This window comes from Varanus komodoensis, unplaced genomic scaffold (assembly GCF_004798865.1).
Source record: "Varanus komodoensis strain SLA01 unplaced genomic scaffold, ASM479886v1 scaffold20_1, whole genome shotgun sequence".
NCBI lineage: Eukaryota > Metazoa > Chordata > Lepidosauria > Squamata > Varanidae > Varanus > Varanus komodoensis.
The window spans coordinates 5480733-5624911 of record NW_025335587.1 but is presented as its reverse complement, the minus strand read 5'-3'; the positions used below and the strand labels follow the sequence as shown (position 1 = coordinate 5624911).

Genomic DNA, 144179 nt, shown 5'->3' with positions numbered 1-144179 from the left:
TGGGCCACCTCTCCAAGGATGTTGATTGCTTCTGACAGTATTTTCCATACTGTTTGCTAGGAATCTACAGCCCAAACCTTTGTGGTGTGGCATTTTAGTAAAAGACTTGCTACCTTTCAAACACAGAATCTGCACATAGACAAAAATATATTGGAGCAGGAAGGTTGCTCAGCATTGCCACTTTTCAGTTTCTACGCAGCGCTTCTCCACATGAGGGTTTTCCTGAGGCCACTTCTGCTGCCTTCATTGCATCCTCCACACAGGTTCCCCCTGCCCCTAAAGGTTTGCATTTTTCTGCCTTTCTGTATCTCCTATAGCACTAGAAGGTGGTGTTGTGGTGTGGCTGCACTAGGGCAGGTTTGCAGCTTTTCATGAGGCTTTTGTTCCGGCATGTTGTGGTTTAAAATTTCATACCAGACTTTCCTTGCTCCAAAGGAAGGAAGGAAACCACTCAAAAGATTGGAACACACAAGAAAGGCTCTGGATGACCTCATGAAAAGGCCCTACACACTTCCACAAGTGCACAATAAATGCCTTATGTAGGGAAGCCCATAGACTTCACAAGGAAATCTTAAATGTGTGAGACGCAACGTCCTGAGCCATTGCAAATTTTGTTTTGCTGTGTGAGACAGACCCCACTTGAACGAAAGGAGAGGGAGACTCTAAGCAGCTTCATGCACTGTATGTTGCCTTTGTTGAAAATGCATGCAAAAGTACTTTATGATGTGTGTGAAAGTTCCTTTCTACACAAAATGCAGTAGCTGCCACGGCTGTGCCCAGATTTGTTCATGCCATGTGGTATCTCTAAAAGTATCATTATTTTTTTCTTTTTTTAATTGAAAGGAACCATTTGGATATTCTGCTACAGGAACCAAAAATGTACTGCTAATGTAAGTCCACTAACATCCGGGCCTATCACTTGACTTCAAAATGGTAAGTTTAATGGACATATATTATTGTGCAGGCATAAGGTTGTATTCTTTGCTGTAAATAGACAAAGTATCATGCAGATCCGGAAAGAAGCTGGTAGAAAACTAGTGAGAGGTCATCGCATCGGGTAAATACTCTTAAATTTGTTCAGGTGTCCGAAGCAAAGAAAACTCCACTAGAGCCCCCATGGCATTGTTGAGAAAGAACCAGTTTGAAGAATGAGAAGCAGCAGTAAGAGTTATCCATTCCTCTGCATCTCTGTTTCTGGTATAATTTCTAAAGTAGGTGCAGAATGATCTCACTGTGGTAAAACCTATTTTCGTTTCAGAAGTCAAATCAGAAGCAGGGATTCCAGAGCTTGGGTAAGTTACACTCTGAATGAAAACCGATTTCTTTTGACGATCTATATCAGCTCTTAGAATTGCTTGCAAGCAAACTTCATAACGGCTTCAGATGTGTGAGGAATTAGGATTTCAATACTTTTCTCAGGAAAAAGTTCTAAACCTGGAGTGGTTATTCAGGTTTGGCCAGCTTTTCCTGTTTGGTCCAAACATAACTCTTAACTTTATTAACTGTGCTTCATCAGCCACAAATGGGTTTCTACAATCCCTATCATCCCCAATCAGCAGGCCACTGGTCATGATGAGTGAGGAAACTGCAAATGCTAGTGCTGGCTAGGAATGATGGGAGTTGTAGGCACCGTTTTGAAGAAGGCTGGCAGACTCATTTAAAATAGTCTGGGTATGAATAGAAGAGATTTTACCTTCAGTGATAAAGTAAGGCCATAATTGGCTTCCTCACTTTGATTGGAATTTGATTGGAATTAGAATTTCCAAGGGTGGGGTGGGGAGGGGACCCGGCATTTCTTGAATTTGAAAAAAACACACCTTTTATCTATCATGTTTGCTAGAATAATTTCCCAGCTCTGCTGCTGCTTCAGTGCTATTTTCCCCTTCTTGATGCCGTGTAATTTCCCTCAGCAGATATACAGGAGGACATCACAACACCGGTCGAGCAAATGACACACTGCAGCTCATAAACTTGTTATTTAATCCATGCCAAGCTGTGCTGACTACAGAGGAAATGCTGAATATTCAACACCTAGCTGGAGGTCTTTGTGTCATAACCAATGCAGTATAGGCTATGTGAAAGTTAAGCAACCTCTCATTACCTAAAAACAAACCATGAGTTATACAGGAGCTGTTTATAGCCCATGCTCACCAGGTTCAAATGACACAACAGCCATGAGCAGAGGTTGCAAATGTAACATGACAGCTGCACATGTTCAGTGCATGCTGCAGTCTCGCCATAGGTTCAATAACTTATGCTGGGCTGTTGTTTCATATGAACAAGCACAATGTCTGTAAATATGCAAATCAAATCAATTGAAAGTGAGGTTAGTGCTCTCCGAATCAGGTATACCAGTGAACCCGAACACTCAGCAATTACCCAGCGAACGTGACAGCATGACAAAGCAAACCAAGGTTTGACTATGTGGTGAAGCCACCAAGGGAGAGGAGAGCCAATTCTGGAAGCACCTCTTCATGGTGCACAGAGAAATGCTTTCTCTCCCATTTAATGCAATCAAAAATTACCAAGAGAAGATGTTTTTCAATGCTGCCAAAAACGTTTGCAAAAAATCCAGTTTGGAATCCAGATTGGAGTTGGGGTCCAACTCTAAAATGAGAATGTTTTGTTTGGTTCTGCTTCTGAATAAGAAGGGACACAAGAGTCCTGCTGGATTGGACCAAACCAAAGAAGGCCTATCTAACGCAGCATACTCATCCCCACAATCGCCAAGCAGATGCTAATGACCAAGCAAGCACCTCCGACCTCCCTAGCAACTGGTGTACCCAGGCATAGCCCTTCTGATGTGGAGGTCAATATATACCCATCATCATGCACAGACACGACAAAGCTGTTTAATTCCTTTTTCCATTTCATTTCATGACATTCCATTTCATGTATTACATTTCTGTACCAACCAACAGCTAAAGCTCTCTGGGCAGTTTCAAAGATTAAAACTTTCAAAATAGTTTACACCAAGTACAAAAATCAATTATATTCAAATGTATAAAAAGACAGCTCACACAGAAAGACACGTATACCTTATCCATTTTGAACAACCCACAATCAGAAAAATCCAGGACATAATTAAAAGCACCTGAGAGAAGCGGAAGGTCTTAGCGTGGAACTGAAAAGATAATGATGTTGGCACCAGGCAAGGCTTATCATTCCATAATTAGGGAGCTATCCCTTCGAAAGCCCTTTCCTCAATACCACTGGCCAGTCCTCCCTTGGAGAAGGCACCTGGAGGATGGATGGCCTTAGATGATGATGGCTTATGCCATGAGCTCATTTTAAATCTGTCTAATGTGGTGGCCAGTGCCACATTCTATGGACCCAAATGCCACAGTTTCTCTAGCATCATGTGCAGTAGATCATTGTGAGTGATTCTTTTCTCATTCCCCTACCTTTTTACCTCATTAGTTGACCCCAGTTCATAATTTTGCACAGAAATGTAGGCCAGGGTGTACTAAACAAAGGTTAAGCTCACTGTTTACTAAAGTTAAGCAGTTAAACCTTAATAAATATCATATCCAATACATTAATAAATATCTTTATTTATTTAATAAATATCTTAATATTTATTAAATATTTTAATAAATATCTTAATAAAATAATAAATATTTAATAAATATCTAAATAAATATCTTAATAAATAAACCGTAATAAATATCATATCCAATACGTATGTTGTTACGTGTTTTCTGACTATAGTGCGAATTACTCTGAAACAGATTGCAGATCTCAAAATAACATGACCAGATGTAGCTGCACATCTGGAAATGTCTCAGTAGTTAGATCTGAATTCCTAACAATGACATGGTGGCTTAAGGCAGCTTCTGCAATCTTAGACTCTCCAACAGTGTTGGTCTACAACTTGCAGACCCTCAAGCTGGAAGCCTGTAGTCTCACACATCTGGAGGATGCCACTTTGGGGAAATCTGGCCTAAAAGGATAATGTGTGTTACAAATTCTGGAACTGGGAAATTGCGTGTGAGAAGCTACCAGAAAGAAGCCACTTTCTCACTTAATGGCAAATTCAGATTCTTACCATAGTAGACCAGACTGATAGTAGATACAACTAAATAGAAAGAATTCACTACCTGGGTTGAAGACAGGTATTGGTACATGTTTTGGTACATGTTTGGTACCAGATTGGTACATGTTTTGGCTTTAATGTACAGTGAGCAGCAACCAGTTCATTTATCTGTATATACAGTCAAGCTTTTTCCTTACCACACAAAGCACAATAAATAATAGAAATACTACTAGGCACATCTTAAATCAGATTTCAGAAGCTGGAAACTAAATCCACAAGAACTTGCAAGACACCCTAGGAGTCTATCTTATCCAGTGCATTGATATGAGTTCTAACATACACTTTAAAAAAGATGTTGCGGGGGGGGGGGGCGGTGGAGCAAGACCTGGAACAAGGATCCTCATAGATCTCTGCCTGTCCATTCCTGCATCAACCGAATTACTAAATGTTCCTGCTCTATACTTTCTTTGACTTGGCAATACATTCCCCTCCCCTTTTAATGGTCAAATCCTACATATTTCCAAGAATATTGCTCAAAGACAAATGTGCAGGATTGTCAACTAAAAATACAACAATAGGTTTAATCTGGAGAAAATTAGCCTCATGGCATTGGATGAAATTCACAGGAATTCCTCAGAACCATGAAAAATAAAACAACACTTCATTAAATGTTAACAAACAACAACGACTGAAGCCAGAGTTCTGGGATCTTTTTAGAAATTGAGCCCATGGTTTGCTATTAAATCCTATGATTTCTTTCCCTGAGCCCCACTATTGTCCAAGTTTAGGATCTAAGTCAGGAATGCCAAGCCTTAGGCCTCTGGGCTAAACCTGAGGTCCCAGTCTGACCCTCATGGTTCTCCTTGTGGCCATGTCCCTTCCCCTGCCCCCAACCATTTCTCCCAACTGCTGATTCGGTGGTTTCCCAGTTTTTGCATTGTTTATCTCCCATTTTACGAAGTTGAAAGGCCCTTCCTCAGGCTTAACTACCAGCAGTAAGAGAGTTAAGGTAAAATATGCTTATATTCTGGCCCACCTCATTTCCTTTATTCCTGACCCAAAGCCACCTTAGCCACACACACAACTGCAAATCAGCTCCCAAGAGCTTCTTTGAAATTCAGCCTTCATGGAGAAGGAGGCTTAATACCCCTGACATGGATCCTCAGAGCTATCTACCCTCAGAAGTTCAGTGTTTCTTCCACTAAACCCTAATATAGTGAAGTATTTTAAAAATCAGGGTCAGCTTAGCCTAATAAGCTTGGCTTAATTTGTTGAGCTCTCCTACTGATATGCACTAAAATTAACATGATATGGCATTTTGCTAGAGGACAATGAGATGTAAATCCTTTTAAGAATATAGCTAGGAGAAAATAATAGCAGACCTGTGAGAAGCAGATAGTTTCTGTAATTGCATAATTAAGGAGGTAATGCAAGAGATATGGGATGTCAGCAGATCCCAGGAAAAAGCAGGCCTGGCAAAGGAGGCCCAGCCACATAAAGTAAATTGCTCCTAATTGACATTCTGAGCCATTTGGGACAGACATAACTGTAGGTTGTGCTAGTTCAGGTGCCCATGAAGTTTACAGACTGGCAGCAACCAAACTACACTTCCATTTAGCTGTAGCAGGATGCAGTCAGTCACTTCCTATATCTGCTTTTAGTGGCACTGGCAGAATGTTCACTAAGGAAGAAACAAGCTTTTGAGTCTGGTGCACCAGTGACTGCCTACAAACAGGAGAAAGAGCATCTTTCCCATCGGAAACAATAAGGACAGCAAGCCTGCATACAACTGGGTTAGAAGACAAGGCTTGTGTTCTTTGCCAGAAACCTACCACCTCGACTTTAAGTCCCCTGTAGCCAGTCCTTACTTCTTTTCCTAGCAAAGTTTAGGCTAGCAAATTTGGACCTTCAGGCATGGGGTGATGCAGGGGAGGATACTGGGCTGGGGCTTGGAATCGAAAGAGTATAAGTGGATGTAACAGTCAGTGCCAGCCTTGTTCTTTCTGCTGGGCATGGTGGCTCTTTCACTGAAATGTCTAGAGAGGGGTTCAGCTCCAGTCTGGACAAGGGCTACACACAACCACTCCACATTTTCAACCCAACTAATTTATTATGTCTGTTGGCGGGGAGGGGGTGTGAACACATAACTGATTTAATGGTATCAATACTTCGCAACACAGCAACTTATTTATCAAAACAACATTTCAAGTCAAGTTTTTAAAAGCCAAGTAACATTAGAACCATGTGTTCTAATTGTATACACACACATCAGCTAATTCTTTGGTCATGAAAATAAGAAGACTATGCAAAATTAATAAAGACCATTTCTCAGCTTTTTGCCCAGTAGTGTTTTGGTTATACTTCAGAAATGAAGCAAAATTCATAAGTGGCGGAAGAGAATCAGAACAGCCATCATTTGGGTTTTCACAAAAGGCCATGTTCCAGGATGCTTTTCCAATTTCTCAAAATTCAAAAAACACCTGAAAATGTCTGCTGAGTTAAAAAAAATAAATAAAAATGGATGTTTCATTTGCTGCTCAGTGTGGCCTAGCTGTTGCCGTCCTGAGCTGGGGCCTGAGCTCGATAATGGACTGAATGAGGGTCAACAAGCTCAGGCTCAATCCAGACAAGACTGAGGTGCTACTAGCAGTGGGATCATCTGGCAGGTTGGAGGGGCACTACCTTGTCCTAGATGGGGTCACACCCCCTTAAGGGATAGGGTCTGCAGTTTGGGGGTGCTCCTGGACTCAGGTTTGAACCTCTTGCATCAGCCCTGCACACTATTCCAATCCACCTCCACCACCCTCAGGAGACAATTCAACTGATTAGAAAAAGCCTCCATTCTTACAAATGGGGCTTTTTTTTTACTAAGCCCAGTTTCCATACAAAGGGAGACTCCTGGTGAGAAGGAAGGAGAAAAAAGAGAGGAGGAGGAGAAATTGCATAGAGGAGCAAGAGAAAGAGATAAATTGATGGTAGGAAGAAAATGGCTAGCACTAGCCTGCCCACTTTGGGTTTTGATGTTACCTGTTACTAATTCTGGCCCATAAACAGTTCATGCAAGATTTTCTGTGATGCAATGCAGCTGTAGAAATGGGTTTTCTTCATCACTGAAAATCAGATCCATTTTCATCTATTGCTTCCTCCGAACACAAACAAGGGTTTGTCCTGTATTATAAAGCCAGGGAATTAATCTTATGCGCTGACTTCAGTAACAGTACATGTAGTCTCACTTCTACAACAAGCAAATGCAGAAGTGTCATCCTGACTGATCTTTACACAATGCAGTATGTTCTGCTGCTAATTTTGTAAAATGATGTCGCTGGAGAATAAGCATGAAACAAAATTTACTGTGAAACTGTCTCCAAGACTGGTCTCAAAACTGCTCTGCCCTAGTCGTCTGTTTGCATTCCCCCAAACCTCTCCCCACTATGTATCTACTCATGAACTAGAGATGTATGAATTTTGTTAACTGTGTTTGCCTGTGTTTATCACGTGTCTTTCACTCTGTCATCCACTCATTGACAAAATCAGTTTTTCTGTATGAGAGTGTTGTTCATTTACAGATGCACACTTGCACTATTAGAATTCACAATTAGAACTTTTGTGCAAATGCCCTTAAATGTAAAAAGAAAAAAAAAATGATCTGCAAGTCCATGGAACTCATACAACTTGGAAAAAGCTGGTCTGCTGCAGAATCCACAGTTTGGACTCATAGAAATCTGAAAGTATTTTTTATTTATGTTTCATTTTTGGTAATAACAGGAAACAGAAAGAAAAACAGAAGCTTCAAAAGAAAAAGTTACCAAGGGACCACATGCTAAAATTTCTTATACAGCTAGATGCAAGAAGTTCCATAGAGAATCAGAGATAGACTTATAAGTATAATTTTACATAATACATAGTGATAGATAATGCTCAATTAGATTAGGAAGCAGCCAAATAAAACTAATAATTTCATATATGACATTGCTTTTACATAGACAGCAAGTAAGTTACGGTTCACCCCAGAGCATAACCTGAAATCAAGTTTGAATTAGAGATAATTTTCCCTCTTTTCTCTCTCACCTGCTCATCTGCTCTTCTCCTCCACTCCCCACTCACTCCCTCTTGTCCTCCTCTTCCTCCCTTCCTTATTTCAGAATACAATGATGCCCAAAGATTCCATTTTTTTCTCTCAGTTACAAAGAAAATAAATATTGATAAGATCTCAGGTTGTAACGAAATTCATTAACTAGATTTTCTTTTTACGAGTTATTAAAAGATGTTTCTCTGAATGTATTTTAATCCAAGGTGGATCTCTCCAATATCCTTAAATAGTACAAAAGAATGTGGAAACATTTACAAATGTTTTAGACTAGTTTGTCATTCAACTCAGAATGAAATGCCTGCTGGTAGTGGAGATGACAGAGCAAGTGAAAAAGAAAATCACAGTATCTGTATTTTTTTTTTCCCTCATATAACGCCCACAAACTTTGCTCAGATTCCTAATTCAGGGTTTGTATATTATTCTATCCAATTCTTGCACATTTCAGAATACATTCTGGAGTGTGATTAAGCTGCTAACCATGCAGTCAGATTCCTTTTCCTGAAAAAAAACCCCCTCAAACTCAATGTCCAAGTAGTAATTTCCATGCAATAAGTCTGCTGAAAGCCAACTTTGGGATCTAGGTTACACATGAAGTATGAAAAATAGAAATATAATTGGTGTGGTCCATTGGTGATATTGCTATGTCTGGGCTATTCTGTACAGCCCTCTGTGTCCATTGGCCCCAATTCCTCAGCTTTACAGAGAATGATTTTCAAGGCAAAATTACTCTGTGCAGGGAAGGCTACAATGCCCCTCCCACTCCCTGCAACAACAACAACAATTCTGGTATAGCAAGTTTGCTGGTGGAGAGGAAGAAATCTTTTCCATTACTTTGGGATAATCTGGGTCAAGCTACAAATTAATTTATGCTATTTGAGATGAGTTGGATGGAAAATTATGAGGAGATTTTAAGAAATTCTAGTCATTATTTCTAAATGTTCACAGATAGCTATAACTCAGCATACACAGACTATATGCAGGTGTGTGTTTGATGGATTTAGGCCCTGAATCTTTTAAGTGCCTCACACCACCTGAGTCAGTTGCTTAAAGGAGGCTTTCCCTACAGCTCACTCACAGCATCTCTTTCAGACTTACATTAATCTGTATCCATATTAAGGTAGGACCAAATTCTCTGAGTGAAATTAACACCTGTCTCTTGGAATGCCATCCTATGCTTTTTCACTACAATGTGTTCAATGAGACATACTCAGGTGAGTATTTCATTTATTCATTTGTTCGCTTATTTTTAAAAAATTATATTCCATTCCCTCAGCACATTGCTCTTGGGATGTTTGCAGATAGCTTAACCTTAAAGGAGCATAACAATAAGCAAAACATATATAAGGATGCAAGCAAAATAAACTAAATAACTTTAACACAGAATAGATAACAACATATAAAACCATTGCAACCAATCATTATAACAAAAACCAATTTAAAAACCTATCTCAATCAACAATTAAAATAACAGGAGAATAAAATGGTTTTGACCTGATGCCAGGTGCACCTCCCAGGGGAATTGATTCAATAAATGGGGTGCCGCTACTAAAAGGGTCCTTTTCCTCACTGCCACCTTCCTGGCTTCCTTTAAAGGTGGCTCTTGGAGAAGGACCTCTTTGGAAGATCTTAGGGTCTGGGTAGGTATATAAGGGAAGAGGTGTTCCTTAAGATAGCCAGGTCCTAAGTAGTTTAGGGCTTTTATGTTAACGTGAGCACCTTAACATACGGTCTTATGTGAAGCAGGCCTGGACCTCAGTTGGTAGCCAGTGTAATCAACAGAGAACAGGGCTTATGTGTTCATATCGCCTGTCCCAGTCAACCAATGGTCGACCCTGTTATGCACCAGCTGAAGTTTCCAGACCATTTTTGAGGGCAGCCCCATGCATAACACATTGCAGTACTCCAAGTGTGAGGTTACCAGTGCGTGGATCACCATTGCTGGTAGAGAGGAGGCACCCCCAAAATGTGTTGGACTATAGAAGCCATCACCCCCATCCAGCATAGCCCTTGCTTGGGGTGATGGGCATTGTAGTCTAGCACATCTGGAATCTGTGAAGGTTGAGGAAAGCTCACGTATGCGACTTAGTCTCAGCAAACGTGCTTCCCTCAAGGGTTAAAAGACTACACAGAGATTTTTGAAATAGTCAAGGCTGTTGTGCTACTTTTAGAGAACATGACCAGCAAAACAAGAGCAAGTCTAAGTTTGTAGCCTTGGATGATATGTGAACTAAGGAGCATCTCCAGATTAGAAAGAGTGGTGTCACCAGAAAGAGCAACAAGGACATCAGATTTAAAGTTAAGAGGGAAAGAGATACCTAATCAGTTATACAATGTTGAGAGACTTGAGTTGTTCCAGTTTTGTGTGTTAAATCCCTTTTGTACGTTATCCATTAGCGCCATCTGGTGGAACTAGGCAAGAGTTAGAAATACAAAGTTTTGTTCCTTGAAACCCCAAAAGAAAAACATATTACCTAGAGTTTTAGAATTCATGAATCACCTGATTCAGGGAAGTGGGTGAGCAATAGCATCCTAATGAGTAATTCCTTTAAACCCATTTCCTTTGATCAAGGCAGGCAACCTCATTTATTTAAAAGCACAAATTTAAGCACTCAGACCTTGAGCAAAACACACCTGTCCTCTTACTCTGGAATTCATGGTATGGAGGAAGAACAGCTACCACATTGAACATGTACTCAGCCTGAAAGCAAAGGAGTAACATGCAAAGCATCTTAGTTCTTCATTATAGACACACATCTACAGTATTGTCTTCCTTGGGACTTTTCCTCAAAACCAACTATTTCCATGAAGTATTTAAGTGTTTATATGTATAAATTAATGCTTGTTTAAAAAAATTAGTAAGTAAATAAAGGTCAGCATGATTTGACACATGTCTATGCAATCTGGTACATGCCTATAACTTACTCTACAGGTAAGTCCCACTGAGTTCAACAGGGTTTTATTGCAAGGTAACAGGATATAGGACTGCAGCCTTAGTTCAAATCCCCAGCTGAAACCAGTTCATTAAATATGAGTTACATTATGTGCATCCTATGTTATTCTTGCATCCGTTGTGCCTTCAAGAAAAGCATAAAAACATGCATACTTTCCACTATGATATTATTCATTCAGAACCAAACTCAGTTAACTTTTTTAAAGCTAAATCTGATTTCTGCAATTGCCACTAAAACACAGTGATGTTACTCTATTAAAATGAGGAACATCAAAATGCAACATTTTGACTGCGACAGATTGCACTTAGGTTATTTAGCTTCAAAGTACAAAGCAGCAGACTCTGTTGCCACAAGCTGGGGTGTCAGACCTGAAGCAAGTCTAAAATTCAGTGAAGTTATACAAGTTGTTACCAATGTGCCTCCACTAGGATGCCATAAAGGGTGAAAATCCTTCACCTACTGAATTCTTGTGTACTGACTTATTATGAAAGACACAGCAGAGAGAAAATTTAATGACAATTTTCAAGTTAAACAACATATTTCCCCTTGCTGGGTCTATCTCATAATAGGGAGCACTGCATCGCAATGCTCTGCTCCTACTTGGATGGCCATCTCCAAAAGATGGTCCTGGGGACACTGCTCAGTCTCTTGAACTCTCCAGCATGTGGTCCCTCAGGGCCTGGTCAGGGCCCCCACAGTTTTTAATATCTGTATGGAACCGAGTGAGGTCAGTGTTTGGAAAACACTGGCACCAGTATGCCGATGACACCCAGCTCTATTTCTCTTTCTCATCTTCAGCTGGTGAGGCTGTGGATGTGCTCAACTGGCTGTAACTGGATGAGGGCTCACAAAACGAATCTCAATCCAGACAAGATGTTCTTGGTGGGTGATTCTTCTGCCTAGTTAAAGGGGATTCAACCTCTCCTGGATGGTGCCACACTCCCCCAGAAGGAGCAGGTGCGTAGCTTAGGAGTTTTCCTTCAGTTACCTTTGGAACTTGAGGTGCAGGTGGCTTCAGAGACATGGAGTGCCTCCTACTATCTTCAGTTGTTGGCCTAGCTGTGCCCCATCGGGACACAGATAACCTAGTTTCCATAATCCACCTTCTGAGAAGTTCTGCTTTTATGTGAGGTTGCCCAGACTATACAATCAGGTTCTGGCGCTTGCCTCTAGTCGCACCTACAAGTGAGGCTCAGTGGGTACAACAAGAAGAGCTTTTTCAGTGGCAGCCCCCCAGGTATGGAATAAGCTCCCCTCTGAAACCCATTTGGCACCAACTTTAATAGTGTTTCAGTGCCTGGTTAGGCCCATACCCTATGACAGTGCATATAGTTAGTTTTATAATATATTAGGGCATTATGTCAACTGTTGAACAAGTCTTTTGATCTAATTTGTACAAGCTATTGTAGCTTTTAAATTTTATTTTAAATTTGGGTTTTAAACTTTGTATTGTATTTTTATGTTTTATTATTACTATGCATTTTATTTTATATTTTATTTTATCTACTACTGTAAACCCCTCGGAAGGTTTTGGCTATTGGGCATAATAGAAATTCCACATATATTTATTTATTGGATTTATTTGTTTTTCAATTTGTGTGCTGCACACTGATCCAGAAGGATTCTCTGGTTCTGTCATCCTCAGATGTTCTCTCCTGATTATTAAAATTCAGGACCATACAACATTCAATGTAATAAAACCTTGACTGGTTCTCCAGATGTTTCCTTTTTCCTTTAAAACAGAGTTGGGAGTTTTTAGTAGTAGGGATGTATTATCATTTTCTTGGCTCCATCTCCATAACCTGAGCCTGAAAGTCTTTACGCAGTTTCCTGGGACTAAGTTCCACTAAACCCAAGGGGACTTACTTTTGAGCTGACATGTAGAGAGTGCGCTGTAATGTGTCTTACCTTCCAAAACTACTAATAATTCTATGGGGAAAAACAAATTACATCCCTTTGTATCTCCCCTGATAGAAGTTCTGGAAGGCAAAGCAGTTTAAACTAGTCAACAGAGCCACCGAAAGGATACACACACACCCAGGCTGCTACCCTAGTCAACCTCAGAGCTCCTTGGTATGTTTCAAATTAAACATAAATAAAGCAGAGCAAAACTTCAGAGATCCAGTTATGGGTTTCCCACACCATGGGTGGCTTAGTCCTGGGCTAGGTCCCTCTTATGATTATTTTTGTTACCCAAATGCATGCAGTACTTTCCAGCATTTTTTTAAACTCCAAACATTGAGCTTATCTGTTAAAACAAAGCAGCAGCTCATCCTAGAGATCTGTGAGGTCCAGAAGAGGGCAGTAGTGTACCCAGTAAGAAAACACATGTGTTACCTTTAACTCCCATTCATTCTATGAAGAAACAGACCTTCATTTCAGATCCATGCTGCTTGTGCCTATTCGATGATGGAAACTATTAAACTAAATAAATAAACTATTTGGTGAAATTAGCAGTGACTTCTGAAGAGAAATGAACTTCAGCACATTATCTCAATAGCTCTTACAACAGATCGATAACAATAATATTATCATTGTTGTTGCAATATTGCAAATGAGGGTGTGAGGAGACTAAGAAAAATGAGCTTGCCAAGGAGACACAGGCAAGCTTTGAAATGGGAACTCCATGGAGCTTCCTTGTTCACCATCATTTAGGGTGCAAGCTGACACATACAAAAACCCTTCCAGATGTGGTGGACTACCAGTTCCATCATCCCTTACCAGATATTGATTTGGAGTGATGGGGGTATGGTTCAACACATCTGGAAGGTGGGTAAGGTTGCTGAAGAAGCTTACTGAAGACACACTTGTGGTGGCACTGGTCAGAAATGCCTTTCACTGGCCCAGGATGGTACACCAGCTGCAGTCCTGCCTAGAGAGGTCTGGCCTTGCCTCCATTATCCATGAACTAGTAGCATCTGCACTGAACTTCTGCAATGCCCTGTGCATGAGGCTGCCATTAACAACAATTCAGAAACATGGCCACCCAAGTGCTACTGTCAGGAGCTGAGCTCTGGTGGCACCTGTCTTGCACCAGCTGCATTTCTTGCCAGTGCATTTCCAAGCTGAATTTCTACACTGGTTTTGATTTTTAAATCATTTTAATCATTTGAGTCCAAGTTAATTGGAGGAGTTCCTTCACTCTTATCAGCCTGCTCACAATTTAAGGTTAACAATAGAGGCCCTTCTTTCTTGTACTCCTTTGGGATGAATTTCCACCTAGGATCCATCATGTGTCATCATTGTAGGCCTTTAGGAAAGCCCTGAAGACTAGTTTATATTCCTTGCTTTTGTATTTCAGTTTTGGTACTTTGTTCTGATAGTTCTTAGCTGCTAGTACATACCAGATTTTAGTATTTTCTGGAAATTATGTTAATTCTATTATTTTGCGAGCTTTTGTTAATTTTCCATGTTTATTATCATATTGGATTTAATGTGTAATATTGTAAGAGTTGAAGGAGGTCATCTAGGCCATTGAATTCAACTCACTGCTCAGTGTAGGAATCTAGCTTAAAACATCCCTGACAGATAGCTTTCCAGTCTCTTCTTAAATACTTCCAGTGAGGGAGCCCATCATCCCCCTGGAAAGTCCTCCCTATTGTCTGATTGCTTTCACCATAAGAACTATTTCTTCATGTGCATAAAATCTGCCTTCTGGTAACTTAAACCCATTACTTCAAGTCCTACAGGTTGAAGCCATTTTCTGTAATGACAACTCTTTATATACTATAAGTCACCTCAACAGCAACAACTGTGTCAGCCTAGTATCAGATATTGTCCAGAAAAATGGCAATACCTCATATGGCACAAAGGAAGATTTAGCAGTTATTAAAATAAATCCATGTATCCATATTTTCAGTTTGGCAAAAGCCTATGAGCAGGTAAAGTCCTATTTATTTATTTATTTAAAATATTTATATCCTGTATGGCTTACAAGAACCAAACAATCAATCCATAGTCAAAACAACAATTAATAATAATTAAAAATGTACATGAATCACCTTCTACTACTATCAATTAAAACAAAGAATGGAATAGAACAGGTTTCTCGGAAAATATTACATTCTGGGAAGAAACAGGATTGATAGAACTCAGGAAATTGTTGTTGAACAGGTTAAATATCCCCTTCAAATTAAAAAAGCCCTGCAGCAAACCCCACTTCTATTTCTTGAATACTAGCAAGTGAGTGATATTGTTTACCAGTTCATTCAGAAATATGGCTCCCTGAGCTAGTCTCTGAATTTGAAATATTGACCCATTCCAGTAACTCACAGGAAATGTTGAGTGGAATTTACACAGAGATTGTTAAAATGCAATAATCTAAAAAAATCAATAACAGGTAAAGTACAGGGCAAAACTCTCTGAGACATCAGCAGAGATGGGGGAATGGGGATGAATTAAGGTGCAATATATGTTTCAATCTTAAGGATATGTTTTTCAAGGTGATTTGTAGGTAGTGCCTGACTCTTCTGAAACTTAATAGGACCTCTGCCAGTTTGAGTAATAAGCACTGGAGATGTGGCTCAGTAAAAGCAGCTGTGATTCATATGCTTTGGTCATGCCAAAAATCATATGTTATAGATAGGATGGGATATAATATACTGTACCATCAGACCCATTGGTGGATTTAGTCTGTTAAATTAAGGGAAATGAATTTGAAAAGTTGTGGTCCTATTAATAGCCACTCACTTGACAAGTGTTTATAAATGGAAGAAAACCCTCCATCACATGGATTAACAGGTTATGGGATATGGTGCATAGGATCAGATTGTCTGGGGAAAAGAACCTATGGCCCCTAGACAGCCTATGTTGGAGCGGGGACTCTGCCCCACACTTATTTCCCTTGTCTAGAAAACTTTATTTGCAAGGTTTCAAATGACTGTGCAGCCTACATAGAAATGGTGAACTCACAATATTATCCTTTCCCCATGTGCTTCATGATCCATAGATTAAGAGCAGTAATAATCTAACAACTATAGTATGTACTTAGGATTACTACACACAGGAGTTGTTGCAAAATTTAGGCTTAAATGTGGAATGTGAAGTCAAATGGGCCTTAGGAAGTCTGAGCAACAACAAAGCTAGTGGAGGTGACAGTATTCCAGCTGAGCTATTCAAAATCTTAAAAGACGATGCAGTAAAAGTGCTACACTCAATATGTCAGCAAATTTGGAAAACTCAACGGTGGCCTTAGGATTGGAAAAGGTCAGTTTACATTCCTATCCCAAAGAAGGGCAATGCCAAAGAATGTTCAAACTACCGCACCATTGCACTCATTTCACACGCTAGCAAAGTTATGCTCAAAATCCTACAAGCTAGGCTCCAGCAGTATGTGGACCGAGAACTACCAGAAGTACAGGCAGGATTTCGAAGAGGGAGAGGAACTAGAGATCAAATTGCCAACATGCGCTGGATCATGGAGAAAGCTAGCAAGTTCCAGAAAAACGTCTACTTCTGCTTCATTGACTATGCTAAAGCCTTTGATTGTGTGGATCACAACAAACTGTGGTAAGTTCTTAAAGAGATGGGAGTACCAGACCATCTTATTTGTCTCTTGAGGAACCTATATGCGGGTCAAGAAGCAACAGTGAGAACTGGACACGGAACCACTGGTTGGTTCAAAATTGAGAAAGGAGTTCGGCAATACTGTATACTGTCGCCCTGCCTATTTAACTTATATGTAGAGCACATCATGAGAAAGGCGGGCCTAGATGAATCACCAGTTAAAATTAAGATTGCTGGGAGAAATATCAACAACCTCAGATATGCAGATAATAACATTCTAATGGCAGAAAGTGAAGAGGAACTAAAGAGCCTCTTGATGCGGGTGAAGGAGGAGAGTGCAAAAATTGACTTGAAACTCAACATTAAGAAAACTAACATTAAGAAAACTAATGGCATCCGGTCCTCTCACTTCCTGGCAAATAGATGGAGAAGAAATGTAGGTAGCGACAGATTTTATTTTCTTGGGCTCGAAGATCACCTCAGACTGGGACTGCAGCCAAGAAATTAAAAGATGCTTGCTCCTTGAGAGGAAAGCTATGGCAAATCTAGACAGCATACTAAAAAGCAGAGACATCACCCTGCCAACAAAAGTGCGTACAGTCAAGGCTATGGTTTTCCCAGTTGCAATATATGGCTGTGCAAGCTGGACCATAAGGAAGGCTGAACGCTGAAGGATTGAGGCCTTTGAATTGAGGTGCTGGCGGAGACTCCTGCAAGTTCCTTGGACAGCAAGGCGATCAAACCGGTCAGTCCTAGAGGAGATCAACCCTGACTGCTCTTTAGAAGGCCAGATCTGAAGATGAAACTCAAATACTTTGGCCACCTAATGAGAAGGAAGGACTCACTTGAGAAGAGCCTAATGCTGGGAACAATTGATGGCAAAAGAAGAAAGGAACAGCAGAGGATGAGGTGGCTGGTTGGAGTTACTGAAGCAGTTGGTGTGAGCTTGGGTGGACTCCAGGGGATGGTGGAGGACAGGAAGGCCTGGAGGAATGTTGTCCATGGGGTCGCAATGGGTCGGACACAACTTCACAACTAACAACAACACAGGAGTAATCCCCATATTTAAGACTAGGGAAAGCAATACTGAAGCTAACTGCAGTATTGGTATTATACAGTTTGCTGTGGCACGTAGTGATTCCCAGAAACAGACCTCCTTGTCTCAGGAGATAAGTGATCTCCTGCTACATTGGATCATTTGTATTTTGCCTATTTACAACATTTATTAGGTCTGACTGATCAGTAATTCTGCATGTTTATGTTTGAAGAGAGATCACACTCCATACCCAGTTTTCTTGATCAGGTGAAAATGAAGCTATGCACTTAATCTGACACCCATGTGAAAGTACAGCTGCTAACTTGGGGCATAGCTTTCCAAATACCACAGGCTACATACTTGAAATCATGTATAAAGCCCTGTTTCTGAGCCACAAACCACTTCTGATTCAGCAGGGCTGCTACAGAAGCAGACTATTCCGTCCGTTTGGTGAGCTGAGATTCCTCCAGCAATGGTGGCACATTGAACAGTAGCTTCACTGATAAATCAGCAGCTGTTGATCTATCTAGTGCAATGAAGATTTATTGCACTCTGGCAGTATATTATGTCCTGCTTCTGCACAAGCCTCATGAGTGTTGTCATCTTGTTTTGATTTCCATGACAGAAACTCTGTGTCTTTCTTTACCAGTGGAATGACAGGCAGGATTGAAGAAAAAGTTTGACCCAAGGACATGAACGTGAGTGGCACAGAAGCAGGCTGAGGAGTTTCACACATTTGCTGATTTCACACATAACAGCAAGCCATTCTCGAACTCCACAGGCATGGCTTGTCATTATGTGTGAATTCAGCATCCATGATAGGTTCGGTTTCTGTGAACCCATGCGAAGAAACAATAGTTTCTTATAAGGTTTCCACAGTTCAGCATGGCTTGTCATTGTGTGTGTTTCCAGTTACAATGCTTCTACCTGCTTCCAAATTTCCACCAGTGAGTTTGGCAGCTAGAGCAGCCACCGCAGGTGCTCCAGCCTCCCTTTTTTGCTATCCTGTTCTGTTCAGCATCTGCAGAGGCAGCTGCAGCCATCCTCTGAGTGGCTGCTTCACTCCACTGTTTCCCTCTGTTTGCAAGCTGCCTTCCAGATGCCCAGTTGCCACTTTGGCATAGCAGCGGCAGAGGGCCATCTCACCACCCTTTGAAATGGCTGTATGGGCATTCTGCTCAGCAAGCCCACACTCTCCTTTTGTGAAGGCAGCCTTACACAAGAGGAGCACACAGGCTATGCACGGGCATCACTATCGAGGCAAAGTCCTATACCACCTAAGGTGTTGGGACTAGAAAGGGTGTGTAAACTAAACAGGCTAAGACATTTAGTGGCTTGACGTAAAGGACAAAATGGCACTCTGCTCCTCATTCCATGTACAGAAGCATACTATACTGAGCAACTTTCCAGGTTCTTAAAGCATCCAGTGCATCAGCTCATGACACAAGCATTCATACACACACACATTTGGAGTGATGGTGTACACCAGGGTGGTATTGTGGTTAAGAGTGCAGGACTGGGACTCGGGCAACCTGGGTTCTAGTCCCTAGAACTATGGAGAAAACTGGGTGACAGTCACAGACTTTCAGCCCAACCTAGCTCACAGGGTCATTGTTGAGAGCAGGGGTCCTCAAACTTTTTCAGCAGGGGGCCAGTTGAAAGGTGTCGGTGATGGGTGCAGGCTGCCGAGGCAATGCGGGTGGAAGGCATGGGCCAGGGCAGGAGGTGCACAGAGATCGTTTTCTCTGAGCGAATCCAAAACGATCCCCACATGAGCAAGCCGCTGCTGCGCCCATGCGCACAGGGCAAGTCCAAACGTCAATGGTGGGCTGGATAAATGGGCATGGCAGGCCGGATCTGGCCTGCGGGCCATAGATTGAGGACCCATGGTTGGGAGCATTAGAAGGATGTAAGCCACTTTGAGTTCATAAGAAAAAAGCAAGATATAAGTTGCTCTAATTGTAGATTTTGATATGATTAATTTTAATGACTGTTTACTTTTGGGGTTATGCGTATATGTTGTATTATTTCATTTTGGTTTTATTGAATTTTGATAGGTTTTTTTACAATTTTATTGTTATTGGTTTTGATTGTGTATTGTCATGTGTGTTTTGTATTGTTTATGTGACAATGGATTTTAGTGATATAAGCTGCCCAGAGAGCCTATGGCTACTGGGGCACCATACAAATCAAATAAATTAATAAATAAAAATCAAACACTAAATATTAGAAATTATTTACATTTCACTAAAGTTAGCAAAAATCATTCCACTAAAGGGTGCCTCTAAGGATACACTGGATGCCTTTCTATAACCACTGAGCAAAAGCCTTCTCCAACATCCTGCACAGTTAGTTATTTCTATTAAGCCCTGCCCTTCCATGCAAAGAGCTCAGGGGAGCTAAAAACCCATATAAGATCAATACAACACATAAGCACTGTTAAAATGATAATTTTTACAACACAAATACAGCATTAAAACTATCACTTTAACAACAGAAAACAGATGAAATATTCACACAGCTTATTTAAATCAATACAACTTTAACTGGTACCTGAATGATAATGGCATGGGGGACAACAGACTCTCTGCCACAGAAGACTCTACCACTGAGATTACCATGTTATATGTGGTAGTCTTGAAGACCATGTTCCTCAATGACACTGCAATAAAGCCTCTCTATATGAGCTTAAATCCTCAGTTGGTTGGTAGTGGAGAAGGTGGTCCTTCAGGTACCCAGGTCCTGAGCTATTTAGGCAGCAGAGAGAGGCTGTTCCAATGTCAGTAGGACAATGTATCCAGTCCAGATTATACTCTGAACTTTTAAGGAATTCTTACTGGTGCTGATCCTATCTTTGGGATAGACAATCATATTCAGCACCATGGATAGCATCTTTAAAGGTCAGACTAGATGAGTGGAGATACTGCCCCACTGATACTGGATCCACCAGCCTCCACTGCATGGGGTGGGGAGCCTTCAGGTCTCCAGGCAGGGGTGGGGAAACCACAGGTCCTCCTGAAGTCCTAATCCATCCCTCCTAGGATCTCCAAATGGTCATGATCCCTTCCCCCAACCACAACTCATTTGCCATTTGATTTTTGCACATCTTCTCCAAAATCTAAGACTTAGTTACTGGCTGTATTGTATGGTAAAATATGCTGGAATTGTCCCCCGTCCCCATTTTTGGTCCATCTTTTGCCTTTTCCTCTGTCCCTTTGCATTTATTCCCTCCAGCCACAGGAATGTGGTCTCCTGAGAGATTCTCTGAAATTCAGCTTGGCCACCAGGATGAAAGAAGTTCCCCACTGCTGGTTTAGGGCTTTGTGCAGCTTAATAATGAGTGAAACTTCCTCTCACAGATTAAAGCTCCACCATTTCATTTTTAGAGTCCAAACCATGACCACAGTGTTGCAAGAGAAGTGCAACCAGGTTACACACATTCTGTACCCCTCCACACAATGCTTCTTCCTCATTTTTCAATCATTCAGCAACTCTTCACAAAAAAACAGGTGCTTTGCTTTTACGGTTTTTTGCCACCCTCTTACCACTTTCCCATTCATTGAGACTCCTTGAGGGAGGGGGCCCATGGAGGGGTGTTTTCCAAAGCCCCCAAGTACCTGAAGTCAGCACTGGGCCTAACTCTTCATATAAGGTTCAGTCTGCTACTATGTGGGGGCTGTTAAATGTAGATTTGGGGGGGGGGAGATTAGCAAAGGCTCAATCAAACCTTTGCTGTGATAAAACTATGAGATTTTGCAGTTTAGTTTGCACATTAGTTTCAGGTGCTGAAATTAGAAGCTATATGAAACACTAGTATCTTGCAGGTAGCTTTTCTTGCTCTTTTCCCTCCCTCTTCAAACTTCCATTGCAAGCACATTCCCAGCAACAGGCACATAAACTACCAAACAGGAAAATACAGAAAAAACAATGAGCAAACTATAAAAGGAAATGTGGCCAGGGTTCAGATAGTTTAAAAGGCATGTTACACCTTTTTCTCCTCCTAAGGAAATGAGTTCTAAGATTTCCTAGTCACCACAAACCTACTGAGCTCAGAAGGAAGAGGCAAGCTTGAATTAAACTGCATAATTTCATTAGAATCTGGTGGCAGCTGGTAAAACTCTGAGGTAGAGAATAGAGGTTGAAACTGTGAGATCTAGTGAAAAGAAGCAATGCGCTTTGATTGGAACTGATGTTACTCTCTATCTATACATAGCAACTATCTCTTTTGTGTATTTTTACTTAACAATAAGCATAGGACCCAGTCCAGATTTTTAAAGGACTCACCCTCCACCCTAGAGTTTTGTTGTTGTTGTTGTTTTAAGGAAAATACCCTAGCTGCTAGGAGCAGATTTAAAGTCATGTCTATTCTGGTTCACAGTAACCATCACAGAGAATACTACTGATATTTCTTAGCATAAACCCATCAAACATGAACCTTATGTGCATAGGTGGCTGGGGTTCTAATTGGCCATGACTTCCTGGTGTGTATATTGAAAGTTATGCTCTGTCCTTCACAATTATATTAGGAAATACCTGTGTAACACCTGTGAGCCACAGCAAACTTTACATTACTGTGTAAAGTAGCTTTTACTGGCTTAAAGTAATGTGTTTTAGTAGTCTTTCCATGTGGCACCTACAAAAAGTATGGCACTGCATAGTAATCTTGAAGATACTCCTTTCTGTTCCTTTCTGTGCTGCTTTTCCATCCTTCCCCTCCAAAGGTGAGCCAGCATTTCATCACTACCAAGTATACTCAGCCTTTTTTTTTAAGTATTTAGTACTTCTGCAAACCTTGGTTTTTCTTCAAGCCTGATCATACCTCCTTCCTGTGAATGGATATTGCTGTTTGGGCTACATAAGCATTAGAGTTCAGCTTTGAAGAGTAATGCTATGAATCACACTGTGAGGTCCACCTGGCACCAACCTTGTCATCCAGGTTAAAGAGCCCTCCAATGCAATGTATTTTAAAACAGAAGGCTATTCAAGGGGATGAGGGGCCTATCCCTACCAATGGCCTTAAAGGCATACCCTCATCATGTTGTTTTAGCTGTTTTCAGATTGGTTTTAATTTTTGCATTTTGAAAAAAAAACCTCTAGCATTTTGTTTTATTGTTTTATGGACTGTTGTGAACTGCCCAGAGACCTTCAGCTATTGGACAGTATAAAAAGAAAATATTTTCCATGTTTTTTTTAAAAAAGTTTAACCTACCTTTTCTCTTACCTAATTTCATTTGTGTGATTTTGAACACTGAATTCAGCACTTCCCTTCAGTAGTTCAATTCCCTTTCTCTCTTTTTTATTTACAGCTGAGGAGCAAATCCTGAAAAGGAACTATACTTCCATGGCCTGTAATAATATTACTACATTAATGCAGATATTTATATGTTAGTTCCTTGTTTTAAATACTTTCACCTGAAATATATCACAATCTTTAACCATTTTAAAGCTCCAGCACCACAACAGCCAGCTAACATTTGCTGAAAATACTTTCAGATAAAATATGAAAATATTGTAAGGAAATAGCAAATGTTTCAAATAGGCTGATAATTATTACATAATGCACCCTCTCTGCAAATGTGTGTATATAAAATATGCCAAAATCCTAGGGCATTTTGCTGCTCTCAAATTCTGGCTGAAACTTGTAACTGGTGCAACTCTAACAATTCATATAAACTTCTAGTCTTACAAAAGCTATTATAGTTGACTCAGTCACAGCCTATTTTTAGGCTGGCTAGCTGCCAAAATCCCACAAGTTCTTAAAGTCTTCCATTGATAGTCTAAAGGTTACAGGATGGTCCAGAAACGTTCACTTACTGCAGCTTGTTTCTGCCTTTTTACCCTTGGAGAGGTCCAGCTACTTCTATAGTTCCGTGGCACACATTAATTCAACTGATGCAACTTTACCAGCACAAAAACAGGGGAAGGACTGCCTGTGAATTTCTGTGTCATGAATGTTGACACAAGTGGCATCCTCTACTCCATGTGCAATGTTTACCTATGCAGTACAACAAAACTACTTGTTTTCTGCATAGGCACAATTCAATAGATTCCTTGCTAAACATACCTAGAAACTAAATGAGCCCATATGCTTTTTTTGTCCTTGCAGACATAGCCTGAAGTTTTAAAACATCCATGTTTGTCTTGGAGCACAACAGGCTTGGGACCATACAGTCAAATTCAGAGCCCTATTATACTTCTAATTTTTTGCCCTGAATACAGCTGTCATAATCAACACAACTGCTTTGTCTTCTGCTAGTCCAGCTCCAGCTCCTGGCTAATCTGCAAGAAGGGGACAAAAGGAAAAAGATGAATTATTGGCAAGTGCCACACAAATACAGAGCATTTTTCTTTTGTTCTCCTAGCCTAGCAACCTTACTAGTTAGTGCTTCTGAACGAAAGACAACTGAGACCACAGATTCATCTGACACTCTATTTGACTAGGCCTGCCAGATCCCAGATTTGACAGATGTGCTGGGATGATTTGGGAATGAGGTCATGTCCCTGCACAAAGCTAAAGGCACTAAGCAGCATCAGGAAATTATGGAATTCCTGTGTGTACTTCACAAGTGTTTACTTATGCATAATTGTCTGTGCTTCCAAATATTAGGATTTCAAGTTTTGCTTTGGTGAAGGCTGGCTAGAGGCAGGGGCAGGCAGCTGGCCAGGGAATAGTTCAGGCTGCTGGAGCGTCCCTTCCACTTGAAGCCAGGCAGAGCATAGAAGGATTTGCTGACAGGGCTTGTGCTGCTGCTCAGAATTATTGCAATCTGCCTGTGTATGCTAAACAAACTTCAGCTACTTGTGCCTTCAGTTCATGTCATTTGAGGTTATGGTTTGTATATCTATTCAAAACTTCAACCTATGTTGTGAAACAATTTGGAAACTGTACAGCAGTGTGAATAAACATTCCTTTTAACCTGACCTCACTTGCCTTGCATCTGAACTGCACCTTTTCTGTACATGTGTACATAGACCCAACTGTCTACATACAATTAGGTCCTGTTTAGGCCTATGTTCAAGGCTAATTTTTGTTCACACTGCTTGTATTGAGCCTTTTCAAAAAGCTCTTTTCTGCAGAAAACCATCTGCACACAAGATGGCAGATAAAATATGGAGATAGTTTTGTGTCCAAGTATCCTTTCAGGTGCTCAGTGATTGTGAAAAGCAGGGTGGGGGGTTGGTTGAGCAGAATAGCCCATCCCCAACATCCCTACCCCTTCAGATCTTCATGTATGCACCGCAAAGCACGGAGGGAGGTTTCAATGTGCCTAGTTCTGTTCAGACCTTTGCATTAAATATGTGAAACTCTGAAGCTCCCACAGTGATGGAAATTATGGGGACAGAGTTTGCACATGCAGCTTCAGCTGTTTACCTTAAATGCTTATGCTTGGAGGTAATTGTTTGGGTACACTTTTTTAGAAAAGTGCCAAAGTTACATAAATAGATTGCAATAATTTTCAGATACAGATGGATGCAATATTGCACATGTGAACATATACACAGCTAATTGAGCGTAATATGAAGCACAATGACTCATAACAATCATGCATGTTTTCATGCATTAAATATATGCCAGTCTGTTTTAATGCTGTGGCATGTAGTATTCCATATATGTGCGCACTGAAAGCTAACAGAGCATGGTAATATACAGTGGCTTATATGCAAAAATGATTGCTATGTTGGTTTACAAATCATTTACATTTGATGTTTTTATGGCAAAGTAGATGATTGCTATGATTTACTGTACTTTACCATACTCAATTGGCTGCACATGTGCACACATGTGCTATAGTATATTGTATTGTATGTCTATATATTTGAAAATTATATTGGTGTATATCTACAAATAGGGTAAATTTTGTGCCTTCATAAGAAAGTGCATGACTTATGAATTTATACCATGCTCAGTTCATATGTGCATATATATGCAATATCACATGACTCATATCTGAGAATTATCAACATGTACAAATGGTCTAAAGCCAGTGAATTTATGAAAATATGGACAATTGTTTGGAACCATTGCTGCAAAAACACTCAAATAGAGGGGATATAGCAGCATGCAAATATAATTATGCTAACCTTCACAATAATCAATGGTGGGAATGGAAAGTTAAAAACAGGAGAGAGAAGTGGAGAACAACTGGAGAAGAAATGATAAAATGCCACAATACCTCTTTTGTACCTCTTTAAAGAGGAATGCCTGATTGGGATGGAGAACAACGGAAGTAAGGGATAACTGAGATACATCACAAATTATTATTATTATTATTATTATTATTATTATTATTATTATTATTATTATTGAAACATCAAACTGATCTCAGCACTAAGAGTAAGAGGGCACATGAAAAGAATTTGCTTAAAATCCAAAATTGCTAAGGATCAGTAAATTTTGGTGTATTTCGACTTTTGAGAGTCATATATTGTAAACAATACTAAGCAGCAACTTCTGAGCACAATTCCAGAACTGCTCACCAATCAAGTACAGTTCATTCACACAAGGAATATGTGTCAGACAAATCCAGAAATGTTATTCTATATAAAGATTTAGATTTAGAATGTGTGTACATTATTATTATTATTATTATTATTATTATTATTATTATTATAACATTTCTATGCCGCCCCTTGCCGAAGCCTCGGGGCGGCTTACAACACGATAAAATACAATGAAATACAATAGCACATAATAAATTTCCATTAAATACAAAGTACAAAAAATGCATTGGTTTACAAATATAAGATTAAAATTATCAGTATAACTTAAGTAAATAAAAATATAGGAGGAGAAAGAGAAGGAAGAAGAAGTTGCCCTGGCCAGATCATATGTTTTAACAATTAAAATGATGTTTAAATAAAAAGGTCTTTACCTGGCGCCGAAAAACCAGTAACGACGGTGCCAGGCGGACCTCTTTGGGGAGTGAATTCCATAGGTTGGGTGCCACCGCAGAGAAAGCCCTCCTCTGAGTACTTACTCTCCTAATTTCTTTCGTGGAGGGTTCCCGGAGAAGGGACTCTCCCGCAGATCTCAAAGGGCGGTCGGGCATAATCAGACATAAGCGCTCGTTCAGGTAGCCAGGACCCAAGCTGTTTAGGGCTTTATAGGTCATAATCAACACCTTGAATTGGGCCCGGGCTTCAATGGGAAGCCAGTGAAGCTGACGGAGGACTGGAGTCATGTGAGCATAACGCCCCGTCCCCATCAGCAACCTGGCAGCTCTATTTTGCACCAATTGAAGTGTTCGGACTGTCTTCAGGGGAAGCCCCACGTAAAGCGCGTTACAGAAGTCTAGGCGGGAAGTCACCAGCGCGTGTGTCACCGTTGCCAGGCAGTCGTACTCCAGGTAGGGGCGCAGCTGATTAATCAGCCGAAGCTGAAGGAAGGCGTTCCTCGCCACCGCTGTCACCTGAGCTTCCAAAGAAAGCTCTAGGTCGAGGAGTACTCCTAGGCTGCGGACCTTATCCCTAAGAGGGATTGTTGCACCATTCAGGACCAGGTCAAATCCACCCTCTCCGAAACCCGATCCGCCAACCAACAGGACCTCCGTCTTGTCTGGGTTGAGTTTCAGTTTATTTGCCCTCATCCATTCCCTTACCTCGGCCAAGCACCGGTTCAGCGCAGCCACTGCCTCACCTGGATTAGTGGAAAACGAGAGGTAAAGCTGGGTATCATCAGCGTATTGATGATTCCGCAGCCCACACCTCCTGATGACCTCTCCCAGCGGTTTCATATAGATGTTAAATAGCAGAGGGGATAGAATGGAGCCCTGTGGTACTCCATGGCATAGCTGCCATGACGTAGAGACATGGTCCCCCAGCACTACCTTCTGGAATCGACCGTTGAGATAGGAGCGGAACCACTGCAGAGCAGTGCCTCCAACCCCCAATCCCACAAGTCTATCCAGAAGGATACCATGGTCGATGGTATCGAAAGCCGCCGAGAGGTCCAGAAGAACCAACAGGGATGCACTCCCCCTGTCCTTCTCCCTGCACAGGTCATCGTACAGGGCGACCAAGGCAGATTCAGTACTGTACCCGGGTCTGAAGCCGGACTGAAAAGGATCCAGATAATCAGTTTCATCCAAGAGTGCTTGGAGTTGTCCCGCCACCACTCGCTCCAACACCTTGCCCAGAAACGGGATGTTGGCCACAGGTCTATAGTTAGTGGCCATCTCTGGATCCAGTGACGCTTTCTTCAGGACCGGTTGTATTACCGCCTCCTTTAAAGGGGCAGGCACTCGACCCTCCCTCAGAGAAGCGTTAACCACTTCCAAGATCCAGGTCCCAATCCCGTGCTTGGAGTTATTTATTAACCAAGATGGGCAAGGATCCAATAGGCAAGTGGTGGGACGTACTCGTCCAAGCACCTTGTCCACATCATCAGGCCGCAATAATTGAAATTCTTCCAATAATTTTGGACCAGACGGTAGCATTGGTGACTCCTCAGAGATCTCCGATTCATTAGTGGAGTCCAGCTCGTGACGAATCTGAGCGATTTTCTCCCTGAAATGCCTGGCAAAGTCGTCACAGCGGGCCTTTGAGGGTGGCATCGGATCTTCCTTAGGACCCAGGCGAACCAGGCCTTGCACCACTCGAAAAAGCTCCGCCGGACGGCATAGTGAGGAGGCAATGGAAGCGGAAAAAAACTTCTTTTTCGCCGCCTTCACCGCCACAGCATAGGCCCGATAGTGGGCTCTCAAGTGTGTTCGGTCAGATTCATTCCATGACTTCCTCCACCTACGCTCTAGCCGTCTCCCAACTCGCTTCATCGCCCGCAATTCAGGTGTATACCAAGGGGAAGAGCAGACTCTGCCCAGTGGGAGAGGACGCTTGGGAGCGATCGTGTCCACAGCCCTGGTCATCTCCCCATTCCACAGTTCTACCAGAGCCTCGACAGGAGCACCAGTCTTGTCAGCCGGAAACTCCCCCAGGGCCTTCAGGAATCCATCCGGATCCATCCAGCTCCGGGGGCGGGCATGTGTGTGTGTGTTTACCTTTAACAACAAGCAGCACCTTAAGCAAAATGTAAATCTATGTAGCTTAATAGAATGAAGAAGCAGTAATGGGGAAGTAGCACCACTTGGATTTCTGCCTTTCATGTACCTCTTAGAAGCTGATGAAATATAAGATTCTGTGATGTGATCACCTGCATTCAGGGTACAATCAAGTGGGTTGCACCCTTGATGCTCCTGTGCCCCAGACTCCGGGACTTCCAAGCTGTCTGCAGAGTGGAAGGTGCAACCAGGATAATATTTGCCTCCCCACACCTCCTGTTCTGCATTTTCATTAGATGACCTGTTTATACTGCAGTGCTACCAAGGGAAAGGGAAGCAGATCGCAGAGGATCCAGGATTCCTTGTATCTTGGCTTCTGCAATCTTCTCTCCCAGCGGTCTGCTGGAGCACCTCCCTTATCTCCTCTCTGAGGTTGTTTCCAGCCTTGGAGAGGTGGGTCAGCACGACTGCAAGGGTTGGAAGGCAGTGATTGGAGCACAGATTCCTAGCTCCAAGGTCAGAGGTGTCTCTATCATCAAATCTGGGAATGTGAAGCATCCTGGGCTCCCACCCATGTCTAGGGGCCGCAGGATTGCCCTCTTACTTGATCTGAAGCCCACCTTTATGCCAAGAGCAAGCACTCAAGAAGTTGCACACGCAGCACAAGAATTTGCATTCCAAATTGCTTTTTAAGAAAACTCCACTGCCAAGGCTTTATTTCCTAAAACAAAACAAGATAGGATATGTACCTATACTTTCAAGTGAGACAGCTTGAAGAGAATACAATTTGCTCTGTGCTTTATCTGCAGCACTGGTACAGAGAGACCTAATTCTTCTGAATATGTGAGATTCCATTTGGGTTCCCCAAAAGGAGGATAGAAGTGATCCGCACGATAACACAACTTTATTCTCCATGGCAGGAACACTGGGTTCCTCTCTTCTAAGCATCGTCTGGCAGCATTCCAGGAAACAGCGGGAGGATGAAGAGAGACGTGCCGTTGATACTGGGGACAGGCAGACAGGCGAGACAAAAAGCTACCGGAGAGAAGGAAGGCTCCTTTCCAAGTCCCCCTCTGTACTTCTGGGGGGGACTGTACTTCTAAGTCCACCTCAGTCAATTATGTCCAAGTAGGTTTACCGGGGATTACTGAAGTACAGCCCTATCCTAACCAAGTTTATTAGAGAGCAATAGTAATCCTGTACATGTGTACCCAAAGGTAAGCCCACCAAATGCAGAGAATTACTCCAAGGTGAGCGAGAGTAAGGCAGTAGTATAAATCCCACTAACTCTCAGGTTTCTCAGCAACGCTGGCTAGGCACCCTTTTAAAAAACTGCATTAAAATTGAAGGGACGGCGGGTGCAGGACGACTTAGGGTCACGGCGTGAGAACGCGCACCAACATTCTCTGTCATCAGTACAGCGTTGTTAAACACTAGTTAAGCATCTCGGCGCGCGCATGCGTAGTAGCGCCTCTTCCCAAAGCCGCTTTTGTGGGGTTCCACCGCCTGCCGCCTCTGGAGTTCCCATGACGACCACATCCGCTCTCCCGCCCTATATCCCCATGTGTCCTTAATATTGGGCGGTGGCCTCGCCGCCGCCTCTCCCCCGGCACGTGATAACGGCGCCTTTTCCTCATTATCCGTGCTTCAGCCTGTCGCTTCCGGGTGGGTGTGGGGCTTGCTGTTTCTCCTGCCCTGAGGCGGAGCGGTGGGGGGGTGGAGTGGGAGGAGGAGGCTGCCAGCAACATGGCGCCGCGCAGAGCGAGTGGTAGTAACGGAAACTCCAGCGGAGACAGCCTCTGAACCGGAGCCGAGAGAGACGCCATGGAGAGCGAGGAGGAACAGCACATGACCACGCTGCTGTGCATGGGCTTCTCGGATGCGGCCGCCATCCGCAGGGCCCTCCGCCTAGCCAAGAACGACATTAACGAGGCCGTGGCGCTGCTCACCAACGAGCGGCCCGGCCTGCACTACGAGCCCATGGACAGTGGCGGCGGCCAGGGCGGCGGAGGGGGCGGCGGCAGTGGCGGAGGCTTGGGAGCGCCCCAGCAGAGCGGCGGCTCTCGCAGCGGAGGGGACGGCGATGGCTCCAGTAGTGGCGGCGGCGGCGGCGGCGGCGGGGGTAACACGGTCTTTGACCCGCCACCTGCCTACCATGAGGTGGTGGAGAACGAGGTAACGGTGCCGGGCGGAAGCGGGGAGGCCAGGCAAGCGAAAGGAAAGGTTGTGTGGGTGTAGCACTCCCTTCTGCCTTGTCGGCTTTAAGCATTCGGGATCCCCCCTCTGAAATAAGCCGTAATGTGTGCGTGAAGGACTCCTCAACTGTGACTCTGGATTTGTCCTTACCTGATTCTTGCAGTGCTGTATTGGGAGCAAGACATGTTTAGGTACTGCCATAAAATCCCTTTTTAGGGAGCCATTGGGATAGCAGACAAGGAGGCTTCTGCAGCGCTTCTCCCACAAGGCAGTTGCCGTTTTCTTTCCAGGTTTATTCACACGTTAATGGGCATCCTAGGATGAATAAATCCATTTACACACTCAGTTTGGGTCCTGAGTGCTGTTGTTTGTGGATTTGAGTTCAGCTGCCACCACCACAAGGTTTTGATGAATGCTTTTGTTTTGTTTTGTTTTTTATAAGAGTTTTTATAGGATGACTTTGCAGCATCAAACAGAACTTGGTTATTAATCTCACATGTTGTGGTTTGACAAGAGGGGAAAAAAAGCATGAACTGCTGCTGGGCTGGACTAGTAGCAGTGCATGGTTGTGCCAGATAATGTTCATGTGTGTGCATCCATACTCGTGTGCGTGCACATACACCCCATATAAATGGTCTGTTTTATGTGGTGCTAATACTGGGTTCTTGATTTGTAAGCATTGTTTTGTAATTATAACACCTCGCTGAAAAGGATGCCTAAATACATAGTATTTCTATAAGGTGTGATGGTTTTCTTCTAATACTTTTAATTTTAGCTTCAGATTTTACATAAAACCTGGATTAAAAATGGAGCATAATATAGCAAGAATATAGAGAACTATTTATTTATTTATTGCAATTGTATGCCACCATGTAACCAGAAGGCTCTCTGGGCAGCTCACATCACAATCATAACAGTACAGAAAAATAGATAATAATTGCTAAAACCATTATACGTAATACAGTTAAAAATACTGTTTGAAATACAACAGGAGGATAAGCACAGTATAATCAACAAGACAATAAAACAATAAACCAGCAGTAAGACCAATAAATCATAATCTAAAAACAAACACTAAATAAAGTCTTAACTTGGCACCAAAATCAAGATAATGTGGATGTCAGTCACACCTCCTTCAGAAGGGAATTCCAAAGGTGAGGTGCAACAACAGAGAAGGCCCTTTTCCCCACTATATTTTACTATATGGCCTAACTATATGGTAGTCTACTCAAACCAAATTTTTGCAGTGCTCATATTGCCATTGTTTTTGTTAGTAAACTGAGAGTAATATGTTCTTCATTTGAAATCAAAACTTATGGTTTTAAGAATCCTGATAGTAGTCTATTTTTAGTGATGTGTCCAGAAAAATAACATGGTTCCCTTGAGTATAATCTTATCCCTATACCTCAGATGAATCTAGAACTCTTGTGCTTTTTTGTTTTCTTTGTTTTGTAAAAAAAAAAAAAAAAACAGAACAAAACAAAACCAAAACTGAACACTTGTCTATTTAAGTTTAGAGAAATGTTTGGTCTCCTGCACTAAATTAAACAGCTTCAAAGATATTAGACTGATTAAACCAAAGTATTATTTGTGTACCCATGTACTTGTTATTTCTGACAGCTCTCTTACCTTTAAAAAAAAACTTTGGCCATTTAGAAAAAAGTAATCTGGAAGGAATAGTGACCAGGCCAGTGACCTTCCGTAGAGGGCTGTTCCCTATTCCAGGCTCCCTATCTGAAAAGGCCATATATGTAGTACCCACCTGCTTTGTGATTTGTGGTAGAGAGACCTGGCAAAGGAACTTGGACACAGAACATACTTCTCAGTTCCACAGAGCCTCCTGGGGTTTTTCCATGGTGAGACATGGACCCTTGGCTGCCCCACTATACAAATCTCCCTCTACCTCAAGAGGGATTCTCTGCTGTTATCTCCCTTTTAGATCAGGGATAGAAGTGGGGGTGCAGGCAGCAGAGAACTCTGCTGGCACTGGAAGACTGATTGCTGCTTCTAGCACTGACTGAGGCTTTCTTCTGTCCCTTTGGGGATGGCAAGAGGCATACAAAGAAGGTGCCTGACTCAGCCAGAGCCAGAAGGAGCTGGTATTCCCACTGTTGCTCATCCCAAGGTTTATGTTCCACTTGCCATCTCTCTAACAGTTCAATACTATGAATGTTTAGTAAGAGAAAAGTCAACTTGAATCTGTCCCAATCAGGTTGCAGTCTATATTCTATCAACACCACCACACTAGACCATATGTCTTGTCTTTATCCTTGTCTGAATATGAGAGTACCTCACATCTGTCAGATTTCCTGTGCTGAGTAAGAAGAGTCTAGTGAAAAATCAGAAAAGCCATGTATAAATATCAGGGAGGTATCTATATTGGATGAACTGCAAGTATAAGTGAATTCACATGTGGGAGAAGAGGTATTAAATGTTTCTCGATAGAAGCCTCATAAAAATGTGTATGGGAAATATGTATAGTGGGCCAGTTTGCACATTCAAACAAAACACTGTGGCTTAAAGAAGATAAAATTGGTTTGAATCTCTGGTGAATTGGTTGGTTCCCTCTCAAGCAAGCCATCCTCCCCAGTTTGGATGACTTGACAAGCCACATCCAGGTGGGTAATTAAGGTAATAATGCCTGACATTTGTTGGAGATTAAAATAAGTCACCATGACTTCTTTTGATAGTGCAGTACTGATCTATATTGGGAACAGGAATATTGAATTTTGCAGCATTACATACAAATATTGCAATAATGTATGCAATTGATAACCTTTCCTGAATTAGATGGGTTCTGGACCAGGAAAGGGAATTTGAGCACATCCTTGGAGCACCTTTGCCATCAGTTGGTTAAATGCAACTCACTCCCTGCTACACTTGCCTGAAAGAAGAGGTAAACCAGACATCGACCAAAACTAGCGTCCTCCCCACCACAAAACCCAAAGCTGATACATTACCCACCACTCTTTCCTCAGTAAAGGAGTTGCAAGTGCCTCTGTCATGCAACTTGTGATGCTCCAGGGTTTTTTTCCCCTGCAACTCCTGTTATTCCTCAGTTGACTATATTGGCTAGAGCTGATGGGAGTTGTAAGCCAAAACATCTGGAAAGCCACAGTTTCCGCTTCACTGATCCAAGTCGTTAGAGAAAGGCAGGAAAGGCAATTGTCCCATTGTGGGCCCCAGATGTGAGCTCATTCCAATTTGTCATCTGCTGAAAGAACAGTAAGTTATATGCTGCATTATATTCTAGGCTAGGTAATCATTCAGAATTATAAAACTTAGCAGTTAATTAATTTAATAGGATTTATGTATTGATTCAATTTATTTTCTTATTTACTTACTAGTTTCATATCCCACCTTTTTTCCTTTAAAGAACTCAATGCAGCATACATCATTCTCTTCCTGCTGCTCTCACTCTTATCCCCACAGCAACGAACCTGTGAAGTAGGTTGAGCTGAGACTCTGTGGCTGGCCCAAAATCATGCAGATATCTCCATGGCTAAGTGGGGCTTTAAAACCCAACCCTTATAAATGCTTTTATTTGGAATGTCCCTCTATTAGGACTCTAGAAGTAATATTGCAATATCAGTCATTTTAGCATACAAATATTGGTATATCCATCGGCAGTCAAATATATACCCATCTATTAGCTTTAGATAGTTGAATGATAGCTTGAAAAATAAGCAGAATAACATGCTTGGCATATAAACATTAATCTAACTTACCATAGTACTGTCATCACTGGCACAGAGCAGGGTTTCTTCTTGGCTTGTCTGTGTATGAGATCTTTCCTAGTTTTTTTCCTAATTTAACTAGAGAAAATGACAACTGAACCATTATTACCTGAAAGTTCACTAAACGTAAGAATCTTTAGTCATGCCCCCTGCTTAAATTGAGGGTTTTAATTATGTTTAGAAGTTGCAGACAGCCTGCAACAAATTTGGGATAACAAATCCCAAAGTCTGAATTCAACTTCTATATATGCTATTATGCTATTACCATCATAAACAGAACTTTTCCCCTCACTTCACTGCTTGCTGGATAGTGCAGACACTGCTGTACTTTTATCTGACATCTTTTCATCTGCCAGTTATTGCACTATCATTTTTGTATCCACACAGGAATTGGTACTATAGCGTATATAGATTAGGACCACATAGCTTACAAATATTTGCCTGTTCATTTTTGATATGCAGTGCAGTGTCTAAGCTTTGTAGGAGATTTGAGCTACATAGGAAATGGGATCATACAACATTTTGAAGCTTACTTTAAATACAGTCATTGGCGCTGGGAAAGGGTAGTGGCTCTTTCCCCCTGCTATTTGTTCCTGTGTGGAAAATATACAGATACCTGACTGTTTAGCTCCAAGAGAAGCAGACAGAATTGCCCTATTTTGACATTCACTGCATGATTTGCTAAGCCTCTGTAACCTCTGTTGGTCACATGCAAATTGGCATGTTATTGTTAGTCGTGAAGTCGTGTCCGACCCATCGCGACCCCATGGACAACAGTTCTCCAGCCCTTCCTGTCCTCCACCATCCCCTGGAGTCCACTTAAGTTCACACCAACTGCTTCAGTGACTCCATCTAGCTACCTCATCCTCTGCTGTCCCCTTCTTCTTTTGCCATCTATTGTTCCCAGCATTAGACTCTTCTCCAAGGAGTCCTTCCTTCTCATTAGGTGGCCAAAGTATTTGAGTTTCATCTTCAGATCTGGCCTTCTAAAGACCAGTCAGGGTTGATCTCCTGTAGGACTGATCGGTTTGATCTCATTGCGGTCCAAGGGACTCGCAGCACAATTCAAAGACTTCAATCCTTTGGTGCTCAGCCTTCCTTGTGGTCCAGCTTTCACAGCCATACATTGCAACTGGGAAAACCACAGCCTTGACTATATGCGCTTTTGTTGGCAGGGTGATGTCTCTGCTTTTTAGTATGCTTTCTAGATTTGCCATAGCTTTCTCCCCAGAAGCAAGCGTCTTTTAATTTCTTGGCTGCAGTCCTTGTTTGCGGTGATCTTGGAGCCCAGGAAAATAAAATCTGTCACTGCCTGCATTTCTTTGCCAGGAAGTGAGAGGACTGGATGCCATGATCATAGTTGTCTTAATGTTGAGTTTCAATGCAAATTGGCATACCTATGAGCAAAGACATGAAGTAGCATACTTTAAATTAATTTTCTGTATTGTCAAGAACATTAACTTTTTTCCCCCCTCTTAACATATTTTTAAGATCTGGTGTGGAGGTCCTTCTCTGTGAGCCCTCCTTGAGGAGGGTGGCTACCTGAAGAAGGGCCTTCTCAGCGGTGGCACCCTGGCTATGGAATGTGCTTCCCTGAGAGGTTTGCCTGGCACCAACTCTGTATTTTTGGTGCCAGGCTAAAACCTTTTTATTCAACCATTATTTTAAATCTGATTTGGTTTTAATGTGGGGTTTATTTATTGGGTGCTATGCTTCATTTTATTCTGTTTTTATTGTAAGACCATTCCGAGACTGTGGTTGTTGGATGGTGTACAAAAGTTTTAACTAAATAAATAAATATTCTAATTCTGTGGTTTTTTTTTTTTTTTGCAATGCCCAGATCAGCTGCTATAAGATTTCTTCATCTGGCCCTCCCACTTTTATCATTCTGGATGATTAGTACTTGAGTGTAGCAGAACAGTTTAATGTAACATATTCACTACTAAATCATGTGCTGTATTTTTTCTGGGTATTCATGGATGTACAATTGAAGTTGGGGATGTTGCTCATACAGGTTTTATATTTAAGAGCATTGCATAATTTCACAGCACATTATGAAACACTGTTAATGCTTATTCCATGTAAAGCAATTAATATTTTAAGATGCAGTGCTTTTAGAGCACTATTTTTTAACTTATAGAAGGTGATTCTGCTTTCTAAGTGAACATTTTCATTGTTTTAGCTAGAGATAAACTATCTAAATCACTGCAAATTTGTAGCTAAATCACTTTAGTTACAATGTGATATACTTCATACTAGAAGATAATACTTGTTTGTTTGCTTTGTGCAGCTTAGTGCTACAACCTGAAATACAAAACTGTTAAGTTGCTGCTGTTAAGATTGATACAGTAGAACTATAGCAAAAGATTGATACATTGGACTTTCTTCAGTATATACTCAGTGTTAACCCTCCCTCTCTCTCCCCTTTTCACTCACACGCTCTCATTGTCTCAGTCCTTCTCTTTCCCATACACACAAATACTTTTTGTTACTTGTAATAGCTCCAAGATTAGCTGAGCTAGCTTTAGATAGTTACTTCTGGAGAAATTGGGATGGGGGAGCAACATTTTGGAGAGAGGTTTGGGGGTAAGCAGGTCACTGTGGAATATGGTATTCCCTCCCCTGAGTAGCTTTCCTAGGGCATTCCTTCAAAGCAAAGCCAGGACTTGGCTTTTAATCCAAATGGAGTAAGAGTATGAGAGTTGCTAATCCTTGCTTCTCTTGCTATTAAAACTCATTTTTGTCCTAAACTTAGAAACCTTCACTGACACCTCTAGTTTTAACCTAAATTACCAAGGTCCCATAATGTGTCACATGGTCCATTGACTCTTTCAGTAGAATTTTAAGTAAGACATATGCTCCTAATTGCTTATACTGGTCATGTGTTTTTGCTAGTTCTCATTGATGGTGTTTTTTTGTGATGGGAAATATAGGCAAAATGTTATCACTTTACAGTGTGATATACTTCTTACTAGAAGATAATACTTGTCTGTATTCACTTGTGCAGCTTAGTGCTACATTCTGAAATACATTCTTTTATGATGGTGGTGCTAAGAATTGATACAGTAATTGATGCATTGGACTTCTTTCAGTGTATTCCAAGTGTTAACTTTCAGCTTTAAAGTATTTCAAAGTTCCAGTAAAATCTGTTGCTGAACTAAATTCCAGATGAAGATTAAAACATAATACGATAGAAATGTTTTATCATTTGTAGTAGTGGAAGGTCGTTTATGCATGAAACAAATAGCAACTCAGCTGGGCAGGAAGTGTTTTTCTGATAACATTCAGCAGAGACATTTTCTGGTCATCTTCCCAGTCAGAAGTTCTATTCAATGACAGCTGCTTAATAAGGAAGTGAAATGGCAAAGGAGAATGGGGCTAAACAGAAAAAGCCAGTAGTAGAAGTTAATTTGAGCAAAAGCATTTGAATGCTTTTGAATAAAAACAGTGGTCTTTTATAATAAAAAGCCTGGGAGGCTTTTTTTGTAGCTTTAAGTTGAAAAAACGTATTTGTAGCAAATAAAAAAAAATGGAGAAAGGCGAGATTGAAAAGGAGAATGAAGGGCTGAGAAGTACAAATATGTTCAGCTTCTAATGAGCTCCTGATTTAGGTGTCAAAACTCTTCTCTCATTTATCTCATGGATGCCTTCTTTACTTTACTCATTATCAAAAATTTATGGATAAATCTTTCAAGGTTAGTTTTAACTAGCAAACAATTTACATTTGTGGAAAGAAACAACAGAAATTGCAACTAATTCATGTGTAACTGTAATTGATTGATTAAACAACCCATGGGGTTTTGTGCATGAATGGGAAATAGTACTTTCACATTTTCTCAGCAACTCTCAGCCAGGTCTTGCTTGGCTTCTGAGTATAACATGGAAATCCAAATCACCAGTTTGTTAGGGGTAAACAACTCATTGTTTAACCCATGGCTTGTTTTGAATAAACTGCAGTTAATATGGATTCTCACATATCAACTAAGCCACCCTTCAAATAAACCATGATGAATTGGTTGCATCCAGAGCAATCTAAGGTATGCCCAGTAGTCATGTTGGGGCTTGTTTTTGATCCCCTTCAGTCCTCTAGCCAGCTCTGACACATATCTCAAGAGGCATTACAGCAAAATCTGTCTTGTCCCCCTTCCTGCTTCGATTGCTGCAGCTTCTCATTTCCTGGGTTTTTTTCCTGAGTGCCTCAAAAATGTGCAATTGAGATCATAATTTTAAGTGTTCATTGGTCTGTTGTGACTGCACACTTGCAACTGTGTCATATGTGTATTCTTGGTCTGTTTCAGCTTCTAAAGGGAGCATGGAAATGGAAAATGTGATGTAAAGGAAATTGACAACAGAGGGTGGCATTAAGTTAATTTGTTTACAGGTGTGAAAGCAGTAACACTAAGAGAAAGGACAGACCCAATAGCTTAAATCAAAAGTTAAGAAGTAAGAAGGGGAGTGAAAGGAATAAGTGCACCAAAAGTGTTTGTGGGGAACAATACCCACAAATGTGCAAATTTTCTACTTACTTCCCAGTTCAAAGAAATGCATGTATATTCTCAGCAGGTTTTAAAAACCCCCTAGAAGGATGGTAGAAGAGGACAGAAAAAGTGACTTGCAATATTTACAACTCTGTGATCAGCCAACAGCAGCAATTCTTATACCACTGCTGTGGAGCTCACTCTTGCCATCCCATTTGACTGACTGCTTTAGTGCTTTTTGTCCTTAAATTGTCAGGAAACCACTGAATAACTGCAGTGGTAACTGATCTGATCTGATCTGAAAGGTGGATGCAAAAAGTAGAAGTTAATATCCCCTCCCCCCTTTCTGGAGTAGCTGGTAACTCGGAAGTTTTGAAAAGGTAGACGCTCTGAGAAGTGCCATTTCAACATTAAAGGGGAAAGGATCACATTGTCAAGAGGCACATTTTGTTATCTCCCAGTTGCCCATTTACTAATTTTGTTCCTTCCCCCGCCACCATTTCCAGTGCTTTTGACTTGGACTACCTGGTCCCTCCATTCTTACTGTTACTTGTTCCCACCATTCTCTCACATGGAATATGCAATCCCTTTTTCTCAATTTCCTTTTACCTACTCTACTTTGCTGCTCACTTTTACAGCTGAGACAGATAGTTTACTTTCACTTGTTATCTGAGTGGACGAGGTAGCTACTAGATGCTCACTTGCTTTTCTCAGTTCTTAGTTCATTTTCTTGAAATTGTTACCAGCCAAATCTCTTCTGAGCTGAACATCCAAGTCTACAGGTGGTGACTATGCTCCCTCCTTCACCTCAGACAGTTCCGGTAGAAGGGTTTCCTCAATCTTATTTCCCAGTTCATTCAAGAGACGCCCAGAATTAGTGAGAGAGTGCATAACGAATAGTAGTGTTACATGCTAGCTGCAAATTTCTCTTCCAGAGTTGGTGGAGACACCAATTGTTGCTAGGCCTAGTTTGCTAAGCAAGATGTGTGAGAAGAGTATGTTTTCCTGCTTTTGCCAAGCAGCTCTGTAGCAGTTTATGACAAATCATAATAAAGTCATTCTACCAGTTTTGAACAACACAACAAATAATTATGCATAAGAATAACCCTGCTTCTTAGTATATTTTGTTCATGAAAATACTAGCTACCACATCAGAAACACTCTGGTTCAGATGACATGACAACCCACCATGGCTGGCTGGCTGGCTGGCTGGCTGGCTGGCTGGCTGACCAACCATGCTGGGTTATCATATCATATCAAAACCCTGCCATTCTGCATATGAACCTTGCATCAAGAACATAAACAGGACTAATCTTTCTATAGAACAGAGCATAGCTTGTAGGACTGAGCTACCAAACACCTACAGTTTCAGAAATAGCTCCTGATCTCCATGTGCCTATGTACTATGCCAAGCTGTTGACAGGCTGGCACAGCTGCTTATCTTTTACCACTATCTGTTTTTGAACTTTAGGTTGTGGTACCCACTAGAAAGGGTAGAGGTTCAGAAATAAGTGGGTAGGGTAGGTAACAGATTGGATAACAGGATTGCAAATACAGGTTTATTGTGAATCTAAAGTGTTGATTCTCACTTGGCTTCCAAAGCACTTTCCAGAATTGCCCTTTGAGTTGGGTTTATGGTTAATCTCAAACAAGAGGTGATTCTCTTCCTCTTTGCTAATGACTGTTTCAGAATTAGAATTATTGTTATATGTTGCATTTATACCCCGTTTTTCTATCTTATAAGAAAACCAAGGTGGCTTACAAATTTTTACTCCTTTTCACTTTATTCTCACAGCAACAACCCTGTTAGACTGACCCAAAGCCACCCAGTAGTGTCCTGGCTGAGTGGGACTGGAACTTAGATCTCCAGAGTCCCAGTCCAGCTCTGTTAACTACCACACTACACTGGCTCTCAACATTTATAACTTTCAGTAACATATTTACTGAACTGCAGAGAACTGATTCAGGAGTTATTTCCTGATTACTGTCTTTCTTGAGGGTTAAGCAATAACTGTGTGATACCTTTTGGCCTTCTGTTGAGAACTGGCCTTGTTTGCAATGCAGCCACCGTGGATGATCTTGTTCGTAGACCTGATGCAGTGATGGTGCTGGCAAATCAGAAGTCATTAGATATATACGGAGTACCACAGCAGATGAAATATGTATCTGGGATATGATGGAGCAGTTGAACTTGATGCTGCTGAGAGGGCAGACGAATGGCTGCTTTTGCACAGTAAACAATGTTGTTTTCCCTCAGAGAAAACTGCTCTTTTAGAGAAGCTCTGACATGCTTAAAATGGCACTTTCTCACATCATAATTCAAACCCCCCAAAATTACTTCTAGTATACTGCTGATACAATTCATCTTTAAGAATCCTGTTATTATAGAAACTGTATATCTTGGTAGGATCATATCCTTTATGTAGCATATGATACACAATATGAAGACATCCAAGAGTTGTACTTCATCTATTTATAACCATTGGTTTAAGAGAGAAGACACATTGAGAAGTGAATTAAGCAGTTATTTGAGTAATAAAAAAGCTTTGCCATTGAAAACTAGCTTTGCGTTTGAGTAAAAATAAGACAGGAGTTCAAATTTTTGCTGCTCTCTTATATTTTTGTCGTCTTTATCTGTCATTATACTGTATCTCTTGATACTTTCCAATGTAGCTCTATAATCACAGGGAAGCTTATATTATTTGAAATCGCCTCTAGCCAGTTCAGCATTGATGCTACCCTGAGAAAATAGTTTCCTGTTCTATAGTTCTTAATGTGTGCTCTTGGAGAGAGGAAGCATTAATTTATAAATGTGCAGTTGTTTTTAATACAGAGATAGTATTTGTTAGACCGGGAAATGAAAGCAATAAATGAGACATTCGAATAGTACTGGGAAAATAGAAACTGTGACTGATTTTGAAACTTGTCCAAATATACACACTGTTCAAAAATAGCTTGCTCAGAGACTAGCCAGTGTACAGCAAGTCATAGTTTTAGTCTTCTTCTGGTAGCTTTGCGTTTCTGAGAGTTTTGTTAAATCTATGCTTGGCACTACTTTGCATCCTGTTGGCATCTTTTAAAAAGGCAAATCTTAAGCTGAACACTTACCACCCATCTTGATCATGGAAAAGGACTTCATAGTCTTCATTGCTCTGAGCAGTAGTGAACGCCTTAGATCCAGGATGCTCAAACTTTCTGTCCATAAGAAAAAATGGATAATGCAACTTTACATGAATTTTAAGAAATGATGTTTATTTCCAGATTTGCTTTTGTCTTGGTTAGGAATAAGCAAATTAAAGGAAGCAGAGGGTGGGGAGGGGCTGGTAAAATGATAAGAAGCTATATGGTGAGGAAGTGACACAAATGACCTCACTGTCATACTATAAATAATCAGTGAAATGGGCAGTCCATGCAGGCTACAATTAGTTGGAAGTGGATAAGCTTCAAAATGTGAAGATCTAGGCAAATTCAAAGGAAAATCAGAACAATTTTATATTAGGAAATATTTTTGTATAGAATGATGAATATATAAAGACATGATTATATAAAGACCTATGCAGTTTTCATTCCCCAAAGATTATTTATAAAAATGATGTAATAGAAATATTTTATACTTTCCAGGAAGACTAGAAATGTAAAATATCTGGAAATTGTGAAGCCTTGCAGGGAAATAGCTTATCTTTCTTAAGACATGCAGCATAGCAGTTTCTTCCATTCTTTATTAAAATTATGTGCATCCTGCCTCACCCTGTTGTTCTTCATACATTTTTGGTCTTCAGGTACAACCAAAATAGCCAATAATCATGAATGCTAGGAATTCAAAACATCAGGAGGGCACTAGGTTGGGGAAGGCTAATCTAATGTATACTTTATTAAGAGGCATTCAGGCATGCTCCAGTGATCAGTGCTACTCATCGTATTATCTGAAGGAAATGTGCAATCTTGAGAGTTAGGTTTTTGTTCTGTTTATGAACTTGTTCTGTTTAGATGCTATAGCAGTGAGTGAATGGAGTTTTAAAACACATGTATGAAATGAACATTATTGGTTATCCTGCCACTTTTACCACATTCAGCAAGAACACCTGTGGGGTTAATCCCACCTATATTTCTTTAGGAGCTGGGGCTGTGGGGGGGGGGGGAGTTGTTGTTGTTAGTCACGAAGTCGTGTCCGACCCATCGCAACCCAATGGACAACATTCTCCCAGGCCTTCCTATCTTCCACTATCCCCCGGAGTCCACTCCAGCTCATGCCAACTGCTTCAGTGACACCATCTAGCCACCTCATCCTTTGCCGTGCCCTTCTTTTGCCGTCAATTGTTCCCAGCATTAGGCTCTTCTCCAGGGAGTCATTCTTTCTCGTTAGGTGGCCAAAGTATTTGAGTTTTATCTTCACTATCTGGCCTTCTAAAGAGCAGTCAGGGTTGATCTCCTCTAGCACTGACCGGTTTGATCGCCTTGCGGTCCAAGGGACTCGCAGGAGTCTCCTCCAGCACCACAATTCAAAGACCTCAATCCTTTTGCACTCAGCCTTCCTTATGGTCCAGCTTTCACAGCCATGCATTGCAACTGGGAAAGCCATAGCCTTGACTATACGCACTTTTGTTGGCAGGGTGATGTCTCTGCTTTTTAGTATGCTGTCTAGATTTGCCATAGCTTTCCTCCCAAGGAGCAAGCGTCTTTTAATTTCTTGGCTGCAGTCCCCATCTGTGGTGAACTTGGAGCCCAGGAAAATAAAATCTGTCACTACCTCCATTTCTTCCCCATCTATTTGCCAGGAAGTGAGAGGACTGGATGCCATATTCTTAGTTTTCTTAATGTTGAGTTTCAAGCCAACTTTCACGCTCTCCTCCTTCAGCCGCATCAAGAAACTCTTTAGTTCCTCTTCACTTTCTGCCATGAGAGTGGTATCATCTGCATATCTGAGGTTGTTGATATTTCTCCCAGCAATCTTAATTCCAACTGGTGATTCATCTAGCTCCGCCTTTCTCATGATGTGCTCTGCATATAAGTTAAATAGACAGGGCAACAATATACAGTCTTGCCGAACTCCTTTCTCAATTTTAAACCAATCAGTGGTTCCGTGTCCAGTTCTCACTGTTTCTTCTTGACCCACATACAGGTTTCTCAAGAGACAAATAAGATGGTCCGGTACTCCCATCTCTTTAGGAACTTGCCACAATTTGTTGTGATCCACACAATCAAAGGCTTTAGCATAGTCAATGAAGCAGAAGTAGATGTTTTTCTGGAACTCGCTAGCTTTCTCCATGATCCAGCGTATGTTGGCAATTTGATCTCTAGTTCCTCTCCCTCTTTGAAACCCTGCCTGTATTTCTGGTAGTTCTCAGTCCACATACTGCTGGAGCCTAGCTTGTAGGATTTTGAGCATCACTGTGCTAGCATATGAAATGAGTGCAATGGTGCGGTAGTTTGAACATTCTTTGGCATTGCCCTTCTTTGGGATCGGAGTGTAAACTGACCTTTTCCAATCCTGTGGCCACTGTTGAGTTTTCCAAATTTGCTGGCATATTGAGTGTAGCACTTTTACTGCATCGTCTTTTAGGATTTTGAATAGCTCAGCTGGAATACGGTTGCCTCCAATAGCTTTGTTGTTGCTCAGACTTCCTAAGGCCCATTTGACTTCACATTCCAGGATGTCTGGCTCGAGGTCAGTGACCACCCCATCGTGGTTATCAGGGACATTAAGCTCTTTCTTGTATAGTTCTTCTGTGTAATCTTGACACCTCTTCTTAATCTCTTCTGCCTCTGTTAGGTCCCTGCCATTTTGGTCCTTTATCATGCCCATCTTTGCATGATATGTTTCCTTCATATCTCCAATTTTCTTGAAGAGATCTCTGGTCCTCCCTATTCTATTGTTTACTTCTATTTCTTTGCACTGTTCATTTAAGAAGGCATTCTTGTCTCTTCTAGCTGTTCTCTGGAATTCTGCATTCAATTGGGTGTATTTTTCTCTTTCTCCCTTGCCTTTCGCTTCCCTTCTTTCCTCAGCTGGTTGTAAAGCTTCCTCAGACAGCCATTTTGCCTTCTTGCATTTCTTTTTCTTTGGGATGGTTTTAGTTGCTGCCTCTTGTAAAATGTTGCGAACCAGGTTCTCCAGGCACTCTGTCTATCAGATCTAATTCCTTAAATTTATTTGTCACCTCTACCGTGTATTCATCAGGGATATGATTTAGGTCATACCTGAGTGGCCTAGTGCTTTTCCCTACTTTCTTCAACTTAAGCCTAAATTTTGCAACCAGAAGCTCATGATCTGAGCCACAGTCAGCTCCTGGTCTAGTTTTTACTGACTGTATAGAGCTTCTCCATCTTTGGCTGCAGAGCACATAGTCAATCTGATTTCTGTGTTGACCGTCTGGTGATGTCCATCTGTAGAGTCGTCTCTTGGGTTGTTAGAAAAGAGTGTTTGCTATGACCATCATATTCTCTTGACAAACTTCTACCAGCATGTGCCCTGCTTCATTTTGTACTCCAAGGCCAAACTTGCCTGTTAATCTGGTTATCTTTTGGCTTCCTACTTTAGCATTCCAATCCCCCATGATGATAAGGACATCATTTTTCAGAGTTAATTCTAGAAGGTGTTGTAGGCCTTCATAGAACTGGTCAACTTCAGCCTCTTCAGCACCAGTGGTTGGGGCATAGACTTGGACTATTGTGATGTTGAATGGTTTGCTTGGATTCGAACTGAGATCATTCTGTCATTTTGGAGATTGTATCCCAGTACTGCTTTTCCTACTCTTTTATTGACTATGAAGGCTACTCCATTTCTTCTGAGGGATTCTTGCCCGCAGTTGTATACCTGATGGTCATCTGAATTAAATTCACCCATTCCTGTCCATTTTAGTTCACTGATTCCTAAGATGTCGATGTTCAGTCTTGTCATCTCATGTTTGACCACATCCAGCTTGCCTTGATTCATGGATCTTTGCAGCATCGGACTCTCCTTTCACCACCAGATACATCAGCAACTGAGTGTCCTTTTGGCTTTGACCCAGTCGCTTCATTCTTTCTGGCGCTACTAGTACTAGCCCTCCGCTCTTCCCCAGTAGCATATTGGACACCTTCCGACCTGAGGGGCTCATCTTCCGACGTCATATCTTTTTGCCTTTTGGTACTGTCCATGGGGTTTTAATGGCAAAGATACTGGAGTGGGTTGCCATTTCCTTCTCCAGTGGATCACGTTTTGTCAGAGCTCTCTGCTATGACCTGTCCATCTTGGGTGACCCTGCACGGCTTAGCTCATAGCTTCATTGAGCTACGCAAGCCCCTTCGCCACGACAAAGCAGTGATCGGGGGCGGGGGGAGACTGAGGCTTAATAAAGCTATCAGACCATACTTTTGGGGGATGCTTCCTTAGCTATAAAGCCTTTAAAAGCTGCAACAAAAATAAAAAGGATAACTCAGTAGTCTGCCCTCAGTGGCATAAGCATAGAACTGCCACCACTACTAGAGACAAACTTTCAGAATGAACAAAAATAAGTGATTTATTGAGGGATTATTTTGTTTTTATTTTTGCAGAAGAAAATAAAACGTGACTTTTTAAATAATATTTTGAGATCACTTAAAACTGCTTAAAATAAACATGTTTGGTTACCATGCCTAATAAGAGAGTTGTTGTTCTGCCCTGGCTGAATAAATAATCAGTAGGTTTTCCTTCAAACCAGATTACCCAATACTCTATCCTACCAATTCTCACTAAGAGGAACAGATATACATTCTAGTCTTCCTCCCTGCAGGTATTCCTGCTTCTTCTGGTTTCTACAATGATTCGGATGTTTGAGGGGCAATTTTCAAAAAGTAGCTTGCTACTCAGACATAAAATAGGAAACTAAAATGTATTATAAATAGCATTGCTTTGGTAGATGTTATGGGTTTTGAAAATCCCAGAATGCTCAGTGTTACGGGACTGGTTTTTCGGCGCCAGGTAAAGACCTTTTTATTTAAACATCATTTCAATTGTTAAAACATATGATCTGGCCAGGGCAACTTCTTCTTCCTTCTCTTTCTCCTCCTATATTTTTATTTTATACTGATAATTTTAATTTTATTTTTGTAAATCAATGTATTCTTTGTATTTTTATATTTAATGGTAATTTATTATGTACTATTGTATTTCAATGTATTTTATCATGTTGTAAGCCGCCCCGAGGTTTCGGCAAGGGCCGGCATAGAAATGCTATAATAATAATAAAATAATAATACCTGCAACATCTACCAAAACAAATCAAGTCTGCACTCTCTAGCACCATTTTTAATGAGCCTGTACTGAAATCTGGCCTAACAAAAGTTTTGTTACTTTTCTAATAGTGAATGGAACAGTTCTGTGGAGAACTTAAAAAGCAACCATTTTTGGTGGCATTTTTATTGGTCCTAATAAAGGTATTGCTTGATTGTGAGGCTTGGATTCTTCTCTCCCCACCACCGCCCCCACTACTCAGACTATGGATGTTTTATTTTTGGACAACCTCAGCTGTTTTTGTGTTTATGTGCCTTGCCTGTTCTGGGCCTGACTGAATTCTAGTTTGTACTCCATCTATGGCTAAAATGTGTGTTTTTTGCTAGCTTCTTCTCTTCTTTTGATTTATTTTCATAAAAATAAATAAGAATATGCCTTTTCTCCCATCTGAGGAGGGAGGGCCCATGAAAACAAAAGACTGGATGAAGGCAGTTCACCATTTTATTTGTGTCTCTCCCATTCCTTTAGGGCATATCAAATTATCTAGTACTCCCTTGGGCTTCTTTACCCATTGCATCAGAAAAGCACTTGGTTACCTACACTTAAACAAGAACATTAGTTCAAAATCAGAGACTATTGTCATTACTATAGTTAAGTTGGATGTGGTTGCCTTATTCCTGTCCAGACACAGTAGCGGTATCTGCAAGGCTCTCAGAGTAGAAAGAAACCTTCAGCAAATCAGGAACTGCAGACGGTCCTCTGCTTTCATTCCTTTCCTACCTGATACGTGGCATGCTTGATATGTGCCGTGGGCATATCTGGCAATTTGAAAAAATGAGTTAGACACCACCACAAAATGGCTGGTGTGGGATATGTGGCAAAGGCCATGTTGTCTACCCAAAAGACTGAGCATAAGGCAGAGGTTCTAAGCTCCAACATACTAAATCATTTCTTGAACCCACACTTTTCTGCATGAACAGAAAAACTGTTTCACAGTGATCTTTTTTGCTGATAAGAAAGTGGGTGCCCCTCACCCCCCAGTGTGTGCCATTAAAAATGTGGCATACATCATGCCCACATGAACCACATTGCCTATCCCTGTGCTGCCATTGTATATGTCCTTCTGGTACATGTTGTAACTTCTGGCAAATTTTGCCTTTGTAGCATTGTCATGAAGCATGAATCATGCAACAAAGCGAAGCAGACTTAAATATGTGTGTTCATGTTTGAGAGCTGATTTGTATTTGGAATATCTCATATTCAAGTATGGGTCTATCATATTGCTTCTCCTTGTCAATTAAAACAACTGAGAATGACTTCAAATTAGTTCTTCTCTCAACAGAAGAATGATGAAAATGGGAACTGCTCTGGAGAAGGCATTGAATTCCCTACAACCAATCTTTATGAACTGGAGAGCAGAGTATTAACAGATCATTGGTCCATCCCATATAAACGAGAAGAGTCTCTTGGCAAGTGCTTAATTGCATCCACTTATCTTGCAAGACTGGGTAAGTTGCCAGAAAAAGAGTTTAAAGTGGAATCATAACATTTTTGGCTGTTTTTCTGCTAACGTGAATCATAGTAATTTGATATCTTGTCAGTAGAAAAAGATAAAAACTGCCTTAACTAATTCAGATATGTGCTGCTAGCAATTTTTTTAATTTTGCACATCCTTTTTCTTCTGAGCAATAACTTGGATCTCATGATGTTGGTAGAGTGCTATGCATTTTTCAGTTGATGTTTCTCCCTTTTTAATCACCAGGGGAAATATTTTTACTTAATCACTGCCTAGGATTGCTAAGAAGCAAAAGTTCATAATTGATAAATTTAGTCTGAGATGGAAATACTTGAGGTACAGTTGCAATGTGTACTGTTTATGGCGGAAACACTGTTTGGCAATGTTCTATAAAAATGTTGCACCTTTGGAAGAGTTGGTATAAACCTAAATTAATAACTTGGTTGTGATTCAGTTGGGAGCAGAACAAAATTGGCTTCTGCTATGTTTCCTTGGAGCCAGGTACCTTTATTGCATCACAAGAAAAGAAAGTAGCTATCTTTTGTCCACTGAAGGCTTATAGGAATGAAAGTGTATGGCAACATGCATGTTGCCAAGGGAAGTGTGACTTTGCTGAAGTTCAGCTTTGTACAGCACCATGTCTGCCCTGAAAATTCCCCCACCCCTGCTGCACACATGTGCACATCCGCATTTTTAATGAGATCTATGTTGGCAAAGGCTGCGGTTGCTAAATGACAAAGAGAACAAATACTTGTTTGTTGACATAAGTACTTCCCTTTAGTACACTTGCATCAGAGCAAATGCAAATTATTATGAGGTGTACTTTTTAAAATTTGCTAACCCATGTGGAATAAGCTATGAATGGAACACAAGTGAAAAGACACATTTTCATGGAAAAGTGGGGTACAAATACAATGCATTAAGTTTTGAGAATCATTTTTCTTAATGTGGGAGCAGAGCAGTGCAGCTGTTTTCCTGAAGCACAATGCAAAAGTGTGCTGTTTTGCTAGTCTGCATTATTTATATGCTAAGCTCCCTCTTGTTTAGGCAGCATATATCCATCATGGCAAAACTGGAAAAATGTCAGCACATGACATCATAGAACTTTCTGCACTGAATTACAGGGATAAGCCTTATTAATAAGTGTTCAGATTGCCTACCTACATACATGTACGTTTGCTATTTCATAGGATTTTACAAGCTGTGTAAAATGACTAAACCATAGGAAGTGCATTTGGTTTCCATTCAATTCTCATGGATGCTGACTTAGCTCACCATCTTTTGTTTAGAGTGTGTTTTTGTACTGGTACCAAGACCAAATATAGGTAGTCTGTATTCTTTACTCAAACATGACCACATCCTTTCTCTAGGATAAAAAAATTGATTAGTTTTTAAGTTGAGGACCCAATCTTGTATTCTTACATTTTTCTTTCACTTTACCTAGCCACCCACCTCAAACTTCCATCAGAATGTTTTAGATGAACAGGATTTGTACAGGTGATAACTGCATGCCCTTTCAAATATAGAAGCCAATTCCAAAGGAAAATAAATTCCCTCCGGTTTACATACATGTGTGTGCCTCACCTCCCTTGTTAACTGAGGACTAAATGAAAAGCTTGTAACATCATGATGTTCTGAACCATTGTTTGGTTGAATCATATGTCCAGCAGACACTGTTTATCCCTTAGCTTTTACCCAAGCATCTTGTTTCCTGTATTTGCCAGTTTAAGAGATGTTCTTATCACCTGATGCCAGTCTAGTCATCCACACACTTCTATCACACATACTAGTAACTATCTTACTTGGGTCACCCTTTTGTATTACTGTCTATTACTGTTGCACTATATCATCTGGTAAGTTCTGCCTGCAGCCTTTGGCGGGAGATCCAGTGAGCTATTTGGCTTATGCAGGAGATCTACATTACTTTCATGGAATTGCTGGTATTCCTACAAATAGCAGTCTGCAGTGTTTTATAGTAAGCTATTTTTGAAAAGCATATATCAAAAGCCGCTATGCCTATGGTTCTCTGGATCCTGGTCTTTTGCAGCAGCAACTCACCCCTTCCCCTTTGACCATAATATATATGGACCAGAATTACTTACTGTTACAGGCCACTATGGCCAGGTTCTCCTGCCACCAAGTTTATATTCTTTTCGGCGCCAGGTGGAAACCTTTTTATTTGAATGATATTTTAAAAACCATTGATTTTAAAGGGTAACAGTCGCTTCTTTGATCTAATTTTATCTGTTTGTATTCTTATTGATATCCATCATTCCTATTTATTGTTCTTGTTTATGGACTGTTTGATTCTTAAATGATTTTAATGTTGTAAGCCATCTGAGACGTCGTAAAGGATGGCATATAAATGTTTAAAATAAATAAATAAAATAATTACCTCTGGAGGATTTCAGCTTGTGTCATACTAATCCAAGTGGCAGGATATGGACAGTACTCAACCCTAAATCAAGCCATACTTTTTTGAACATGTTCTTATTCTCAAGCAACCTATTCTGCCTAACATAACAAGCATAACAAACAATTCAGACAATATAACAAGCTATGGCAACTGCGAGCCAGGGCCTATATATTGACAATGACAGCCACCACACACTACAGTGCTCCAAGAATTAATTAACTCTCAGTATCTTGTGAAAAACATACTGGCCCTGGAAATTTAGAAAGTAGTGTTGGTTCTTTGTTGACTTTTAGAAATATAATATCCTTGTTTCCCATTATGTCTTTGGAGTCTTTCATTCTTAAAACAACTTGCGTTCAGAAGTGGTATCACTGTGGACCAGCCATCTGACAAACTAGCTGATTTGGCTGGCCCCATGAATTTCAGTCCACTGGAAGCAAAAACCTTGCAGGATCTTAACTTTTTTCTTTATCTCTTCCCTCAAAATAAGGTCTTTCAGATTCTGATGAAAACTGCAGGAGATTTATGGATAGATGTATGCCTGAAGCTTTTAAAAAGGTAAGTGCAAGAGTAAACTATAGGGTAAACTTTTGTGGACAGGTCTGGTATGTGAGTCAAACATCCAGTTAACATATAGTGGGAAATCATTGGCTAATTAACCACCATTTGCTATTCATGAGGAAGATGGCATGAACAAGCATGCTGTTCACCTTCTATCAACAACTGATGAGTGTCAGTATCATAGATTGTAAGCATGATCTGCTAGCAGTTAATCCAGCAACAAATTATGGATTAGCTGCTGGGTTATCTAGACCTGAAACAACCCAGTGCCCCAACTTACATGTCATATTTAGCAACTTGCAGCTCACAACTAAGTTGAGATTAAAATTTAAAGTGACTGATGCACAGCAGCATGCAATTGCTTTCTGCTAGTCATGCATGAGTTTATTAACTCACAGTAATTAATTGAACTAGCATAAAATGGTTTGCTTTATTGTGACAGTTGCTTCAGATGTTTAACAAACAAGTTAGGTTAAGTATTTAAATAGAACTGAATGAACAGTCATGGGGGAGCAAAGCAAGCACACTGCTTGGTAGGAGTTTCTAGTCTCCTTTGACTTTCCACATTTTGTTGTGTTATGAGCTTATATTGAAAAGGATGTAATTGGCTTAGTTGCCACTTAATATACACAAGATACTCACCACTGAGAGGACACAAAATATTTTTACTGTAGCATAAAAGTGAATATTTCTGCAATTACTGTAATGAAAAGTGAAAATTTACAAAAGCCCAGATTTACAGGATAAGAATTGCATTTCTTCTGTGTATTTCACACATGCAGGGATGTTACAGTTTGTAAAATAGCCAGCTGAGCTTGTGAAAAGGGTGCCAGAAGTTAGAACAAGAATGAAGCTATTCCTCTAGCCACTGAAAAAGCTGTGCATACCCCTTCTAGTATTGAAATTTGAGGGGTTTTTTTCTGAACATGGTTTGGCTAATAAAAGATAGCTGCTTCAAACATTTATTTAAATATTGTCCATAGACAGTTGCCAGTTGTTCTTGACAGGTTTCAGAGATGACATCAAAAATTAACTGTTTCTAAGTGGGAAGCGATAGTATTTCAGTGCCATAGGCTAGTGAAAAGGTACTCTTCTGTAGATTTATGCCAGCATTTTATTATATAGATACTATGTTCCTTTTGCAGCTGTTGACATCAAGTGCTGTTCACAAATGGGGTACTGAAATCCATGAGGGAATCTACAACATGTTGATGCTACTAGTCGATTTAGTTGCTGAGAGAGTGAAGCAAGATCCTATTCCCGTTGGTCTTCTGGCTGTACTTACAATGGTATTGTGACAACTTGTTCTGCCTCAAGTTGTTCAGCATGAAAGTCTTGGAACTCAGTATCTGTTCCTAGTAAATGCACATATTTTAAATGAAATTGCTTTGTTACATCCTTTTACATGGTGTAAAACTTTCCCCTGTATATTATATGCTGTAGAATGTAAGTGCGAAGGTGCTATTCCACTCATGTCCCATAGGCACCTGGTTGGCCACTGTGTGAGCAGATGTTCCAACATGGCTCGTGTTATATAATTATATCCAACCATGAGATATAGCTTCCAGTATAGTGAACAGGATTAAAGTTACAAAAAGTTCAAATTTTCACTTATTTCACTCTGTATTATTAGAAAGTGACAATATATACTTGTGGAATCTTGGTTTGGTTTCTTCTTTAGAATTGTGTGATGATCTCCGAGGAAGTTTTTAGTTGCCTTGAAAGAGGGAAAACCACATTAGTCATAGGCAAAAGGGCTGTTATTTTTTTGTTCTTTTTGGAACAGCATTTTTTTTCAAATTATGAGAATAATTGATCATGAGGTGGTTCAACTCTAACCATATGTGTGTTTTTGCCATGGCATTCGTTTTTTGACATAGGCTCTGAATCCTGACAATGAGTATCACTTCAAGAACCGAATGAAAGTATGTCAAAGAAACTGGGCAGAAATATTTGGAGAGGGCAATATGTATGCTGTTTCACCTACTTCTACTTTCCAGAAGGTAAATATAAACATGCTTCTTTTTAGAAATGATACATACTTTTGTTACATTTTATTGTCTGTATCATGTGCATCCCCTGAAATAAACATCTACAAATTTTTCTATTTGGCATATCTTAACAGAGCTTTTGCCCTTTCTAGTGACTGGCAGTTTCTTGTTTCTGCTACCTTGGCTATAATAACCTCTCATTAATTATCAACAAAGGCCCAGTGTTCATACCCAAGTCTTAGTGGCAACCACACTGCAGCAGTACCACCCTAAGACGCCTTCAGTTTCAGTTACCGTATGAACGTAAATCTCTTTTGAACTGGGTACTGGCATAGAAGAAGTAATATAATTTCCGTTGCTGTTTCTCTAGCTAAATTGGGTTTCATTCATGGATCTTTCAAACTTTTCATTTCCTTGGGTTTGTTTATACCTCTAATACTGCCTCTGAATTTCAGAGCAAGAATCACTAGGGTACAGTTGCTTTTGAGTCAGCAACCTCAATGTTTCATATTGTCATAATACATTATAGTTTACAATGAAAAATATTAGTAAGTGGATAATGCTAATGCGAACACCCAGACTGCCCTTTCTGGACAATTATTGGCAAAGAATATTTGGTTTGCATTGCAATACCACTCATATATGAGGTAATATGGAGCCCTAAATGAAATAGGCAGTTAAAATGTCAATATTTTGCAGAATTATCTTGGAAGCCCATTACCAATTTGTGAATTTCTTAATTGTTTAGGAACCTCATGGATGGTTAGTCGACTTAGTGAATAGGGTAAGTTAATGTAAAAATAGTATTCATTGCTTATTTTTAGCCATCTGTATATGTGTGCCATTGTACAGACTCTTAAAGCAAAATTAATGGACTTCTAAGTAAACGTGTGCAAAATAAGCCATATTTTTATTATTATTAATATTATATTGCTTGATCCATTTCAGTCAGAATTCAGACCTGGATTCGGAATGGAATCTGCCTTGGTCGTCCTGTGGGATGACCTATGCTGGGAGAGAGACAGGAGAAGTGCAACCTTATTGGTTCTCTTGGACCTCTCAGAGGCTTTTGATACCATCGACCATGGTATCTTCTGGACAGGCCAGTCAAGTTGGGAATAGGGGACACTGCTTTGCACTGTTTCCACTCCTACTTGACTGGCCATATCCAAAAGGTGGCGCTGGGGAATTATTGCTCTGCGCCAGGGCATCTATGCCATGGAGTTCTGCAAAATTCTATTTTATCCCCTATGCTCTTTAACATCTACATGAAGCCACTGGGTGATGACACTCAGCTCTACCTTTCTTTTTCATTAGACACAAGTATCACAGTGGATGTCCTGAATCAGGGCCTGGCCTCCATAATGGATTGGATAAGGCCTAATAAACTGAAGCTTAATCTAGATAAGACAAAGATACTGTTGGTGGAGAGTCTGTCTGTTCAGATGGATGATATCTTGCCTGTTCTGGATGGGCTGCACTCCCCTAAAGAACAGGGTTCGCAGTTTGGGGGTGCTTCTGGATCCTGAATTATCTCTGGAATTCCAGGTGAAGGACTGGCAGATGCACTCATATAAAGTCAGTCCTCTACCATCTTCACTGGCTCCCAGCTGAGGTCCAGGCCCAATTCAATGAGTTAACACTGATGTTTAATGCCCTAAACAGCTTGTGGCCAGGGTATCTAAAGGAGGACCTCTTCCTGTTAGAACCTACCCAGCACCTTAGATCTGCATCTGAGGCCCTTCTGAAGGAACCCCCTTCTCAGGAAATAAGGAGGGTGGTAACATGAAGAAGGGCCTTTTCTGCAGTTGCACCCCACCTTTAGAATGAGCTCCCCCAAGAGATTCGCCTGATGTCCTCCTTACAGTCTTTTAGGCGCCAGGTGAAAACCTTTTTATTTTGATACTATTTTAATTGTTAACTTGTAGCATTTTAACCATGGGAATGTCATTGTTATGGTGCATTTTATATTGTTTTTAATGTTTTTTATTTGTAATTGTTGTTTTATATTTTAATCTCCATTTTATTATGTTTTACATTTTATTTTGTATTTTTTGCTGTAACCTGCCCAGGGAGCCTTGTGGCTAATGGGGCAGGTTAGAAAAGTTCTCTTACCAAAAGGTGCTTACAATCTAGAGTAAACAGGGGGAGAGAAAGGGTTGGAAGGCAGAATATAAACAAATGCAGTTACATGTACTTAAGGTATGTTTAAGACAGGAGTGACAATTAAGGAGTTAGATAAAACTCTTGTAAGGAATATGGGTTTGAGGAGGGATTTGAAGTGAAGGGAGGTAAAGGGTGGCAAAAGAGACCAAATGGAGTTGTAAGAGAAAGCCGTGATTGTCAGGCACTGCAAGATGGTAGAATCATAAGATGGTGGTCACATGAAGAGGAATGGGCCAGAATTTGTGCTGGAATGTAAAATGGGAAAGGAAGCAAATGAAAATATTTGAGGAGAGGCATCCTTTGAGCAACAGGAGAAGTGAATGATTCTGATGGCAAAGTAAGCAAGCTTTGCCACTGTATTTGGGAACACAACTAGAATTCTATGCCAAATCTACCAAATCTATGCTCAGAATATAATAAAAGTGTGTCTGCTCATGTTCATACATGCAAAATTTATTCTTATCATAAATTTTATTTGGGATGTGTCTGAGGTTTCTTAGTGAAAAGCATGCTAATTCCTTGTTTGGTGGGGGAGATAAGGCTTTTAAAGGGAAAGCTGTGTACTGAAGCAACACTGTTAGCATTTATCCTTTTCTTATGTTATATTAGTTGTTTTGGCTTTCTCCTTGATCTAAAATCTTTAGACTTGGATTCCAGTTGATGGAAATGCTCACATACTCATGCCCATTTCTGAGGTGTGTTGGATGGTTTTTATAACTCATGGTTCAAAGAAGTCTTATTTGTTACATGCTTGTATATCTAACATTTTTCAACTTTCTGACAATTTTATTTTGGGTTAGTTTGCAGAATTGGGTGGATTTTCTGCAATCCAGTCTAAACTTCATTCAGAAGATATAGAACTTGGGGTAAGTTAAAATTCTTCTCTATTTTGTTCAAGTTTAATGGTAGTATATTGTACATGAGTACTCTGAGCTTTCTGTTGCAGAACTGAAGTAACACATGCATCTTGACATGTGCTGAATGAAACAAATACCATTTCTAATCATGTTGCTTTAACTTTCAGTTGACAGCATGAAAAGCACTGCTCATTTGCATTACCTGTGAATGGTACCTGCTGCTCCAGTGGTCAAATGAGAATATTGTTTGTTGTGCCTTGTTTGTTAATGTATTAGTTTCTTTCACTGGATACCATTCTCCTCTGGCATGTTTCTTACACACCAGAGTCAAATTCAGGCACTTTTATGTGTGGTCTATCTGGCCTATGTTCTTAAATACCTTCTCTTTCTACTAGGCAGTCTCTTCCTTGGTTCAGCCTTTGGGGGTTTGTGCAGAGTATCTCAACTCCTCAGTAGTACAGGTAATGAACATCTCTTTTTGATAAGTTATTTTTGGACACATAAATGTAGTCATTTGGTATAACTTTTTTAAAATACTGCAGTTAGGGACTTGTGTCAAACCTGTGCTATTCATAAAAAATGGTTATGTTTAACAGGAATAGCATCACCTGGTTTGCATGAGGATAACATAAGGTAATTTAATGAACACCATTATGACATACAATTTGCATTGGGTAGTATCTGTTTGCATTGGGTAGTATCTAAAGGCTACATGAGTAAAAAGTCTTTCTTCCCCACCACCACTTCTGAAAAACGTATTTTAATAGCCTTCAAAACAGTGTGGGCAATTTTGATAGATGCTTCAGTGGGAGAGGACATTTGCCCCCAAATGGGTAATAGAAGTTTGCTCCCACTGTTTGATTTTGGGTGCTTTTTTATTCCAAGGCCTTCTAGCCATCTGGGGATGCACTTCAGGGTTCTAACCAGATATGGAGGCAGGGTTTGGTTGGTTGCATTAAGAGCTTTTAACTTAAGCAGCCTCTGAATAAAACCCATTGCAATACATATTCATTTGTTTTGTTTTGTCTTCAGATACCCTAACAACAAATTGGCTTGCATCTGTTTTTGTTGTACATAGTTTGTATTAAGTATTGGAATACTAGCATAAGATTCCAGCAGTCTCATATATGAGTTGAAACCCCTTCAACTCATGTTGATTTTTGCTTTCTTATTCTAGTCTTTTGTGCCACATTGAATCCCACACAGGAAAGTTCCCTGACCTTCATAAGGGGTGCAGGGAGGAAAGCAATTCTATGTGTGGGAAATCCATTGCATTGGGAAATAAAGTGTTCTCTTTAATATATAGAATGACTATATTTTGGGGTTTTTTTACAGCCCATGTTGGATCCAGTAATTCATAGTATGATTAAATATGTGCAGAATGTTGAGGAGAAGGACCTGAAAGACAAGGTAGAACCCTTTCTTTCTTTCTTTCTTTCTTTCTTTCTTTCTTTCTTTCTTTCTTTCCGAAATGTGACAAAGAATTTTTCTTCCACAGATATTTCTTTTGCCAGTTATGTTGCTCCCATACTAATAATGTATGTAGTTAATTAATGCCTGGTGATGTGTTTATGCTGAAACACAACAAAAGTTTAATGTTAGGAAACTTTGCCTTTAATGAGAATAGTTGCAATGTGTCTAGTACATTTTTTTCGTTTTTGTACTTTGTTCAGTTTTTGACTGATTCACAAAGGTGCAAATCTCCATTCCACATTCAGATTTTTATAGCTATATAGTTGTTTGCTAATCTGATATAAAAGAAGATATATCTTTATTTCTTGTGTATGTCCACAAAGGTGGGAATTCTTATTTCTCATAATGTATATCCACAAATATGGAGTTTCATTGCCATTTATTTTATCTAGATTAGTGATAAAACTGCACATTTTTCTAAAGTAGTAGATAACTTATTGCTAAGTATAATGAGTGTAAGGGTACAGACCCTGTTAAGACAGTCCACTGCTAGAGTCCTATGGGTCTGGATGGATTCCTGAGGACTCTGAGGGATTTTCCAGTTGATAAAGCTGGCTGATTTGTGGAATGGAGAAATGACCAGGGCAATTGACACAATCGCTCCTAAGCATCCTCTCCCATCATGTAGAGCCTGCTTGGTGCCATGGTAGATGCCTGAACTGCAGACAGTGAAGCAGGCTGGGAGATGACTAGAGCAGAGGTGAAGGAAATCTCATGACGAATCTGACCAAGCACATCTTAGAGCTCATTATTGAGCCTATGCTGTGACAGTGAGGACAGTGAAGAAGGAATTCTTCTTGCATCCTCACAGTTCTGTCCAGCTGAGCTTTTTTGGGTGGTGCAGGGCCTATTACACTCTGGGCCCAAAAAGGACTTTATCAATACCATCAATAGCTCACTGTGTCCCTGCTGGTTCTCCTGGATCTCTCAGTGGCTTTTGATACCATCTGTCATGGTATCCTTCTGGATAGGCTGGCCAGACTGGGGGTCAGAGGCACTGCTTTGCAGTGGTTCCACTCCTACCTGGCTGACCGGGTCCAGAAGATGGTGCTGGGGGATTAAGCTCTATGCCACGGCAACTTTGCCTTGGAGTTCTGCAGGGATCCATTTTATCCCCCATGCTTTTCAACATATACACGAAACCACTGGGAGAGGTCATCCAGAGGTTTGCTGGTGAGTCATCAGTATGCTGATGACACGCAGCTCTACTGCTCATTTACATCTAGTCCAGGTGAGGCAGGAATGGGTTGGATGAGGGCCAATAAATTGAGGCTTAATCCAGACAAGACAGAGGTCCTGTTGGTGGCAGTTCAACCTTTCAGGTGAATGATATCAGCCCTGTTCTGGATAGGGTTGCACTCCCCCTAAAGGAGTGCAGAGCTGTCTCAGGAATCTCAGGTGGCAGCAGTGGAGAGGAGTGCTTTTTTCCAGCTTTGGCTGATTTAGCAACTGCACCCTTACCTGGATGAGCAATGCCTAGCAACGATGACCCATGCCCTGGTAACTTCCCAAATAGATTATTGTAACACTATATGAGGGGCTGCCCTTAAAGATGGTCTGTATACTTCAGTTGGTTCAGAATAGAGCTGCTGAGATATTTACGGGGACTGGCAAGTATTCACATATAATGCCAGTCCTTTACCACTTACACTGGCTGCCAATTGAAGTCTGGGCCCAATTTAAGGTGCTGGTGATGACCTATAAAGCCAAAAGGGGTTGGGTCCTGGATACCTGAAGGAGCGCCTCCTTCCCTATATGCTCTGCCTTGAGATCTGAGGTGGAGGTCCTTCTTCGGAAACCCTCCTTGAATGAGATTAGGAAGGGTGGTTACCCAGAGGAGGGCCTTCTCTGCAGTGGTGCTCCAGTTATGGAATACACTCCCCAGAAAAGTTTACCTGGCACCAACGCTTTTTTCGGCACTGAATGAAAACCTTTTTATTTTCCCGTTATTTTAATGTTTAATTGGTTTTAATGTGGTTTTCTATTATTGTATTACTGGATGCTGTGCCATTTTATCTGTTGCTTGTTGTAAACCATCCTGAGACACCAGTAGATGGACAGTCTATAAATAAATAAATATCTGAAAAGCTACTTATGCTTGCTGGAAAATATAGCTCAAGCTTTACTCCAGTGCTACCCTGTTTTCACTAAGGCTTACTTTCTGTATGGATTTACCTGGGTGTTACTCATGTTGAACTTAGTTGGACTTATTTCTCAGAAGATGTGTATAAAATTGCACTGTTAGTTTCAAGGATGAGAGCAGAATCATGTGTGCCTTCCCTCTTAGAATTCATCACTGTTATATCTATGATATATTCATATTTCATATCTTTCACAGAGGCTAGTCAGTATTCCTGAACTCTTGTCTGCTATCAAACTACTTTGTATGCGTTTCCAGCCTGACTTGGTAACAGTAGTGGATGATCTGCGATTAGACATCCTGTTGCGTATGTTGAAATCGCCACACTTCAGTGCAAAAATGAATTCTCTCAAGGAAGTAAGTTCACTATGCTAAAAATTTCCTAATTAAATATGTTCATGCTTCATGGGACACTAATAAATGGAATTGTGTATGAGATGCTGGCAATCACTCATCAATAACCTTAAAACTGCCAGACATGCTTAACACTGTCTATACGATTGGAATCCATTCATTGTTACTAATGAATTAATGAAATGAAAAATTCTCCATGGAAAAATAAAGCAGTGGAAAATCTTCCACACATGCCTCTTACTATATAAGCATCTGATGTTTTGTTTATTTTTAGGTAACAAAACTTATTGAAGACAGCACTGTATCCAAATCGGTTAAAAATGCAATAGATACAGATCGATTATTAAACTGGCTAGTGGAAAACTCTGTCCTGTCAATTGCATTAGAAGGTAAATATGCAAATAAAATGACTTTCTTGTCTTCGTCTGAACACTTAAGAGAAGTGATGCTATAGCTGTATCAGACATAATGCATAATGTAGGAATGAGTGTTACAAGAGCATAGCATTCTGTTTGCACAGTAATCAACCAGCTACTGATGGGAAACCCATAAGCGGGGTATGAATGCAGTAGTATTCTAAGCAACTGGTACACAGAGGTGTGTTGGCCTTGATACAAGTGGTAGCATATAGCCATCATTGTATTCCTTATCCTCCATGAATTTGTCTAATCCCTATTTAAAGCCATCCAAACTGGTGTCCATCATAATGTCTTGTGGCAATAACCTCTTAGTTTATGTATGCCTTAAAGAAGTATTTCCTTTTGTCTGTCATGAATTTCCCTATCAGCATATAGTATTATGAGAGGAAGAAAAATTACTTCCTGTCCACTTTCTGTACACTGGGCTTAATTTTATACATCCATCATTATCTCTATTTACTCACCTTTCTTCTGAACTAAACAGCTTGAGATGTTGTAACCTTTTACCATGAGTTTCTCATGTGCAATCCTTCCACTCTCACACAACTGCAGAGAAAATCAGTGGCTTTCATTTTAGCTTTGCAAGAGTTGAATACATTGTCTGAACCCTAAACTGGTTAATTGTAACTGTGATTCATTAAAACAAGTCAGCTTGCTGTATTGTAATTTTGCAGTTGACTTGTTTCAACTAATCCACAATTTGACTGTCCAAGTTATTTATTTATTTAAAGCTTTTATAGACCATCCATCTACTGGTGTCTTGGGGCAGTTTACCACAAGCTGTCACAGCAAGCTCCTGTTAATCTAAAATAGAAACAAACACTTCCAACCCCCTTTTTTGTGGGTATACTGAGCATGGAAACTATCTGAGCCCCAGCCTTGCTGAGACCCAGTCTTGTGACTGTAATCCATATTTCAGCATTGCATCTAAACCGAAGGTGTTTATGAAGTGTTTTCCATGGTTATGCTTGGCAAAATGAGCTGAGCATGGGAGACCACAGCAGTGCCAGTCACTCCAGAGTACCACTTGGACACTTGGTGAAGTGACACTATTACTGGCAGTGGCTTGAGTGAGCTTGTTAAAAACAGCAAGGAGTTTTTGCATTTCCTTGCCAGGTGGGAAACTCACCACAGCCTTGGACCATGGGGTCAGTCTCCTAGGTATGGGTGGTATGACAAACCATTGTGGGACCAAGAACCTGGAGAGCAAACAATAGATTGTCAGGGTGGCTTGCTGGGTAGAACACCCACCCTTTGGGAACCAGTATTATTATTATTATTATTATTATTATTATTATTATTATTATTATTATTACATTTCTATGCCGCCCCTTGCCGAAGCCTCGGGGCGGCTTACAACACAATAAAATACATTGAAATACAATAGAACATAATAAATTACCATTAAATACAAAAATACAAAAAATAGACTGAGTTACAAACATAATAATATAAAATTAAAATTATCAGTATAAAATAAGTAAATAAATAATATAGGAGGAGAAAAGAGAAGGAAGAAGAAGTTGCCCTGGCCAGATCATATGTTTTAACAATTAAAATGATGTTTAAATAAAAAGGTCTTTACCTGGCGCCGAAAAACCAGTAATGACGGTGCCAGGCGGACCTCTTTGGGGAGTGAATTCCATAGGTTGGGCGCCACCGCAGAGAAAGCCCTCCTCCGAGTACTTACTCTCCTAATTTCTTTCATGGAGGGTTCCCGGAGAAGGGACTCTCCCGCAGATCTCAAAGGGCGGTCGGGCATATACGGACGTAAGTGTTCGTTCAGGTAGCTAGGACCCAAGCCATTTAGGGCTTTATAGGTCATAATCAACACCTTGAATTGGGCCCGGGCTTCAATGGGAAGCCAGTGAAGCTGACGGAGGACTGGAGTGAGCATGTGAGCATAACGCCCCGTCCCCGTCAGCAACCTGGCAGCTCTATTTTGCACCAATTGAAGTGTTCGGACCGTCTTCAAAAACCCTTTATATGACCCATTACAGGATGCTGTGTCATGTGAACTCAGCCTACACATCTGCATTGAATCAGATGAAACAGTATGCTAGAAAATTGAATTCTTAATCTTCTTGTACCTCTTCTCTCTCTCTCTCTCTCTCTCTCTCTCTCTCTCTCTCTCTCTCTGTGTGTGTGTGTGTGTGTGTTTGTGTGTGCGCGCATGCGCGCGCACTAAGGCTTGTGTCTTTTGTTACTGCCCAGTGAAGACTTGGTAACACTTTTCCTGGCTAAGCTCACTGTGTTTCATATTTCTTCTGCCAGGTAACATAGATCAAGCACAATACTGTGACCGTATAAAGGGAATCATTGAGCTATTGGGCAGCAAATTATCATTAGATGAGCTGACAAAAATTTGGCGAATACAGGTAAGGATTTACAGCTATTAGCCTCAAATTAAAGCTCCTGTAGCATAACTCTGCATACTGAAATACATCTTGTAGTAAACAGGGTTCTACAATATGACTTCATGGGAGGCTGGAGGTGTTTGACAGACAGAATATTGAGGTAAGAGGGATGGAGAGTCTGTTGAATGGCACAGTGTTAGGGAAGTAGCAGTTGATATTTGTAAGTTAAGAGTAGTTAATGCAAGGATAAGTAACCTGCAGCATCATCACAATTTAATGTGGTTTATGACCAATCTACAAAAGCAGTGTGTCTCTTGTCCAACAGCTTGCACTGGGAATGAGAGGGGAGGGGAGACAGACAGACAGAAAGTCTTCAGTCCTGCCAACCATAAGCATGCAGGTCCTAATATTACCCTGAAGAACTGTGACCCTCAACAGAGAATAATTTGCTCACCTCAAATTGGTGGGGCTGAGACCAGGGTAGAGGGTGGATAGGGTCCTTGATTTAGGAATAAATGTAGATAGGAAATGGGATGACCTGTTTCTGAGTAGAAAGAGTAAAACAAGAAACAGTTCATATACTGTTAAGTACTGCCTCACTCTCCAATAAATATAACTTGTCACATATTTCTTTTCCAGTCTCTCATGAATAAAGTCTGTTCATTTGTTAATTCTGGTCTGTCTCCTATGGAATTCTTGCTGTAAGGGTTTGAACACCCAACCCAGAGTAAAGTATTCTCAATAAAACTTTGGCAGAATATAAAAATCTACCATTTAGGCAAATTTTCAGCAAATAATCCTATATCTGACCCAACAATAATTGTCCATGGAATGTGGAGTGTTTTTCTCTGCAAGATTATGTTAAATAAAAATGTGCAATCTCTGTTTGTGCCATTGAACTAAGTCTCAGTTAGTTCAATAGTGAGTATAGGATTATATAGTACTAGTATACAGTTAAAAGGAAACTAGAAGACTATCTAAACTTCCTACCCAAAAAAAAAGACCCAACACCACCTTCGTGCTTCCATCAATTCAATAATACAAGTGTGTCACAAACAGAGTGGAGTTTGCTATAAGATGTGTGCTGTGCTTACCAGCCTTCATATAAAACTTTGAAGATATCTGTCTTGTTACTTTTCAAAGACTAATAAGGTCTTGTTTATGCCCTACTGACCAAGTATCCAAGGCAAGCAGGTTTCCAAGAAGATATACAATATTTTCAGACAGTCTGGAGTCTGTACAAATATTGTATAACTAAGATAATGAATAGTGCTTTGATCACAATTGGCAAGGCCCTGAAAAAAATTAAGAAAAAGGCTTTTATGGAAGTTGAAACACTTCTAGAGATGAAAGGTCTTGTCGTCTTAACTGAATTCTGTTGCATTTTTCAAAGTGTCTTGCCATGCTAGACTTAGTTCATACTTGTTTATCTTTGTTTGAATGGATTTTTTTTAGTCCATTCACACACATATTTTCTTACATTAACTATTGGATAAACAGGTTCAAGATGTGAGACCTCTAATGTCTCATTCTTTGGTGCATTAATCTTCAGGTTTCTGCTAATGCTGAAATGCTAATAGTTTTAAAGAAGTAATTTTTGTTCTGATTCTGCATAGGTGTTTAAGCCTGTGTGTTCTGTTCATTCCATCTCACTTTAATTTAGTATCTGTAGATAAAGAGGTCAAGTTCTGCCATATACTAAATGCGCTGGGAGATTATAATATTTCTTTGTAGCAGTTAATGATTATCTGAAAGCTTAAAATGCTCTTTGAAAGTTTGTGCTGAAGGCAGTGTGCAAGAATGAAATCAGCACAAGAACAATCCCTCTTTATTTTGCAATAGCTTTATGGACTCTTCAGAATATCTGTACGGTGTATGAAGTATGCAGCAGCTTGCAGCATGATGACAAAGCTCTTTATTCCTGGCATGGTTGCAATAACTTGGTGCATTTTAGTTGTTTCTTTGAGCACAGTCATCAAGCTAGCAAACCTGTGAAATATTCTTGAAAAAAAATCTTAAATATGTGTATTTCACACTTTATAAATGTTCTTGCAGTCCATTGTTTTCCAGTACTCTTAAGTTACTGGCCATCTAAGATGACAAAGCCAAGTTATGCTTGCACCGCCATAGTCTGACAATAGAGAGATAGAACTCGTGTTGTAGGTTGGGGTGATGGCAGGTTTTTGGCTGAGGAAGGTTGAAGTCCATGGCTTTAGGCTCACTCTTTCCATCTAATCAGATGTCTTCTGTGGTCCAAGGTGTTGTCAATAGATCGATATTTCATATGCTTATAACTAAGAATATGTATTATTTTAGAATTATTTTAATTTGATTAGATCTTACCATGATGATTTGGAAGGTCAGTGTCTGAAACACTATAATAATTGCATTATTTTTAACATGATGGTTTCAAATACTGTGCTAGCCAGCATTAATATAATGGCATTACAGAAAGATTCTCGGTAAGGCAACCAATCTCTGACATAGCCTGAGCATTTATTTCCAAAATTTTGCTTTCCGTACCACTCTGAGGTTCTCAAAATGACTATCCTCTTCAAACATTATTCAGTGGTAACCCTGTTATGAAACTTGGCTCCAGCCTCTGCATTTCTCCTAGTTCTTCAGTTTCCAGAATGCTAAAAGTCTGGAACTAAAAGTATTCCTGAATAAATAATCATTATATTGACTCTTCCCTTAACACTTAAATGCAAAACCTCTCACAAAATGCAAATACTCTTCCTGTTCAAAACCTAAAAGTAAAATTGCAAAGTCATTCAGTGGCTATGATTTTTTTCCCAATCATTTGTTTGGGGCTGCTAATTCATTACTTTTTGCTCTGAGATCAGAAGAGTTTTATAACTTCTTGATGCATATGATTCTAAGAATATTTAATCAGAATTCCCTATGCACAGTATGGCTTACTCCAGGATAAGAGTGCACAAGATTTCAGCCTTTTTAAATGTATTTTTTATCTTTCTAAATAGGCTTTTAATAGCTGTCTCCTTAACATTGTGTTCATTAACTCTTTCTTCTGTTCTTTAAAGTCAGGGCAACCATCCACTGTGATAGAGAACATCCACAGTATTATTGCTGCAGCTGCTGTAAAGTTCAGTTCAGACCAGCTTAGTCATCTCTTTGTCCTTATTCAGAAGGTGAGATTCCTATTCACATAAATCTGTTGTGGCAGCAAAAACATGAAATCTAAAGTTGAGCCTGGAGTGTGCAATGTGGTCAGCCAAACCATGGCTCAATCTCTGTACAATTAATGTTGTGTTTAGGAATATGTAACATACCACATAACGTGAATACAAAATTAGTTTCATTCATTAAATTGTGGGGTATTGGATTCTAATAGTACAGAACAGGTTAGGTAACATGTCAAAGTAAGCCCTGCTTTAACTTGTATTATAATTATAGTATAATTTAATATATTAAATGATTATGTTTTAATCATTATAATGGCCCTACCTCTTGTCTCTCTGACAAGATTTACTTACTTGAATCCGTTAAAAGTTTTATAGTGATAGTTCAGATTCTTAGTCCTGAATAGGTCTATTAGATCCAAATTTCACTGGATATATTTATCCTGTATTGAATAATTTTGTTAATATTCCAGTTCACAGTAGGCTGGCCCATGTTTATTTGAATTCTGATCTTTAAAATTGTGTTAGATATACTGAGCTATCAAGTGTGTTGAAATTAAAAAATCATAATTTTCTTCATAATTCAAGAACGTTTTCAGAATCAGTTGAGAATTCTATTGTTGGAATTAAATCTAACTATATGTTACATTTCCAATTTTTTTGCACTCTGAAATCTGTATTTGACTAAATTAATTGATGGCAAACTGCAATGATCTGCTATGGCTTTGCATTGATTCAGGTATTTTTCTTTTGTAGAGCTGGGAATCCGAGAGTGATAGAGTGAGACAGAAACTATTAAGCTTGATAGGACGTATTGGCCGGGAAGCACGTGTAGAAACGACCACTGGAAAGGCATGAGTAATACATTCCTTTGTTAAGACTGTATAGATGACAGCTTGTCTAATGAGTGATGTTAATTTTTCCTTTGTGTTTCTTTGTAGGTTCTTGAGGTTCTCTGGGATTTGGCTCATCTTCCAATATTGGCTAGCAGTTTGATTCAACAGGCCTTGGAAGAGCATTTGACAATCCTCAGTGATGCATACGCAGTGAAGGAAGCAATAAAAAGAACCTACATCATCAAGTGCATTGAAGATATTAAAAGGGTTAGTTTTTCTTGTTTCTAGAATGTAAAATTTCTCCCAGCCACCACCCAATAGTATGTTCTCTTACTGTTGCATTTAGATATAGCTGAAAAGAAGACTTAAAACCATAAAATACAATGACATAGTAAAACATACTATAAAACTGAATGTTTTAAAAACAGAATACAACCAAAATAGGAACCAAGATAAAAGTCAGCAGCAGGGCAAAGATTTAAATTGGGATAATTTTTAAAACTGAATAGCTGAAAAACCTAGAAATAAAAATGGTGTTCACCTGGCATTGAAAAGGGCACAGTGTAGGTGCACGTGTGCCTCTTTGTGGAAGATATGCCACAAGGGGGATGCTGCAACTGAAAAGGCTTTTTCCTTGGTAGCCACCCACCTCACTTCATTTGGCATGGACACCCAAGAAGGGTTTCTTGACAATCTTAGAGTATGGACAGGTGTACATGGAAGGTTGATGATTCTTCAGAGATACAAATTTTATCCTCAAAGGAATTACAAATAGCCTATCATCACAGACTGATCCTCATATGTATATTCTAGGCTGTGCAGCTGCTCCTGAAGATTATATGTTCTATTGTTAAGGAATCTCTGTTCTCATACACACCACACACTCTACACAGTCATGATTATTTTAAAAAGAGAATTTCTCATTAAAACTTCTCCCATGAGCAAGACTATATGGTTGTAAGGTTGTGTTTTAGGGTATTCTATTTCTGTATTTTCTGAGCTTTGGACAGTAAAGTCCAAAGTATCTTTTTATCTTTATTTTTTTAAAGAACTAGCCTGAAGAGAGAAAGTCCTTGCTATTGGGAGAAAAGTTATTAAACTATCAAAGATGTTACAGGCTCTGCATTACTATTGAATTCTTTAATTCAGCTGTCAGAGAACTGTGGCCCTTGAGATATTATTGGACTCAAGTTTCCATAATCCCTAACCGTTAGCCATGTTGAACGAAAATCAGAAAAGGAACATTTAGAATATTAGGATTATAAACAAAATTGCCAGATATAGACTGTTTTGCAGAGGTGTGGAGTTGGGGAGAGAATGCAGTCATGATTGACATTCTTTAGAACAAATAAACACAGACAACATTTATTCTATATTAGAGCTGATCAGTGTCCCCATCCTGATGCTTGCCATACATGTTGGACTATAACTTCTATCATCCCCCGATTGCATGACTGTCTATTGAGGTCCAACATATCTAGGACCCCTAAGGTTAGGAAAGGGTGAAATAAGTATTGAACAGCTGAATTAGCAACACTGGACATTCTTAGTATGGGACAGTTCTATTTAAGATTGAAACATTTATATTGTCTTTAGCATCCTGCAGACATAAGGGCTTTTTGCATTTGTGGAAACTTTGGTCCAGCAAATCTTTTCTGCTGGGATAATGGGGGAAGAGCTGGTTTTTTGTTTTTGTTTTTTGTTTTTTTGCCAATTCCTTCTTCCCCTGCTGTCTTCTGTGTCTCCCAAATCTATTCTAGAGGCTTTTATATGTTTGAAATAGTGTGGGAGGTAGTGCTGGGTAAGAAGGGTAACTAGCAAAATTCTCCTTTCTTCTTTCTTACTGTTCAGGAAGTGCTTCCTTGGATGGCAGAAAAAACTGGATCCAATCTATATAGTAACTTTTAAAAAATCTGTCTTTGTCATCACCTACTAGGTTAAAAATCTCTTTCAAAAGATAATTACTTATTATGGGGAAAAGATCTAACAGGAGTATCAAGTTAAAACTTTCAATTGGTAATACATATAAATTCACTTGATAGCTAAGTTACTGAGCAAGTATACATCACGTAAGTACCCAAAGGCATTAACATGGACTGAGACTGGTTCAGTTAGAACCCTCCACAGTGAACCACACTGCATTAAGAAGTTATATTTACTAACAACTTTGCGCAATATAGAATTTCAAGTAAATAAAAAGAGCAGGATGATGGTTCCAGTTTTGTATACTTGCCCTAGTCAATATCAGGAAGTACTTAGCTAGAGATTATCTGTGTCAGGGGTGGGCAGAACATATATCTTGAAGTTGAAGTTTTGGACTTCTACTCTTAGCATTTCTACCTTCACGATGCTAGTAAGAACTTTTGGAAATGGAAATCCAAAATATCTGGATATACTTTGTCCCCACTCCTGAAGCAAAAGGCAGTAGTTTTTAATCTGGAGCAGTCTGTCTTTGCTTTGCTGGCAGAAGATATAATGTTAAAAACGGGGAGCATAGCTCCCACTAGAAACTTGGCTGTGAGATTGACATAATGGTATAAGGTAGTTTGGGGTGATCCCAGAATATCAAATTTAGCAGGACAAAGGCAAGCTTGTCCTAGTTAAGAAATACTTATTTTTAACAGTCATGCATATAATCAATGGCTAATACCTGTATACTACTCTACCTGGCTGTCCACAATACCTTCCTTGGAGCTTTCACTCCAAGAATGTTCACTCCTTTGCCTGAAACATGTTAATTCAATATGACTTCCAAGTCTGTAATTACAAGGGGTTAATTTTAATTAAAGGGAGGGAAGCAAAAGTAGGATGCTGTACTAGGATGCTCATGTTTTGGTTCTATTTTTTAATAAGTTTTAGGTGCACCCTCTTTCTCCAAAGGTGCCTAGCTTGCTCCATTTCCTGCGTGATTCTAGTTTGGAGCCACACCAGGTTTTATTGGAAAGCAGGAAGTTAGTGCATACAAGGGTAGGAGAGAATATGTAATTCCCATGCAGGTTCCCAACAGCTATGAGGGGCGTTCAATGTATTCTTGGTATCAGCATGAAGAAAAAGGACTAATAAATTGAAATAATTTTTATTTTTCAATGTAATCCCCCATAACTTCAATACACTTATTACATCTAGAAATTAACTTTTCAATTCCCTGTAAAAAATACCCTTCCTCCTTGTCTAAAAAATGTGTGTTAATTGCCACCTTGAGCTCTTCATAGTCTGAAAATCACTTTCCACAAAGATCTTTTTTTAAATTCGGGAATAGGTAGTACTCACTGGGGGCCAGGTCCGGGCTATACAGTGGGTGGTTTATTTCTTCGAAACCACAGTCTTGCACAACAGCCTTCGAAACACGCACCGTGTGAACAGGCACGTTGTCGTGAAGAAGCAACACACCTGCGGTCAGTTTTCCCCGCCTTTTTTCTTTATTTGCGTTTCTTCAATTACGCAGAGTGGTTGCGTAAGATGCTGCGTGTATGGTTTCACCTTTTTTTGTGTACTCGATCAATAAAATTCCCTTTGAGTCCCAAAACACTGAGGCCGTGATTTTTCCAGCCGATGGAGTGACTTTGAATTTCTTCGCAGGGTCAGCACCTTTTTTTATGCCACTGCATGGACTCCTGCTTACCTTCAGGTCATAGTGATGCACCCAAGTGATCTTTCAATACAAGTTTCTCAATTTTTTTCACATTTTCTTTCATAGTGGCAGTAATCGACCTGCCCGAGCAAGGGTCATCTTCACTGCTTTCTCTGCCCCTTTTAAATTCACTTGACCACTTTTGAACAGTAGATAATGGAGGTGCAGAGTCCTGTTAAATGGCCACCATCTCTTTGTGAATGATTTTTTGACTTTTTCCTTGTTTTGTAAGGAACTTAATCACAGCGCGGTGCTCGATTTTCTTCAGCGTTGTCCCATCAGTCATTGTGGTCGTCTTTCACTGAGGATTACTAGGGAACTAATGATCACACTTATTTGAAATTTTGCATGTATACCCTCAGATAGTGTCATTAGCTAATGAAATAATTAAATTACCCACATCAATAGCAAATCAACCCGATACCGAGAATACATTGAACGCCCCTCATATACCATAGTTTTATAAATAATTCTGGATATTAACCATACTTGACCAAGTTTTCAATTATTTGACCACATAATATCAAGTTAGTGGTCATCATAGTCTGTTCTTTAGGTTTATCAGTGGTAGCAAAATTATCTTAATTCTTCTACATAGAGAAAAGGCTCAAGAAAGAATTAAGGAATAGCAAGGTACAAACTACAGAAGTTCTCTAGATTTGGGAATATAGCTCTGAGAATGTATTTCGTGCAGTCTTTCTTAATATATGTGTGTGCGTGCGTAAATATATATATATAAATATATATTCTCTTTTTTAATTAGTCATCACAGCATAATAATCCTCAGTTTGTGTGGGTAGTACCAGCTTTACGTCAGCTCCATGAAATCACACGTTCATTTATAAAACAAACCTACCAAAAACAAGATAAGGTAAGAGCATTTTCGAGACAAGATTACATAAAGTTTGGCCTACTATAAGCAAGAGAGTGAAGGGGTTGCAACGGGAAAGTAAGAAATATTGAATGATGATATATTTGTAAGTTTCTTGGGAGGGAAGAACTTTGCAGGAAAAGAGGGGGGAAATATAATTTCAGATTCTTTATGCATATATATCAACCAAAGTGATTAACAACAATAATAAAATATAAATGCTTTAATTAGAAATATTAACAAAATAGAATAGGAGATAAAACCATTCAATAGCAGTAAAATAATTGAAATACCAAAGCAGTGGCCAGTTGAAAAGGGTATTTTTAGGCATTTTATTTATCTAAATAAAGAGGTCTTTGCCTAGCAGCAGAAGGACATCAGGTAAGGTACTAAGTGTGCCTTCCTGTTTGTTTATAATTATTTCAGTATTGGAATTTTTGCTATAAATAGTTCTCTGTATAAGTGTAACATAAATTGAGGAGAATTGAACAAAATTATGCCAACTTCATATTAATATGTTTGTGTCATTCCTATCCAAACTCTTTCTATAAAGCAGTTTTACATTAAAAGCAAATAGTTTGTGCTGTGCTAACCAAAGTGGCAGTCTCAATATGTATTTTAAATGCTTAGTACTTTGTGCCTGAAGTCTAGGGGAGAATGTTAAAAATGATAAATTTCTCTTCAAGTATTAGAAGCCTAATTGTACAATGTTCTGCTTAACACACCTTTTCCAATATTTTTGCCAAGAGCATCATTCAGGATTTGAAGAAAAATTTTGAGATAGTGAAATTGGTGACTGGAAGCTTAATAGCCTGTCATAGATTGGCTGCATCAGTGGCAGGTCCTGGAGGCCTATGTGGAGCAACATTAGTGGATGGTCGATACACATATAGGGAGGTAAGTAAAATTACGCTAATAAAAACTAGCAAATTGGGAAAGCCCGAAATAAAAACAAGCATTCAGCAAAATTGGTGACCTGAAGATGGAGAATATAAAATGTTATAAATTTTAAATCACTACTTCAAAAATGTTAAGGTGGAATGTAATAATTTTTTCTCTTTCTAGTACTTAGAGGCCCACCTCAAATTTCTGGCATTTTTCCTTCAAGAAGCAACACTCTACTTAGGGTGGAATCGTGCTCGGGAAATCTGGGAATGCCTTGTAACAGGCCAAGATGTTTGTGAGCTAGATCGGGAGGTGAGATCCTGAAAACATGACTGAAAACTCCATGTAGGGTTTTTGTGAATTACTTTTGCTATTGTATGGTCTCAAAATACTGCAGCAGTAATGCAGCATGGGATCATTTGGTTTTTCCAGAGACAAGTATTGATCAGACTGTCATCTTACTGCATAAAAAAAGAAAGAAATGTATAAAAATTAAAACTTTTATAATGATAACTTCTGTGAACAATAATCAAAGCAATAAATACTATCTTAAATGAATATTTTACTGATACTAGATTTCCCTTGAATTATTGCATTTACTGAACAAATTGTGATGAACTTTTAACATAGAATATGAACAGTAACACGCACTTTGTTCACAGATGTGTTTTGAATGGTTTACAAAAGGACAGCATGATCTTGAGAGTGATGTTCAGCAGCAACTTTTTAAAGAAAAAATTCTTAAATTGGAATCTTATGAAATCACTATGAATGGTATGTGAGTATTTTTGCTTATCCAGACTTTAGAAGTCATTCTGGTTGTTTCTCAAATATGAAAGGGGGCTTTTCAGTTCCCTAGCAGCACCCCCATATAAAACTCATAAAAGGAGTCAGGAGAATTTGCTGGATGAAATGGGCTGTGGTATAGAGGTGGTGAAAGAGGAAGAAGGGAGAAAGACCTGAAATTGGCAGATGTCTCCAGCCAGTCTTCGGTTTTTCCCCCTTCCAAGTTCTCTCATGTTACAGCCCTCACCATTCACAGGTGTTCCGCATGCTGAGAGAGGTATGTGGCTGATGACTACCAGTGAAGGATGGGAGAGGAAAGTCTTCCTTGTGTGGACCTAACCCAATGTGAACAGGTTTTGAAATTAATTAACTCAGGATGATTCTTCCATTGTCCTAAATGCATTTGTCTTATATAAACAATATTGCTGATGTTTGTTTAAATGAAAATACCACAATGTCCTAAAATATTAATTTTCAAAAACAGGTTTTGGTTTGTTTAAGACCTTTTTTGAAAATGTGAACCTCTGTGATCATCGATTAAAACGGCAAGGAACCCAATTGGTAAGCAGCTTTCTGTGTCATTGTGCACTTCTCTGGGCCCATCAGTGATGCCTTGTAAGGTAGTTCTGAGAATAGAAATGGGACAATACCTGTGTGTTAGATCTTTGGAAGATGAGTATATACTATTAATATAAACAATAGATGGACAGCTGCTGATTAAGGTGATCTAATGCTAATGTGAATAATACAGATTTATTCCACTTATATAGTCAAACAAAAATAAGGACTATTACAGGTTTCAACATTTCATTGACTGTATTTAAGTTAAAGCACACCCTCAAAGCATTTGGCCAGAACAAAAAGTTGGCTTAACAACAACTACTTTTTCATCCTGGGATGGTAGACAATTTGACCATTGCTCTGTTGCCTCCATCTTGTTGGGAAATCCAGGGGTCAGTTTGGGGCTAGTTGTCTGACTTAGTCCCATGAGGGATACTCAGTCTGCAGCTGGTTTATTCCAGAAACTATGTATATACACTAAATTTTAATACTAACATTTAGTTAAAGACATGCCATTCAAAATCCTCTAATAACATAGAAAAGACAGGTGACATGGTAAGAGAGTCATGCTAATTAAAAGTTAAGAGAATTCTGCTGAACCTGCTATGTAGGGAAGAAAGTATGTTCAGCATGGATGCCTTAGTTTTAACTTGTGCATTGACCTTGACATTGATGCATTGTAGGGAGTTCAGCTAGGCTTTTCCTTAAAACCATGACTTCCCTTCCTGATTATATAAATAGTGATATGGCACAAAAGGGGTGGGAAGAATCTCCCTGGAAGCAACCAATAAAACTGGAAGGTTCCTTACTTGGGCTCTAAATTTCTATAATGAGAAATCATCTATAAGAGCCATGGATACAAATTAGCTTCAGGATTAACTTTAGTATGGAGAGTATCAGCTCCAGGGATTAGGTCAAGTCATCATGGCATGATGCTACTTTGTGGTCACAAGCCAGCAGTTTTCAGCAGAATCCTGTCTCCCATACTTCAGTAGCTTCCATGTAGCCTGAAATGCCTGATCCTGCCTCATTTCAGAAGCTAAGTAGGGTCAGGTCTGGTTGAATTCTGGATGGGTGACTTAAATGTTGTGAACCGCTCAGAGAGCTTTGGCTATGGGCAGTATAAAAATGTTTGTTGTTATTATTGTTGTTGTTGTTGTTGTTATTAATAATAATAATATTCCAGAAGTGAAAAGAAAATGCTTAAACCTGTTATAAGAGGAATGGAAGATCAAGGCAGATCATAGGGCAAGAGTTAAAGCAAAATCAGGAAGTTTCTCTGTCCAGAAGATGGGGCTGTTTGCCTGTTTCCTTTACCCTTGGCAAAGAAGGGTCATCCAATAGGTTAAGGTGTCTACTTCTCCATCAGAGAAGAAAATTCTCTGCAAAATCTTATTTCAGTAGATGTTGTATTGTAGTATTGTATATGTAATCCAGAAGCTAAGTCTTTTTTCTTTTTTGTATAGCATGTAGAAAAATTGGAACTAATAGGAATGGATTTTATTTGGAAAATTGCAATGGAGTCACCTGATGAAGAAATAGCTAATGAAGCTATCCAGCTGATAATAAACTATAGTTACATTAATCTAAATCCTAGATTGAAAAAGGTAATTTTGAATTATTTTGGCATAAAGCTGTGATGGTCAAATGAGAAATGGGCTGCATTCAGATTATTCAACAATGGTTTTGGAAGGCTGGGATGAAGCAACCAGAGCCTCAGGACTTGCACAGTCATCTTACCCTTTGCTTTTCCTTTGCTTGCAAAGAACGGCAGTTAGAAACTTCAACTTTAGTTTGCAGTTAGCTTTAGTTTGCTGTTTAATCCAGATACAGCAAGTTGCCACTAGAAGTGGATACCTCTGATCTCATCTCTTTGCAAAGGAGGGAGTGTTCTAGTGGAAGGCTCACTTTTTCTCATTAAAGAAATAGCACACCGTGGTTGTGTTGTTGATGAAGATGTACCAATGTATTTTTTATCTGTTTATTGTGTGCTTTTCTACCGAACAATGGCAGAAAGGGGAGTCATTTATTGAGTTACAGGGTAGGAAAATGAAGCTTACTGAGCGACATGATGAACTCATGTGCTCTCTCACTTGCTCAAGCTTACACAGGCTTTAAATAAATAATTGATGTGCAATGGTAGTTCTGTTTTTTTACATATACTTAAATTGTGAAAGGTTTGTCTTTTAATTTACTAATTTGTATTTGTTTCAGGATTCTGTGTCACTCCATAAGAAATTCATTGCTGATTGTTACACAAGATTAGAAGTAAGAATCCATAAATAAAGCTTTCTTTTTACATTTCCCCCATTATTTAATAATAGTATAATTTCCACATGTTCTGCCTTGCATTATACAAAAGCTAATTTTCTAAATATTGATAAATTGAAGGTTCATAGAAGTGCGTTCAAAATAGAAATGTATCTGCCTCTTGTACTATTCAGTCTTGCAGCTTCTTTGTGTATTCCTAGTGTAGCTCTTCGTGCTGAACAAATTCTTTACCATTACCTTCATGGACTTCACTCTTATCCAAAAATTCTATGAAATACTTTTCATAGTATTACAGAAATATTGCATAGTATACTTTTCAAAGTAATGCAGAAATGCTTTTCATTCTAGGCAGCCAGTTCTGCACTTGGTGGTCCAACTTTGACACATGCTGTTACCAGAGCTACCAAGATGCTAACAGCAACTGCAATGCCTACTGTAGCAACTTCAGTGCAATCTCCATACAGGTACACTTAAGGTTCAGAATAAATGATGTTATTTACATTGGTTTGTTCTAGATAATTCTCCTAGCTACATTTAAGAAGGTTGGGAATGGACCAAGAGCTTGCATTTCCATATCCACTTTTCCCCTGCTGATACCTTAGTATAACATGCATGTGAAAATTATATGTTGATTCTAACCATCAAATGATGGTATCTGAGTCCATTTCAAACTGTCCTCTTGGAATTTAGCAGTAACCATGATCTGCTGATTTATATATCATGGCAAGCTGTTGTTAAAAATTAGGAGAATGAAATGAGGAGGGAAGTCTGCAAGCACATAGCATATTCCTGATCCTCCAAATACTGTCTGAACCTGGATCTATGATGAGACACAACTGGTATTAGAACTGCTTGTACTGAAGTGTCACTAGTGCCACAATGTCATTATACATAAGCACTTTACAAAGGATCTGTTTTTGCAGCCCATTTCTCTGCACAAATTACTATTTTTGGTTTTATACATACCTTGTAATAGAATTTACTGCTAAACGGTTTGTTAGACTAAAGTGATTAAACTCTGGTTGCAAGAAGGTGGGTTTGAGTAAGCACATTTTTTGAGATCTGTTCAATGTATGGCATCCTCTAATAAGAGAAGAATTGTGACACTTTTATTAATCTCTAGATGAGCAGCTTCAGGCAGGTGTTGTTCCTATCGTAAAATAAATATGGAAAGCATGTAACCTTTTACAAACAGTAAATAATTTGTAATGTGCTATATATGTGTGCTTACAGCAAATAGCTGATTATAGTAGGTAAAAGCATTGGTAATAAAACTTCAGAAAGGTTAAGCTGAGGTATCATGTAAGTGGCAGGAGAATGCAGTACAGCTATATCTAACAAGTTGATGTCAGAAATCTTAATGTTCCTGGTATGTGATTTTTTTTTTTTTTTACTGCTGATTATTGTCTTATCCCATTTGTGCTTTTTTGTTTCCTTTTGTGATTTCAATTTGTAAGCGCTCTTTGTTGTTTCATGTTAATATAAATGGGCAGGATATAAACATTGGATGAACAGTTGAAATGACCTAGGCATACATCTAAGTGCAAAAGTGGAACTTCCATATTTTCTTAATGAACCATTACTTGTTATCGCATTACCCCTGAGAAGGAGGAGGGAAAACTGCTCCACCTAAAGAACTGTAGTAACCTACAATGTTGACTTGTTCTTGATCCTTTTCTCAAACCTACTTCCCCTTGTAATTAAACCTTTAGTATTTGACATTCTCTTTTCTGCATTAACACTAGTGGTGAACATTAACATTGAAGTAGTGATACAGTGCATTACCAACTTTATTCTGGGATAAAGTGATCCCCAGATATCGAAAACCTGGGGAGATCTGGAGTAAGGTTCCTGTTCATACCTCTCCATTTCTCTGGCTGGGCAAAATTAGTGTAGAAGTTCATATTAAGGGGAATGTGTATTTTCTGATGAAAAAGGGAGTCCCTACATCACTTCCTCCTTCCCAGCTCCATCTTGTTGCTGCTAGTATGTAGCTACTTAAACTACGCATTAGTGATATGTGTAGAATCTGGTTTGGGGGTGGGCATCTGTTGAATTTCCTCAACTGCCCAGACTCCAAACCTAAATCTGTCTTGCACTAAGAGTGTGCATGAGTATTCAGCAGGAAGCAAGTCTGGAGACTAGTTTACATGCATGCCTGTTGTGCAAAGAGTTTGTGCAAAGGAGCTGCTAATATTCCCGAGTGTTTGCAGACTTGATCTTGGCTTGGCTTGCTTCTTGGCTAGGGCCAAGCACTCCAGCAAGCACAAGAGAAGCAGATTCCAGCCTGATTTGCACATCTCTATATAGTATAATCAGACTCTCACATTTTCTTTTCTGTGCCTGCCTTCACTGGCTAGGCAGAGCAAGTTGACATATATAGGCTCATCATGCATTGTCTTGCTTTCTTTTCACAGCCTCTTAATGGGGAAAGGAGATAGCATGGTGTGGCTGTGTTCAGCACAAGTCACATTTCTCTTAATTTGTAGTTTTGACTCAGTATGGTATATAGGCAGGAAAAACAAACTCCTTGGTTTTTGTCTCCATGGAACTGAATTTCATGGCCTACATACTCTTTAATGGTAAGGAGTTTATTTAGGCCTGCACCAAAAGAGGTCCACAGGGATAGTGCTGGTGGCTTTACTAAACTGAAGACCTCATCAAAATCTGTTACTTATTTTCACTGTATTTTCCAGGTCAACAAAACTTGTAATTATTGAGAGACTGCTCTTACTGGCAGAACGCTACGTCATCACTATAGAGGTAAATATATATATATAATACAGTCACGCTGAAAGCTATACTCCTTCAGCTTGAGCTAATGGGTCATCCAGTAAATAAAATGCTGAGTTTGTATTTGATACTAGGATTCAGTTCCATGTTTGCCCAAGGCAAGTCAGCATCCCTTAGCCTCTGCACCTGTTTATAAAGGAAAAATGCTTAGAAATATGGAGAGTGAGAGCAGAGATGCCAGAAAACAGCATAAAAAGAGAAATTATCTCTCTGTATCTACAAAGATAGCCGTGGCAGCCCACCATCACCTACCTGCATGGAAATATAGGTGTCACTCCAATCTCAAAGAAAACTAGTCCAGGAATTTTAATCTTTCAATGTCCCTTAAGATCAACATAGTTACGTCTTTATATAACTCTGAGATGCAACCATGGTTGAAATTGTGCATACAGTTCTGGTCACCATAACTCAAAAAGAATATTGTAGAGCTGGAAAGAGCAAAAAAAATGACCTACTAGAGGTACTAGAACACCTCTCCTATGAGGAATGTTAAAAGTTTCAGGTGTTTTACCTTTGAAAATAGTCAATTAAGAGGAAACATTACAGAATTCTCGAAATGTGTGCATAGTTCTCCAAGGAGTCACAACAGAGAGAAGGAAGTACTACTTTACACACTGCATAGTAAAATAGATGATTTTAAAAGAGGGGGCTGAGGCTATCAGTGGCACCTATCCTTAATGACCTTATGTTGCCACTAGCATACCTTTTGCTGGGGAACACAAAGGGTGCAGTTGTGCTCACGTCCTGCTTGTGAGCATCTTCTAAGCATCTGGTTGGCCACTGTGTAGCAGAATTAACTAAGAAGAACTAGCCCTTTGATCTGACTCTGGAGGGCTGTTATGTTTTTTGTTTTTCACCCAGCCTTCCAGAGCATCTTGTCAAGGGGCTGCAGGGTAGGAATCAGTAAGGTTTATTGCTCCCTCTTCTTCCACCAACATGAACAGAATTTCACTAGGTGGAGGGCCAGATCAAATGCTAGTTTTGTCAACATGGTTGCAAAGGCAAAGCATTGTTGAATTGTACATGCTGTATAAATAATAATGATTCCTTATGACAGTTAAAACACAAACCAGATTAGGCCAGTGTGAGTTGTTCTTACAGTTTTTAATCGCATACCTCAAAGATCACTTTATTGTTGTTTCTATAGGACCTTTACTCTGTTCCTCGTACTATTCTACCTCATGGAGCCTCCTTTCATGGACATCTTTTAACCCTTAATATAACATATGAGTCTACCAAAGATACTTTTACAGTAGAGGTATGGTTTGCATATTGTTCTTGCATGATCTTGATAGTATTGCTTTGTATTTGAAAAATTTTAATTGGAAAGTAGAGTATGGAGCAAAGGAGAGAGTAATAGTATATGCTGAACACTGGAATTTGGGAAATGGCCGAGGGCAGTGGAGCTTGGGAGATGACCCACCTAGTGTACTTCCCCCATACATGTTAAGGGTCAGTTTCTAAGTAATATTCATTATCTGAATGGAGAGCATAAACAAAACAATCTAACTTGACTTTATTTTTACAGGCTCATAGCAATGAAACCATAGGAAGTGTCAGATGGAAGATAGCAAAGCTGTTAAATGCTCCTGTGGACAACATACAGATATTTGCAAATGATAGTTTGGTATGTTAGGGCTATTTCAACCATATTCCAAATTTGTATAGTCTGCTAAGCCTAAGAGAAAATATTTGTATTTCAGTTAACAGTGAATAAAGATCAAAAGCTGCTTCATCAATTAGGCTTCTCTGATGAGCAAACACTTACTGTAAAGGCATCAGGGAGTGGAACCCCCTCAGCAAGCTCTGCCGATTCCTCCACGAGCTCCGGCAACAGTAGTAGTGTCTTCAGTTCATCATATGCAATGGAACAGGTAGTGCATGAATTGCTAAAATGTGAATTTTATTAAGTTTTTCATTAATTAAGTTTTCATAGTGCTATCAACCAGAATTCATTTCTTTTATCATTCGGAGGTGCTTTCCATTGTCTTCAATTTATGCTTAACCTGCATAGGCCATTTCCAAACACGCCAATCTTCACAAAATCAAGTTGACTGAGTTAAGGTTTTCTGAGCCATGACCTATGTGGTTTACTTTCTAAGGTTGTTCTGTATAGTCCTCATTTATCAGTATGCAATATCTATGGAAGCTTTAGTTGATGAAATACATGTTTTGTGTATCTCCTTTCTTACCATCAAAAAGATGCAAATCCATCAACAGATAAATGGTCTCTCCATTAGGGCAAATTGGAAATGTGTTCCCTCATATCTTAAACCTTCCTTAGGTTTGCATGACATGACAAACCACAATGATTTCTTGCACAGTATGGTGTGCTGTGTGTTCTGACCATACCCTGTTGTGGTATTTTGCATGATACATTTCATTTTTAGAAACAATGAGAAGAAGCAATGGTCTACTTGATTGTTTCCATGCTTCAGCATTATTATTATTATTATTATTATTATTATTATTATTATTATAACATTTCTATGCCGCCCCTTGCCGAAACCTCGGGGCGGCTTACAACATGATAAAATACATTGAAATACAATAGTACATAATAAATTACCATTAAATATAACAATACAAAAAATACATTGATTTACAAATACAAAATTAAAATTATCAGTATAAAATAAAAATATAGGAGGAGAAAGAGAAGGAAGAAGAAGTTGCCCAGGCCAGATCATATGTTTTAACAATTGAAATGATGTTTAAATAAAAAGGTCTTTACCTGGCGCCGAAAAACCAGTAACGACGGTGCCAGGCGGACCTCTTTGGGGAGTGAATTCCATAGGTTGGGCGCCACCGCAGAGAAAGCCCTCCTCCGGGTACTTACTCTCCTAATTTCTTTCATGGAGGGTTCCCGGAGAAGGGACTCTCCCGCAGATCTCAAAGGGCGGTCGGGCATATACGGACGTAAGCGCTCGTGCAGGTAGCCAGGACCCAAGCCGTTTAGGGCTTTGTAGGTCATAATCAACACCTTGAATTGGGCCCGGGCTTCAATGGGAAGCCAGTGAAGCTGATGGAGGACTGGAGTCATGTGAGCATAACGCCCCGTCCCCGTCAGCAACCTGGCAGCTCTATTTTGCACCAATTGAAGTGTTCGGACTGTCTTCAGGGGAAGCCCCACGTAAAGCGCGTTACAGAAGTCTAGGCGGGAAGTCACCAGCGCGTGTGTCACCGTCGCCAGGCAGTCGTATTCCAGGTAGGGGCGCAGCTGATTAATCAGCCGAAGCTGAAGGAAGGCGTTCCTCGCTACCGCTGTCACCTGAGCTTCCAAAGAAAGCATGGTTTCTGTAATCATCTGAACCTACTGCAAAAGCTGCTCTAGCCATCCATCATGGGATTCAATTTTAGTTGTGGCTGATAGGACACATGCCAGCAGTGGGAGGACTGAGTGAGAATGGTGAAAACTATGTTAGTGCACAAACCACTTAATTTTCAATCAGGTACACCCAGGCAAAAAAATAAAGTAAAATCATGCACCATGGAAACCACACAGGAGTTGCTTGTCATGACATGTGAACCCAGCCCTCTGGAAGCTGAAAAATCAGTCAGAAAAGCTGAGGAGATTTGCTTCGGTGTACAGTCCCTGAAACCCTTCCAGTTGAATTTCCCCCAGCCTAATTGAGATGCAAAGTAAACCTGTTGGAAAAGGCTAACACCTTATTGTCCTCAATAACTTATTTGCTGGTTGTTTGGGACTGAGTATATTGCTCAAACTGTAATCAGAAATGCAAAACGTAGATTTTTTTCTCCATCTCCTAGAACTATTCAACACAATTTCACAATAACCCTGCAGAATTGCAAGTGCTCATGAGGGGATAAACAGGAGTTAGTTTTAAAAGTGCTGTCCCGTTTTGGCAAGTAGCTGACATCCATTGGTGTGGTTTCAAATGCATGTTGCTTGCTTTTAAACACTGAGAACCCTCCAAAATTGCTTCAATGGACTAATTCCATGTTCTTAATTTTCAGGAAAAATCTCTCCCTGGAGTAGTAATGGCTCTCGTGTGTAATGTGTTTGACATGCTTTACCAGCTTGCTAATTTAGAGGAACCAAGGTAAGTTGCACTGTTGGCTTACTGTAGATATACTGCAGAGTTTAAATGATTGCATGCTTGTAAAACATTTACAAGTTTACAGAAACTCCAGTTCAGTAGAAATTGATTGCATGTCTTTTGTACTTATCAGGATTACCTTGAGAGTTAGGAGGCTTCTCTTGTTGATTCCTACTGACCCAGCTATTCAAGAATCTCTTGATCAGCTAGATTCTCTTGGACGGAAGGTACCCATTTTTCTGCTAACTATAAATATAAAAATTATAGTAGCCATTGCAATTAAAATAAATACTATGACAATTAGGTAGGGCGTTAAGTAACTTTGCTGACTTTGAATTAGTGCCAAGTAAAGTAGGTTGCAGGCAATACAAACAGCTGCAGAATCACTAGCTATCATGGAAGTAACTGGCTAAGTTTAATTTGAGTAAAATGGCATGATAGTTTTGAAAAGTGAGTATTTCTCTTGCTTGGCACACATGCCTGCCTTCTAGGGATTCCCACAGCATGGCTAATGTGCTTACTTTCACTAGGACAGCAAACTATTGCAGGGTTAGCACAATCATGTATTAGCTTGCATGCTTCAACCCTAAAAATGCTACAGAATCTATTACCTTTAATGTACTTCCATTTAAGCCACAGGCTCATTTATCCCTCATCTTAACACTGTTAGCCAAGTTGCCCATGCAGGATAGTAGAAAGCAGGCACTGCATCCTAAGTATTTCCACAAAGCTAGCAAATTTCGTACACAATAAGCTGAGGTAGAGAAGGCATTTGGATCATCAGAATTTAGTTCTAAAATGTGTGATACATATTGCCAAAGAATGCTAGTTTGAAAGAGAAGTTAACTAATGTTGTTTCGGCTCTGAAAAAGAATGGCCATGTCAGCAGTCCTTAAAAACTTATTTGAAAGTTTGGTGTGATATAGTGCAACCTTGTATACTTGATAATTTCTTGAGTTAGGAAGTTCGGGACTCTGATGGCTGGTTCTAGCAATCATATAGCAGAATAAGTATACATCAGAACAACCTACTAGTCATATATCTCTATGCTTGCTTTTTTCTCAGAAAACGTTGCTGTCTGAATCAAATTCTCAGTCTTCAAAATCCCCATCACTTTCTACAAAACATCAACACCAAACTAGTGCTACTTCAATACTTGAAAGTCTGTTTAGGTCTTTTGCTCCAGGGATGTCTACATTTAGAGTACTTTACAATCTTGAGGTAAGACTACATTTGGGGGTGGGTTGTACCTCAGTTGTAGAGCACCTCCTTTGCAGGCAGAAGGTCCCACAATCAATCTCTAGCATCTCCAGGTAAGACTCAAAATGTTTTCTACAGCCTTGAAGAGCTGTTTCCAGTCTAGCCAGAATGGAGCTAGATGAACTAGTGGTCACTCAGTGTGAGGCATTTTTCTAAATACAGCAGCTACATTAACTCAGTGTTCTTCATAACTATCATAGCAGCAAAGGATCAGTTTTTGGTGATCCTGCAACTATTCCAATGAATTTGATAAAAAATGGTCTAATTCCTATAGTATTGCTGTGTTTGTCAGTCAGATTCCTTTAAAAGGAAATAAAGAGTATATGAACTCTTGGTGCTCAACAACACAAGTGATTTTTGCAGGAGATCCATAGTAATAACTCTTCTCTCTGCAAGCTTCCTAGACATCAAATTATCAACTACTCAGACCCCCACATGGCACTTCCTCCCCACTTTCATCCATTCTTTCTGTCCTTAGTGATGTTAAAAACTCCTGCAACTTCTCTCTTCAAATGCCTGCCATTGCTACAGGCCTTATGAAAACTTTAGGGTACCAAAGGATCACTTCTGCTACTTTGAATATTTTTAATAGTGTAAAAGATGTTGATAAAATATTAAATAACTGTGCTTTGCAAGGACCCATTGAATTCAGCTGATAAAGGAAAGAAAGTGCCATAGTACAGTGAGTAATTCTTGGGTGAGAGAGGCTTAGCTGGTGGCTTTTTTGAAATTCTGCTGCTTCTCTGAACTCTGTGCATATTTTTCAGGTCCTGAGTTCCAAATTAATGCCTACCGCAGATGATGAAATGGCAAGAAATTGTGCCAGATCTTTTTGTGAAAATTTCCTCAGAGCAGGTGGTTTGAGGTTAGTTTTTTAAGCATGTGTTTTCAGCCAAACATATCTTTAGGACCTTCCAGCAGTCTGAAAATTAATCTTTGAGCATTCATAAACCAATCAGAATTAAATAGCATTTATTATGTTCCTAGTAGTACTAGTATTTAAGAAGATCTTCCAAATTTTGTTGGAACAGTATAAATTTTATTATACTAGATAATTTTCAGTTCTCAACTTGTTAGTTGTTGACCTCTTACATGCATGCAGTTGGTTAAATTTTCAGCAGAGATGCTATCTCCATCTACTTCATGCATGCTACATACAGAGGTGCCACAATTGCAGTGTGCAGTCATTATAGTCAATCCCTCTCCCTCTCTTTTATACACACACACACACACACACACACTTTGCCACCTTTTTAAAATTGCTGACAGCGAATGGTTATTTTCTCCAGAATTTGGAATGAATCTTTTTCAAGAAACTGATTTACTGAATGGTTAAATATATTAATAGTATTGTTTTCTTTCTCAGAACTGTGGCTAATATTCCAAAATAATTTTGCACAAAAATTTCTATGATGTGAAATAACTATCCAGATCACTTCAGGGATCTATATGCTATCAATTCAGGTGTGACCCCCACTTGTGAAAACTCAGGAAGGTCAAGAAGTAATTTTTGTCGCATTTACTCCCAAGTCATACCAGATATCCCAACTTAGGTATTCAACTATTGTGTTTTATTTGCAACAGAATATAAGCCCTAACTTGTAGCCCCTCTAAATGGGAAAATACATGGTCTAAGGGGACACTATGCATGTCCCTTTAGGGGACTTCTGAATGTACACTTCAGTGAACTAGTCAGTTTGGAGGAATAAGATGAGGTTATGTATGGCATACAGGTGTAATAGTAACTTATGGATCTTCATCTTCACCTGCAGCTTCCAAATGTTGACTGACTTTACAAAGAGATGGCAATTTAGCATTAAATTGGCTGGGTTTGCTGGCACTGAAACATGTGGAAGAACAAAATCTGTTCAACTGACAATTGTTTATATGCTTAAAAATATAGCTGATAAAAATGTGTTTTCCAGTTTGGTGGTGAATGTTATGCAGAGGGACTCCATTCCAACAGAAGTGGACTATGAAACACGGCAGGGCGTGTATTCAATATGCCTGCAGTTGGCAAGGTATATGATTGATTTTCTCAGAATAATGATATGATACTAACCAACTGAAGAGTTCAGTCTCCTTTATATGTGTTCAGACATGTGTGACACAGTTCTTTTTATGTGTAGGTTTTTGCTTGTTGGTCAAACAATGCCTCCATTGCTTGATGAGGATCTTGTTAAATACGGAGTGGAAACTTTATCTTCACGCCCATTCCGTAATGTGAACCGGCAAACTACCAGGCAGATGTCAATATGTGGAACCCCAGAAAAGTCATCATATCGGCAACTATCCGTTTCAGACAGATCTTCCATAAGAGTAGAGGAGATTATGCCTGCTGCACGGGTTGCAATACAAGTAAGGCGTGTCGATGTGTTTACAACTGCCAGCTAAAAGACAGGGCTTAAATAGTCTCTGTACAGATTTTTAGTATTTTTTATACCACCATATCATAAAACCTCTGCATACCAAATTGCTACCTCTTTCCAACTATGTTCCTTGGTCTTTATTTGCAAGTGCTCCCTCGCCTTATGCTTAGGTATTCTGAATGGGAAAAAAACTCTTTTCTTTCAGACAATGGAAGCAAACGACTTCACATCCACAGTTGCTTGTTTCATGAGGCTTTCATGGGCTGCTGCTGCAGGGCGGCTCGACCTGGTGGGGAGCAGCCAACCAATAAAAGAAAGTAACACTCTTTTTCCTGTGGGAATTCGTAACCGGCTTAGCAGCTCAGGTACTCATTAGTTTAACTAAATTAACAGCAGAGGCTTATTCACTGAGACCAGTGTTATTTGTGAAAACTTTTTATTTTACCCATCTATTCAAACCTAAGTTGAGAGAGTTACATTTTAAGCTTTGAAAAACTTTTAACTTGAAAAACTTTTACAGGAAGCAATTGCAGCTCAGGAAGTGAAGGAGAACCAACAGCTCTGCATGCTGGGATCTGTGTTAGGCAGCATTCTGTATCCACGAAAGATGCATTGATTGCTGGTGAGGCCTTGTCTCTCTTAGTTACATGCCTGCAGCTCCGCAGTCAGCAATTGGGTAGGTTTAAAAGAAGCTAATGAATTTCTCCTAATACTATTTCTCGAAACAGTACCACATAAGCTAAACCTTTTGTCCCAAATGGGCCCAGTTCTTCCTTCTCACTATCCTGCTCTCCCATTTTTGCTTTACCTCCCTTTCTGTTTCACTCCAGTATTATACTATAACACTAAACAATGACATTGTCATTTATACATAATATGCTGATATTAACAAAACAAATTGACAGTCCAACACTGTTTTTACCTTAGGATCTTTCTACAACCTCCCTTGTGTTGCTGACTTTATCATAGACATACTGCTTGGCTCACCAAGTGCTGAGGTGAGTGGCTTGCATTTATATTAAAACAAGTTCTTTTACAAGGAGTTCTCAAGTTGTTTCATATGGGACAAATACCATACAAGATACAACTGAAAAAAGTTTATTACAGTGACTTCAGTGGCTACTTATGCAAATTGATCTATAATGCAAATAATTTCCTAGAATAAGAAAGCTGTGCTACCTGAGGGGGCTGGGTTTCCGATAATTTAGCTACATGCATTTTTATCATACTTTTTATAGCAGGCATGGGCTGCTTACACTCCCATGACCTCTCACTATTGGCTATGCTGGCTAAGGCTGATGGGGGTTGTAGACCAAAATATCTGGAAAGCCATAAAGTTGTCTATCCCATTTTAAAGTGAAACAACTATTTGCATCAAGCTGTGATAAGTCAGCAGAAGAACTAGTGAGTAAAATAAATTTATGTATATTTATAGTGCCTGCTTCTAAAATGTGATTGGGCAGAATACTGTGCCCGCTTGGGGCATTTTTACAAGATACTGCTTTTAAGTTACTGTAAACTCGAGCATGCTTCTGCTTTGTTCCAGATTCGTCGTGTTGCCTGTGACCAGTTATATACCCTCAGCCAGACAGATACATCAACTCACCCTGATGTACAGAAACCAAACCAGTTTCTTTTGAGTGTTATCCTTACAGCTCAGCTGCCCCTTTGGTCACCTACCAGCATCATGAGAGGAATCAACCAGAGGCAAGTTGGAGGCATGTTTTTTCAATAGAGAATGTAAGAATTAAGAATAAGAATTTGTCTTAAAAGCTTATTTAATCCAAGAGCAGTACATTTGCAGAAAAACAAGTATTAAAAGTCAAATGGAGAGTGTTGAGCTCCCTTGTGGATGCTTTTATGTAAGACTGGGATAGCCATATAATACAAAAACTTGGGACAGACTTTGAGTCCTGATGGTAAGATGAAAAGCAAATACTAGATGCACATTTGGAAGTAGCATTGTTTACCATCCAAAAATTGCTGTTTATCCTCAATTTTAGACTACACCTACATTTTAACACTGATCACTGATAATACCCAGAATAAGCTAAACTAATCAATCTATTTTATGCTTAGCCCAAGGTTTTCTGGGGACCCTTCAATAAATAAGTATAAAAACAACTTAAAGTGAGGCATGAAACTAAAAATAAAATCCAGCACAAATTCAGCAATTACAAAAAAAAAACCACAGCAGCCCCAGATTTTTAAACCTGAGTAGCACAGGCTGTATTGATTATTTAAAAGTCCTTGGTGAACAGAAAGGTCTACACCTGGCGCCAAGAAAACCCCCTCAAAAATGGTGCCAGGGACACCTTCCTAGGAAATCTATTCCATGACTTGAGTGCCACTTCTAGACTGGCTTTCTTCCTAGTGATTACCTGCCTTACTTCATTGGTTATGAGCATTTGGAGTAGGACCGCCAAAGACAATTTTAAGGTACATATGAGAGAAAACAACTATATTTTGTTCCATGGTATAGTCCAAAGCTTTTTAGGGTTGTAATGGTTCAAACAAGTGTTTTAAGTTGGGCACTGGAATGGCAATGCAGCTGACAACACAGGTGCAACATGCTCTAAACACCTAGTCCCAATTAATAAACTTGCTACCCTATTCTGAAACAATGGCATTTTCTGAACAGGTTTTTAGAATGCATTGAAATAGTCTAAACAGGAGTTTACCAGAGCATGGCTAATGATGGCTGTGATATCTCAATCCTGGTAAAGTAGCTGGCATATTAGCAGTTGCTGATAAAAGGTACTCCAAGCCAGACAAATCACATGAGCCTCTGATGACAGTACTGGATCAATAAGCACCTCCACACTGTGAATCTGATCCTTTTGGGGAGTATGACCCCATTTAGAACAGACTGGCAATACTCACCCAGGTGACAATCATCCTGCAAATCCTCAACAGATGGTCTGAGACCATTTGGCATTAAATATAATAGTAAATCCTATTTTAAGCTGTTGGTGTTTCAACATGACTGTGCTCAATATGATAATCCTTAATTGATTGAAAGCTTAAAATGAAAATATCTTCACTTAATAGCATAGAGTGTGCCTATATTAACTGACTGGCTAGTCTTGAATAAACATTTTTGTGGCTAAATAGAACATGTGAAAGTAGAGATTTTTGTGAAATATTTTTATACTTATCACAATCTTCTTAGTATTAATTGCCTGCATTTGTTTTTAGACTGTTGTCCCAGTGTACAGAGTACTTTGACCTTAGATGCCAATTATTGGATGATCTCACATGTAAGTAGTAGGAAGCAAAACTGCTTGGTTCTTCAGACACTTTAAGAAAATGTCTTTAAGTAAACCATTCCTATAAAGAGGAGTGAAGAACTAAGGTCTTCTAGAGAAACCATTTACTTTTTGACAAAACTAAGCTGATATTTGTTTCTCTTGTGATTCTTCCTTCTTGAAATATACTGTTCTTCTTGATGGTTCATCTGTCACAGTCCCATACAAAACTGTGTGTGCACAGACCAACATCTTCCAGAGGTCAAGTAGTAGATCCTCTGCCCCTTATCCTAAACTAATAACTTGCCTAAGGGGTTACTTAGTTTAACATAGATGTACAGTTCATTTGCCTAGAGTGAATTGTTGATACCAAACACCAGGAGGAGTAGGAGCATCTACCATTTCAAAGCCAAAAGAAACTCTGCACTCCTCTTTCTTGTGGATGGAAAGAAGATCTGAGAACCATTGTGGCTGCTTCACAATGCTTTGTACAGATAGAATAGACAGGCAGTAAACCTCTCCTTCACAACTAGGAAACATGTACAGGAGAATAAGCAGGTGATAAGGCTGTTTGTTTTCAGTTAAATATTTGTAAAGTTTGGGGTGGAATATTTAACAATGGATTATCACCTCCAATATGCTAATTTAGCAGTGGTGGCTTTAATAATAACAATCTGAAGTTATATGTATCTACAGGATCTCTTATTCCAAGGTACTCAGTCTTAGCATTTAATTTCCAAAGCTCCAGGTTCCCTTTTAAACTAAATACACATTTATTTCATGCAGATGACTTAAAAAGAGTTGTACTTGTGCTGTATAGAATTAATTCTCTCCTTTCTACTTATTTTTAATGCCTAGCTTCAGAAATGGAACAGCTAAAGATTAGTCCAGCTGCCATGTTGGAGGATGAGATCACATGGCTGGATAATTTTGAGCCCACCCGTGCTGCTGAATGTGAAACCAGTGAAGCAGACAATGTGTTGTTGGCAGGGCATTTGAGGCTCATTAAGACCCTTCTCTCACTCTGTGAAACAGAGAAGGAAATGCTAGGTAATTATTGTTTTAAAAACAGATAATTATTTTTTTCCCCAACAGCTCCTACTTTTCAGCTGGGATTGTTTAGATCAGTACTTTTCCTAATATGTCCATGTTTCCTCACACCAAGTTTCAGTACTCAGTTTCACAGTGAAAAACTTTCTTCTGAGTAATCAGTGGCAGTTGAGCACTGTACATTTTGCCATAACATTATGCATCATAGAAGCATCTATGATTCATTGCTGCCTTTTTATTTCAGATCCAAATGTGTCTTCATCTGGAATTTTTTAACAAGCTTTCCATTTGTGCTCCTTAGTGTACTTTTGGGAAAATGTTTATCTTACAACTTTAAAAGCCGTGTACAGAAACTGCTGTTAGTGCATTGTGTTATATTGTTCAGGACTAGACATTTGGATGGGCAGGTTTCTTGGATGGCTACAACTAACTGTGAAAATAAAACTTATAGGGCATTCTTTCAGATATCTTGCTTAATCCACAAGTATGATATAATGAGAATAATATCTGAGGAAGCAGAAATTGTCTACTTCCAGATAAAAATCACTGCTGCGAGAATATATTTAAAGTAACAATGGTTTAAAATGAGAAATTTGCACTTTTTCTGATTCCATTCCAGTTTAGGTTTTTAGTGCTTTGATCAATGAGATAATTGGGACAACATGCACAGTTTACCAGGGAAACACAGCTATATACGTGTCGCTTGCAAGAAAACAGGAGCAGTATGTGATGCTGTCTGGGGGAACTATTAGAAAGTCATTGCTGAGTCATCAGTTCTAAAGGAAAGAGAAGCTGTTGTTTCTCTTTTTTAAATATAAAGAAGGCAATCATGAATACTATAATGTTCGTTAAAACCATCATATTCAGGTCACAAATCCATTTAGTTGGAAATACCTGTTCTGACTTGCAGAGGTGTTCTCAGCTGCACTTCCTGAAATTCTTTTTAATTGGAAATTCTCAGGATTTGAACTGACCACCTCTATGAAATTCATATGCTCTGGGATGGAGTGATGATCCCTAACTAGATACCTTTCTCTTGCATGTCCATGTCCTGTAAGCACTGTAATGTTTAATACTGAAGAAAGCTTTGCTCTTTTCATAGGTTCATCTTTAATCAAACCATTGTTAGATGACTTCCTCTTCCGAGCATCTAGGATTATCCTGAACAGCCATTCTCCAGCTGGCAGTGTTGCCATTACTGAGCAAGACTTTCACCCAAAGTAAAGAGTTTATTAGTACATTAATGGCAGTAAGCAAAGAAATGCAGAGAAATTGTGTATTCCATTTTATGTGCTCAGTCAGATTTTTACATGTGTAAAGACAAAATTTATATCTCTTGGTTTTTGTTCAAAAAAAAAAAAAACATTACACTAGGCTTTATGGGCCGCTTCTCTGTGTGCCAAAATTAAGTAGCTGAGAAGAAATGTGGATCCCAGACCGGCTGCTAATATAGCAATATTATTTAGTTATAGATTATACAAAATTGTATTATTCTCACAGGCTCTTTGTTAAACGTCTTTAAGGTTGCAGTCATTTCACATACACTAAGAAATACACTACATCAGGCAGTAATTTATTTAGTAGTTGTAATCTGCATAGCAGCAGTGATGTCGTTACCATAATCCAGGGATCTCTGTCACCCTCTCTGAGAAGCACAAAAGCAATTATTTTTTCAAAAAAATCTCAGACCAATGGAGGTTGTTCAGCACAACTGTAGCATTTAGCTATATCATTATTGCCAGAAATGTGCCATGAATTCTTACTACTCCCCATTACTTCATTCCATAGTTCCCCAAAATGTTGCATGTTATATCCAGAAATAAACAATTCTAGTCCCTAAATTCTGGATTTAGAGCAGAAATCTAAGCACTGTTCTGCTGAGTCTCATTTACTTACATTCAGGATGCATCCTTTACTGTATATCAAGGAATTATAAATACACAGAACATTTCTACTTCTTGCCTATACCTGCAAAATAACATCCACTAATCTGGGAAATTAAATTCCCCACTCAGTTTTAAAATTAGACACAGATGGGCATTAAATATAGCTTTGATTCCCTTTGGCAAATACTGAAAGTAGGTCATAACTGACTAGTATGAAAACTGAATATGGAACATAAATAGATTCTGTTTGTTATTCCCGTCTAGATGCAGCACAGTAAATAGCCGATTAGCAGCATATGAAGTGCTGGTAATGCTGGCTGATAGCTCTCCTTCAAATCTTCAACTTATTACAAAAGAATTGCTTTCAATGCATCACCAGCTTGATCCAGCTCTTTCCAAGGAATTTGATGTAAGTCGGATCTTTCAGTGCAAGTGGGAATTAGTAACAAAAAACTACATTTTATAAAAAGAAATGTCATTTTCAGAGTGGGTTGGAATAATGCCAGTAAGAGAGAACATCCCAAAGACTGATTTTTTTTTCTTTAAAAAACTGAATGAAGAATATACTTTCTGGGAGATAATTATAGTCAGTAAAGTTTGCACAAACTTCTCTTTTCTTGCTTCTTCTTCAGTATCTTCCACCTGTAGATGGTAGATCCACTTCAGGATTTGTGGGGCTGAAGAATGGTGGAGCTACATGTTACATGAATGCAGTTTTTCAACAGCTCTATATGCAACCAGGACTTCCTGAGGTAATAGTTTTTCATAGCTCTTGTGCCAACTGTGTTAAGGCTACCTTTATTTTTTATAAAGGTTGTGGGAATGAAGGAGATCTGCAACACACAACTAAGATGAAAATAGCCACAGCTTTGAGGTTAGACCAACACCAGCTAGTTTGCAAATAGGTCTGGGATTCATATCCATTCATATAGACCAAGCAAGTGCAGACCATTATTGCTGGGTGGCATACTTTAGAAGAGAATTTCAGGCAGTAATTTCAGTTGAGGTACTGGCTTACAAACATGAGGATGTCTTTTCAGCATACCTCTTCTAAGGCAGTCCGTAACTCATGCAGAAGTGCTAGAGTGGCAATAAAACAAAGTTTCATGCAGGAATTGCAAACTGGGCTCTAGCTCAGCTGCCATTCCATTTTGGCAGTGGAGAGATGTCCACGATCGCAGTTGCTTTCATGCAGGGAAGGCGTGCATGATCACAGGCGTGCTCCTGCAGGAAAGACGGGCGCGGTCTCGGCCATCTCTCCCACGACTCTGCTGTACTACGGCTGTCTTTCCTGCAGCAGCACGCCTCTGATCACGCACACCTTCCCTGCACAAAAGCAACTGTGATTGCTACCATCTCCACCCCCCTCACCCCGCCAAGTGGGGAGATGGCCATGATCGCAGTTCCATTTCTGCAGGGAAGACGTGCGTGATCACAGGCGCACTGCTGCAAGAAAGACAGGTGCAATCTTGGCCATTCCCCTCCCCCAACCAGCACAATCGCGGCCATCACAGCACTCCCGAGTGGGGAGATGGCCGCGATCGTCCTAGGGGCGAGGGGGAGATAGCCGAGATCATGCCCATCTCTCCCTCCCCCAGAGCACCATTTGCGCTGTCTCTTCCTCCCCCAGTGCGCCCACGATCATGCACATCTCTCCCCCACACACACCCCAGTGCACCGGAATGATGTGCGCCTGCAGGGATGAAAGGTGCGATCTCGGTCATGCAGGGGGGTGGGGGAGATGGCCGCGCTTGTGCTCAGGGTGGTGGTGGGGAGATGGCCGCGATCTTTGTTGTTGTCACTTTGCTTCACATTTTTCTGATTTAAAAAATGGTTACACAACAGATTAACCCTATTTACATTGAACCTTATGGGGAAATTTAACTTGGCTCATGACCAATTTGGGTCACGACCAGAGTCCTGGAATGGATTAAGTTCATGAGCCAAGGTACTATTGTACTATCTCTGATTTTGGACCAGGTTGCTGAAGTCAGAGCTGGGATTCTGAATAAACCTATGGTAGGCTAGACCTGGTCTAGCTGGCATGGGATTATGCCCTTAGTTACTCTTATCAGAAACTCATGAACAAAATAAACAGTTCTATTTCATGGCATAGCTTCAGAAACACAAAATATTGAGAAAGGTTTTCTTGTTGAATCCTTCTGCTAAGGCATGAAACAATAACTTTTTCTCCATAACTTTTTTTAACATCTGAATAAATGCCAGTTTATTTTTAAACCTCATTATTAGTCTGTCCTGCAATCATGAAATATACTTTAATTGTAAGTAAAAATGTTAATTCTTCATGGTGATGCGTTTTCAGTAAACTTAATTACAATTTGTTTTCGAAGGCATTACTTTCATTTGATGATGACATGGACAATCCTGATGACAGCGTATTCTATCAAGTTCAGTCACTCTTTGGTCATCTCATGGAAAGCAAACTGCAGTATTACATACCTGAAAATTTTTGGAAGGTAATTCTTCCCTTTTGTTTAGCATATTTAAACCCAGCAATACTAAAAGGGATCTTTCTTTTCCAAATGTACTTTATTTCTTCCTATTTGTCACTATCCAGTGGTGCTGAACCCTGCAGTACTCTCCTTTTCATCCACTTGTAGGAGATGTGCTTGTTCTCCAGAAGAATGCCAGAGGTTGGAGTAGGAGACACTTATCATCTCTTCTCTCATAACTGTTCTTCTTCTGTTTTCCTAGTGAAGTCTGTTAGCGCTACAGAGTTTAAATGATCTCAAATTCTCGAGCAATGAATTTTCATTTTATAGATCTTCAAGATGTGGAACAAGGAGCTTTATGTACGTGAGCAACAAGACGCTTATGAATTTTTCACCAGTCTTATAGATCAAATGGATGAATACCTCAAGGTTATTTTAGAGCTTCTGTTACCATATTAAAATTACATAGTGATCTTTGAATTGATAGCCAGTTGATGTGCAATTGGTTGGTACTTTTGATCTCTTACAGAAAATAGGACGAGACCAAGTATTTAAGAACACTTTTCAGGGCATCTACTCCGATCAGAAGATCTGCAAGGACTGTCCTCATAGGTGAGTGACTATTAGCTAGATCAATGTTCCCCATACTGGAGCCCTTCGGATGCTTTACTACAGCTTCCTTGGATGCTTTTACTACAGCTTCCATCACTCCCAGACAATATGTCCAGTGCTCAGAGGAAATGTTGGAAAAAGCTAGGGAGTCTTTAGCCAGAAGGCCACACTTGGTTATGGGCAAAAATGGGAAAGTGTGGGGTGAGCACATAGGTTTCATGCAGGATGTTGTACATTTAATTCAAATAGGTATCTATTATTGTCAGTATAGTTTGGAGACAGCTCATACAAAATTAATAACTCTTAATGTCCAGCCTACAACCCTATCAAGACGGAGCCTGGCTACAGTTATCCATGCTTCAGTAACTTCTGGTCATTTACTGTAATGCACTCTATGTGGGGCTGCCTCTGAAAATGGTCTAAAAATTCCAACTGATTCAGAACAGGGCAGCACAGCTGTTAACAGGGACTGGCTCGCTAGATTGCATCATAGCAGTCCTCTTTCATCTATATTTGCTGTCAGTTGAAATCTGGGCCCAGTTCAAAGTGCGGATTCTAACCAGAGTGCATTTGATTTAAATCAGATCAATTTAAATCACAATTTAAATCACTAATAAGTAAGACTAGATTTAAACCATGGTTTTCTGCATAATTTATATGCATGCATGCCTTACGCGTAGATAGAGGAATATTCATTAAAATATTCCCAAACTGGGTCTCTTTTATGCTGTGCTGCCATTATACATTTTCTTGTCCAGGGAAAGAATCATATGATAAACCTCAGGCTATACACAAAAGATCCAAAGACTTATGGCTCCAAGGTTTTACTTTTATTTTTACTGCTTGCTCCTCCCCCCTCACGCTTAGCTTCTTGTACAGATCTGTTCCACTCCCAACAATCATCTTCTATTCAGTGGATTTTTTTAAAACTTAGCACTTTTAAGAGCCAAGCAGTAGATTCTGTGTACATAGATTTGCAAAGTAAAAATGGGATTAAAGTCTTCTCTCAGCTCTGCATGTTGAGAAAACATACATTCGTTTTTGCAGTGAAGAAGAGGCATGTGATCTTTGCAGTTCTGCACAGTTCTGAGAACTGTAAAACCAAGCATCTGTAATAATATCTTTTTGATAGAAAAACCATGCTGGAAGAGCATGACCTTGTGAATGGATTACTGCAATCCATTTACCGAAGTTAACATTGCATGATTATACAGCATATACTACATAATTAAAAATGAATCCTAATAACATTTGGACTATAATGTATCTTACATAGGAAACTATCTTTAGATAATTTTTCCTCAAAAAGCATTTTATTAAAAAAAACTGATTTAAATCAAAACCTGATTTTTTATTTAAAAAATCATTGATTTTTAATCTACTCTGGTTCTAATATTTATTTTGGAACATGCTCCCCAGTGAGATACGCTTGGCACCATCTATGCTTTCCTTTCAGCCAAGTGTAAACCTTTTCACTTTCCAGATATTTTAATAGATGATCACATGTTTTAAAGTTTTTTTTTTATGGTTATTGCTGCTGTGCTCTGTGCTAACCCTGATTAAAGTTGCTGTGGGTCGTTGATGCCATTGTATTGGTTTTATTGTTTATTGTGATATTTCAATACAATTATGCTATTGGTTGTTTATGTTTTTTTACAATTGTAAATGCCCAAAGAGCCTTCAGGCTATGGGGCAGCATAGAAGTGCAATCAATAAATAAAATATTAATTTTACTTGATTTACTTGAAGAAGTACTTGATTTTCATCTTGATTGTATAGTACCATTCAGTGACTTCATTTTAAAATGAAAATACTTCTTCATAAACAGTCTGTTGCTAGATTTTCCCTCAACCTTTTTTCTTGTAGAATAAAACATTTTAGAATAGAGGAACTTCAACATTTAGAATTTCAACTTTAGAATTCAGCCTTTCCTTGAATAGAGGAATTCATTGTAAGATGGAGTTTCTCTTTTGACTTCCTTTTCCCTGGAAAGGCTGTGTTAATTTTTTACTTTCCCTTCCACAAAAGGTGGACACCCAGTACCATTTTCTGCCTACTTCACAGCACAGCAGTTCCTATACTCTCTCTTACTTTTTCCATCTTTTTTGCAAACCCTGGTAGTTCATGCCCTCCCTTCCCTGGATTGGGTGGTTTAAGATAGAAGGGGAGCCTGATAATTTTGCATTTGTTTATATTTTCTTTTTAATTATTTTTCTATTCTTTATCAATGGTTCTCATATAATAAGTAAGATTTAGTATTAGCTATTGCCAATTCTTAATTAGCCATTTCCATGTACATATAAAATGCAAGAAGCACTTGATAAGCTTTATTGGTTAGTTGTAAGTATAGAAAGTATAAGAAAATTCACAGCAGGTGAAGTCTAATTGGAAGAGCTTTGTAGAATTCTTTCTGGCTGCAACATTTCCCCTCTCTTGCATGATTTTTTTATTTCATTTACTGTCATCTTTAAACAGTCCCAGTGGTCTCAGGTGCCACAGGATGTAACAGATCTCTCTGCCTGCCTCCAAAGCCCGAGATCCATGAGTGGAGGTGGAAGATCCTCCTCACAGGCCACCCTGTTGTGGGTATAGAAATTTCTATAGTCAGTGCTCCAATATTAGGGGCAAAAAGCAGGGATGCCGACATACCCCTGGATAGGCCACAGCATACCAGGGAGAAAATGCACCGAAAGGGAAGCTGGAATACCTATTTTCCTGCCTATTGAGATCAAGAGGAGGAAAAATCTGGAATGTAAAGGGGGTAATAGTCCAATGGAAGAAAAGATGCACACCCAGACAATACATGCATATATTCCTTTTGTCATACTGAGACTAGGACTGGATGATTCATCCACCCCAAATTCTCCCTGTTTCAACCACAAAGGATTTGCCTGCTTGTGGATTTGCAATGCCAGCCAGGGCTTACAGACTTCTTTCTTCTTTCTACACAAATCATAACCATGGTTAGTATTTAACCAAATAATCTTTCAGCATGATTAACGTGGGAAGAGATGGAGTTTTGAGTCTGTATACCACTACCGTAAATCCTTAAAGATACTGATTAGAAAGATGATCTCTCAAATTAAATCACAAAATTGATAGTATTTCACTCTAATACATTTTATACCCTTTGGTGTAGGTATGAACGGGAGGAAGCTTTTATGGCTCTCAATCTAGGAGTCACTTCATGTCAAAGCCTGGAAATTTCATTGGATCAGTTTGTTAGAGGAGAAATTTTGGAAGGAAGCAATGCATACTACTGTGAGAAATGTAAAGAAAAGGTACTGCTTTTTCCCCTATGTGCTAGTTGAAGCATTCTGATTTTGGTGTACACTGAGAGAACTCAAGAGGAAGTCTAGGCAGCGAGCTCTGCAAGGTTAAATTGCATGTATTTTTAAAATCATACCTGTATCCCATATTCCTCCAGTGAGTACTGGAGTTTTACCCTTGCGAACAGTCCAATAAAGTTGTGACTTTTCCAATGACACCCCGAGATCATCATGGCTTTGATGCTTATGAAATGTATTGGTATCCAATCTAAAAATTCCCTCTTCATGTTCCACAAGTATTCTCTGTATTACAACTGCATTGTCTGGAAAGTTTATATTTCTAACAGGAACGGAATCCTTGTCAGTGTGATCTAACATGCTATCGACATTCCCTCTCTTTTTCCTGGCTGCAGGCCAAGGAAATTTATGTGCACGTTTTCAATATTTGTATTAATAACCTGTGTTGATGGAGTGCTTTGAGGAATTATGCCATAGAAAATTAAGCTCAGAATATGCTTCAGAGGAACTGAAATCCCATAGATTTTACAGGAAAATACTTGTAAGCTCGAGCTTGTTCCACTGTACAGGACCTGTGATCTATGAGCAGGTTACTTAGGAAGCTCCTATTTTTCTTATAAAACAGGAAATACAACATGGATATTAAATTACCTTGCAGCATTTTGCATGTGCGTTTTCCTGTGCAAATAGGGAGGAGGAAGATGTGGAAATCTGCCAATAGCCTTGAAGATATACCTTTCTTCTATAAAACTAAAAAAATTCTTACCTTATACCAAGTATAACAGTTTTATTTTACTAACAATAAGAATGTGTGTGTGTGTGTGTGACACTATTTTGATTAGATGTTTTCTGTTTTTGTTTACGTATTTTATGTGGTTACTCTGTACGGAATGGTATGAAATGGTTACTCTTTTATAGAAGATTGAAAGACATTCATTCATTGTATGCCACCCTGGGGGTTCTCTTGGTGGCTCACACAAAGCAGAAACAACAGTATAACATAACTATAGTAAAATAAAACAATAGCATCTGAAACCATCAATAAAAACACCACTACACCCAACAGTGAAAAGCAAATAAAACCATAATTCTAAAAGCAGGTACTAAATAGGTTAAATAAATGAGGTGCCCAAACTCAGCCCTGTCAAATACCCCTCTGAACAGGTGTGAAATTAGATAAGAGACACCTCACTATTTAGTTTGACACACAGTGAATTGTTGGACTAATTCATTATTAGTTTTAACAATCTATTAGGCATATGTGCGGCATGCAATTTGTTTCAATGGCGTGCACAGGATACAGAGTTGAAAGCAGCTCTTAATAAGAGTTGCATATAAAGGGCCAAGTATATTCAGTGTGTATTTGCTTACCAACAAGTCAAGCATGAAACTATGATCCATGCATGAGTGACCTTTTCTAAAGCCTGCCTGTCAATCTTAAATATCTTCATTTATCCAGTGCAACAATTTTCTTTAATACAAATTATGCATAGAGTTTGTCAATTACAGCTAGCAGGCAGATCTGTCGATAATTTGTAGGATCAACCTCATTGCCTTTCTTGCATATGGGAGTTAACCAATAATGTTTTCCATGTAATTGGAATAGTCCCATCATTATTTATCAAGGTGAATAGGGCAACACTTGCACCTATCACTTGGGGAGCTCTTTTCAACAATTTGGGAGGGAATAAATCAAGACCTGGAAATTTTCTCAATTATAGATCTTGGATCAACTTGACTACTTCACAACAGGTGACAAGATTCCATTCTGGAGTATTTGAAGTTTTATTGTGAAGTTTAGGTCCAGTTTGCCTTGATGTTCACAAAAAGTTTCTCCCAAACTAATGCTGCTATGGATGTTCCAGCATTACATCACGGTTTTAGCATTGGAGTAATTAACTACCAAAGAGATGCACTAGGCAGTTCCAATCACCTTTTTCCAGGTGGACCTCATCGCCTGCCCTTTTTCACTTTCAACATGTTCTTACAATTTCTTCTGGCCTGTAGCAATGAGTATGGACCAATGATTGTGTTGAAAGCAGGCATGGCCATCTGTGGAATTCTGGAAAGGACAGATTTGGCTTGAAGGTGGTCCACCCGTTAAGGGTTCAAGATATTGGAAGGCAAGTCTGTAAGTGATGGCATCACTTAAAACCAACAATAAAGCTCTCACTTCCACAGGAAATGTCATAGTTTGCTCTTCTGTGAATTTATATCCCTATTGTAAAAATACTTAAGTTCAACAAGTAGGAAATGCAATAAAATGAGTATCTAGCTGGAGGTGACTCTCTTCTGTTTTTAAGAGAACTACAGTAAAACGGACATGCATTAAAGCTCTACCCAGCGTGTTGGTGATCCACCTCATGAGATTTGGATTTGATTGGGAAAGTGGACGTTCAATTAAATATGATGAACAAATAAAGGTAAGCAGAGCTTTCTTTCTTTGGAGGCATTTTTTGGAGAAGACTCTAATTCATCTTCCTCCTTTTTCCCAAACCAAGTATGTATGTAGTCCATTATGTGTGTGTTTCACTGTTAAAGGCTTTGGAAACAACTTCCTTGACTATTAACAATATTTGCCAGAGATTCAGAATAATTTATTAGGATCTGGTTTTTAATTTAAAGTCTACTGTCTGAATTGTGGCATTCTATCCCAAACCCAGGAAAAATAGACAACATCACTTACTTACTCTATGACTGCTCTTCATTTTATAAAATAGAATCTTGCATTCAACCTTTCAAACTTAGGTGCTTGTGTGTTAAATAATTAGCAAAGATTGAAATCTGGTTCAGGGTTAAATTTAATCTGAATTGTTTCCTTTCAAACAGTTTCCCTGGATGCTGAACATGGAACCCTATACAGTTTTAGGAATGGCTCGCCAAGATTCTTCTTCCGAAGTTGGTGACAATGGACGCACTGTAGATCAGGGAGGTACAGGGTCTCCACGGAAGAAAGTGGCCCCTACGGAAAACTATGAGCTGGTTGGTGTGATTGTGCACAGCGGTCAAGCCCATGCAGGGCATTATTATTCTTTTATCAAAGACAGGAGGTAATGAGAAATTTATATATTGACTCCTACATTTATCTTTCCAAAGTGGGGTTTTAGCCAAGTGAGGCACTTAGGCAGCTAGCTCAGGGAAACCCCAAGGTTAGCAGGAGTATTAAAAAAATGAAATGCCCTGGGATAGGGAACCAAAATAACCCAATTAGGATAGGATTGGCTGTGGCCATAGAAAGTTGACTGTTGGGGTGGGAGGATGAAAAACCAGGAGTATGTTAATGTGGACTGTAATATCTTGAATGGGAGCAGTCATACTACAACATTTTGCCACAATCCCACTTGTTTAATACCAAGATGACTTAGTGGCCTGGTTCAGATGGTCATTCAAGGCTAATAGCTTGCTTTCCTGCCTTCCTAACCAACATGGAGGCAGAGTTCCTTAGTTCAGCTATAACTGGAACTCTGGCTTGATACAAACTAGGATCTTCATGCCACATGAATTAAGAGGGGAGAAGGGGGGGCAAGAGGAGAGGCCCTTGGTTCTGGGCAGTCACGGTTCATAAGGCATTGATCTGGTTCTCATGATCATAGCAACCCGCCATTTGTTTTAGCCCTGATGGGCTATGATGCATGTTGAGTAGGATTTGCATATTTAATGCCTATCGTATTCAGTGTCACAGTGTGTGTGCCTGGGGGCCTGGATTATGTCAGAATTGAACAACTCTCCCATAGAGGACAGACCATGCTCTCTGGATTTGCCCAACACAACTGGCCATGTTCAAGCACTGAATATTCAGAATAACAGCCTGCACTTGCCTGAGCCCACAATGCCTTGCATGAGGTACAGGGGGCTGTTTAATCATGAAAATTGGCCCATTGTTTATGAAGCCTTGAACAACAACCTAATCAAACCAGGAAATGTGTTGACCATCTTGCAGGACTTTTCTGATTAGTTTGAATTTAGATGTATTTTGCCCAGTATTTAATTGCAATAGGTAATCATTTTCACCACAGATTATCTCTTTGGCAGTGGTGAGAGCTAGACAGGTATTCAGAATCTTTTCTGAAATTTTTAAGCCTTTATACTTCCCAATGAACATGGTCTTTCTGTGTGTCACTACAGGGGATGTGGAAAAGGAAAATGGTATAAATTTAATGACACCGTTGTTGAAGAATTTGACCTGAATGATGAAACTCTGGAGTATGAATGCTTTGGTGGAGAATATAGACCAAAGGTTTATGATCAATGTAAGTATAAACTTGGATATTAATTTTCACTTCAGTTCAGGCTGGCTTTTTGTATGTAGGCAGAATATATGAAATATTCAAGAAAAGTGTACATTCGGCATTTGGAAAATAACATGGGATAAGTGGATATGAATTAGCAACTGTCCAAAATACATATTTAGACTTACTTCCTACTGCAGAAATTGATTCACTCAACTATAATGTTTTTTATATCTCCTTTGTACAGCAAATCCATATCCTGATGTTCGCCGTCGATACTGGAATGCCTACATGCTCTTTTATCAGAGAGTTTCTGATCAAAACTCACCAGTCTTGCCAAAGAAAAGCCGAGTCAGTGTCATGCGTCAGGAAGCTGAGGATCTCTCTTTGTAAGACTGATTGTTTTTCAGCAATTTGATTTATGCACAAATATAACCGGCTGCATTTGGAAGATCTGAACTCATAATGTGATCTGTCCTTCACATTTGTAGTATCTGAATGTTATGCCAAAATCCTGCAGCCTGTGCATAAGCAGCAGGAGGTGGTGCAGCCCTTTCAACAGTAGCCACTGTAGCCTCCCTTTCTGCATCACAATTGACTTTTTGTGCTCCTGTTGTGTGGGGCATACCGAAACATGGCAACCTCAACACTCTGAACAGTTGCCCCTGTTAATCTTACATTTGACCATCTAACAGCCTTTTCCTCTAACACACCTTATATTCAGTTCAGTTCCTGCTGGTACTGACTGTAATAATAGGATTTCTCTGTCTTCTCTGATATTTTAATCTTAGTTTCCCCTTAGCCATAAACATATTTTTGGAAGTAGTCCAGAGCTTATGTATAAGAAAATTCTTTGAACAGAAGATTATAAGCTCTGCAGAGTTCTTCCATGAAAGTGGTGATTTTGATTAAATAGCTTACCAAGCAAAATAAATGTGTAGAGAAAGCAATATTGACATTTATAAAATACACTCAAATATGCTTTCAGAATTAAACTTTTTTTTCAATTTTAGATCTACTCCATCTTCACCAGATATTTCACCACAATCATCACCACGGCCCCACAGACCCAGCAGTGACCGACTGACCATCTTGACCAAGTTGGTCAAAAAGGGAGAGAAAAAAGGCTTATTTGTAGAGAAAATGCCAGTTCGGATATATCAGGTAAACAGTAGTGATGGCAGCCAGATGTATTGGGGCTATTCACACTACCACAGTTACCTTTCTTGTGTCCTGTGTTCACATGTTTGCAAGGTAGGATAGTAGTCCCTGCACACCTCCATCTTCCCTCCAAATGGCAGCACGCATCCCATCAGCCCCCATGGCTGGGAACCAATCCCAGCATGCACCATTCTGACTGCATTGTCTGCCTTTCCCCCACTGGCCTGGATGCTCCCCTAGATCTGTTTGTGTTCTCAAGCAGCTGCCATTTTTTTCCTGCTGCTCATCAGAGTAGCATGGCTGCCTCCAGGCAGTGTTCCCTGTTTCACCTCCTGGCATGCACCCTATGATACTCAGCCAGATCGCCCATCTTGTGCACCACCTGGCCACTGAATTCACTGGCCAAAGGAGGAAACTGCAGAAAAGCAGAGTAACCAGCTTCACACGTAACAAGAAGCAATGCTGAAATGTGGAAACCTTACAACAGACCATTGGTTCTTCTTCGTGGTCTCCATGCAATCACACCTATGGGCTTGCTGCGGGGCACGAGGCCTTGTTCAGATTAAATTTCCAAAGCTTGGCATCATGGAGTAGGTGGGAGCCCGGCCCTCCCCCTGTGCAGATAGCATAAAGTGGGGCGGGGGGGGGCTCTCGCCCAGTCCCTCAGTTTTTTTACAACTGCACTTCGAGTCACTTCAGATCGGATCCCTGCTCACCTGGTTCGCCATTTTGTCTCTTTCTCTCTCTTTCCCCGCGCTATTTAAAAAAAAAGTTTTTCCTCTGCTCATCTCTTTCCTCGTCTAGAGAGATAAGCCCACTCTCTCTCTCCCTCTTTAACAAACCTCTCCGATCTCCTCTTCCCTCTGCCACATGCACTTCCTTTCAAGCCACAGGGCTTACTGTTCCTCTCGCCGCTGCACCTTTTCCGTGGCCCAAATGCCCACTAACGACAGGCACCCCAAGTGCCTCCTCTGCCTCATCAAGGGGCACATCGTGGAGACCCACCTTCACTGCCAGGCCTTTAAAAACCAAATGTGCTTCCAGCAGGCCCTATGGTAGAGGGCCCTCACCACTGTCCACCCTCTCTGCTTATAGGGTGACCATCAACACTTTCCCTCTGCTCCTCCAGCACCCCAAGCCCAACTCCCAGAGGGATCAGTCCACTCCAGAGGATAGGGAAGGACCACACCTAGACACTAAGAAATCTGCGCTGCCTCCCTGGGCTTCAGGGTCTCCAACTATGAGGCCACCATGGCCAGATACCAACTCTTTCTATGGGAGAAGACAGGTGCCATGGTAGATCAGCTCCCTGACCTCCTCCTGGATGCAGTTCGCCTCATTCACACCGAGGCGGAGGTCCTCTTGACATCATGTCAACTGCACCAGCAAGGCCATGATGGGGGCGGGAGCCATCCGCTGCCATGCCTGCTATGCTCCGCCTCCCTTCCCCCCCTGAAACCCAGGCCCGCATTGAGGACCTGCCATTTTATGGCGAAGGCCTCTTCCGTGCCCAGACAGATGGGAATATGGATTCCCTCCATAAAGCACATACCAACCACTGCGAAATGCATGGGGTTTGGGCAGAACTCGGTGCAAAGGAGATGGCAGGGAACCCCTGCGGCCCCCTATCACCACCCCTTCCCTAACCTCCCCATGTGCCCCAGAGCGCCACCGGCCACCAAGAGATGGGACTCAAGCCCTGCCAGAGGCTCCTGGCAAAGCACCAGGATGCCAGGTGCTGACACTCCTGTCCAGGCAGCCCCCCCCCCAGCCCCCCCACTTGCTTCACAAACCACCTAGCACAGTTCTCAGCCTGGGAGGCCATCACCTCCAATTCCTGGGTCCTGTCAATCATTCAGTGGGGCTACAGGATAGAATTTGATACCCTGCTGCCCTTGGTCACATAAAGACCACCCCTTCATCCCCCACCCTGTGGGCGGAGGTCCAGGGTCTCCTGGACAAAGGGGCAATAGAGCGTGTCACCCCGTCAGCCCCCAGGGGCTTTACTCCAGGTATTTCACAGTAACTAAACAGGATGGCACTCTTAGGCCTATCATAGACCTAAGGCACGAGAACAAGTTCATCACCCCCAAGAAATTCAGAATGGTCACACTCCAGGGCATCCTCCCGCTCCTTAGCTGAGGAGACTGGTTCACCTCCATTGACCTGAAGGATGCCTATTTTCGCATCTCCATCCACCCCAAGCACAGACACTTCCTGCATTTTCAAATTAACCAGGAGTCCCTACGCTGGTGGAGTGCACTGGCCAACCTCACCACAGGCCTGCCATTTATCCCCTCCTGGCCATCTGCAACTGTCACCACGGACGCCTCCAATACAGGCTGGGCTGCCCAGTGTGAAGGCATGTGCACACAGGACCACTGGACCCAGGACGAAGCCTGTCTCCACATCATGCTGAAGATGCTGGTAGTCCAGAAAGCCCTGGTGTCCTACAAGATGCCCTGATGGGGCACCACATTCAGGTAGCCACAAACACCATAGTCGTGTACTACGTGAACAAACAAAGGGGAACACACTCCACCCGCCTCGCTACCCTGGCCACCACCATCTGGCATTGGTACATTTCAGAAGGGCATCAGCATCACAGCTGTTCATGTGACGGGCCACCTCAACACCCTCATGGACTCCTTGAGCCACCCCTCTCCCTCCCGCACAAGTGGGAACTGGAAGCCTCCACCTTCCACACCCTATGCAGGAAATGGGGGCGTCCCGAGATCGATCTCTTTGCCACCGCCCAGAATCCAAATGCAAACAGTTCTGCTCCAGAGCAGCACAGGGCAGGGGGTCCCTATGGGACACCTTTCTCTTCAGATGGGGGGGGTCCCTCTTCTACGTCTTCCCTCCCTTCCTCTTGATAATCAGGGTGGTAGCCAACCTCCAGGGAGACTGCATCTTTGTCACACCCTCGTGACCAAGACAACTCTGGCTTTCTCTCCTCCTTTGCCTGTCCAGGAATGAGTTCTCCCACCTCCCCTCTCTCCCCAGCCTGCTGTCGCAGGATCAGGACAGAGTCCTGTTCCCAGACTTCAGGACCCTCTGGCTGATGGCCTGGAGGATCATGCCCTGATCAATCTGTATGGCACCCTCCATCCTGCAGTTGCTGCCATCCTGCAGGCCACCCTAAAGCCCTCCACACAGCACTCCTACCTAACTAAGTGGAGAGCCTTCACAATCACAGCTCCAGGCCTTGACCCCACCACTACTTTCATCAAATATATCCTCAAGTACCTACAGACCCGCTTTGCTGCAGGCCTCTCCCCCTTCTCTATCAGGGTCCACTTGGTGGCTATCTCCCATTTTCACCTCCCCCCCCTCATACAAGGGTCCTATGTGTTCATTCACCCCCTGGCACACCGCTTCCTCAGAGGCTTACAAAACATGGTCCCTCCCATCCAACCACACATGCCCTCCTGGAACCTCTCCATGGTGTTCCATACCCTCACAAAGAGGCCCTTCAAGCCCATGGTCAGATCTTCGTCTCCTCCCCTGGAAGACCACATTCTTAGTGGCCATCACCTCCACTCGATGTGCCAGCAAGCTGTCTGTCCTGCAGATCGACACTTCCTTCACCATGTTCCACAGGGACAAGGTCATCCTCTGCTCTGACCCTTGTTTCCCCCTTAAGATGATGTCTCCTTTTCATATCAACCAGAACATTGTCCTTCCTGCTTTCTTCCCCAACCCCTCCACTCCCATCAAGGCCACACTCTATCTCCTCAATGTTCGGAGGGGCCTGGCCTTTTATACAGCCCGGACTGAGCCATTATGCCACTCTGAGCGCCTCTTCCTATGCTGCGAGGGGCCCAGAGCAGGTGAACTCGTCTCCAACCAAAGACTCTCTAAGTGGGTCTCCAGCACCATCTCCCTTGCCTATGAGATGGCCAAGATTCCCCTAACGGATCGCTCGTGTGCCCACTCCACGCACGCACAAACCACTTCCACTGCGCTGCTAGCTGGTGTCTCGCTCCAAGAAATCTGCAAGGCCGTGACATGGTCCATGCCCTCTACTTTCATCCGCCACTACCAGCTGGATGTCTGTGCCCGACAGAACTGCTCTTTCGGAAGGGTGGTGCTCTCTGCAATTCTCCGGTGATGATAGCCTCTTCCTCCTGGATGGTAGGCTTGCTAGTTGCCCATATGTGTGATTGCATGGAGACCACGAAGAAGAAAGGCAGGTTGCTTACCTGTAACTGTTGTTCTTCGAGTGGTGAGCCGTGCATTCACACAGCCCGCCCTCTGCCCTGCTGGCTATCGTCAGCGTCTCGCCCTGAATGGGCTAGGGCAGGGCGTGGTCACCACTGTACCCCTCGCAGGTCCCTCAGATCCCTCACACGCCTGGGACAGCACAGTCTGCAGGCAACTGAGGGACTGGGTGGGCGCCCCCTCCCCTTTATGCTACCTGCGCAGGGGGAGGGCCGGTCTCCCGCCCACTCCATGAGACTGAGCTTTGGAAATTTAATCTGATCGAGGCCTCGTGCTCCACGGCAAGCCCATAGGTGTGAATGCATGTAACTGTCAAAGAACGACAGTTACAGGTAAGCAACCTGCCTTTCTCTTTGGTGATTCATGGTAACCAAATATGCTACATTTCACCATGCATCCAGCATTTACAAATAACAACAAAATATTCTTGCCATAACTTGTCATTATGTGTGATTACAACCATTGTGAAAGTTTCAAATTTTCACAAGTTTAATAGTTGAAATATAGGTACCAAGTTTAAAATAAATAAAGTATGAGAATGAAGTCTTCCATTTAATTACAAAGATATTACCTATTTCAGGTGTGAGAAGCAGTTAATTTAGATGGTTTTTCAAACATAATGCCTTTTAAGACATGCAGCTTGAGCTGTATGTTGCTTCTAACATCCCAATTTTAATTTTTTAAAATATCATCTTTAGAGAGTTCTAACATGTTCTTGCCTTATTGATAAAACCAGCTATGTGTTGTCTTTGCAGATGGTAAGGGATGAAAACCTGAAGTTTATGAAGAACAGAGATGTCTACAGCAGCGACTATTTTAGTTTTGTTTTGTCATTAGCTTCATTAAATGCAGTGAGTAGTGAATTTATTTGTGATATTTGTATACTGCTTAAATATAACAAAATGTAATAAAATAATAGCAATTAAAATCATTAACAATTAAAATATAGAGAAAATAATAAGGATTTGGCCCACCACCAGATGGTGTAAAGCATTGACACCAGGCATACTTCTCATAATTGGAGTGCCACAGCAGAGAAGACTCTTCCTGTAGTAGCTGCCCCCTTTATCTCCTGAAGGGATGGCTCCTGGTGAAGAACTTCCATCACTGACCTTAAAGACCAGGCAGGCACATATGGGAGAAGGTGTCTGTTAAGATATCCAGGCCCTAAACTGTTTAGGGCTTTATATACTTCATACACCTTAAAGCAGGCCCTGATCTCAACTGGAAGCCAATGCAGCTGATAAAGTATTGATGTTATGTGTTTCCAACTGGCGATTCCCGTCAGAAAGCGGGCAGCTCCATTCTCGACCAGGTGAAGTTTCCAAACCATTTTCAAGAGCAGCCGCACATAGAGTGCTTTAAAATAGGTCCTGTTGCTAGGTCCTGCCTGCCCAGATAGGGATGCATTTGGTGAATTAGTTGTAGTTGATGGAAAGTGCTCCTGCCCATGGTGCTCACCTGATATTTCAGAAACAGCTCTGGGTCCAGGAGTGCAACCCCGTCAAGGACAGTGCAAATATCTTCTATCTGTACTGAGGACCCACCTGCCAATAGAACCTCCATCTTGTCTGGATTTAGTTTCAATTTATTAGCCCTCCTCCAGTCCATTACTGTATTCAAACACTGGTTCACCACCACCACCTCACCCAAGTGACCTCACTTATCCTCTTCGAGGCTGAATTCACCCACCCCAAGACACAAGCCTCTATCTCTGAACTTAAAAGAGATCTGACTAATCCTATTAGTCCTAGCATACCCTTTCAGGGACCACAGCCTAAAGTTTTCCGCTACTAAGCAAAATAAATTGCTGAGTCTCCATGAATTCTAGAGAAGAAAAATAGGCCACATTGTAAGAACTGTATTTACTGTCCCATAGGAAAACATTATTTGAAAAGTTAATCCATTCTTGATATACCATCACTCTCTGGCATCATTAATTTTGATATTTATATAAAACAGATATTTAATTCATAGTAAAGGGATAATGCAGGAAGATTTTTTAAAAAACAGTTGTTGCTGTACTGTAGCTCCCAGAGGACCATGCAGCAAATAGAATGTGTTCTTTCTGGTTCAGCAGCAAGGTGTTGAGCAAAAGAGTTGAAGTCACCAGACATTTGAATAGGTCAGGTATAGGTAACCAGGTGCCCTCCAGGTATTTAAGACAGCAGCCCCCATTAGCCCTAGTTAGCGCAGCCAGTGATCAAGTATTATAGGAGTTGTAGTCTAAAACATCTGGATGGCACTTGGCTGCCTACTTCTGTCTGGGTGCTGAAGAATCCACCTCAGCTTTGCCTGTCATCTTGAAGGTGGTTTGACTGCATCTCCATTCCAACAAGAAAAATATGTTCAGGAAACTTAACTAAAACAAAATACTTGTGGTTTTATGTAATTTAGTATCATTTTCTCAGACAAAGTTGAAGCACCCCTATTACCCATCTATGGCAAAAGTGAGTTTACAACTAGCAGTCCAGTTCCTCTTCCAAACGTATCTGCGCACCAAGAAAAAACTCAGGTAAAACTTATTTTAAAGGAACTTTCTGAAGTAAAATAGGTATATATATATCACATATTGCAATCTTGCTGATGTTGCCATGTTCACTTTTTTTAAGGATTGATACAGAAGAATGGATTGCAACCATTGATGCTTTGGTGTCTAAAAGTTTTGATGCTTGCCAATGGTTGGTTGAATATTTTGTTGAGGCAGAAGGACGAGAGCTCATAAAGTGAGTACTGGCACTGATATCTATTAGTTGGAGGCCTCATAATACCTTGCCCTTATTTCCAATTCATGTCTCTCCAAGCTAATTTGGTACTACTTTCATGCAGCTCAGGGTTTGCATGTTACATGGCCAAACAAGTTTCGGGTTCCTGTTTACAAAAGAAATCTAAAGTAGTAAGATAGCAGACATTGGATATATGCTAGAATTTAAGCTACATACATAAGAGACTGTTCTTATGAGAGAGAAAGCCTAGTCAAAGACTAGTAACATTTATTTACTGTCAGGAGCTCTAGATATAGTGTGCCACGTGAATATAAAAATGCTCAAATCCATTAAGGGAAGACTGAGTATGTGTATGTAGGCATGAGTCTGCTCCAAATGACAAGCACTGACACAGTGAACAACTTCCAAGTGGAAAGCCTATCTGCATTGCTTCAGGCAGTCAATTATTGCTTCCTTTTAATCTAACTATTTTGTTATGGTATTAAATCCTGCTGATTTAGACATATACAGATAACATTTAAATTCTCTAAGATACATTTCGTTTGGCTATTAACTGACTATATCCAGTCTTTCTACTTGCAAAGAAATACAAATATTGAATTTCACAGTTAGAAAAAAGTAGGAATTGAAAATTTAAACTAGCACATGAAAGACAAGGGTCTCGTATCTTCTATACCACATATGTATGTGTTTCAGGACTTTTCTGCTGGAATGCAGTGTAAGAGAAGTGCGAATTGCTGTAGCTACGATTCTTGAAAAAACCTTAGACAGTGCCTTGTTTTATAAGGATAAGGTCAGTATTATAACTGCTGGACTATGAAAACAATCATTATAGTTTAAAAAATAGCATGTTATTGCTTCATTGATGAACATATATGGCTTTTTTCCTTGCTCTCATATCTTTCTTACTTCTTTAGACTGTTCACCTGTTATAACTATCTGAGTTTTGTGACTTCAGCACTCTATGGTTCTGTGATTCACTGTACCGGTTTGAAGAGTCACTGCTCTTACAGAAGCAATGGTGAATAGTTCTAGCCCCAGCACTTGCTGGGCACCATTTGCTAAATTAACTCACCCAGGCATGGCTTGTTGTGTTGGCCAAACCTAGATTAAGGGGGAAATTACCTTTAAACAACCAAGTAACAGGCCATGAGTTACTTGAGTGTTGTTTCCCCTTTAAACTAGCCATGTTGCCCAGGTATGGACAAACAACAAGCTGTGGGTCAGTAGGCAAATGTCATGCAAAGGTTTGTTAAACCTGTAGGGATCATGCAAACTGTACCACTCATCCTTTATCATCATTGCATTGCCCATTCATTTTAAAAGACAGAACGCAAAAAATGTAACAACAAAAATACCATTTATCCAATTCAGTTAATCAAATCAGGTTTCTCTAATTGTAGCATATAATCCAGAATTGCAAGATATTCCTGCTATAATAATTTTCTAATAATTTTCTGGTCCTATTGGCTGCAGAGATGCGCTTGAGAATGTTTGGGCAATGCTTTCCCTTTAGTCTTGCAGGAGGTGTGGCTCTTTCCACACTTGTTGTGTCTGCAAAGGTTCAAGTGCTGGTGAATAGGGGAGAAGGAAGGCCCTGCAAGGATATGAGGAGTCCCAGTAATATCTCAGTTCCTTCTCATAAAAGGGCCAAAATAGTTGTTTGAAGTTGTTCCCTTTCCTCCTGTGATGAGATTGTATATGCTGAACAGTCCTTTTGTTCTGAGTATATAGCTATGAAGTATTAAAGAAGCAATGTCAAATCTAACAAATTTTCCTTTCACACTCCCAGCCTTGCACTGTTTATTAGCAAGCTTTGTGGAATGCTAATTTGTTGCTGTTGCTTGAATTGCCTAATATTTGCAAAGGCAAAAAATTTATGCTTGCCATTTATATTCATGATTAAGTGGGCTTTAATTTAAATTGATGATGCCTGAGAGGTCACGGTCTTTTATTAATGCAGTGGTGGTGGTGAGGATGATACGTATTTATTCTTTTCTCTACTTCATGACAGTTGAAAAGTTTGCATCAGTTAGTGGAAGTGCTGCTTGGTCTGTTGGACAAAGATGTCCCGGAGAACTGTAAAAACTGTGCCCAGTACTTCTTCTTGTTCAACAGTTTTGTACAAAAGGTAAACCTAATAGGAGCTTTTCCCTCCTGTTTTCTCTTGAGAATCCTAGGACAAAATCATATGCTCTGGAAAATGTTACTATTATCTCATGAAGGTAGTCATCTTTTAAAACCTGAAATTTATTGACATAGGCTTGGATTCAGAGATGCTCTTTCCCAAATGAAAAACTTCTGTGCCTAATGGAATGAGAGTTTGCAACTTAGAAGGAGTATTTTAAAAGAAAAGTAAAATGAAAATGTGTGGTTTCTATTTGCACAAGCCTTTGCCCAACCATACTATTAAGTTATTTTATCTATTTAGTTCATGTATCTGTCAGTACTCCAAATTATGCTCAAAATGATTTATGAGAAGGAGAAGCAAAATATAAATATTGATGTACAACAAAATCATAATTGCAAATATGTCAAACATCTCATGATATAATACAGTGGTACTCTCAGTTCACGAACTTAATTTGTTTCACAATTCTGGTCGTGAACCAAATTGGTTGCAAACCGAGTCAAATTTCCCCATAAGGTTCAATGTAAATAAGGTTACTCTGTTCTGAACAATAACTTTATGTTATACATAAAGGATGGCATACAAAAGTTTTAAATAAATAAATAAATAAATAAATATGCATTATTATTTTAACCACAAAAATATGAGCCACGTCCCCGGGCTTGCAGGCCAAGCCGCAGCCGCCTCACTGAGCCCGGGGGCAGACGGGCCAAGGCGGAGCAGGGCCACGGCTCCCACGCCTCCGACACAGACTTCTCAGAGCAAACTGCTGCCGCTGTCAAGCAACCACCATGCTTCTTCCCCCCGTGGCGGGAAGAGGTGGGAGGCACCCGCTCAGCCAGCCACAGCCCCTTCCCTCACCTCTCCTCACCTTGGTCCACAGAAAGCATCCCTTACCTCCCTCCTTGCAGCCCTCTCCCGGCCAGGGGAGCCATCCCGTGCCTGCCTTTCCAGCCTCCCACTCCTGCTCCCTCTCCCAGAGCTGGGTGAGTACCTGCGAGGGGACCTTCCTCCGGCTTGGAAGCAGGGCAGCGGCAAGGAGCCGGGAAGGCCTCAACCAAGGCGAGCACACCCTCATGGCTCCCCCTCGTGTCGTGCTCTCCCTTTTGGTGGGCAGCATGGCATCATCTTGGGCTTTTGCTGTAGCCCAAGCAAGCGGAAGATGGCTGTGATCATGGTCATCACCCAATGCGGAGTTCACAAACAGAGGCAAAATTTTGCCAAGCTTTTTGTTCGCGAACCAAACATGAACCAAAGCATTTGTGAACCGAGGTACCACTGTACATATATCCACATTAATAAACTACCAAAGTACTTCAATTAAAATTTACCTAAATAAAGTTATAACATTTGATAAACAAGAATTAGAAGCCCTTCATAAGCATATTTGTGCTTTCCCTGTGGATTCCATAGCTATAGTTTAAATCCAGTTCAGATGTTCAAAGAAAGTCCTAACAGCTGGAGAAGCTAATTCCCTTTCCAATGGGAAACATTTTTGTTCTTATTAGGGCATGTTTTGTATTCAGAGTTTGGGGATTTACAAGCAGAACCTTCAAGCCATTTTCCATACATAATCTCATGTATGAACATAAAGTTGTATAATCCTGCACTGAGCAGGGGGTTGGAACCGATGGCCCAGCCCTTCACCTCTATTATTCTATGAGTCTGTATTTTTCTATTAGTTCCATATACCCTGTTGTGTAATCTTCAACTTCTTACTTCATATAACATTACTAATAACAATGTGTGAGGAATCCAGTTTGGGAGTGGGTATCTGCTGGATTTCCTCAGCTTGGCTTTCCAGATTCCAGCCCACTTTCTCTCTGCCCTAAGTCTACCTCACCCAAAGCATTTACATGGGCATCCAGCTGGAAATGAGTCCACAAGGCCAGCTTGCCTACACAGTGCCTGTGCACCCACTGTACAAGCAGAGTTATGCTTTCAAAACATAACTTATGGGCTCTGTGTACTTTGTGCAAAGAATTGCATACTTCACCCAAAAAATTTACATACTTTGAGCAAAGAAGCTGTTAATGGTCTGGAGAGTTTGCAGACTTGATCTTAGCTCAGCTCACTGCCTGACAAGGCCAAGTTTAGGGAAGAGGTCTGGGGAGTGCAAAAGAGCCAGATTCCAGCCTAACCTTCATATCCCTAGCTAATGAGTGAACTACATCAAAAATAAGATGTATTTTCTGTTAACTTTTGAATATTGTTCAAACCATTATTATACATATGGTGCATTTTGTAAACCAGTCACTAGCTTGCCAGTATACTAGCAAACCTGTGAAAAAGGTAATGAATCACAAAGCAGTCTGGTAGTAAGGGACCATCTAAAAACCTGCTGAACTTAAATTTGTTTTTAGAAAGAGCTTCAGGGCAAAATATATGTAGCAGGGTAATAAAGTGTAATCTAAAACACACAATTTCTTAATCTCATTAAACAAATTCTGTAGGAATCTGATTCTATATTCTGCCTGTTTGTCTTTGCACAGCAGGGTATAAGAGCTTGCGAGCTCCTTCTTGGGCATTCTGCCTTAAGGCATATGATCAACTTTCTTCTGGGCCCGAACTGGCAGATTAACCAGGTAACAAGATTTGCTTAATATCAAATAGACTGGATTCACATGACATGGCAAACTATGGTGGGTTTTTTGGCATGACAACCTAGAAAACTTCCCACCCTGTCAACCCATCACTTCTTTTAGAGGTTGTTGGACTCACAAATGCTAGTGCTTCTTTGAAGGCAGGCAAGAATGCTGCATATGGAGTCCATATAACATTGCGCCTTGTGACATGAAGGCTTACTTGGCCACAATTTCTTGGTGCCTCAGGTAAGTAAGCATGTTTTAGGAGTAGCTCTCCTTTTCAAAACCAAAAAACAGAGTCCCTCTGAAAGCATCCTTCCAGGATTCCACATCTGTACCTATCTGAACCAGTATGTACTGTTTTGGGGTTGTCCTCTAGAATGAAAAATAAGTCTTCATAATATAAAGATGTTACTGTTTAAATTGGTTTTGCTAAACTACCATATGCTCCTTTTTCTTCCTGTTCTTCTTTGCCAAAACAGAATCGCAGGTGGAGTTCTGCACAAGCACGGGAGTTTGGGTTCCTCCATAATACTGTGGCATTACTTGTCTTGCACTCTGATGTCTCCTCACAAAGGAATGTGGGTATGTACTTCCCGTTTTCCAGATTGGTTTGAGTAAGTCATTCCACAATGGGTTATCTCTCCCTGTACCAATGAAAAACTCGACTATGCCACCAAAATTTTGAGTATTCCAAAAACTCAAACTTACTAGAGAACCAGTATGATGTGGTGGTTAGTGTGCTGGACTGGGGACCTGAAAGATCCAGGTTCTAGTCTCCAGTTGACCATGAAGTTCACTGGGTGACTTTGGGCCAGTCACAGACTCTCAGCCCAACCTACCTTAGAGGTTTGTTGTGAGGATAAAATAGAGCTATGTAGGCTATCTTGGGTTCCTCATAAGAGGAAAAGAGGTGAGATACAAATGCAGTATGATCGTAATAATATCTTCAGTTTTTCAGAGTTCCATGTTTCTTACTTCTTTTAAGCTTAATGTCCTCCATATTTCCTTCTCCTTAAGAAATAAAAATGCTTCCTCTGTTTTCTCCACTCTAGCTGCTATCTTGTTCATGGCCCCTCTGGCAAAAGTGACATCTTCTAAGTCACCATGAAAGAACAAATCACATACATTCAGTGCTTAGCAGTAGGACAAAAAGTGGCTGATAGAATGCTCCAAAAGTTTAGTCACATGATCCCTGCTTTCCCTGGTGGTAGCAGGCGGTAACCCATTGCGTGATTATTTCCGCACACCAACCCAGAATGAACCTCCTCAATAAGTAGCAAAATTCCATCTTGTCTCAGCAGGCCAAGCTGAACAGCTGCTCTGAATACAGCTCAATGTATTTATCTGCAGCTAAGATAAAACTTGTAACAATTAACCTATCAACTCTGAGTCCTTGTTTTCTTTCAGTGACAATTTGCTCAGCATATAAAGTTGCTACAGAGATCATTGTATAGAAGTGTGTTTAATATTTCTGTTTTATCTTCAGCTCCTGGTCTGTTTGTTCTGCATTCGCATCTTAATATTACCACCTCAGGACCACTTCTGGCCCTGCATAAAGAGGTCGAAGCTTTGCTGTTCCTGCCTGAGGGGAAGCCTTATTTAATGGAGGTAAATGGGTACTTTAGTAGTGCCTTAAATGTAATGCAAAATGAACATAACAATTAAGGCATTTTAACAAAAATAGCTACCTACTATTTTGTCTTTTTTTCTTCTTTAGGTTATGCATGCATTGAGGGAACTAACAGGATCGTTGTTGAGCCTCTTTGAGATGGTGGTGTACTGCTGCTTTTGTAATGAGCACTTTTCTTTTACCATGTTACATTTCATCAAGGTAAGGAAATCTGGTTGGAGGAAATTCTGGAAGGATGTTCTATTTGCCTTAGTGCCTGAAGCTTTGGTGGATGGGGGAGGTGTGTATGAATTTAGCTTGCAGAAGACGCTTGCATTTACAGGCATGATTCTGTAGTGTCTGTACTCAGCAGAGAAATTTGGTTTCATATTGAAATCGATGATAATATTGCTTTCATAATTCTTGGCAAAGCTAGAAAATAGGTACAGTCAAATGTATTTATTGGTTTTGATTTATACCCCCACCATTCAAAAAATGTCAAAGGAGCTTAAAATCATATGTAAAACAATAATGAAGTAGTGCTTTAAATAAAGTATGTAAAAATATGGTAACAGCAGTATATGAACAGCACCCAAACCAACAGATCAACTTACACATCAAAGGCCTGCTTGAATAAAGTAGTGTTCACTGCCAGAGGAAAGATTTCTTGACCTTCCTCTTTGTGACAACCTTTGAGGTACTTATAGAGGGATATCTTGTCCCTCCTCAGTCTTCTCTTCTCAAGGCTGAATATGCCCAGTTCTCTCAGTTTCTCCTCATAGGGCAGTATTTCCAAACCCTGGGTCATTTTTGTAGTTCTCCTGTGGAGCCTTTCTAATTTTTCTGCATCTTTCTTAAATCTTGGTGCCCAGAACTGGACGCAGTATTCCAGACAGAGTCTGACTAGAGAGGAGTATAGGGGAGCTACTACTCATCAATTGGAAGTAATACTTCTATTAATGCATCCCAAAATAGCATTTGCCATCTTGGTGGCTGCATCACATTGTTGGCTCATATTTAGCCTGTTACAATGACTCCGTGATCTTCTTGTTTTTCAGTTCTGTTGAGACTCATATTCCCCATCGTGTATCGATGCATTTGGTTTCTATTTCCTAGCTGGAAGACTTGGCATTTGTCCTTACTGAATCACATTCTGTTGCTTTCGGTCCAGCATTCAAGTTATATCTTCACCCTAGATCTTTGTTCTGTCATCTTGGGTGTATGCTATTCCACCCAGTTTTGTGTCTTCTGCAAATTTGATTTTGTTTCCTTGTACTTCCTCATGTAAATCATTACTAAAGATGTTGAAGAGGACCAGGCCCAGGACTGAACCCTGCAGCACCCTACTAGTTACCTTCCTCCAGTTTGAGAATATGCTGTCTTATGAGCACTCTTTGTATCCAATTGACCAGCCAATTTTCGATCCACCTAATAGTTTTTCTATCTAGTCCACCTTTTGCTAATTTGCTTATCAGAATGTCAAGGGGCACTATATCAAAAGCTTTGCTAAAGTCTAGGTAGATTATGTCCACAGTGTTCCCTCTGACCATTTGGGAGGTTACCTAGTCAAAAAATGAGATTAAATTAGACTGACAAGATTTATTGTTGATAAATCCATGTTGGCTTCTATTATTCACTGCATGTTCTTCAAGATGCTTGCAGACTGAATATTTAACAATTTTCCCCAGGGAATGATGTCAGACAAACCAGTCTGTAATTCCCAGGGTCATTTTTTTTTTTGAAGATGGGGACAGTGTTAGCCCATCTCCAGTCATCTGCCATTTCTTGTTTTCCAAGATTTATCCAATAACCAGTGGTTCTGAGAGTTCCTCTGCTAGCTTTTCTATGGCTCTGGGATGGAGTTCATTGGGCCCTGGAGATTTGAACGTGTTTATTCCATCTAGGTATTCCTTGACCATTTGTCTGTCAATCTTGGGCTGCTGCCTGTCACTTTCAGCTTGTACTTTCTCTTGGCTGTAGATTTTCGTATGGGAGAAGACTGAGGTGAAATCAGAACTGAGCAGCTCTGCCTTTTCCTTGTTCTCTGTTACCACTCTGCCATCCATTTTAAGTAGTTGGACACCCTTCTCTTTCACATGTCTTTTGTTTTGGATGTATCTGAAGAAGGCTTTCTTGTTGTTCTTAGCATTGCTTGCTATTCTCAGTTCATTTCCTGCTTTAGCCTTCCTGATGCCATCCCTGCAATTCCTTTCTGTTTGTTTATACTCTTCCTTTGTGGCCTGGCCCTGCTTCCACTTCCTATACTTTTTCTTTTTTTTCTTTCAGGCAGTCACTTCATTTTTTGTGGAGCCATGTGGGCTTCTTATGTTGTCTGTACCATTTTCTTGTTGGATTTGTTTGAAGTTGTGCTTGGAAAATCTTCTTTTTCAAGATTTCCCAGCCCTCTTGGACTCTCTTTCCCTTAAGAGTGAGTTGCCATGGCACTTCACTTATCATTGCTCTGAGTTTGTCAAAGTTAGCTTTCTTGGAGTCCAGGGTACGTGTTTGGTTGCAGTTAACCTATGTCTTCTTTATAATTGAGATTTCAAGTATCACATGGTCACTTTCCCCCAGAGTTCCCATGGCTGCTATTTTTTCCACCAGGCCATTCCAGTTAGTTAGTTAGTAAGTATTAAATCAAGGATAGCTGATCCTCTCATTCCTTCCTCTGCCTTCTGCTGGCAACACATGACAAGAATCCCTTGGAGGGGCCATGCTTGGCAGAAATTGTCTCCCAGCAAATATCAGAGAAATTGAAGTCCCCATGATGGCTATATTGTTCTTCTTGAAAATGCTGGCAAGTTGCTTTTCGACGATTGCATCCCTGTCCTCTTTTTGACTGGGTAGTCAGTAATAGACACCAATAACTATGTTTCTTTTTTTTTGCTCCCTTTAAATTAATTGAAAAACGTCTTTGTCAGGTGATGGTATGCCATGTTGCATAACTCCCTCCCCCATATGTTTTAGTTTAAAGCTCCCCTGATGAAGTTTTTCATGTAGTGGCCAAATACATGCTTTCCATTCTTTGTGAGGTGCAGCTCATCATTTGCCAATGGTCCATCTTCCATGAACCTTACCTTATAGTCCCAGAATCCAAATCTCTCTTTATGGCACCACCATCATAGACAGTCGTTCACTTGAAGGATTTTTCTTTCCCTAATAGTCCCTCTTCCACATACTAATAAGACTGGGGAGAAGATTAACTGGGCCCCCATGTTTTTGATTTTCCTTCTAAGAGCTTCAAAGTCTGATGTTATTTCATCAAATTAGTTCCCACATGGAAGAGAAGGAAGGGGTATTTGTCAGTGGGTTGAATGAGTTGCCTGAACTTGCTGGTTATATCTTTAATCCTGGCACTAGAGAGACAGCATACTTGATGATTTTCTGGGTCATGACAACATACATATCTTTCCATCTTGCGCAACAGGGAATCTCCCACAACTATCACTCTTCTTCTTTTGCTGTTGCAAACGTTAGTATCTTTTCCCTTTCTTGATTGTCCTTTTGTCTCTTACATAGTGTGTCATGTAATTCTTTAACAGTGGGCTCCTCACACATCTCTTCCTCAGGTAACTTAAAGCAGTTCAAGAGTTCCTCTGCTTCCACTGGTGCAGAGTGTCTTCTAGGTCTTCTGCATCTGTTCTAGGGAGTTACTTCATTTTCCCTTCCCTCAGTGTTCTCTTCTTCTGCCTCAGCTTGTTGATGATCTTGCTTCTGGACTACACTTAGCTGTTGCAGCTCCTCCGCTCTGTCTAGGAACTCTTTGTTTTCTTTTATTATCTTAAGGGTGGACACTCGCTGCTCCAGTGCTCTCACCTTTTCTACTAACAGGACTATGCTTGCAGCTGTTGCATGTGTAGGACATGTTACTCTCAGGTAAGGAAGCAAACTATGCACAGTTGTTGCAGGCCATTGTGGAGTCTCCTTGGTCCATTGTTCATGCAACCTTAGTGATTCTCTCTTGGGGGGCTTTTGTGACAACTGGTGTTTTCTTCTGTCTTCACTAAAGGTTAGCAACACAGTCTGACTAGTAAATGGAAGTATATTACAAGGAAGAAAACGAGTGTGTGTGTAGGCAGGGGGAAATTAAGGTGAAATAGAGCGAAAAGAAAGAAGGAAAAATTGTTAGGGACCTCCTCTGCCAAGCTCCTGTTTGCTCTCCCTGTTTGTGTGCTCTGGTCACTCACTCCCTGGGAACTTGACTGCTTATATCCCAGAGGCCATAGACCAGCTGGGGCAGCTTGCTTTTATCTGCTCTGCTATGGTAGGAGTCAGGAGCCAGAATCATGTATATGCTCTTCCACCTGCCTGAAACTCTGTCTTTGACTTCCAGAATCAGCTGGGCACTGCTCCACCACATGAGCTAAAGAACACCTTTCAGCTGCTTCATGAGATCTTGGTAAGGGAAAAGACATGATGTTAAATATCCTTTCACTTTTTGGTTACTGTTCAACACACACACACAAGTTACAGTGAAGTATACATGAAAATGTTAAAAACTAAAAATACAGTTCTGGGTATTGTAATCTAGCCAGAGTTGACCCTTTTAGATGCCATTACTTAACCTCCATTATCCTTAATGTAATTGATTTGAATGTGTTTAACTCGAATGTGTTTAATTTGAATAATGCTTTATTCTACCTGCTCTTTTGGTAAATAACAAAAGTTGGCTTGGACATAAGAAAGTTGATGAAGATGCTATACAGAGCATTTGGGTAGAATGCTTGCACTGATTTGCACAAAAAACTGGTATGACTCCAGAAACAATCTTGTAGTGATTTCTAATCTTATTTGCACCCCTTTGGTACAGTTAAATAGTGATATCATCTGAAGAGCTGGACATTATCATGTTAATTTAAACACTGTCAGTTACAATCAAAATGTTCTGCTCTTCACAGATTATTGAAGATCCTTTACAGATAGAGCGAATCAAGTTTGCATTTGACATTGAAAATGGATTGATAGGTAAGTAGACCTGAAGTTAGCAACAAGAATCTGAAAGACCAGGCAATCTGTTCCATGCCTGCAAGGAAGATTTGGTCTTTTCACTTGACTGGCAAGTAATTTTGAAATAGATACATTTCTGAAGCACCCAAGTGGCCAAAAAAAAAGAGTGGAGGGGAGAGAGAAGTTTTAATATCTTTGTTGTTGGATATATTCAAACAAGAATTTAGAAACAGAACATTTGATTAATGAACTTTAGAGAAGCTATTTTTTCATTGTGAAGAAAACACATTGAAGATTCACATGGAATTTGAAATGCTTTTAACCATCTGGCTGCTGAATCCTTTAGGTGGTAACAGAATTGAATTTTGTAAGTCATCCTGAGACAATTGGTTTGTATAGGATGGGATAAAAATATTCTAAATAATTAAATAAAATATTGCAGATCGAGATGTACTAAAACAAGGAAATCCAGCACATTTGAGCTTGCTGGATTTTCCATCTACTTCTGCTCTGATCAATCAGAAGTGGGCTAAATCTAGGGGTTTTTTGCCAACTTCCAACTGGATGATGGACCACAGTTTGCATATCTTTGAAACCTCCAATAGAATGTAGACAAGGAAAATGTTTGCATGGATTGTGCAAGCCATGTGTTTTCCAGATGCTGTTCTTGCATAAATAAGCATCTGAAAAATGTAGCTCAGCAAGATTTGCACAAATCTCACTAATCAATATGTCTCCCAGGTGTTGTGCTGTGCAAAAATGGCTGTTTTTGGACAAAACAGTACCTAGAAAAGTGCATGATTCAGTGATATTTACACAAATTGTGCAAGGCCCATTTTCCAGCACTGGTTTCTGTAAAAACCATTAGCTGTTTAAGACACACGCACACACGCAAATACCATGATCCATTTTGGAGATGGAAATCTGCAAGCTTGTTTGACTTATGCTGCTGAGAGACAGTGCCAGCACGTGGGTGACAAACTGGAATAGAGGCAGGCAGAACTAAGGAAATCTGACAGATTACCACCACCCAGATGGATTCCTCACACATTCCTAACAGCAGGATCAGTAAAAGTTGGGAAATATTCGTAGCCAATTTAAAATTTTTGAAACCAATGTGGTCAGTCACATGATTTATTATTTTAAATCTAATAAAAGGAGTCCCAGCTTCTTTTGTGGTTATGATAAATCATAGCTAAACTCAGACAACATGCCAAAGGCTAGTCTAAGAAGCTTTGTAACATTTTGTAACATAAAGTCTAAATTAATCAACTGTTGTTGCTGCTGTTATTATGATAGAATCCCATAGCCATGCACAAGTCAAGGCCCACCATTAAAGTCAATAATACCACTTCATATCTTTTTCTTCTTTCAATAGCGCTGTTGCATCGTAACAACCATGAAGACAGCAGTCGCTGCTATCAGTGTGTCAAATTCTTAGTCACTCTAGCTCAGAAGTAAGTTTAATAGTCAAAGAAAGTGAATGTTAATGAGCTCTGTTCTTATTAAGTTACTTTCTGTTCAATGAACTGCTTCAAGGACCAAGTATTGTCAATTCATCTATTTCATCCTCATTTTTTAAAATCCAACCTGAAATAGAACATAGGGATCCATTTATAAGGCATGGCAATGGGCCTACCAAAATTTATTTACACATTTAAATTTATTACAGGTGTCAGGACCATGTAAAAGCAAAAATGTATGACCAAGAAGCTATATGAAATAAAAACATAGGCTAAATACAAAATAGGTAACACATTGAAGCCAAAACTGGAACACACTAGCAAATGTACTGAAATTATAATGTCTGGGCAAATAACATTTTGACCATATGCTCATTGGGTTGTGTCATCAGTGCTAGTCCTATTAGAAGGATATTCCACTACTAAGACTCACTGCAATGAAAACTATGGGGTCACACAATGAACAAACTTGAATGTCTTGAGGCAGCAAAAGGTGAGCATAGTGGAAAATTCTCATTCAAATACTTGGGTTCCAAGCAGTTCAGCAATTCCAAGATAAGCAAGCACCTTGAACTAAGTTTGGAAACAAATAAACAGCCAATGTAATTCCTTTAGATCTGGTGTGATATGATTCTGTCTGGCTGTACCAGTTAACATTCTGGCAGTTGCATTTAGCACTTCTGAAGCTTCTGTGTCACCTTAAAAGCTCATTTGGAGGGTTCAGAAGTATAATGTGGTATGCTCATTTGAATGATAATAGTAGCCAGCTCAAAGAGAATACTACAAAGGGGCAGCAAATACAAAAGGCTGGTATTTTTAAAATGGCATTTTATACATATTTCTTAATTAGTTGAATCATCCTGGCACTGCTGATTGTTGCAGAAAGTAGGCTTGTAGCTGTTTGCCTGACAATAGGCTGTGACAATAATTGCTTCAGTACAAGCAAGGATGTATGTTCTTGTAAAATCAAAAAATCTATTCTCAGATTGGTGTGAGGAGACATCCTGCAATGGGTTAATTCTCCCTGCTGCTCAGGAACACATATTTTTCCTGCAGGCTTGGTGCTGCTAGACCTTGAGCTCTGCCACTCAGCTCTTACTTTCAGGATCTGTGACATATAGTCTTAGTTCATTTCCAAACATTTCATCCTGCCTGGTCTGTGTTGGTAGTACACAAGCAAACTAAGACATTATTTAGATAGCCACATGGTTTTTAAAGTGTGAAAAGGGAGTGTGTTCCTTTAACATGTTTAGAAATAAAGTTGTGATAATTCACTCTGAATTTCAAAGGTGCTCTGCTGCTAAAGATTATTTCAAGGAGAATTCACATCATTGGAGTTGGGCTGTACAGTGGCTTCAAATGAAGGTAAGTTTATTCACATGACTACAGTGCAGACTAATGTAAATCAGCTCACCCATGCATTAAAATACTTATTCATACAGGGCTATAATTGAGCACAGTCTTTTAAAAAAGGACTAGCCTTGACACAGCCACTTGCTCAAACTGTAAGACAGAGAAATAAGGAAGGGACTGGAGTCTGGTTTAGGCAGCAATTCACTACTTTAGGAGCATCACTCCTCCCCAAGATTATCCCCTTCCCAAGCAGCCCCTCACACTATCCCACATCATTCAGCAGGTACCCTAATCCTCTAGAGTGGCTTTAGTGTGAGGCCAGAGGTGGCTGCAAGAGGGATAAAATAGCAGAAAATGTTCCTTCCTTAAACTTTATTTACTTTTGGAATCCAAGTGAATAGCCCCAACACTTAAGTTATGCTATTACACGATCTGTGTTAATGGATGCTTTCACCTTTCTCTAGATGTCTGAACACTATTGGGCTCCACAAAGTAATGTATCCAATGAAACCTCAACTGCCAAAACCTTCCAGCGCACGATTTCTGCACAGGTTAGTCTAAATTTAACGCTTTCGCATGGGAACTCTACCAAACTTCTGATACAATGGGTGACAGTTACTCTATTTTACCCACAGATATAATGAAAATTATATTACTATTTGACATCTGTGCTCATATGCACGGAACTTTGCCCACCAGTTAGTGTATATTATTGACAAACACTTGTCCATTTTTCTCCCAGTAGCACTGCAAATTTGGTGCAAAAATAATTCAAGCAATGCTCAGGTCTGCCTTAGATTCATTAACTTAGCTAATTTCAAATCACTTCAAGCAGCCCATTGCTTGTAGGGGAAAGACTGAAAAGCATCATAGCACTCCTACAGTGCAAATGTTTAGGCTCCAATATGGGAGCACCACCATGCAAAATATTTTTACCAGTTCTTCCATGGAGGGGAGGAGTATGTAACATTTGAACCAGTCCCATGTAAACTTGTTTACAGCAGTTGAAGGGGCACAGTGTTTCCTGGTAAGCTCCAAGTTTATTAAAGATATGATCATGTCTCTCAAGACCTGTACTGTTCTTTAGGACACATTGGCATATGCCACAGCATTGCTAAACGAGAAAGATCAGTCAGGAAGCAGTAACGGATCTGAGAGCAGTCCAGCTAATGAGAATGGTGGCAGACATCTACAACAGGTAACTAAAAGAACCATGTTGGATTCATTAGCTATATGTCTGACCTAAGTGGCTTCCATATAAGTAAAGCAAAAGGAGAATGTATTAACTGTATTAGTTTCTGAATGAGTGAAGTGCTGAAATGCTGCAAAAAAGTACCTCCAGGACTGAATGAGCAATGCTGCACACAAATGGTTTAAATTCTGTTTGCTGTTTTACGTTACATGAGAAAGCCTATGCTGAAAATTTAAGGTTCCCAATGCCCAAGAGAGGCAAGAAACCTTTGACAGCATAATCAAAAATGATCAGCATATCTGAAGAACAATATCAACATTCCGGTTGCTATACATGACTAAAAGTTGGAATTAAACTCTGAATCCAAAATCTGATCAGGTGAAGAGACACATCCCAAAAAATAAAAAGAGAGAGGGGGACCAGGGGTGGGAGGGGGACAGGTGTTAATTTGTACTTATTACAAACAGTACCCTGTTGGATTTTACAAGTGGCTGCCAAGAAACCTGTGCTCCAGGCTGTGATCTGCATGTTAGTTCCCATAGTTCTGTGTCCTAATAACCAGTAAATTTTCTGATCAGGAAAAGGATAAACTTTCCATGTGTTTCCTGGTAAAGCGGAGAGTAAACCAAAACATGCTCTGTTGTTTCCACTTCTCCTGAACCACACAGACAAACCCTTTCTAGCATAGGTATCCTTCTATAGTGGCCTCAGAACTCCAAAAAGTTCTACAGCCTCCAAGATGATGTTGGGAGACCAAAATTGTGTCCATAAACTTTCTCATACTTCACTAAATTTCCTTCTCCACTTTAGTCATTTCTCTTTTTTTAAAGTGCTGTTCTTTTTATCTTTTTTTTTCTGGGTCTTCTTTTTGTTAGATGGTACAAGATGGTACTAGCTAGCCAGGAAACTAGCTAGCCTTGGGGGAGAAAAAAAAAGGCATGAAGAACCAAGCCACTGGTGGCCCCTGGCTCTGATTCTGAAGTGTTTGCCTCAGGGCTTGTAGTATTCAGACATGGGTGACAGCCGTGCCCTAACTTTCTCATAGCAGCCACTGATTATCCCATAGTTCAGCAAGCACAGAAGGATCAAAGTGGAGCCCTGAAGGAACTGAATGACATATTACACCTCAGTAGGCCCTGCCATGGATGAGGTAAAATCAGGCATCATTTGGATGAGGACACATGAGAACCAAAAGGCAGCTTGTGCCTCCTACGTTTTGTAAGAGTGGCCTTTTTAACTAATAACATGGCACATGATGTGCCTCAGCCACCCCAAGGCCTTCCTACTTCTCTTGCACATGGAATTCAACTCAGCAGTGCCAACACCACCCCACATCTGGCCATGTTCAAACCAGTACACCAGGACTGTTGGAATAGAACTGGCCTAGCTTCCTCATCAGCAAGAGGGACATTTGAAACAACACAGATAGAGAAATGGTCAGTTATGGGTGGTTTACCTACATGGAGCCTCATTCTGGGAAGTTTCTATGACTGAGGAATTTTTGGTAGAAACCCCTAATGCATACATCCTTAGCTGGTTCTCCCCACCCGCAATTCCCTCAGTTCCTCTCCAACTGTCATTGTGGTTGCTTCAAGGGGAACTTATTGCACGTCTTTGGACATTACTAGGCTGAGGACTTGTTTTCTGGTGTAGCAGGTACAGTGTTTCACTGGGACTTAGTTGGTTCAGGTTGTAGTCCCCTCTCACCTGTGAAGCTTACTGAGCCAATCCATGATTCTCAGCCTAGTCTACTTCACAAGATTGTTCTGAGTATAAAAGGGGGCAGAGGAGAATGTTGTAAGGAACCAAGTTCCTTGCAAGAAGAAAATAGGAATATAAAAAACACAACAAGGTTGTTTCTTTCTCTTCTTTTTCATTGTTCTTTTATTGCAATCTTCATATTGTGTTTTTCACCCAGAACATATGGTTTGAAAGCCCCCATTCTACAAGCATTCACTGCAGCAGCAAACACACTCCAGATGGACATTCACTTTGCCTCTTCTGAGAAAGGGACATATTGTTATTTTTTGGTCACATTGCTAGGCCTTTACTAAGAGTGATGGCAGGAACCATTTAGGCAGACTGTAAAACAGTACTTTGGGAACATGTTGACAGACAGCATGGAGACTTCATTAACTGCCTGGCTAATGAACATCACAACATCTTTATTCTGCTGAAATAACTAACATCATGCTGTCCCACAGAAAACCATCCACCAACTGAGTGTATGAAACAACCCCATTCATTTATTCATTAATGCAGGAGAAAACACAACAGTCAGAAAACAGCTGGAATCAGACAGTTGCTCCTCTTCCTACAAGTAGGACTAGATACGAAACTCAAGGCAAATGCACTTCACAGACGAGGCATAGCTCTTGCTATCACCTTTTCCAAACCCTGCTTAGTGCTCCTCTGGGAACTCAAACCATTCCTCAAAGCAGTGTCTTTTACATCCTCTTCAGTTAAGACATCATTTTCCTACATGGAGAATGTATGCCAACCTTTCTCTACTCACTTTTCCACATTTTGAGCCTCTCTAACTTTTAAATCTCTACATTTCCTTCTACTTAAGGTTCTATTTCTGGTGAGTATCACCTCCATAATGAGAGCTGCAGGTTATCAGCCCTCTCCATGAGGGGGCCACCTTTACACATTTGTGAAGGACTGTGTGACACTCCAGTTGGATCCATCATTCCCAAATTAAATAGTTTTTCACCAAACCCAGAGTTGTTTGTTCTGTCCTAATCCTCCTCACCCCTCTGAGCAGGTCTGGCACACACTGGATGTTACAAGGGCCATCGAGACCTACCTTAAACGGATTAAGGAACAGAGACATTTCAATTCCTTTTTTGTTTCCTTAAGACAGAAAGCTTTCCATGCTGCCCTTACTAGGTGGGTCAAGGCAGGTAGTTTTGCAACTGTGTGGTTTAAAAATCTCCCTAGCCCTGCACACATTACACCACACTCCACCAGAGCCACAGCTGCATCTGCAGGTTTTTCCTGCTAATGTCCCTTTAGAAGAGATCTGCAGGATGGCCACGTGGTCCTCATAGCACATGTTTGTAAGGCATTCTAGGATAGATAAAATATGCCTATGCGAAACCAGGTACTCTACATCAGGTTACAGTAGGTATTACCTTAACTACAAAGCAAGCCTACCTTAGGTCTCACACTATGGGAGCACTGGCTTCTGTACATTCCACAATGGGCATCCTCTTTAAACTGCAGGAAAATGGAAAGTTGGGTACTTATCATGAAGGTCCACTCCAATTTGGAGACATCCATATGCACCCTCTGCAGGAAGACCCCCCCCCCACTGATTTATTATGGAGTATGCCAATAGCCATGGAGAGATTCCCCACACACATTTTGGGGTGCGGGGGGGGGGGACCCTTCTCTTTTGGCTTACCACATTAATGGCTTCTCAATAACTACTTGGTCCAAATGTTCAGCTAGTAAGATCTGGCTGAAAGGAGCCATGGAGGCCAGGACCAAGGCAAAAAAAAGTCACATGTTCCATTCCTTCCTGTCCTGGACACTGGGAGAAGTTAGTCTATGATGGATGTCTCCTACCCACTGAATCTGAATGGAACTTCACAATAAGTTCCCAAGTTTCCATTTCTGCTTTCATGTTCATCAGCTGTATAATGACATAGTGACTATTTTCCATAGTGTCTGTATTTCTCATTTTAAAACTTACAAATCAGAGCCTTGCTGATAAGAGTTTCATATAGAGAGCCATTCCTGTGAATGGTTCTATTTATTTTTAACCCCTCTAGTGCAAATTAATTGATTTTTAATTGCTTCTAACAGATAAAATGAAAAATCTGATATGTCAAGTACAGACCTTGCCATGACTTGCTGCCTATCTTTCCATATGGAGCCATACAGGAGTACTCCAAATGTAATAACCATTGCAGTGCACTCTATTTTAAAGGCCTTGTTTACTAGCTAGATAAGCTGTCAGGCCAGGCCTAACATAGTCTAGGAATAAAATAATATTGAAATGTGTAAATAACAACATGCAATTCAGTTTCTTGATATAGTCATCTATATATTTGATGCTAAGTCAGCTTATGCTACATCTGTTTCTAAACAGCCTTTGATATATTGAAGGACTTCCACATAGTTTCTTAGATAAATCGCAACCACATGTTGGGGATTACATGAGCAGAGCCATCTGGAGCCGGGGTCAGACTAGATGGCCGGGGGACCCCTTCTGACGCTCTTTTTTATATGTTTCTCTGATAAGACTCACACCTGAAATTTTAAAATACTCTGACAAGAGAACGTTCTACCAGTGGCATCCTGAAAGCTTTTACGTCAGGCCAAATGCCCGTGTAGTCCAGCATTTTGCTCCCATAGTTGTCAGCTTGGTGCCTTTGGGAACCCCCAAGCAGGACATGAGGGCAGTAGCATTCTCCCATTCTCTAACAACCAGTGTGGAGGGGCATCCTGCTTCTGGTAATGGAGTCAATTTCAAACCATTAGGATTAGCAGCCACTGATAGCCTTATTCTCCATGAATTTCACTCATCTTTTAAAACTGTTCAAGCATATGGCCATCAGTACCTATTTGGCAGCAGACATGTACAAAAAGGTGTTTATGCTTTCCTCGTCCAATTTGTACCATAAAGTTAATTTTTCTTTTGTGAACTGGGCTCTTAAAACTTGTGGGCAAAATAATTGCTGAAAAATGTCTACATATTCACCAAGCAGTAGTTCACCATGTATTTGCCTAAGGAATAGCATATCCTTTCCTAACGTTTTGTGTTTTTGAAAGGGCTCAGTGTCTCCCATGATGATTGGTGAACCTAAAAGTGACCTTGATGATGTGGACCCTTAGTGGCTAGCTGTAAGTTGAAAAGCAGGACTTCAACTGAAGCACTGAATACCTGGCGCCTTTCTGATATTGCTAGAATCCCATTGCTTTCACCTTTAGAGGAATCTGAAGTGAAGGCATTCTATGAATCAGTGGCCATGCTACTTCCTAGAGTTTAAAGTATTCTTCAACTGAGAAGTTTAAGCATCAAGCTTGTGAGGAGCTCCCAACATCCTTGGAGGTTCTTGTGGGATGCTGGTGAAGACATGAGTAAAAACAAAACACCCATCAGATTTTACCAATGTAAGGAAAAGTATCAAGTTGTTGAATTTTTTATTATGTGAATCTTTAATGAGTGAATGTAAAACTATTGCTTTTCTGTGATGCTGCAAAAAAAAAATTGGTTTTTATACAAAAGAAAAAAATCAGACTGCCTTTAGGTATGGAGGGCAAATTTTTAATCTTTCTGAAAATATTGGATAGGAATATTCAAAATTATGTAAAAAGCTGTGATGACTTATACTTGGCATTGTAAAATATTAGTTAAGAATCAGTTTACACAAGGACCTTTGTATTTAATATGTCTCCTAGGTAATTTGTACAGCACTTTACAGAAAGGGTTTGTTTAGAAAGCCCTTTGTGTAAGGATGGTTATTCCTTATGGAATGGTTTTGGTACAAGGAAGTCTGAAATTGGTAATTTTTTTCTCAGTGTCAGTAAGTGAATGGGTAAGAGCAATAAAGAGCTTTGTTTATTCCAAGAATACACTTATGTATTGTGGCATCAATGGATCTTTTTTAAAAATGTTGATGAGTAAGTTTAACAAAAAAAAGCACTTTAAGACAGAATTTTATTGCTGTTTGCCTCCTTAAAACATCCTTTGAACACTTGGAGACATATTGAATAAATTGTAGTCTTAATGATGTGATCTGCAATCATTTGCTTATGCTTTGAATTTGAAAGAATTGGAACCGGCTGTATATGATTCTTTGAGTGATGTGAATTTTTAAAAAAATTTTAACACAGGCAAAGGATTGTAGGCTTTGTTTTGCTTGGCCAGGCAGCATTTAAAATGCAACAGGTTTATTTGCTCCATAATAACTGGAAACCAACTGAGTTTAACATGGGTATGAGTTCATTTTCCCATGTGAAATGCAGTTAAGTGATTTTTTAGCAGCTCTGGATATTTGTGTCTATTGTGCCAATTTTGAGTTTCCTCTTAACTTTTCACATTTTTCTTCACTGCTTTTGCCTTTGTTCTAGGATTTTGCCTTAATTTAAACAAACTTCACCATGCACATGAATTGGGGGAAATCATAATGAGTGCCTGGGTTATCTCCATTGTGGGAAGATTTGCCAAGTTAAAGGCACAAATAGCCCAAAAGTGCCTCTGTTTTTCTTTTCACTCTTATGTATGGTTGCAAAAACTGATCTGGCATATAGCTTATTCATTGCTGTGCACTACTCATGAAATAACAGGTCATTTCACTCCCAAAGGAAACAGCTTTTAAAGTTCCACTTGTAATTCTCTACCACAGGCATGAATCAATGGTATAAATTATACTGTATATGCAAAATGACATTTTCACTGAATGACAGTTTTCATTTAAATGTGGCAAAATTCAGATACTTCATAATATATCCAAAGCCTCCAAAATTTAAAATGTGTTTTAAAAGTTTGAATAAATTTTGATGCACTACCCCATCTTTATTGCAACACCTTTTCTTCACTCTAACTTAAATCAAAGCAAATATACAGATGTTAGATTAAAAATACCACTCTTCTTAATCCAAGGAAATTGGAAAGTTCCATCATTCCTATGGAAATGGTGGTCCTTTATCACAGGCTGAAACAGAAGTTGCTTGGAAAATCCCAAGATGGTCAGTTTTGCGAACATACATTCTAAAACCATTGCAGGTTGTTTCCTGTTCCCCTTCATGCAAGGTTGATGGTCATGGTATTCAAGTACACTACTTGATGAATTGTTTGGTTTCCAGCTGCTATCACTTGAATCTGCTGAAGAATATTTTTTTTAAAGAAATCTAATGCAACAAATCTAGTTTGCTGTGTAAATTGTGACATGTTTCTATGTTGTGATCCCTTTTACTGCCAGTCTTTTTGGATGAACAATGGATTTTATACATAATACTGGAATGTTCTGTGGGATTGGGCAATCAGTTTGACTGTATGCTCTCATTGTATATGGTCTGGTCCAGCTAACTCCCCAGGTGTTTAGAACTTTCTTTGGAAAAGAAAAGGCAGTTTTCATGGAAAAGAATCCTGGTCAACAGAATAAAGTTTATTCCTCTCACAAAAAAGCCTGCTCGTTATTTTGTGAAAGAGGCAACTTGCCATCTCACCAAAAGTAGGCATAGAGGGATTCCATCTCCACTGGCAAGAAGCATACTTTCCGTCCTCCTGCAGGAAAGGCACTTGAACATAGATGGTTAGCATCTCCAGCAAGTGGGCTTAGAAATCTGGGCATGCCTTCACTGCTTCCTTCCTGCATGTCCCTCTGCACCTCTTGATGGGTTGTGCGTGTGTGCCATATGCCTACACCTGTCATGGAGTGTTTCATTCTGGTACACCTAAATGGAAGAATCGCTAGAGAAAAGCTCGATGATTGGTAATTAGTCTTATTGCATTCTTTCCTGAAATCTAGTTGCAGATAAATACTTTGCTTAAAATGAATTCAAAGAGAATATGTATCCATCCAAGTAAGATAATATGAAAATTTATGTCCAAAAAGATGACCATATAAAATGTTATATAAAACAGAATAGTTTCCAGACAAAAAATGTAAAATTCTACAGCATAAAACTTTTTTCCTACATCAAGCAGCTATGAATTACAGTAGCTAGGTAGGTCTCTGTCTTGGCCCCTCAAACAACAAAGGATTACATGTCGTCTACATTGTCCATTATTTAGTTTTCTTCCTGGCCTTTCTTGAAGTAAAAAAGCCATTTAGGACTGTAACCTATGTACACTTTTCTAGAAGTAAGCTCTAACACAATAAATAGGGCTTTCTTCTAAGCAAGCATGCCTAGTTGCCCTCTTATATTATTTTTAACATAGACTAAGAGATTAAGAATTTATTATACAAACATTTAAACAGTTACCAAATCGGCAAAAAAGGACTACTAACCTGCCTTTGAAAGGAAATTTAAATGATTTAAATACAACCACCTAGTATTTTATCCGTAGACAAACTGGCCTAGATTATTGACCGTATGTTTGACTTTACAGTGCCCCAAGTGTGAATAAAGGACAAAAGTATTTGGTCGTCTAATTATGAGTACCATAGCTTTTAAAAGCCCTTAAAGAAACCCTCCATATTTCCTTGGTGGGGTTCTTGAAGTCTTGCAGTAACAGCTTTTTAATATGACTGTTCCCTGTACCTCAACAGTGGAAATTACTTGTATGGGTGATGAATTTGCAGCACTTTGCCCATTCATGGAGACAGAGGCTACCTTCATTCATGGAGACTTTTACACACACTAGATCATGGGTCCTCAAACTACAGCCCACAGGCTGGATACAGCCCGCCATGCTGATTTATCCAGCCTGCCTCAGAGCAAGTCCAAAAGCTCTGAGCCAGCACAGGTATACTCAGTGGGGAGATGGGTGCAGTTGCGCTCATGCAGGGAAGACAGGCATAACTGCAGCTGTGCTGGGGGGAGGGGTGGCCGCAATCATGCTGGGGGGGGGGGGAAGATGGCTGCAATCACACCCGCCTTCCCTGCACGAGCACACCCATGATTGCGCCCACCTTCCCTGCACGAGCGCAATCATGTCCATGCCCCCCCCCCCGTGCCCAGCAAGATTGCAGACATTGTAGCTATGTCCTTTGAATATGGACATGCTGTTCCCCACCTCATCTTGGGTTTCTGTAGCCCAAGCGAGTGGAGCAAACAGGTTTTAATTTTTTAATTATTTTTTTAAATTTAATAAATTTTAATGTATTTTAATTTAATTTTAATGGATTTTAATAAATTTTAATGTAGTCTAATTTTAATGGATTTTGATGTGTAGTGTGCATAGGAATTCGTTATTTTTTTCAAACTATAGTTCAGCCCCCCAACAGTCTAAGGGACAGTGAACTGGCCCCATTTAAAACATTTGAGGACCCCTGCACTAGATGGATAACTTAAAATTTAGTCATCATTAAGTCTAAAATGATGTGAACCAGCCAGAGAGCTTCAGCTATGGGCAGTATAGAAATGTAGTAATAATAGGTTCCTTGGCAATGTAACCTACTGGGGAAAAGTACTGTATTTTTTGCTCTATAAGACGCACCTGACCATAAGACGCACCTAGTTTTTAGAGGAGGAAAACAAGAAAAAAATATTCTGAATCAAATGGTTTACTAAACTATTTAATAAACTATAACAGAATACAGTAATACCGTATTTCAACCTTGTAAAGTGAACAGCAGTCAACAGTGACATTAAGAACCATCATCACTGTCATTAACAAGAGAGAGACTTTAAAGTTCGAGTACTCTTCTAGCTTTTGTTGAACCCACAGAACTCATCATCACTAGAGTCAGAATTTATGAAGCTCTGTTGCTCACTCACTGACATCACTTTCTTAGTAGTGGAATTACTGAAGGAATCCACAATCTACACCAGTTATACAAGAGCTGCTGCAGACAAGTCAATAACAAATCTAAAAAAGCCAGTAATGTCCATGCTGCCCTACTAGTAAACAATAGAAAAAAACTTCTGACAAAAAATGAGATATTGTACGGTAAATCAAACACACAGCGGACTAAGTAGCCTTTGAAGAATAAACTTCATACACGAAGGTAATGCTGTTCAAATATCCACTGATCCTAAAAAAAAAAAAAGTGTCTGATCAACTAACAGCTAACTGATCCATGGAAAGCTTCCTGATAATCACAGGCCCATTCCCCATGGGCTTCATTAAAAGGTGGGTTGCCATTTGAAAACACACACTGACCTGTGATTAACAGCTCTCACCTGCGCCAGAAGAGGGGGGCAGAGCAGGGCGCGCCAAGCACGTGCCAGCCAGGTGGTGCCACGTGGGGCCAGCAACATGCCAGCGGTGGTCTTCCAGGCGGCGCGGCGGCAGGTCTTCCCGGGCGGTGGGGGTGAGCAGTCCGTCTCTCCGTGCGGCCGGTGGGTTAAAGCCCGCAGCTGCTGCTGCTCCACACCTCTCCCCGAGTGACACAGCTCTCACCTGCGCTGGGGGAGGGGGTGGAGCAGGGCGCGCCGATCGTGTGCCGGCCAGGTGGTGCCACGTGGTGCAGGCAGTCGGCAGCGTGCCGGCGATGGTCTTCCGGGCGGCGCAGCAGCAGGTCTTCCCGGGCGGTGGGGGTGAGCAGTCAGTCTTTCTGTGCGGCCGGCGGGTTAAAGGCCACAGCTGCTCCTCCGCACGCCTTTCCCTGAGCAGCACAGATCTCACCTGTGCCGGAGGGGGCGGAGCAAAGCAGGGCGCGCTGAGCGCGTGCCGCCCAGGTTGTGCCATGTGGGGCAGGCGGCCGGCAGCATCCCGGGCGTCAGGCACACACACATTCGCTCTATAAGATGCACAGACATTTCCCCTTTTGAGGGGGGGGGGGAAGTGTGTCTTATAGAGCGAAAAATACAGTAGGTTAAATTAAATGTGGCAATTAAATGTGGACTCTGCAAGCAAAAGTGGAAAAATTTTCTCCAGAGCAAAGCTTAAGGAATAAGGAGCAAAGCTTTTATAAGGGGATATGACAATATCCCATACAGAAGTAGCTTCTCAAAGTTAAAAGGAAAGATCATAGAAATTACCTTGGCCTCTCTGTCCCTGCTCTGTACAGAGGGTTTATGCTAATATGGTTGGCTACCTAGCAAGTCTGCTTGAAAAGAGGGGTAAGGCACTTTAGAACAAGAAATGCTAAATAAATGTCAATAGAGTGAGAAACGTGAATAAGCTGAATGCTGCACTCTGGTTTGCATGCCACTCCCACAGTCTTTACTAAGCCATGGCAGGAACTCTGCAATCCCTATGCTTGACTCAGCAAAAGAGAGAACATTCAGGCCTTGGAGCTTTAGGGCACAATTTTATACATGCTTTTTCTCTCTAAACATGCATAGGATTGCACTCTTAACCACATACTTAGCTCAGCCACATCTAGGTATTTTGCCTGGCAACAGTCTATTTGACTACCATCAGTCCTACCATCCTCTCTGACTTGTACCGTCAGCAACATTAAACAACTTTGCCTTACGAACACTAGGGAGGGAAGAGAACATTAATCCTTCGGCTCCATTAAAATGACTAGGTGTCCTAAATGCTACTTACTAGAATTCTATTTTTTTATATCAATTACAGCTTACTACATAGAATGACAAAACTGCTGAATATATCAAGATTCCCACACTATGATTATGTATATGTAACCTGGAATCCAGGGCAGAATTTTTAGTGTTGATTATTTTGCATTTTATAATGAAAGAAAAATTAATCCGCACAGCTGGAAGTTGCTAGTTAGAGCTCAGAAGCCAGAATGAAGTTGTTGGAGACAGGCTGAAGAGATGCACATCTATTATCTGCTTATTCTTTATCCCTTTGTCCCCTACAAATACTGAGTAACTCTTAGAAACATCTTGGATGTGTAACGGATATAACGCACATAAATGTGTTGATTTATGTGCTTGTGTTGATTTGAACACAGGCCTGTGAATGGGTCAACATGGGATATACAGTTACCCTGCTGTTTTGGAATATGAATATGACACTTGGAAGGAAAAGGTGTTCAGGTTAGGGTTGCAGTTATATCCATATATCCTCAAAGTCACCGACTGCAGAAGGAAGGCTACTGGAAAAAGCACAGGCTAAGCTTACTGTCCAAAATTTTTCTATGAGTAAGTTCAGTTATTGAGGCATCAAACAGATGCATCTCTCCATAGTGAGGAGGAAAGCTAAATCCTATATAACTGAGACATTTAGAAGAGTTGTGCTGAGTGTCTGCTGGACCTCTACCTGCCAGAACACTTTCTTCAGGTACAGCTGAGGGAGGAATGAACAGCTCACCAGTGTTATGGGGTGGCGGCCATAAACTGCAAGTCCCGTGGATTGCGTGCCAGGGGTTGTTTTTGGAGGGTGGGGGTTAGTACTGTCACTTATAATTCGAACTGTGCTGCTCATTTTCCAAGAGTCTCTTTCTACAGCAAATGACAAAAGCCCTTGCTCCTTTGCTGCCTGGGCTGCTTATCACAACACAAGTGTTGTCCACTGAATATGCACCGAGAGCATTATTGCCATGCGCCTGAGCATTGCATCCGGTCAGGGTCCAGCCAGCATCGCAAGCCACCATCACCTAAGGCAAAGGGGGTGGGGGGGAAATTACTCAAAATTAGCAAATGATTTCTTCCAGTAAGGAAAGCTCAGCATTTCTGAGCTGCTAACCTTGGTTTGAGGCATTCACTTCCCTTCCCCTCCCTGACATTCTCACTCAAACTGCTGCCATCTTCTTTCTCCTATGAAACTATGTTAATAGTTAATATTCTTATACATTGAGAGTTCTATATCAATAATACTACATCACAACAATGACAATCTTTGGAACCACTGGGGATTCACTTGATTTTTTTTCAGGGCTAAAAAATAGCTGATTTAATAGCAAGTATATGAAAATAGACTATGACCTGCAAGGTCCTTTGTGGACTCTGTTCAAGCAAACATCTCGGAAAAGACTGTCTGCCCAGAGGTTCTTTCACAGATTCTAGAGCTACTATGCTTTTGACAACAGGATACACCGTCCTGGTCTTGTGCCTAAAGGGGTGGATCCTGTAGGTTGGTCCCAACCTTCATACAGATGTCAGCACTGCTTTCACTGCAGCTGCCCTGAGTATATTCTGCAGAACAGATCTGGTGGGGATTTGCAGGGTAAAAAAGGAATTTGTCCCACCAGTTTCTCCTGCTAATGGAACACTGTTGCTGACTACAGCCCCATGCTTTCCCTTTCCCTTTCACTTCTCCAACCCCCACAGCAACAACAGCATGAAGGCTCCACTCTTGATCTTTTAGGCTCGTGAAATAGGCCTGGGGTATCATTATCACTCTTCCTTCAGTTCAGCTCAGGCATAAAGAAAATTCCAGGAGTTCTGTACCCAGTACCTGCACTAAGACCAAACAGTGATTAGCACACACCCCAGATGACGGCAGCCTCATTAGCAATCCCAGTCTGCACAGCCCGGGGAGTTCAAGTGCCTCAGCGAAGTCCCACCGAGCCTACTCATCACGGATCAGCGTAACTACACTGGAATCCACCACAGAGGAAAAGCACCCACATACCTTTGGTTGATACGTTGCAGAAAAGTACTCCTGGACCTTGCACTCAATGCTTGGCACGTGGCAGCAGAAAGCATGTACGGTTGCCTCTGCCTGGCCTATGCAGTGGTCATGGCCACTTTCTGACCCAAGCACAGGTCGGATGGTGCCAATGAACTCTCCCACTGGAGAATGAGAGCTGCAACCTGCCAATTTAGCTTGTGTGAGAGCATGTACAAAGTGACATGAAACAAATAAATGAACACCCGAAACCTAGATGTGGAGTTCTATGCACTGCATACACCAGCTTTTCAAATACGTACTTCACCTGGACCTATACTGCACCCTGCTTGTACTTCTCCCCAACCCTACCCACTATGCATTTCATTTCAACAACTGTTCTTTTTCCCTTACACGCTTCTTCAGTGAGTAGCATGCAAAGCAGAGTGACATTTTGTAGAAAACCAAACTGGATCTCAAGTCTTGTTCCATTATTGCTTTAGGCTGAAATGGCCAAGCCAGTCTAGTATTGCTCTTGCAAAGTCACTTTTTAAAGATGGATTCACCCTTATGGATGAGCATGCATATCAGAAGAAGTGCACATATTTCAGTATCCAGACATTTTCCATATATATTGGCATGTGTACGGAAGTCTCAAAGTTTCCACAGTGGTGCTCAAGATTTCCTGTTGTGCAAAACACTTTATTTTATTCTTTGAGTGTCTGTTTATAAATGAGGGAAGATGCTGGAAAGGTTTCAAAGAAAACATTGAAAAATCTCAAATATTGCTAATATTTCCAATATTGAAATATTGAATATTTTATAGGTGCTTGTTACTTTCAAACACAACCCATTACATGCCCACTGATAAGTTGCTTTGAAATAAGTGGGCAAAAGATTGAAACCCTATAAAGACAGAGATTATTAACTCTGGCAAGCTGTGTGGATTCCAATGCAAAGCTAATTGCGTGCAATGCTTGCACTGTGACCCAAGATGACAGATGGAAGTTTCTATGCTCACATCACAAGATAGACTGGAAGGTCAATGCTGACGGGCACTGCTTGTGCAGAATGTGTATCATGCTGCAGACGTGCATTCAATCTGTGCCAGCTTTGTCCTCAGTATTGCACGTATATCCAACCAGGAGTTTTGCAAACATGACACTAGTACACTGTAAGGCACAAAGGTCCTAATGCAGAAGGGTATCTCCTTGTGCGGTAGACCTTTCCAAGTGTAGATCTTTCTTTTTGGAACAGAACTGATGAGTAAAGATGGCTCAATATGAAACTGGGGTGACACAAAATCCTCAGTTGCTGCCATCACAGTAGTCACCACTTACCTGTCAAAACATGGGTGTCTTTAGTGCAGCTGACACTTTGCACTGCTGAGCCCTCTGAGAGGGTGTTAATTTGGCAGTCAGCTTTGGGCCAAATGCAACACCGGGCTATGCCATAGACCCCTTGGCCACCAAATCTGTTATGTGCAACACATTCTTTCCTGCCTCCATTATCCTGGAATTTAGAAAGCACAGCGGTGAGACACAAGGAATGCCAGCAACTGCCAGTATTTCATCTTTATGGAAACACATGTGCACTTATAATGAACAGCAGCATCGCTATAGAACATCACCTCAATGCGTGTGCCCCGCTGTTTCCCATTCTTTGATAAGCTTGAGCAGCTGAACATTTCTTCATTGCTGCTGCAGTGCGCAGCAGCTGTTGCCCCACTGGACAATCCAGACAAGGGAGACCACACGGAGCGACAGTACAGCTCTTCATCTAAAGGAGAGCAGCCGATGGTCATCGTATGTAACTATAAGCATCCCATTCCCTTTCTCCACCAGGTGAGCGCAAGGGTCCCATATCTGGGGACTTTCAGACAGTCAAGTGGCAAAAGGAGGCGAGGAGGAGCATGTCTGTGGGTTAACTGGAAATTTATGATGGCAGAACTAAGCACATAACACCACTAACTAACAAAGCTTCACTCACCTGCCACAAGTTTGGGGGGAAGCCCAGCCACCCTGTTGGGGGTTAACAACCTCTGATCTTCAGGAAACCAAGCTTCATTGATAAGGCTTTTGATGGAGAAGTGGATCAGCCTCTGTCTCAGCTCAGAGATGGACAGGCCAGGGTTGGTGTTCAAGATCATGGCCGCAATGCCTACATCAACACACATACCTTTCTGTATTATCAGGCAAGAGCTAGACACGTGGATATCTGGACTCAGTAAATGGTGCTACTCATATTTTATGGCACTGAGACGTGTTACGAATGCTCTGCAAGTGTGATGCAAAATAATGGGTGGATGTTTGAGCTCAGCTCCTGCTGTGGGCATGTGCAGCAGCGGGCCAGCATTGCATGCATAGCTCTTCAAAGGACGTTCAAGTGATCTTGATCAGTAAGAAGTGAGTGCTCTGAACCAAATTCACTCATGGCTCCTCTCTTCCTCCACTCAGCTGCATTTGCTGCCTTCCTTCTTTCACAAGAAGCGTGTCCGCTCACCAGGCAGGGGGAAAGCTGTCAATCAGCAACAAAGCCCCTGCATGGCATGCAAAAGGTCCGGAGTCAAACCCAGCATCTCCCAATAGGGCTAAAAAATTCCTGCCCCAAAAATGGGAAAGCTGCTGCCAGTCAGTCCTGGGCGAGATGGAACCAGAGTCTATGCATGCTCCTGACTCCATTGGGTCAGAGATTGTCATATGATTGCCATATGGTTTTTAAATAAAAATCAAACAGCACACCTGAAGCAAACACTTTTCATAAGTAAACAAAACCAAATTGATTTCAGTTTGGATGCAAATTTGAACCAACACTCCAATGGAATTGCCATATATTCCACAGTTACAGCATTTATCCAAATCATTCCAAAGGATGCAAGTTCAACAAAATCTGGGAGCAAAAAAGCGAGTGCATTAATGTATTTCTTCTTCTTTCAATTTTAAGTCATCTCACCAGTTTCCCTCTGCTTTATGATAAATGTTAACAATATAATTATGAATGGAACCCTTTTCTTAGAGCAACCAAGCAGCTGGTTTAAAATGTTGAAACCTTTCCATCAAGCAGTTACTTCACTTTTTGAATAACATTCTAAGAAAAATGAACTCTGGTTCTGGTACACAAGGGCAGCAATCCTGGCCCATACACCATCTGCTGCAGGTACAAGGACCCTATGATGTGCCCACAGAATCTTCCTCCCTAGAGAGCTGCCCTATTCCCTTCAATGGACACAACCAACCCATTTGTCCATGGAAGTAATGAAACGGCACCAGTAAGTTCCTATTCACGGTAAGGCAGCCGACAGTAATCACTTTCCGTTCTGCAGCTTTATTATTACTGATTTTTTATTTCCGCTTAGAATACAAATTATTCCGCCATCTGGGGTTCCTTTCCTCCAGGATATCCTGTTGCCTCATTTGATGTTACTTGTACATGTCTCTCCTCCTCCCCCACCTTTCAAGCTGCTTATTTAATTCTTTAATAGATCTGTATTTCACAATCACAGCAGGCCCCCTTCAGGATCCATGGAACCGTTTAATACAGAGATGTGTCGGCAGCAGTTAACTTTTAATTGCACTCTGCCTTAAGCCTAACAGCCTACAAGGCATGTCACAATCAGACCATAACACACTTGCTGTCAGTCCTAACTGCACAAAGGCACCAAGAAATTTTACACGCACGCACGCACGCATGGTATGTGTTTGAGTATATGAGCACAGAGACAACCACCTCCCATTTTCACACTGCTTTACGCATACTCTCTCTTAGCAAGTGAATTCCTCCTGGGAATTCCTCTCTCTTAGCAAGTGAATTCCTCCTTACATGGCCAGTGGCTGCCAACATGCACTGTAATCCATCCAGTAGCTTTGTGTACTGAGAACTTCCCATTCTGAAGTAATTACTAAAGGAATTCCCATCACTTCCCATTCTGAAGTGGGAGAGGGGAATCTGCCCCACTTTACAAAGAACACTCCCAGAGAACTTAGCTTGACAAGTTGA

At 40.4% G+C, this 144179-nt stretch overlaps 2 protein-coding genes across 6 annotated transcripts in view; one reads left to right on the top strand and one right to left on the bottom strand.

The window, feature by feature from the left end:
• Nucleotides 1–30340: 30340 nt before the first annotated feature.
• Nucleotides 30341–134233, top strand: USP24 (ubiquitin specific peptidase 24). Of its 5 annotated transcripts, none has more exons than XM_044430471.1 (67): nucleotides 30341–30790; nucleotides 48560–48725; nucleotides 51640–51707; nucleotides 52856–52999; nucleotides 53591–53713; nucleotides 54450–54485; nucleotides 56668–56733; nucleotides 57120–57185; nucleotides 58060–58134; nucleotides 60536–60694; nucleotides 60966–61080; nucleotides 63385–63488; nucleotides 66512–66619; nucleotides 67367–67462; nucleotides 67552–67713; nucleotides 71841–71948; nucleotides 72696–72845; nucleotides 73014–73145; nucleotides 73496–73607; nucleotides 74104–74180; nucleotides 75647–75787; nucleotides 76395–76448; nucleotides 76800–76915; nucleotides 79148–79214; nucleotides 80392–80502; nucleotides 80773–80871; nucleotides 80948–81118; nucleotides 83223–83308; nucleotides 83439–83532; nucleotides 84371–84526; nucleotides 85333–85430; nucleotides 86491–86586; nucleotides 86695–86923; nucleotides 87140–87299; nucleotides 87455–87610; nucleotides 87862–87932; nucleotides 88481–88641; nucleotides 90133–90194; nucleotides 91041–91232; nucleotides 92335–92452; nucleotides 93383–93527; nucleotides 93751–93870; nucleotides 95470–95595; nucleotides 95902–96000; nucleotides 96101–96183; nucleotides 99323–99464; nucleotides 101774–101893; nucleotides 102300–102520; nucleotides 103596–103720; nucleotides 103947–104088; nucleotides 104713–104863; nucleotides 109840–109935; nucleotides 111496–111599; nucleotides 111697–111810; nucleotides 112507–112603; nucleotides 113825–113941; nucleotides 116437–116526; nucleotides 117009–117111; nucleotides 118016–118137; nucleotides 118247–118360; nucleotides 122472–122537; nucleotides 123037–123103; nucleotides 124464–124542; nucleotides 125838–125913; nucleotides 126366–126452; nucleotides 126989–127099; nucleotides 131876–134233. In XM_044430471.1, the coding sequence occupies exons 1-67, from the start codon at nucleotides 30440–30442 to the stop codon at nucleotides 131936–131938; spliced, it is 7836 nt and encodes a 2611-aa protein (XP_044286406.1). In that variant the 5' UTR covers nucleotides 30341–30439; the 3' UTR covers nucleotides 131939–134233. The 5 variants fall into 5 exon arrangements, with proteins under 5 accessions (XP_044286406.1, XP_044286405.1, XP_044286407.1 ...); XM_044430470.1 differs by having other exon boundaries at nucleotides 116434–116526; XM_044430472.1 differs by lacking the exon at nucleotides 95902–96000 and having other exon boundaries at nucleotides 116434–116526.
• A 4796-nt stretch (nucleotides 134234–139029) lies between these two features.
• PCSK9 (proprotein convertase subtilisin/kexin type 9) overlaps nucleotides 139030–144179 on the bottom strand; it is a 25190-nt gene continuing 20040 nt past the window's right edge. The window contains exons 8-12 of the mRNA XM_044430345.1: nucleotides 142173–142343; nucleotides 141814–141962; nucleotides 141524–141695; nucleotides 140208–140389; nucleotides 139030–139230 (exon numbers count right to left, since the gene is read on the bottom strand). Of these exons, the coding sequence (XP_044286280.1) occupies nucleotides 139030–139230; nucleotides 140208–140389; nucleotides 141524–141695; nucleotides 141814–141962; nucleotides 142173–142343 (875 nt within the window). The remainder of the gene's footprint in view (nucleotides 139231–140207; nucleotides 140390–141523; nucleotides 141696–141813; nucleotides 141963–142172; nucleotides 142344–144179) is intronic.

Bases quoted from the DNA above. Each gene is read 5' to 3' on its own strand.
- USP24 (XM_044430470.1), top strand. From the start codon at position 30,440: ATGGAGAGCGAGGAGGAACAGCACATGACCACGCTGCTGTGCATGGGC. The intron at 74,181-75,646 runs GTAAGCAGCTTT...TTTTTTGTATAG, and splicing joins AACGGCAAGGAACCCAATTG to CATGTAGAAAAATTGGAACT. The intron at 91,233-92,334 runs GTAATTATTGTT...CTCTTTTCATAG, and splicing joins AACAGAGAAGGAAATGCTAG to GTTCATCTTTAATCAAACCA.